Source organism: Polypterus senegalus, chromosome 9 (genome assembly GCF_016835505.1).
Source record: "Polypterus senegalus isolate Bchr_013 chromosome 9, ASM1683550v1, whole genome shotgun sequence".
Classification (NCBI taxonomy): domain Eukaryota; kingdom Metazoa; phylum Chordata; class Cladistia; order Polypteriformes; family Polypteridae; genus Polypterus; species Polypterus senegalus.
The window spans coordinates 126569494-126713672 of NC_053162.1; the positions used below are offsets into that span (position 1 = coordinate 126569494).

The following is a 144179-nucleotide window of genomic DNA, read 5'->3' on the forward strand; positions in this document are numbered from 1 at the left end:
TAACTTTGAATGTTTATTGCAAGCAATGTTATGCGAATAAAGTATACCTTTCTAGCAATCACCCATCAGCACATAAACGGAGGTGTGTTAAGACCTTGTACAGAAGGATTACGTCCACTGTAATACAGAGAATACTAAAAAGAATGAAAGACATTATCTTTTCTGTCTCTTCACATCAAATGGCTACCCCAAGACATGTATCAAACAATGCTTATATAGGAGACGCCACAGAACTCAGCAAACAATCGACTCTAACCTGATCTCATGTCCTACATGGCACACCCTTCCCTATCACAGTGGTGTATCGGAAAGTACAGCACACATCCTCTCCAAATCAGGCATCAAAATGGCCCATAAACCTACAAACACACCGCAGACTGTTTTTTAAAGGCCAAAAGCAAAAATTTGCATCAGAGACATGGAACTCAGTATACGTGCACAGCTGTATATGTGAGACAAACATCTAAAACACTGACAACACGTATTCGAGAACATGTCAGTGCTGTCAGAAGGAAAGACCTACGATCTCTGATATACGCACGTACAAGTTCAACTGGACATGCATATAACTGGGACACGGTTCAAATAAAATTCAGGGCTAATACTAAGTGCCAGAGAGCTGGCTGAGTCGTGGCTCTTAATGAAAACGCCATTAACAGACACTTGGGCATGAACCCAGCATATGCAGACTTAAAAAGAAGAACACCTAAATTATAAAAAATATGTTTTTATAACCAACACCCTCTGAACCCCACCTTATTGATTCCCCCCACCACCACTTGCTACATGTTGCCTTTGATTCCTGTATGTCTAATCATTTTTGTCTGATGATGACACCTGATAGGTTATCGAAAGCTTTGCAATAAAAAACAATTTTAAGATATGTGATTCATTTTCTCCCTTTGTGCATCTCTAGCTACAAATATGAAACTGTATCACAGACCTTTACTTCCAAATATATATATATATATATATATATATATATATATATATATATATATATATATATATATATATTCATGGCATTCGTAAGCTGAATCACAATCTGATTGTATGGGTGGTTACCTACCAGGTAACGTTTGTGGTTGGTCTGCAAGTTGTGAGAAGCAGATCATAGAATGGTTGAATAGTTTACTGTCAAATAATGCAAAGAGTACACAACATGTGTTTCGCCCTAATTCTGGGCTCATCAGGAGTACACACTCACTGTACTCCCTCTCGGGGAATTGAACCTCAGACGTCAGCATTAGAGGCGAAGCCTCTTATGTTGCACAATGGCGTGTGGTTTGTTTATTTGTCAGCATGTAGATCGGGGTAATTACATTCATGGCATTCGTAGTCTGAATCAAAATCTGATTGTATGGGTGGTTACCTACCAGGTAACGCTTGTGGTTGGTCTGCAAGTCGTCAAACTTCCTCCACGGTGCCCTCTTTCAGTTGCGAGAAGCAGATCATAGAATGATTGAATAGTTTACTGTCAAATAATATATATACATACTAGGGGGTTCGCCATCTGCTTGCTTCACTCGCCAACCCCCCCCCCAGCCTGCACTCCGCGCCAGCCACTTCACGTCTGTGCCGCTCGCATTGTGAAGAGGGGGCTGAACGCATCCCAAGGAGACGTGGTCTCTCCTCCAAAACCCCATCTTAAATGGTAGTACAATGGGAAACAAATATAGTTCTTTTTTACCTCCTCTTTGCTCGATCAGCTGCTGGCTTGCTGCTGCTGCCGTGCTGCATGATCTGCATCTTGCACGGCGCTTCGAACATTCAAAAGCCTCTCCAGCAGCTGTCCTACTCTTTGTCTTTTATTTCCGACCCCAGGCGTGGTTAAATCTCTTGCCGCAAAGTCTCGTCTCGCGGGATGTGAGTTCTTGATATTTTTTAGTTTATAATTTAAAAATGGAATAAAATCTAACAACATCACATTAAAGTTCAATAAATTCTGAAAAGAATGATACCAAACATATATATGTAGGTTTTAAAATAAGCCCGATTTAAAGCGTGACAAAAAATGTGATACAAAAACATCACATAAAATCGTTGCACAAAATCGTTGCACTTTTAGACTTAGAATTTTATATATATATTTGACTTCTAATATATGACCTGAAATGTATACACCTGTAAAATGACTTTTCTGTTTCTTGTCCTTTGGCTATAGTATTTGACAGTTTTTTGTTTGTTTTTTTTTTTGTTTTTTTTTTTGCATCCTGCTCTCTTTTAATCTGGTGATAAACACATTTCTTTTTCTTCTGTTCCTTTTGTTTGGCATTCCTCATGGAGCACTCTGTACCTGTATATTTGTTACATGTTGATTGAGTTTCAGTTTATTCTGCACATGTCACTGCACATGTTACAGGACTATTAACTGTTACTTCTACTGCTACTCCAGTATGGAGTCATGATGTTGTCACAGTGACCCTGTCCAGTGTAGGGTATGTCATCTATAATTTGATCAATATGTCTCTGCCTTTGAGTCTTTGTAACTGAAGAAACAGTAAATTCACTGAGAATTACATAGAATTATATAAAAGCTTTATTAGCAGTGACATTTTACGGACTGTTTACATATAACAGGTTGACTTGCCAAGTACATTACAAGGACCAAATACACTTCTGTCGACAAATATTCTACTACAGAACTTGAGAATATTCCATCTGTCCATTCATTTTCTTAACCCGCTTATTGGAACCTATCCTGACAGCATGGTGCACAATACAGGAATGAACTCTGGATGGAAAGTCAGTGCTTCTCTGAGCAGATTCACCTTCACTTAAACTAAGCTAATTTGGAGGCGACAATCAACTTTCTCATCTTTGAGATGTGAGAAGATTCCTACTTGTGAAAAAAAAATCTGAGTGCCCAGGAAAACCCCATATAACGACTTGATGCGTACTACACACCTCTGCTCCTCTGTGTGTGGGTCAAAACCTAATCCCAGCATAATTAACACTTCACTGTACAGGTTATTTCACAAATATTACACTTCTTAAATAAAACACAAGTTTCTGATTTGATTGCAGCAGAAGAGAGTGCATAGCTCTATAGCTCTATAGACCATCTTTTTAAGAAACCCTCAAAGTTGAGTGAGCCTCCAAGCTGTAAACACTGCACTTTCAGTAGTCAAAAAACACTTTTTTTATTTGTATAGTGTCCTAATGTAACACCATGAAAGTAACTTAGGGTTTCAGTGACAATGACTTGCTCTTTAGGAAAAAGGGCAGCGATATTAAATAAATTAATGTGTCACAGTCTGTTCACCCTCATGTGTTTTTTTTTCTTTTCAAGTGAAAAAATAACTGGGGGAAAGAATGTGGCTCAGCAGGTTTGTTGTGCGACATGGTGACGAAGATTAGACGCAAGAAGGAAAATAAAGGAGGACAAACGGTCTAACCATTTAAAAACAGAATGAGAGTGTTTTGTGCTCACTTCTTTAGTTTTCTCCACACTTCTTCAATCATCAAACTCCAGTCTTCCTTCTCCTTCTGATGTTTTTTCCTCAGTTATTTAATCAGCATTCTCCAGTGAGTGGGCAAAGCCAAGGGGCAATTACCATCAGTCTAGTCTCTTATTTTGGACTGCACACCTATAACCACGAGAACAAGTGTAAACGCAGAAAGCTCGGCAGGACAACTCAGGAACCAGGTGGGTCTTCCTACTGTAACTGTCTGTTTATTGGTGCCATGGCAGTGGCCAATGAGTCAGTCAGCACTTCTGACTGTCTCATCCATTTGCACTTTTCCACTCCTCTGGCTGCTCTGCACTGTCACTCCGTATCTTTTTCTCCTTGCTTGTGTCTGCCTTTCTCAGTGTCATATCGGATTTTGCCAATTTGGTGTTTGCCAGGTCAGACAGCCTGCCCTGCTGCTCTCTATATCTATGCTTGCCTCTCCCTGTGTCCACTCCTCTGCCTTTGTCTTTGACCACCTATTCAATATGTCTTTATTAATTCAATGTACATGTTCACTTATTCAATTTCCAGCTGCACTCCTCTCCAGTGTCACAGTTAGGTCCTTAATGTTTGTTCTTATTTTCTCATTTTTGCTCTTTTGTGGGCCAGTATCCATTTGTCCTTGCCTATTTTTCTTTTTCTGCCTGTTTACCAATCCTGTGTATGGTGCACAAAATTTCTACCCATCTTGCATTAATGTTCTTATCTTTCTTTTTTCATACTCAGATTTACACCCACCAGCCTAAGCACATTTATGAAGCTGGTCATGCTGGGAGCTATTCTGTTTGGGATTTTTCCTTTGTTTATAAATATTTTTATCTCCCACTGCATGACTTTATGTCATGCAATTGCCTGTTGTATTTGCATGTTTAACTTTATGAATAGCTTCTACAGAGAAATACCAAATAAATATTTAATTTACAGTAATAAATTATCTTGATAGCAATGGATTTCAAAGACTATGTAGGAACTAAAAAGGCAGGAAGGCACATAAAGGGATTGTTTAAGAAGGACACACACTAGCTAAACAGAGCTGCTGTGGCTAACACCATACTGACAGGAGGTCTTGGTAAATTTATGTGTAATGTCTCAATCAATCAAACATTTTCTATACCATCTTTTACAGCAAATATTGTGACACAGCCACTTATAAAGCAAATAAGATTATAGCTCAGTGAATTCCAGTTACTGTGTTTTTGTACATCTGAGTATATCAGAGATACTAAGGTCATCAAACCCAGGGTCCATCGGGCACTTTAACTGGTGAGGAGCCACTCTGGCTTTTCGAATCATTTATAAGCCCCAGTGCATTGTAAAGCAAACTCCTGGGTTGGATGTAACTGAACACACCCTGCCAAAGTCCATGTAATCTAAAGGTAGTAGGATATATACTGTATATATATATATATATATATATATATATATATATACGTAGTATGAACAAGAGACAATGAGAATTGATCACTGGTGGGTCTTATGAGTGGAGTGATCCCACCTGTATATCCAACCAACCCATCCACTCAGTAAAACCTCCCATTCCAAATGATGCATTATGGGAGGGCAAAACTCCTTTCTAACAGCACTGAGTAGGAGTCAGTTGTGGATGGTACATCAGTGGACTCACTGTTTCAGCCTGAGAGTTGCCAATTAACTTGTCGCTCATGTCTTTTGTATGTGAGATTAAACCTTACTCAATCAAAAGAACACAGAAACACATGTCGGTGGTGACCAGTCCAAGATTCAAACTAAATCCCCAAGAGTCATTAGCACTAGATACTGTAATATGTCCCACTTGTATAGTAGGATGACCACCATGGTGTGAGACTCAGTGGGACAGCAGGATTTTTTCGTTACTTTATTTTCTTAGATTATTTTGGGCTGGGGAGCATGGTGCGATGAAATGTAACATTGTTGTTATAGTCCATGACTGCTTTCGATGTGTAGAATCTTTGTTCCACCCGAGTTAGCTTGAATTTCCACTGGGGCTCCAGTTTCTTCTCGCAGTCCACTGGCAGGCCAGTGCTAGTTTGAATATGTGTATGAGTGTGTACTGTGATGGCCTAGAATCCGACCCAGGCCTAGTTTTTGTGCAAGTTGATTTTCCTTTCTCAGTCCCAAAGATGTTGTGTTACTTTGGAGTGTGTACATGAGTATTGTTCTTGACCTTTGGAGTGTATCTTGAACTTGAATGGTGATGGCATTGCAATGCAATGGGATACTGCACAAGACTTGCATTAGAAATGGATGGGCATTCATTTTGCTCAAAGGGTTTGGTTCACCTGTTCGATTCCTCTAGCTGTCTGCTGGTTGTTGTGAACTAATACAGTAAATGGGGGCAGGATGTTTGGAGTGATTTACTTTAAAGATATTGCCCTGACAAGCTTGCCATTATCTATTGTACATTTGTTTATATTCCTTACCTATATACTTTATTAACTGATCATACATCCATTAGACTTGATGGACTTTAGGTATGAACAGACATACATGAAAAAAAATGGTGAGGCTTACTGCTGGTCATGCATCTTTTTTTTTCTTCTATAATATTTAACTTTCATAATAATTGAAATAAACTATTGGACTCCATTTAGTAATCAGAGAGAATTCATGACAAAGAAACCAGCTCTCTGTGATCCTCTTGGGTATTTATTTATACAAACACCTGCAGTGCACACTTCTGCCCACTCTCTGTTCCTTGGCATGAGCAGCAGTTTGGCTTACATATCTGGAAGGAAGCAAGCCATGCATTTTTTTTTATAATAAGCAGGGAAGTGTCAGATTATTTCCACACATCTTACTTTTTGTTTTATAAATTAACTTTTTTAGATTTTGCTATAACACACATATGGGTTGATAGCTTGAAAAGACAAATTTGGCAAGCAGCCTAATAAGTCCATCTCTGAAAAAAGTTTTTGTACCAACAAAAATTAAAAGGGCATTTTTCAAAGTCAGTGACCAGCAAAATGAAACCTTAATTAGCCTTGTTGCCATCTAGAGCCTCGCTCTCTTCTCACTACAACAGCAACAACAATAACATTTATTTATATAGCACATTTTCATACAAAAAAATATAGCTCAAAGTGCTTTACATAATGAAGAATAGAAGAATAAAAGACACAGAAAATAAAATAAGTCAACATTAATTAACATAGAATAAGAGTAAGGTCTGATGGCCAGGGTGGACAGAAAAAACAAAAAAAAACTCCAGACGGCTGGAGAAAAAAATAAAATCTGTAGGGATTCCAGACCATGAGACCGCCCGCTGCCTCTTAGACTGTCCAGTTTATTGTGTTCCCTTCTTTCTGCATTTTTGAGATCTGGAACCTGATGGTTCTACAAATTGACCTTGTTTTGTTGGTCACCAGACAGCAGCTCTCCATGCTTCAGACAGCAAATTGTTAGAAATACTGCTACTTGGGCCCTGATCTCTTACGGGTGGAAGGTGCATTTCTAGGAGAGTTCCTGTAAGCTCCTCTGAAGACCCTCTTGTTTCCAACAGTCTAATCTGTTACACTGAGTAGTTTCTGTAGATCAGCCCATCCCAACGTGTGCATTATGACGGGCTGCAGCATGTTTAAACAGGACAAAGCACGCCTATAAACCCAACAGGCGACTGGTTGGTTCAGGGATTACAGAAATTTCCAATTTTTTTTTTCACTTTTGCCTACTTATGTTTTCCATCTCCCCCATTAAATATGGTTGACTATTTACAGTAAATGTTGTTCTCAGATTGACCTTAACAATGCAGAATGTTTTTTTTCTATTCCGTAGTCTCATCTCAGTTCAACATGGGCCTTATGGGAGATGTTTTCTAGAGCTCATCTTTTGGTGCTTTCTTTTTCTTACTATATTATCCATTTCATTTTATTCTTCTGTGTTTATTTATGGGTTTTGCAGTGATTAGTGCTGCTGCTTTACAGATCCAGAATACTGAGTATAGTTTACCAGCTGGATCATTTTCTGTGTGGAGTTTTCACATTTTTCCAAACTCTTTATATATTTTCTTTGGACATTTCTGTTTCCTCTGACATGCCAAACATGACCAAGATAGAATAACTGGCAACCCAGTAGGGGCTGTGATCAAATCTCCTGCAGGGTGGTTTCCTCTCTCTGTGTACAGTTTTGGAAAATGGATGGTGCCGCTGTATTAGCAATGGGACAGTTTTCTGCCCACTTTCACACACTACTGCCATGCTAGGTTCCAGCTTTTTCTGAGGATGGATGGAAAGCTCTTTTTATTATTTGGAGGGGGAAGATTAGCTGAGCACATTTTTGGCAGCTCCTTTTTTTGTCTGTTGCCACTCTCAGAATACTTGAGATCTGGCAGGTCAGACTGCACAATATGTTTGCAACCTGGATAGCTGGGTAGGGGGTACCACAGCCCCCACTAAAGGCAAATTACACTCATCAGAATTTAGAGTCAGCCCTGTATTTTTTACTGATAGATACAAATTAAAAGAATATCCCACCTTATGGCACCTGTTATTAGGTAAGGCTAATGCAGTGCTTTCCCAATTGCCGCCTGTCTTCTCCAAATGCTGCCTACTACAGGCCGATATCCTGATATCAAGTAAAAAAGAATACACCTTCAATCTGATGAAAGTGAAGGGGGTTCTTTTCAGAAGCTAGATGAAGTTAAAATTAGAAGAAAAACACAAAATGCAGGGATTACACAACCAGGCAATTGACTTGTATTCTTTCTCACGTCAAGATGATTCATGGAGAACAAAAATTAATTTTAAACTAATTACTCCAGTCATTTTCTATTTTATATCATGCCCATCAGAGTGAGTACTGTGACAAACACTTTATAAAGCAATTGAGAAGAATATTACAAAACAAAAGAGGGAAAACAATACAGCGACTTCAAAGTATAAGATACGACGGGAGCGAAATAAATATAGCCATTTTAATAAAGGAAAAAAAGCATAACCAGACAAAGGCACATTTGGGTCGTGCTGGAAATGCACTTGAGCTAAGGCTATTTTGGCCCCCTACTGTCTTGTTCACGTCCCTGCCTTCAAGCTGCCCTGTGACTGCTGTAACATATTACGCGAGAAGAGTTTATCAAGGTGGTTTGGTTATCTGAATTTCCTCAATATTGTATCCAGACATTTTTTTTTTATTTCTCAAGGTTTCTGCATGACTTGATAGTTTGTTGTATATTTCTGCAGCCCTCTGCTTGAAAAAGTGCTTCCTGGCTACTGTCTTACAGTAAATACGCTTTGCCCTCAATTCTGACTGGTGTCTTTGAGTACTCTGATCAATTTTTTAATCAAAAGAATCCTCATTAGTCAGATTTCTCAAAGCCTTTGAGAAATTTGTGCACTTGTACAACTTTCTCTGCTTCAGACTAAAGTAGTTTACTGTCCTGAGAATATCAGAGTAGAGGAGATATGAAATGTTCTGTCAACATAAACCTCCACATTTTCATAACTTGCTTCCCACAAGAAAGTGTACCCCATTTTGTCTTTATAATTAATGTTCCTTTGCACGTTTTAACTTTAAGCTGCATTTTCTGTTTCTGAAGAGTGTTTGGGCCTATCTGAATTGTTTTGCTGCCTCCTCAGTATCTTTTCAATTCCTTCAATTGTAATGTCATCTGCTACCCCTCCGATTTTAGTGTCACTGGACTTGGTTTGCATTACAAAGGCAAGAATGATAAACAGATTCAAATAGTATTTAGGCCAGACTCTTTAACTTTACAAGACTAATTAACATGCAGATTACTCATTTATTCAATTTACATTGCGGCAACCTTTAGAGTTATGTGCTCTGAGCTTATTGAACAACAGGAATCTTGACAGGATTGTCTGTAGGGGAGAGGAAAGTGCAGCATACATTTTCAAGCCAAGTTATTCTAATACTAAATCAAAGGGGGCTGGTGCATGAGGCAGGAGCAAACCCTGGCAAAGAGGTGCCAGTGCCTTGCAGGACACATCCTTATAAAGACACTCATTTACACAATTCCAGTTTTGGATTGCCGGTCAGTTAAGTAGTGACCCTGGTGCTGTGTGTGGTGTGGTGTTATCACTAAACTAAAAGGAAGAAAAACAGTAACAGTTTCATGTGTTATAGATAGATAGATAGATAGATAGATAGATAGATAGATAGATAGATAGATAGATAGATAGATAGATAGATAGATAGATAGATAGATAGATAGATAGATAGATCACAAACTCCAGCAGCAGCATACTGATAAAGAACAATATTAAATTAAAGAGTGATAACAATGAAGGTACTACAGACAGACAATAACTTTGAATAACGTTAACGTTTACCCCCCCGGGTGGAATTGAAGAGTCTCATAGTGTGGAGGAGGAACGATCTCCTCAGTCTGTCAGTGGAGCAGGACAGTGACAGCAGTCTGTCACTGAAGCTGCTCCTCTGTCTGGAGGTAATACTGTTTAGTGGATGCAGTGGATTCTCCATGATTGACAGGAGCCTGCTCAGCGCCCGTCACTCTTCCACGGATGTTAAACTGTCCAACTTCATTCCTACAATACAGCCTGCCTTCCTCACAAGTTTGTCCAGTTGTGAGGCGTCCTTCTTCCTGATGCTGCCTCCTCAGCACACCACCATGTAGAAGAGGGCGCTCGCCACAACCGTCTGATAGAACATCTGCAGCATCTTATTGCAGATGTTGAAGGACACCAGCCTTCTAAGAGAGTATAGTCGGCTCTGCCCTTTCTTACATCCCTGCATTTTGTGTTTTTCTTCTAATTTTAACTTAATCTAGCTTCTGAAAAGAACCACTTCACTTTCATCAGGAAGGTTCCTTTAATGCTGAAGGTTAATTCTATTATTTTGTCCACTCTGAAATTGCACTGGTCAATGTGCGCATGTCCGTCTGCCTACAAATGCTAATATAAAGCAAATCAGGAAATAATTAATTTCACCCTAAACAAATTAAATGAGATTTAAAAATGTTTTTTTTTTTTTACTTATATAAGCTCTCAAAGATGAATTTAAGGAATTAAACTCAAGTTATTCAAGAAAATTAAACAAAGTACTTTTTAAAACATAAATTTAACTAATTAATTAAAAATCATCCGGGGGCTGGACTTAATCTGCCACATCTACATTTAGATCTGCATAACTTCACCATCTGTCTTCATGAATATAATGCAGTGTTAAAGTGTTTGTAAATAGTGATAAGTAAGCGTGTGTAAGTGTATAAATACATACATACATACTCACCCACTCAGTCACTTACTAGCTGGTTCTATCATTGGGGCTCACAGTGGGAAGCAGGCTAAATAGGGGACACCAGGGCTACCCTATGTCTAACAATGGGCTTCAGCTTCTCTTATACAGTTTTCAGGCATTCCCAGGGCAGCTGTAAAATATCATATTTAAATATCTGCACTTCCAGTCTGAGCATGCTTACAATTACTGATAATCACAAAGATATTTGAGAATTTTGACCTAGTGAGCCATAGTAGCAGTACAGCTAGCTGTGTCATGATCCAAGGAGAGGATTAAATGAGCAGACGGCATAATCAATACTTTCTTCTGAAACACAATGCTTCTTATTGCCTTACTGCTGTGTATTTTTCAAATGATGAATGGACTACCCCCTCTACTGAATTAGACAGTATTTCTGTTAAATTAAAAAAAAAAAAGAAACTGTTTTTATTTAAAAAAATAGATATCCAGTGCCTTGATCATGTCCCAGAGTTCATTGGCTCTAAGCTCCTATGCAGTGACTGGCAGGACTGGATACATTTCTTCTATTATCCGTTTTGTGGTTCTACTGTAATGTAATGGCCGGTGTTGATTTTCATTAAGTGATGGTGTTTTTCACACATCTTTCACCAAGTGGCATCTTTTGTTGTAAGGCAATGGCGCTTATGGCTTGCTAACATCACAACATTCATATATCAATTTTGCGAATCCATTCAATCCAATTTTAGCCTTGTGGAAAATCAAAGCCTTTTCTAGCAGCAATGGGCAAAATGCAGGAATCAACCTTAAAATAGGGGATACCAGTCCATTATAAATCCTGCTATTATTCTACTGGGCCCATTTCATTTCATCAATCAGTCCTTTAAATAATGTAGTTAGTGTGTAAGCAAGCTGACCTTGACTCACTATTAATCACATTTAATGTTTCTATTTTCTATATGATTTTCTTTATTTGTCTGTGTCCTCTGCACTCTTTTTAACTAATTTAGATCTGCCTTTCATTTATAAGTTATCGCATACTCGCCTGTTACGTCTCTGACTCTGCTGTCCCAGAGCTGCCGTTCATCCGATTTATGTAAAACCACAACTCTGTCAATATGTATCTTCAACCACTGAGTGAGGACAACGAGTGATATCTTCTGAGATATCTAAGCAGAGGACCAGACCACGACTCCAGATAGTCAGATAGCTCAGCATTATGGATTTACTAACACTTGTTGAAATTAACTCAGGTAAATTAATACCAATATGTCTTGGCATGACTTTACTAACGAGGTTCAAAGCTTCTGCTGCTGTTAATAAACAACTTGATATTATTTATTTTGTACTCATCTCTCTAGTCTCCATGATATGAACCTCAATAAACAGCAAGTTGTGTGGTTTACCTATTTGCTTACCCCTTATGTACACCATCTCACCTCCAGCACATCAGCTCCTCCATATAAATAATCACTTGTTTCCCATTTACCAAAATTTATCTCATCCGACTGTCTTCAAGAATAGTCTCTGATAATCTCTGGAGGATTGTCTACATGATAGGAGATCAATGATCACATAAAAATAAGTCTGCCTACTATATCCTTCTGCTTTCTGATGGTTCCAGTCATCACAATACGCTGACTTCCATCTGTCCATTTGATCCCATTTTTTGTGCCCTGGGTGGGACAGTGAGTTATGACAGCTCCAGCACGCCTTAGGCGCATTGTATGAAAACGGGAGCTGCTATTCCAAATGGCTAAGGTAATAAATCGGGAAACACGTAATAAACAGTTATTTTTTCCCCTTTGTTTCCTTTTTGCAATGCTGCACATGAAAGGATAAAATGAAAATGCTAAGTGTTGCAGGTCTTAACCTCTGCTTGGTCATCATGATTTGTTTTGCTGACACAGGGTGGGAGTTTTCTGCACTTGTTTACCTGTGCTTGCTCGGATCATTTTTCTGTCTGTTTACTTGCCTGTCTGTTTTTCTCTTGCATTTTTTTTTTTTTTTACATTGTTGATGTCACTTCTTATGTACTTCATGTTCTTTATCCTATTGTCTATTTGCCACATGCTAATTGCACATTTTTTTCTCTTTCAAACATAGGCCTGTCCCAACTTGACACAGGAAAAGGAGAGTTCCGCCTTGAATTATTGAGGCCTCGATTCGGTGCCACCTTGGGACTTGAGCTACTGGTTTGCTTCCGTGAAGAATCAAGTTGCTGTTAACTGGCATATTTAGAGACTGAATTTTACATTCTCTCCCTTAGAGAGAAGCCCTTTTCAGAGAGCCTCATCCTTGAGAGTGCTAACAGTACAATTTGCAGTTGAGTCTTACAACATTTCAATAAAAAAAGGCATTGCAGAAACCAAGCAATCCTAAGGCCACTGACAGCTGAGTGCTATTTGAAGAACTGAAGATTCAAGCTTGCGAGCAATGTACCCACATTAGAGAAGAATATTTGTGTTTTCATTAACTTTTAATTTTCCAGAATCCTTCAAGTGAGACATTTTGTCAACTAAATGACAAAAAAAGAAATGCATTAAAAGAAAGGTTAACTAAGACCCACCTAATTTATTTTCGACTAAACATTTTTGCCAGCTGTCCTACTTGCATTTCCATCATTTTATAAATGGGCCAAAAACTTGCTACCAACATGCAACGGCATCTGAATGAAACCTTTTCTACCTCATTGTGTTCCCTCCTTTCACCAGTCCCCAAATCATTTTTTTCTAAGATCCAGCCAACCCAGGAAGACTCTCACATCTGCACATCCAGCCTACCGGCTCCTGAGCGTCTTCAGGAGTTGATGGCCATGCCCTCTATTGCACCAGAGCAACAGGTAGAACATGGCTGGAACCCAAAGGATGCGTCTCCATCCATCGTGGTTTCCCAATCACACCTGACCTTTTCTCGCCGCCCCACACCTCAAACAACTGATGGGATAAGAAGCAAAATGGGCTACAGTTCTGGGATTCATATATGGGAGATTACCTGGCCGGCAATGAAGCGAGGAACACATGCTGTGGTTGGTGTCGCCACCAAAAACATGCCACTCCAGGCAGAGGGTTACCAAGCACTGCTCGGAAGTGATCAACACTCCTGGGGCCTGGACCTGGACCGAGGATTGCTGTATCATAACACATCAAATATATGTTCACCTGCGTCAAGGCGCTACCCCACAGGTAAACAAGCGGTCAGCTTTCACTTTGGATCTCCTAGTCTTGCTTCTTTATTGTTTCAGATATTTGGGAATCAATCTGTTCATTTTCTTACTCTTTGCCTTGCTTTCTAGATGAAAGGCCGGGATCCCAGGAGGCAAGTTTGGTGCCATTCCCGGACTGTTTCCTAATGGTACTAGATTTTGATGCTGGAACTCTGGGCTATGCCCTTAAGAATGGCAGATATCTTGGAGTGGCCTTCCAGGGTTTAAAGGGGATGACTCTCTATCCCTCTGTGAGTGCCGTCTGGGGCAACTGTGAGGTCAGCCTCCGGTATCGCAATGGCTTACAACGTGAGTGATAACTTCTAACTGCATTCCTTCCCTTCACTTTGACTCTTGCTCTACTCCCTTTATGCCTGTGGGGCGATGTTGATATTTCCTTCTTCATCATCTTGGCGTCCCAGTGAGTCATTCTTCAGGTTACACCTCTTTCTCATAATTTCTAGTAAACCGACATATTATTTTGAGTTTTTTTTTCTTCTGCTTTATTTTTTATTCAGTTGTAGAAAGTTCCTGTACTGACAGGTTCTAATTCGTATCTTTACAGCCCAGCCGAGCTCCCTCCAGCAGCTCTGCCGTCTTTCTGTTAGAAGTGCTCTCGGACCGAGCAGGTTGGATGGAGTAAGCGCTTTGCCTCTTCCCCTGGCAATGAAGAAATATGTCCTTTACCAGTGACTTCAGCAAGCAAAGACTTGTTGTAATGGAATGCGATTGACTTCCAGCAACCATTCAGCACCCTGTGTAGCAATATGAAGATCAACCATCCTTTTCACCGGCCCAGGAAGGCCTTCCATTGCTGATTGCACAGATCAGTTGGGTGAAGTCAAGAAGCTCAGAGATTATTCTTTCAAAGGCTGCAAATGTTGTGTCAGATGGTAGTACTAATGTGCAAAGAAAGCATTCTATAAAAGTTGGAGGTGACAACCATATTTTTCATTGTGTATGGCAGCAGTTTCTGTTCCCTTAGCAGAGTGTATGTGCAAATGAGCCAGAATAGGCCTTAAAAACATAACACCAGTGTTCAAGAAATGATGTCCAACTGAGCCAACAGCAGACTGACTGCGTGCCACTGTGTATTGTGGGCAGCATCCTGCAGAAATGTTAGTAATGTACTGCATATGAGATGTACAGTATCATGTTGTACTATTGCTGTGAGAGAGTTTATGGTTTAGCTGACCTAAAAGTCCTAATTATCTGTACAGAAACCTGTCTTTTTTATTTGTAAATAAATAAATAAGTACCTACATAAATAAAATGTGAATTTTTAATCAAACTGTCTGCATTCATGGAATACATGTCTATTATTGTCACTAGGATTTCTTTTTCAGGGTCACATTGCAGCTGCAGAGGCTAAACCTGACATGGTATTCAATTTAAACCAAACCCAAAGGCCCCCTAAATGGAATACTGTAACTCAAAGTTTGTCTGCTGCCTCGGGGATTAATGAGGGGGTGGGGAGGAGTGTAGTGGAATTTGGGACAATGGAGCTCCATCTCAGCCATCTGGATGGCGGAATTAGCTCAATTTGACTGGCTTCTTAGTTTCAAAGGGCTTTGTTATGGAAATTATATTTTTCTCTCCAACACCCAAAGCCCCCACCACCACAAGACCCCAACACACACACACACTCCCTTCCTGACTTATTTCCACTTCCCTTGCACTTTATACTTTATTCAGACGGGTTTACCTGTCAGAAAGCAGAGAAACTAGGTTGCAACTCTTCACATTTAGAGAATTCAGATGAGAGTAAAGCAAACGCACCAGTCACCGAACGAGCAGCGTCTCAGTGTTTACACCCTGAATCTGAAGGATGAACTGTGGCAATTGCTTTGACCTTTGACCCAGGGGAGAAGGTAAGAGACAAGCCAACCCCCCACACACACACACACACACACACACACACACTCAATGTTCTTATTGGCTGCAGGGATGCCTGGGTCTCTGTCCCCTCTCTTAAATACTGAAGGAGGCAAAAAAGAGAGGGAAATTCAAACAGCTGTCAAAACAGTACAGAGCAGAGCCGAGAAGATAAAGAAAGGAGGGAAACTTCAACTACAACTACTACAAGGAAGCAGAAAGACTGAAGAGCACCTGACAAAGTAGTAGTCAACATTGTGTGTAGCTGGAAGACTTTTTGTTTGTTTTTTTTCTTTTGATTATCTATATGTTAAGTAAAAAGATTAACCTAGATATGCATCTAAAATAAGAAAAGGTAGAAAAGACAAGTCACCAAGAAAAGTTAAAAAAAGACAGAAAGAAGGATGGAGCTTAGAGAACACAGACGAGTCTGCTTCACGCCACGGCAGCTTCTCTACCAAAAGGTACTGCACATATTTTACTGACTCACAATATGCAACAATTACAATTTTTAGGTACTTTGGTTAGGCCAGCATTGCCAGAAACAATTTTTTAGCAATGTACTAATAATTTCTGAACAAGTCTCTGATATTGCTGTCGCTGCTCTTCCAGATTGTGAAGCCAAGGCTGGAGCAAAGACGCCGTGCTCGGATCAACCTTTACTTAGAAGAATTAAAACAGTTAATTGAGGAGCAGCCTGGAGAGGTGAGTTTATTTTTATTGATTTATGTATTGATTTTACAGTTGACTGTCTATTCCTGTTGTTGTTGTTTTTTTTTTTACTATTTACATGTAAGTATTATGCTATAATTGGGTATTTTATTTTTTCTGTTTCCATTCGTATAAAAGCAATTTCCTTCTGGTGTCTCAATGGGCTGTGATACTCATTTGTGTTGATTGTATGTGAGCACTGTGGCAGCCTTGCTGAGTTTGTGTGGGTGTTTGTATACAGGACTCTATTATTTGTTTTGCCCATTATTTTCCCAATCTTTTACCTTTTGTTTTTTTTATCTGACAACAATTGGAAGAACTGTCAATTTTTTAATTTCTTTTTTTTCTTGACACTCACAAAATTATAAAGTGCCTAATAATACATTTTACAGTTAAAAGTAATACCCCTCTTATAAAAACAATTACCATGTTAAAAATAGAAATCATTTACGGTAATATTAATACCATATTAGGGCCATGTACTGGACTCCATTCCCACCCTATGCTCTGTTGTTGTGCACTTTGTACTGTATGTTCTCCGCACATCCCCAGGACATGAACTGTATGTTATATTCACTGGTGACGTCAATTGGCTCATTTTATGTGTGCAGATAAGTGAGTGATTTTAGACTGAAAATGCACTAAAGTCCTGTACAAGGTTTGTTCCTGGCACAAAAACTTTAATGAAAGCATAAGATTAAAAAATGATGGATGGATGGATCAAATACTGCAGTGGTTCTCAACCTGTGCGGCGGGCCCCCCTAGGGGGGCACGAAGTAACAAAAAGGGGGGCGTGAAGATGTGAAAAAAAGAAAACGAATCAAAAATATGATAAAATCATCTGTTGAAACCAAAACAAATGAACTTAAACTGCATTCTGATACAAGAACAATAAATATAGAGTTAGATCAGGGGTAGGCAAAGTCATTCCTGGAGGGCCGCAGTGGCTGCAGGTTTTTATTCCAACCCAGTGGCTTAATAAGAAGCACTTATTGCTCAAGTAACACTTCTGCTTCATTTTATTTGTCTCGCTCATTAAGATTTCAAACCCTTATTGCTTATTTTAGTCTTAAACAGCTGTATTCTTGGTTTTTAATTGCTCCTTATTAGCAATAAGATGCTAATGACAAAAGAAACCAATATTTCTCCATTTAGCTTGTTTCCATTTTCACCTGTGTGTATTTATCATGCATTATTTGGTTTAATTAAATACTTGGAAAAGCAAAGTGAAGAGAAAAAAGTTAAGCACTGAGTATTACTCATCAGTTTTAGACTTCAAATCATTTGAATGATATCTTTAGAAATAAAAACAAGTGTAGGATATGAGAATGACTTGACATTACAGAGTTAAAGCACTAACAAGCTATGAATGATTGACAAGGATTGTTTTTTTAATTAAGCAACTGGGCTGGAACAAAAACCTGCAGCCAGTGTGGCCCTCCAGGACTGACTTTGCCCACCCCTGAGTTAGATAAATGTCGATAAAAGTTGAGTAGGTATAATAAAATATGCATCTACATTTCAAAAAAATGTTAGGGGGGGCGCGATTAAAACTGTTATGAAAACTCGGGTTGCAAATACTTAAAAGGTTGAGAAATGCTGAGATACTGTAATGCTAGGACTGCATTACAATACATGAACCGTTATTCAGTTATACGTTGACAGGCCTTCTGTGTGGAGATTGTACACCATATTCTCACCACATTCACATATGCTTTGAGTCCAACAGCCCGTGGCCTGTTTGAGTGTGTGTGTGTGTGTGTGTGTGTGTGTGTGTGTGAGGGTATCTGACAGCATCATATGATGGATTAGCATCTGGCCAGGGAATGGACCCCGAATTCTTCTTGCTGTTTCTATGATTAATTTAATTAAACTGGGTTAATAGAGATTATAATATAATTCTCCTCCTATTCTGGCTTTCCTTCCACATGCCAAAGAAATGTGCATTAGGTTAAATCCATCCATCCATCATCCAACCTGCTATATCCTAACTACAGGGTCACGGGGGTCTGCTGGAGCCAATCCCAGCCAGCACAGGGTGCAAGGCAGGAAACAAACCACCGGGTAGGGTGCCAGCCCACCGCAGATTTGGTTAAATGGTAACTCTAAATACACCCCAAAGTGACTGTGTGGGGGCTTGCACCTTATCCACAAATGGTTTCTGGGGAGCTAAAGCATATTTTGTTATTATGAAGAAGAATAGTCATTTTATAATGTAATGAGCAGCCCTGACTGTCTGGTGAATGTGAGGTCTCGTCACACCATTGTCACATTTATGGCTCGCGTTTGGGTAACGTTTCAGAGTGTCACTAGTTGCACATTTAAAGATGTGTGTCCTCATCAACTCTCTCGAATAAAGACGCTCTATTAGACAAAGTTTGCTCGTGTGGCTGACGGATATTTTCACAGTCTACTTGTCTTGTCACTTTCACTTTGACCTTTTGCTTTCTCTGAGTATGTGTCCATATTTGCTGTGCATTTCATTTCATTGCTTATCTGTTATTAACTTAAGCCTGTTTTGAATGGTTTCCAGCGTCCTCATACACGCTTAGACAAGGCAGACATCCTGGAGCGGACGGTGCGCTACATTCAGAAACACCGGATGGATGGTGGGTGCTTGGCTTAGTGTTTCTTGTCTCACAGCACAGCACGTGTCCTGTGCAGCTACTTATCTTATCTGTCTTATTCTCCCCAGCAAGTCCCTGCCTTGTCCACGACTCCGACTTCAAAGCCGGGTTTCAGAACTGCCTTTTGCTTGCACATCAGTTTCTGTGTGAGCAGGCTCACGTCCAGTCTAAGGCGAGTGTCAAGTCTATCGATGCAGAAAGATCGCGTCCCAAAGCTGTGCAACCAGGCCTCCCTTTGACAAGAAACAGTTGGAGTTCTCTTTCAGGGAATTCAACAATTCCAGTATGCAATGTAACAATCCAGCAACAAGCACCACCACAAAATATAGTCTGCTTGGGCAACATAAGCAGGGCAGTTCCCAGTACCTCAGAAGCCTGCTGGAGGCCATGGAAGTGTGGGACATGAGCAGACTATAAATGTAGCTACTTGAATTGGACTCACTGTACAAGAGGGGGTGTGCTTTGGGCAAAAAGCCTATTTGTATAAACGATGTAAATAAAAAAAAATATTATTTGTGATTCTCTGTGGTCTGTGTCTGAACTTGCAATGAAAAGAGAGAGAGAGTGAGAAAGAGAGAGAATGTACTAGATTGGGGATAAAGGGGAAAATATAGCAAGTGTAATAAATTTGTCACAGAGGGGGAGATTTATGCAGGGAATAAAGGAAAAAAGAAGCTACCATTAATTTCTTGCAGTGGGGGGAGCTGGGAGGTTGTCAGGGGATCAGATCTCTGATTGGTGAGCTGAAGAAAGGGAGGTGGAAGAGAGTATCTGCCGTTATTAATGAGAGAGAGAGAGAGAGAGATTGTGTGTGTGCGTGAGTGACGGGGGGGGGGGCACTTCAGAGTGGAAGACAGGGTGAGAGAGAGAAGAGAGAGAGAGACACACAGAGACTGAGGGGTCGCATCGTCGTCATAGCAATGCCAGCATCAACAGAGGGGTAGGAGGTAAGTCGATTCTCTTTCTCCGTCTTCCTTCCTTCCTCCCTAGCTGCACATCTCCCTCTTATTGACTTGTCAATGGGTTTCTAAACTAAACGCATTCTAAAGGGATGTATTTCGGTGTAAGTCTGCATTTCTATGGATTGCCTGTAGCTCTCCTTGTATGACAGCCTCAAAGACAGAAGCACCAGGAGGCAGGCAGTGGGGTTTTGGGGGGAGTGGGGGGGTTACAGACAGACTAGTCTTGCCGTACATCCCTTATTCTTCCACCTGTCTCTCATCACTGCCTCCCTCGCTTTCATTTGTCCCCGTGTCCTGTGCTTTTCACTCTTCTTTCGTCTTCCTCTTTCTGTGTTACCAGTTCTTCCCGTTTACTCCTCTGATCATTAATGTAATGACTGACCTGTTGTGCAGATGTGACTACAAACACACTCAACACCCGGCAATCACTTCCAGGCAGGTTGGTGCCAAAAAGTAGACTCCTATGAAACAGATTTTAATCAAAAGATTGTCCAAAAAGCGTGCTTCTGCTTGATGCAATTTTCATTACGCTTAGAGAGACATAACAGTTGTAGCCATGATCTGCATTTACATGAGAAAAACAGCTCCCAGTGCCCATCAGCATCTATGCGTGAAATTGCACCGTTTGGAATGTCATGATAGCAAAACATTTCTTAATGAGAGTCTTTCTGTTTCCTTTCAGGGCACCTGCATACTCTGGCTGATCAGTACAGCATAAGCTAATGAATGCAGGTCATTGTCACAACCCAACCTGGATTCAAGCCGGCCACCAAATAAATCAAGGAACAATGATTACTTGGATTGACACTTGATGAACGGTTCAGGCAAACAGCTACGAGGAATTTCAGGACTTGTGTTTTGAAAACATTTTATCACCTCACTGCTGTCGAGTCTGAGGCAGTGTTGGTGGTGGTGGAGGTGGCAGCAGCTTTTTAAACAGAAGGTCTGTCTTGGAGTGTTTTTGTGCGCTTGATGATTAAAAACTTGTGAAAGATTCTGTGATAAAAAGCCGCCTCTCCAATGAGGTGCTGTTCAAAGCCTGTCCGTCAGTAAATTTCATCAGGTTGGTAGGGTGGAGGTTCCAGATTGGGAGATGGAAGTGATCAGAGGCAACCAGCATCCATTGAGTGTATCGCCACAGTGATATCCAGAAGAAAGCTCTGCTGGAATCACTCCATGAAAGGAGGAACATAAAAAAAAATAACTAGAAACAGTAAACTGAGCTCTACTGAGGGGATCACAAAAAAAGAACAAAGAGTAAGCAGAGGAAACACTGCAAAAAGAGAACAAAAGAAAGAGGGCGACTGTGTGTAGAACAAACAGAAAATAACAGAGAGAAGCGGGAGATCACAACGAAGGTGCAGACATTTGTGAGAAAAAAAGAAAAAGAAGGTGCTTGGGCAGTCACAAGCAAACAGAAAGGCAAGAGTAGATGCTTTAGGGAAGGGGTACCAAAAAAAATCAAGAGTTATCGAAGAGTGAAAGAAGAACAGAGCTTGTAAACATGGAGCTGAGATACAGAGGGACCGAAAAGTAAATGTGCAACAAGAGAGAGGGAGAGAGGGTTGAAGACACTCAAACCAGCAGGGCTTAAGCAAGTTGGAGGAGGAGGAGAGAAAGACGGCCCACGGCACAAAATAGAGCCAGACACAGGCAAGGTACTAGTAAAGAGCCAGATACAGAAGATGATGCGCTCTACTGCTCCACTTGTCCCTTCTTCATTCGCTTCCCGATCCCCTCACTCAATTCTTATGCAGTCTGGACTGCAAGAGAGCGCCCCCTACTGGATTGCTTGTGGACTTGTTTCCATTCTTGGCAATGCCTGGGCAATACTGGGCATCTCAGCAAGGGCAGAGCAGCACAAGGCACTAGACCTGCTTTTTGTTTTCCTCGGCGGGACCCATGTTCTGACTGTAGCCGTCCCCCTTGCTCTTTTCTCTGCTGTTCACTTAGGAGATGGTGGAGGCCAGAACCAAAATTCCCAGGCGTATCACACTACCGGAAACCCACAGAAATGGAACGAAACTCTGTGCAAGGCATTTGTATCTACTTTCTACTGCCTTTCTCTGGCTACTTGCTTCACTGGTAAGTTTCAAACAGTCAGCCTTTGATTCTGCATTTCATTACCCGTGGCTTGCCTGTCGTAGAATTCAGGTCCAACATTTCCTTGTTCTTTGCGTCTGTCTGCGTGCCTTGGATTGTCTTTTTTTAAGGCTGCCAAGAGTTTTCACAAAGAATGAATTCAGACAACAAGGGCCTTAATCCTGTCAGAAGAGAGAACCAGCATCCTGGTCTCACCTCAGCACAGGAACGTACAGTACATACTTTTAATGACGTTTGACTATTTTCTTATAAGCTATTAATCACTAAGGCAGTTGCAAACACGGCACCTCCCACATTCCAGGCATAGTCACATGTCTTAGAGAGAAAAAAATCCCTAAAACTAGAGGCCTGTAACAAATTCTCAAAGAAATGCAACTCCAAGGATGCATTCCTTTGGGCTATAGTGTAAGATTTCCTGAGCGTATGAAACTTGGGACCTCAGACTATAGAGGTTTGTGAGAGACAGAAAGTTTTTTTGTCATTATCATACCCTTCTATCTGTTTCTTACATGCCTTAATTTTTTCCCCCTTGCTTTCCACCACTCCAGTGTCCTCCATCTCCTACCATCGCCTCTGGATGGTCAAGTGGCCGGTGAACTACCGCCTTTCCCGCTCTAGGAAGCAGGCCTGGCACTCTGCTGCAGGAGGCTGGGCAGCAGCCTTTGTCCTGGCAACACTGCCCTCGCTGGGTTGGCACTCCCCAGGCCAGCGTTTCTATCAGGACGGGACCTGCCGGTTCACTCCTGGACACATCGGCTTGGGGTTTGGGCTCTGCCTCCCCCTACTTGTGGGAGGTGGAACTGCCACAGCTCTCTTCTGTTGCTCCCTGACTTTACTGGAAACATTCTGTAAGGGAAGACTCATCAGAAAAGCAGGTATGCTTTATATTAGGGATGAACAATATTATTAGCCCTTGACCTTCTATCCTTCTTTCTCTGTGACATTCCGCTTTCCAATTTTACATAATCCTCATCTATATCAGTCATTTCCCCTTTAATGTACTGATCCATTGGCTTTTGTGCTCTGCTTGCAATTCATATCTCCCTAAAACTATATTATTTGCTTCCTAAATTGCTTGCCTTGCCTTGAAAATGTCTCTGTATAGAGTAAATACTGAATTGCTGATGTGCTTTTGACCACTGGGCCTTCTCATGCAAATGTAGAAAATGGGGACTTTCTGGAATGATGGTCTCTTTATATGAAAAGTGCTGAGGGTTTTATTCACAGATCAACTAGAAAGAGTGCCAAAAGGAGGACAAGAAGAAGTTCCAGCAATTGTGGTTGAAGATGTAAGAGGGCAGCGAAGATCATCTATTGATGGCTCTGAGCCCCGAAAGACTTCAAGAGAAACAACAGGCCTTGTGACTGCTATTGTTTTGCTATATACTGGTTTTACTGGAGTTCCTCTACTGGTGAGTATTAAACAAAGCTGATTCTATGATATGCTTAGAGTCAGGAAACTGTGATCATTTAATCTATTAAGGAAATAAATATGCTAGATCAATGGTTCCTAAGTTCTGTCCTTGGGATCACTTGTGGCTGTGGGTTTGTAATCAAACCAGTTTCACATCCAGTGTGTCATTCCTACTTTCAACTGATCTCATTATTTAGTGAGCTGCCTTTTTATTCTATTATTCTATGATAGTCTGAAATATTTCTATTTTTGCCAAAACGTTCAATGCTTAAGTTTCTTTATTTTTTGTTCACCCTTTTCTATAGAATTTGCTCACTGAATTGTATTCAAATCCTGACAATACTGAGAACTAAAGAGGAACAATTACTTCAGTGCATGTTCACGTGTCCGTTCATTTGCATCAAACATTTGCTAATCAGTAGAGGAGTGAAAATGGCAATGAAATAATTGTCCTCTTTGGTATCCAGTGTTGTGTTTACACCAATGTCTGAACTGCTCATTGCAGCATTTGAAAACAATTAGGGAAGCAAACTGTGTAGAAAAGGGTAAACTGAAAAGAAAACTGAAAAATAAACGTATTTAAAGCTATCGTAAAGAATGTTTATGGATTTCTTAGAAACGTTTGTAGGCCGAATGACTAAACAACAAGATTAATTAAAAAACAGCAACAACACACTGCTTGGAATAAAAATCCACAGCCATTGGGAACCCTCAGAACTGAACTTGAAATCCACTGTGGCAGTCGCTTTCATTAGCAACAAGATCCTAGAAAACATGTCCCTAATGTTATTAAAGTCTTTTCCTATTAAATACTATATTGAAAGACATTGAGTTGAGATTTCAATATTCAATATTATTTCAATATTCAAAATATTAAAGTAAAACCCTTTCCCCCAGAGGGCGACAACATCTGTAGGTTTTCATTGCAATCAATCCTGCATCATGCAGGCTGATTCTTACTTTTGATTGAACATTTTTCTTCAATAAATGTAATTTTTTTTTTTTGCATTCTGCAGGGTTAATAGATAATGTGCTGTGTTTTGCTTTTTTGTGTTTAATACATGAGAAAACAGTTATTGAGCATCACAATCATTAGTTATCTGTTTCACTTCAAGTTTACGCCTTTTCAAGTAAGTTGCTCCTATAAATCTGTACAGATTACATTTGGAAGTGCACTGTTGTAGCGTTATTCATTAATTCCAGCACAACCATCGGCATAGTGTTGTGTGATCTCAAGTAAACATTGTGTCTGTCCAAACAATACCCACAATATTTATACTCTACAATTTCATGAATATGAACAACATGCTTATAAGTTCAGATTGCGCCTTAACCATACTAGGTGATCCTGAGCATGTAATAAGCTGAGACAATGCAAATACAATACTACATTACAGGCAAAATATCGCTATATCCTAACTGTGTTTAATTAATCATCTCAAATCAAAAACAGGTCAGGAAACTGCAACTAATGCAGAGCTGAGTACTGTGATTTTGAGATTAGCCTGTTAAATATCTTTTTGTTTTACTACTGAATATTAAGACATGCTTCATATAAAAACAGTTCTTCACAGACTGTTACTGCCTAATAAACTCCCTTTTACTAAATAGTACTAGGGGGGTTCGCCCCCTTCTCGCTTTGCTTGCCAACCCACCGACCAGCGATACCCGCCAGCCACTTCACGTCTCTTCTGCTCACATCTGTGGATTTCACTTTCACCAAACAACAAATCTTTTAATTCTTGTGGATACGCCTCTTCTTTGGGAAGAAATGCTACTTTTCCCTGATGTCAACACGAATTAGACGATCTACAAGTCTCCGACTTAAAGTTTAAATCCGAACAATATATTCGATCTCTTTTTGCTGTTCCGTTATTTCACCGAGTAATAATTTCCGTTAGTTTGCACTAATATGATCTTTACTATCATTTTTTTTTGAGACTTTGATAATTTCATTATCTCTAACCTGCTCTGCATGTGTATCGCACCAACGTTTTTGAATTCTTTACAACGTTCTACTTTGTCATCTACTCTTTGTCTTTTATTTCCGGCCCTGGGAGTGGTTAAATCTCTCGGCACAAAGTCTCATTTCGCGGGACTTGAAAGTATTTCTCTGAAAAAGTCACGTCTCATCCCAGGATTTTTTTATATAATGCAGAGATGTTACAAACATTCATTGTTTGTGTGTATTAAAAAGGTGAAATGTGTGAGTTTGCGAAAGTAATTTATTTTTATAATTATTACCAGCAAACTGTAAGCAACACGACAAACAACTTTACTTTATACACCAGTTTTCTGATGAGTCTTTTGCAAATGCTGATCAATACTACAATTTATATTTATATCTAACTATTTTTGCCATACTGAAGAACACAAAGTACATCAAACAGAGAAAAATTGGTTTATTTTTTGAAGCCAAGTGTTTTTGCCAAACTGCCATAGGATACCGTGGAAAGTTCAATGAACACTTACCAGTTTCAGACTGCCTTCGAGTGCTTAATAAACCATAGTAGTCAAAGCTTGAAGAATATTCCTTGATTTGCTTTTTTAAGCCCATTTATTTAAATACAGGGTCATGGGAGGGCCCCAAGTACAACTTAGCAGCATCCATCATTTCTGCATGGGATGCTTATCCATCGCAGGGAACCCTCACTGATGTATCTGAATTCGGCCAAATCAAGCCAGTTATAGCCACCAATCAATCTGCAACCAGAAAGTTTTGTACAAGTGTTTGTGGTTAGAACTGGACGTGCTGAGGTAGAAGTAATCTTGTAATCCAGGCATGTCAAACTCATTACCATTGGTGGGCAGCTTCGACTGCCATACGTGCGTCACTGTAGCAAATACTATTATACTATTATACAAAGTTACTGAAGCTTTCCTTCCAATACTGAAAACTTTAAAAAATGTAACAATTAAAGTTTAATGTTTAAAAAAAAGCAATTTATTTCCATACAATCTCCGTACAACAGCGTACAATTAGAGTCTTATCCTCTTAGCTAGGTCCTTATATTATTATATTATACTCATTGCTTATATAGGAGTCTTACAGTGTGAGATTTATTGTTTTTGTCCCGACACTTGGCATCTCTTGTTAGTAACCAGTTTGTCAATATCAGGCTTGAAATCTTGTGCAGCTGCAACTTCTATGAGGGATGAAAGGTGCTCGACAGTAAGTCTTGAGCGATGTGGGGTTTTGGTAGCTTTCATTAACAAAAACAATTGCTCACAAAGGTAAGTGCTTCCGAACATAGACAGTACTCTCAATGCCAACTTACAGATCTGCACATACGAGGGTGGCAGGTAAGCGTGCAAGCCTGGCACACCAACTTCGCTGTATTTTGCCTTCAGAATAGAATCTGACTGCAGTTCAATCAGCTCCATTTAGATATTCTCAGATGCATTCTCAATGTTGTAAGAGTATGGTGACGTAAACGGCACAAAGTCCTGTTCGTGTGAACTGAAATCACGAAAACGCTCACTGAATTCATTGCTAAGTGATTCAAGTTAGAAAACAAATCCTCCAAAACTCAAATTTTACTTTACTAAGTTTACTTCAAAGTTTATATTGTAAAACAAGCCGATATGCAAAAATCCCCCTGACCTACACTTATTTTACAAACTCAAAATCACAAAAATTTGTTAATGAACAACTCACCAACTTCTCGCATCCACTTCAGATCTTCAGCTGTAGTCTGCACTAACTGTTCGTTACAATATTAGCACAAAATTACATAAAACTAGAGCAAAAAAACGTGAAAATATGCAAACTATTACTATTTATGATGGTCAGTTCTGCCCAGTGGCCAGTCTCACCAGCCCAGCCAGTAGTGTAGCCTGCCAGGCTGCTGCAGCCTAGCACTTCAGTTGCGACGTCACGGCTCATTAACTTTGGTCAAGGCTCGTGGGGGGGTGGGGGGGCAGTGTCATGCCTAGGGTATCAAGGAGCTGATTTCGCAGCTGTAACTATACTAGCAGATGAGGTTTCCGGTACCATAATGCCAGTAAGAAAAATCAATAAGTAACGCCAAAGATGCAGAATGATTAAATCACAAACGATGGTAATTATTTTGTACAAGTTTAGAGCTAACCTGGATCTGTCATGCGGGCCACACAGATTTCTGTTACGGGCCGCATGTTTGACATGCCTGTTGTAATCTTCACGCATCAGCACACATCTGCTCTGTTTATCTGAAGAAACAAGAGGTGAGAGGCAAGCAGTTAAAAGATCCGGTAAACCACTTTACATCATGGAATACTCAACCCAGAAATGATATTTTTATCTGTTACTTACCTCATGCTGTCTGTAATGATGTCTGAGAAAAATTTGTTATCTCTTGTTCTCATGTACAACAAAGTTTCTGATACAATGGTTTCCAAATGGAGCTGACAGCAGCCCATTGTAAAAAAAGGCAAATGATATAAAAAATCTCAAAAAAGTCAACTTTGTTTTCTTCATCCTCCATGGAAATATGAATTAAAATTTTTCTCATCCACTACACTACATCACTACAAACAACACCTGATAAATAACAGAAAAGGTATAATTTTGGGTGGAGTATTCCTTTAAGGATTGTTTAAATAAATGACAAAAAAAAAGCGATTTTAAGACTCTAAGGCTAGGAATCTGCGCCAGCAATTGGAAGGCTGCCAGTTTGAATCCTGTAAATGCCAGAAGTGATTCCACTCCGCTGGGCCCTTGAGCAAGGCCCTTAACCTGCAATTGCTTCGTCCTTGGTAAGACGTTAGCACGCATCCAGCCCTGCAAGCAGCTCCTCCACCTTGCAGGGAAAAGTAGTGGGTTGGTGGCAGGATTGGCACCTCAGCCACTGTAACAAAAACCTCACACTGTTCCCCTCCATTCGAACTAGTGTGGCGCTGAGGTGTCACCCCTGGGACGGCTGTGCTTGGGTTCGTCGTGTGATGGGTGCTGCAACACACTGCATCAGTGCCTGCTCTCAACCTATGCTTTAAAGCTAAGACTCAGTGACTAAATAGTTTTTTCACACTGTAGTGGGAGTAAGAGATTGTTTTGATGTAGGGAACAGAAGATGAGACATGGACAAAAAATCAAAAACCAGCCTTACCTGTTTTCTAACACAAACCAGAAAGCTAACTCAAAGTCCAAATTCAAAGTACAAGATTCTTTAGACAGAACTTCAAACTGAGAGAGACTCACACCCTAGCACATTTTAATTATCCACAAACTCGGTTGATTAGGAAATGTCCGATGCCCACCTTTTTTTTACATGTGACATTGTAGCAACTGCTAGCAAAGTGATTGTGCTCATTAAATACCAAAATGCTGATGCAGAAAGATGAAAAAATACATTAGCATACTTAAAATGATGTCCAATGAATTGAAAAATGCAAAATATGATTTCAGAGTTCCTGAATGGCGCAAGAATTTTTAAAGCTGGCCATTCATAACACTAAGGTGATTTCATGTCAGAGACTCAAGTAGCTTTACTCTAGACAATTAAATTACTGCAGCATTGTAACGAAGAATGAGTGAGGTATAGTGTGTGGTAGTTATTGACTTATTTTGTTGATGGGATAAAAGAAACTATCTAAGGATGCATGGTGACACAGCATTTAGTGCTGCTGCCTCAAATCTCCAAGTTCCTGGGTACATCTATCATGTGAATCACTGTCTGCAATTAGAATGTGCTCTCGGTACCCCTGGGACTTTATCAAAGCACTGAAGACATATTAGATGACCCTAAAGTATCGCATGGGAAAGGCGCTATATAAATAAAATGCATTATTATTTTATTAATGTGGTAGAAGCACAAGCTTACCACATGAAAGACTGGAATCTTGTTAGTTCCTATTGCTACCTTGTGCCCAGTGCTTGCAGTGAACTTACAATGTAAAATATTGCTCCAGAAAATGTAGGAATGGATGTTATTTCCTATTGAAATCTGAAAAGCCATAAATGCATATTAAAATGAAAAAAACGTAGTTCTTATGTATGATAATGATAAATATGAGCATGTGTCATATATTCCTATAATTCTATATATCTGCCAGTAGTAATTATGTGGAAAAATGAGACAATGTATAAAACGGGCCTTCAGGAATCGTATTACATAAGCACATATAAGTTGTTTTGATGAGAACAGGCCACTCAGTCTATGATTGATCGTCAACTTCTGTTCACGTAATGTTTGCAAAGTATTATTTGGATTCAATTAGATTGGATTAGAGTAGTGGCTCTGAGGCTAGGGATCTGCACTGGCAATTGGAAGGTTGCCAGTTTGAATCCTGTAACTGCCAAAAGGGACTCTGCTCTGTTGGGCCCTTGAGCAAGACCCTTAACCTGCAATTGCTGAGCGCTGTAAGTAGTGAGAAAAGCACTATATAAATGCAAAAAAAGTATTCTTAGATTTTAAATTAATTCTTCATATTTCACCATACTACTGTGAGTAACTTGTTACAAGTCTTTAAAGTTCTCTGTGTTGAGAAATGCCATGTAAAATGTATTCTTACCAGCTTCTGCCAGTACTATACTGTCCTTGATGAAGGATTTTAAAGTAAAAGTTGGCATCCATCCTTAATTAATCTCAATTTTTGAAGGAAAAAAAGATTAATCCCCTTCAATCTTTATTCCACTTGTTAATTCTTTACTCATATCTTTACTTTGTAGTCTTGGACTAAGTCCAGTAGCCCTTTTTAAATTTGTTCCAGTGTTTGTATGTTCTTCTTGTAACAACAGGAAAAGCAAGTTTCATACGGTGGATCCAAACCTGATGTGTTATACAGCAAAACCATAAGCTGACTCGTACTCTAGTGTGCAAGATGTCTTCCTATTAGCCTTTTTAAATGCTTCTGTAATGTAATGCACTGTTATGGATTCCTTGTTCATATTTGCATTTATTTTTTTAACTTTCTGCATTTATTTAGGTTTTGGAATGTTCTGCATTCAATTCTGTTCTCATGTTGTGCTTTTAGATTCATTTTAGTGTGATTGATGTAATTTCAAATGATATCCATCCATCCATTAGCCAACCCGCTATATCCTAACAACAGGGTCACGGGGGTCTGCTGGAGCCAATCCCAGCCAACACAGGGTGCAAGGCAGGAAACAAACCCCAGGCCGGGCATCAGCCCACCGCAGGGCACACACCCACACACACTAGGGACAATTTAGAATCGCCAATGCACCTAACCTGCATGTCTTTGGACTGTCGGAGGAGAGAACATGCAAACTCCACGCAGGGAGGACCCGGGAAGCAAACCCTGGTCTCCTAACTACAAGGCAGCAGTGCTACCCACTGCGCCACCGTGCCACCCATTTTCTAAATCTTTTGCAAATAATTTTTAGTTTGTAAATTCTATGTAACAGATCTTTTGGATAGGATTTAAAGCTCTGATTTTTGTCTCATGAATCGATTTTTTCATTTGACTCCTGGTTTTGACTCCTGATATTCCCTTCATCTTTTGGTCCGCTGTCCTTCTTGCTACACAGCCTGCTAATTTTCATCTGTGGCAGAAAATGAATGCCGTCTGCTTGAGATGAGTCTTCTTTAAAGTACGTGCTTAGCAAGAGTAAACAGGCACTTTGGCTAATTTGTCTATTACACTAAAAAAGCCCGGCCTTCCTTACCTTGACGCTGGTTTTACAGCACATAACGCAAACACTGAGAGGAGTTCTATCAGTGTGCATGGCCACTCTAAATCAACTTGTTTATTAATAGTGGCACTGAAAAACTGCATTTGAATTAAATGTAAATTGAGGAAGACTAAGTTGTGACAATTTAATTTTGAATGGGCTGCGTTGCATTTCCTGGCTGTAATTGCTTGTCCCTCACCTCTTTACAGTTAAACACTCATTAGGTAGGAGAGATACAGAAAATGATAAAATTGGCATACTTTAGTGTTGTCGGGCATAGGCTTAGCAGGGAATGATCGGGACAGACAGGGTCAAATTTTAAATGGCAGTGGAAAGAATCTGGCTTGTGGCTGTCAAACAAACATAATTTGCCAGTATATAAATGTTGACCTATCTGTCGGGAAATCAAATAAAGGCAAATCTGCATTTTCAAAGAGACTTTACTTTTTATAGATGGTATTTAACAACACCATTTCAGGGCTCTTTAGAGGTACACAGCTATAGTACAATGGGTTAAGTAACATGCTTAGGACCACACTATTAGACAGAAGTACGGACTGAACCAGCGGTCAGGTGGTTTATGATCTAAAACTTTAGACAATAGGCCATAATTTATGAAACTTTTTAGGTACCATATTTTAAAATAAGACTATTTTTAGTTAAGCCAGACTCACTCCAGCACTGTCCCCTGATGCTGAAGGAAATCATGATACTTCATTTTCTTCTTCTTTTGGCTGCTCCCATTATGGGTTGCCACAGCAGATCATCTTTTATGCATATCTGCATCTTGCTCCGTTACACCCACCACCTGCATAATTTTATAAATAAAATAGGGTGTTTGCCCCCTTCTTGCTTCACTCGCCAGAGGCCTGAGCTACGCGCCAGCCTCTTCGCTTCTCTGCCAATTGTGTTGTGAAGAGGGGGGCTGAACGTACCCCAAGGAGACACGGTCGCTCCTCCGAAACCCCCTCTTAAACGGGGATACAATGGGAAACAAAAACATTTTTTTTTACCTCCTCTTTGCTCGATCAGCTGCTGCTGTGCCGTGTGATTTTATAAATAAAATAGGGTGTTCGCCCCCTGCTCGCTTCACTCGCCGACCATGGTCTGCGCTACACGCCAGCCTCTTCGCTTCTCTGCCACTTGTGTTGTGAAGTGGGGGGCTGAACGTACCCCAAGGAGACACGGTCGCTCCTCCGATACCCCCTCTTAAACATTGATACAATGGGAAACAAATACATGTTTTTTTACCTCCTCTTTGCTCGATCAGTTGCTGCTGCTGCTGCTGCTGCTGCTGCTGTGCCGCGTGATCTGCATCTCGCGTGGCACTTCAAACATTTGAAAGCCTGTACAGCAGCAGTCCTACTCTTTGTCTTTTAATTCCGGCCCTGAGTGTGGTTAAATCTCTTGGGACGTGCGTTCTTGATATTTTTTAGTTTATAATTTAAAAACGGAATAAGGATCTGAAAATCTAACAACATCACATTAAAGTTCAATAAATTCTGAAAAGAATGGTACCAAACATATATATGTAGGTTTTAAAATAAGCCCGATTTGACAAAAAAGTGACATAAAATTGTTGCACAAAATCGTTGCTCTTTTACGCTTAGGATTTTATATATACATATATATAGATTAGATTAGCAGGATACATCTTTTTTACTTTTATTTAGTTAATGAAACTGGGTTTGTTTTGTAGAATAATTTGTTTTTTATGTTGTGGATATATTGCTTGACTTTGATTAAATAAACTTGTCTTGTTTGTTACAACTGTAAAAATCCTGTGACTGATATTTTTATCCTTGAATGGCAATTATGTGAATTGATTAAAATTATTATTGCCTTATTGTTATCGGTGCAGCTGTATTCAATTGGTTATTCTGCTTTCAGTTTTTAATCTGTGCACTGTGTAAACAAGGAGCTCTCCAGAGTGTAGTGATTTTAATTCACTTTCCCTAATGGGCCTTTCACGAAATTGTGTAGCTGCTTTGTTTGATCATATTTCCCTACAGAAAAAAAAATATTTGCAGCTTTAGATTGCTTGTATAATAAGTAATACTAAGAACAATCCAAGAGGAGGAGAGCAAGTTTTCTGTGCATTTGATGTGCTTTACTTGAAACTATGCCAGCGCCATAAGCAGTATTGCTGGAGGAGGCATGAAATGAGAGAAATGGTTGCCCATGAGACAGAGAATATCTCAGAATGTAATGAGTTTTAAAGAATGATTCCTTTTCTACTCGACAGCTGTAGATCAACACGTGAAATACCTTTCCTACCAAAATATTCATCATTCTTTGTAAGAACAATGACAAGTGACATCTCAATACAAAAGTATTATCTCTAGCTTAAGCAAGTCTTAGCCATTTGAGAGGCTGCACAGATCTCCTTTCATTCCTGTGCTTTATAATTTCTGTCTCCTAAAGATCTTTGCGTCACACCTGCATATTTGACAGTACTGACGCAAATTAATTAAGTACTTACTTGCAAACTGTTAAAGTATTTACGTTGGTTAAAGGCTATAAATACCACTTTTGATGTCAATTCTATAATTTTTATGACGCATGCAGAGTTTACACATTTCAATTAAAACAGTTTACTTACAGGTTAAAAAAAGACAAGTAGATACCAGTCATTTTTTGGTGACAGTTTAGAGAGCTATAAAAAGACCACTAATTTGTCAGAGATTTGTATGCCTCTCAGAAATGTTTAGATAAACATTTTTTGTTACACATATTGTACACAGCCACCCATCTTGCTTAGCTTTTCTAGGCCTGTATGTGAGGTCCCTTGAGAGCATAACTGGTTTCCTGAAAAATGCCAAGACCTGTCATAAAATTGTTTAGTTATCAAACAATTCAACTGCAATCCATTCTCGGAATTTTCCCAAATTTTTCTTTAGAAAGCTTAAGAACTAAAAGATGTTTTAGTAGTATAGTATTAGATTGTATTATATTGTAAAAACTCGTTTACATTTAATATACACAAAAATTATTTGGCTGAGCGAAGGCACAGGGCAGGAGAAGATCCTAAAAGCCTTTAAGCAAAAAAAAAAGAAAGTCAAACTGACAAAAGCAGGGATCATCTGTATGGCAGTGTGGGAAAGCAGGAGCCACTAGGGGGCAGTAGATGATACGCTGGAGGTGAACTGGGTAGGCGAACACTCACTGATCCTCTACTCTGGGAAGTAGTAAGGCCATAAAGCAATGGCCAAAGGACCATCAGGTTGCTAATTGGAATCTTCTCTGTAAAAGGAGGAACCACTTAACCTTCTTAACTGAGGTATGGCAGTAAGAGAAATATCCTACAAGATGGTATCTGAGCTTGAGGGGGAACAGATAGGACTATGCTGTGCTGTGTCTTGAGCAATTTAAGCAGGATGGTGACCCAGAACCTTTCAGGATTACACAGAGTACAGGTTGCCATAATCAAAGAGAACACTGGCACAGAAAGCGATACCAGGAGCAGGGGTAGAAGGGGCCCCAAGGTTTTCTTTAGCCAACTAAGGTCAAGGTTATCTTAAATCTACAGTCTGGATGAGAGCCTAGTTGAAGGCTGACTGGCTGAAGAACAGGCTAGGCCTGGGAGAGATACACATACACAGGTATATACAGGTGGTGAGAAAGGCAATACATGTTAAGGACACCATTCTCCTTCCCTTTCAGCAATGAATTAATATTGTAATATTTGTATTTTATGTTTAATTTTTGTACTTGAACATTGTCTCAGGCCCTTTCTAGCTCCATGTCATGTACACAATCTCTCTACATAGACATGTTCACAATCATATATACAAAGCAATTACATTTTTGGAAAAAATATCACATACTGTAGCAATCATATTACAAAATCATTATTTTATATAATAATTGTTCACATAATTTTAAAACTGTGATATACCACACTGTCTTTTCACATGACCTCCTGGGGTCAGAGCATAGGGTCAGCTATTGTATAGTGTCCCTGGAACAATTTTCAGGTTAAGGGCCTTGCTCAAGGGCCCAACTGAGTCGGATTGCTTCTGGAAGTAACGTGGTTTTTGTATATGAACGTGTGAAAAACAAGTCGATATGATCACATTTTCCAATGATTGACTATGACTATAAAAGCTGTGTGGTAGTGTTCAAATTGAGAGCCTGATCCACATCCGTTAGAAGAAGGGAACTGCAGTGCAAATCACCCCTGCGTGTACGTGTCTCTGACTGACTAGCTCACTAAGCACTAAAGAGATTATTGGTTACAGTATTTGCAGGCAGCCTAAGGAAATATGGTTTTCATGAATGGATCAATGAAGCCCAGAAAAATCAAGTCCCACCAAAAGGTTAATTTAAGAGTGAAAAAATCAGAGATAAAACATTTTCCCACATTGTTCTAAAAAATGAAATATATTCAATAATTCCTACTTTAAGTTGTTATGTGTTAACATGAGTATTTGTTTTATTTTACTGTCTGGAAGCACAGTAACAGCTTTTGATTTCCTTTGAATTTTTCATTGCTGTCTTCTGTATTCTGCGTCATGACTTGGTTTGATTTCGGGTCCTACAAGGCTGCCAGTGTTTATTTCCATCGTTAGGTCCACTTCCAGCTTTGGCCTCTGATGTCGGGATCCATGCATAATCAACAAGACGGGATAAAAGGACAGCTATGAGTGCAAATCCTCATCAGATCTGTGGATACAAAATCACTGGAGTATTCAAAGTTTATCTTTGTGCTCTTTTCTAGCGTGTACTTTCAGTTTTGACCTTCTTGCTGTCGTGATGATTATTGTCTCTCATACTGGGCTTCAGTTTCCTTTTCACTTTATATCTTTCACTTAATATTTGTATATTTTTTGGTTTGTTTGTTTTTTTAAATGCATCTCTGGCTTCTTGCTCAAACGTTTATCTGCCAGTTCCCTGACAGAACATTCTATAACTTATACTAATTGCACTATAAGATGGTCCTTTAAGAAAAGCAAAACTGTCACTGCCTTTGTCTACCCTGCATTGTTCTTTATTAGTCAACATGTTTGACTTGCTCCTGCACAGTTACTTAGTTGGATGTTTAACATTATCACTCTAGTTTACAAACTCGTCCTGGAGGGCCACAATGGCTACAGGTTTTCATTCTAACCATCTTCTTCATTAGTGACCAGTTTTTGCTGCTAATTAACTTCTTTTGCTTTAGGGTTAGGGTTAGGTTAGGGTTAGGATAACCCTAATTAACTTGACTCAGGACCCTTAGTTGTCTCTTTTCCCTTAATTAGCAGCCAAACAATAATGAGACACAAAACGAGCTGCCACATGACCAGCTTATCTGTGCCCATCACACAATATCTGAAAATAAAGAAAGGTGAAAGTCTCGGTAAGGTTAATCTCTCAGGTCACCAAACCATCTTGATGGTGTTATTAGAGAAGAAAAAACAGAAAAAAATCAACAGCTTTGGAAATGTCTGCTGTGGCAGAATGAGAGCAGCAACAAGCCGTGGAATTAAATAACGGGTTAAATTACCAGCAAGAATTGGCTTGTCATTAAGAGATTGGTTGGAGTTTGAAATCCCAGTTCAGCTGGTTATCTGTTGGCTCATTTCACATCTCATTTCTGTTTGGCTGTCATTTAATGAAGAAAGGAATCAATTCAGAGGACGAAATCCTTAAAAACAGGGCTATTAAAATGAAGGGAAATGGAGTTAATTAGCAGTGAAAACTGGTCACTGATTAGGAAAAGGGTTAGAATGAAAACCTGCAGCTACTGCGGCCCTCCAAGCCCGGAGTACGACACCCCTGCGTCTAGTTCATAAGTACTGTATGTCATTAATAGTCTAGAATTGCCTCTGCTTTTATATGTAGAGTATGATCATAATAAACAGGTTATCCAATACATGAGAAAAATCAAATAGCTTACAGAATGCAAGCCGTAATTAATCCTAGTATAGAGAAGCTGTAATCACTATCTGCCATCCCACGGCACTTCTCCAGTGCTGAATGAAGAGCTAAAGCTGTCCAAAGGTAAGTTTAAGCAATTTTTAAGGGTCATAGATAGCCAGAGTCAATTACAACAACACTGGGTGCCAGGCAGTAACAATTGCATTACTGTTCACTTCAAATCACACACCCACATTTACTTCTTCTTCTTCTTTCGGCTGCTCCTGTTAGGGGTTGCCACAGCGGATCATCTTTTTCCATATTGTCCTGTCTTCTGCATCTTGCTCTGTTACACCCACCTCATACTGCCTATTAACCGAGTAAATATCACGTAGGCAATGGGGGAATGTGTGAAATTCCACATACATAGTGACGAGGCTGATATTCAAAACCAGCTTCTTGGAGCTGTGAGAAACAATTCCATCGCTGTACCTTCCATTTTGAAAAGCTGAGAATGTTAATTTATATACATTTATATACACAAAGGAGGGATGATTATAGGGAAAACACGCAAAAAAATAAACAAAAGAGCAGGTAAACCAAAGCAAAACCTCCCTCTTAAAGAGTCATGAATCAATAGTATATGCTGAGTTCCTTAATGCCAAGACCTCTTTCTGTCAAGTTTGGCAGAGTAGCAACCCTGTGTTCCCACAGTGACATGCAAAAAATCTGTCTCTCTTTCTCCCTGAGGTCCATGCTGGCCTTCCCCTTCTTGTGTCATCTCTTTGTCATTTTTTTCCTGTTTATACCTCACTAGCCATGCAATCTTTTATTACTGTAAATTGCTTTATATTACTAGATATATAGCTGTCCAGGTGTTGTTACTGTCTTGTGCCCAGTGATTGCTGGGATGGCAGCTGCCTATACAAGTAAGAGTCATGTGTGAAAACGTCAGTCCTCCCCATGATTCAGTAGCACCACTTTTAACAACAATAACCTCAAGTAATCATGTTTAATCTCTAACATATTAAAAGGATTTTGCTGCACTCACTTTTACAATATTGCTTCATATCACTGGTGTTTGAGTGCATTCATTTATGGACCATACTCATAACACCCTGCATCAGCATCTCATTTGGATCAGAGTGTTGAGTTGGCCATTCCAAAAGCACAATTCTTTTCTTTTGGCATTTGTTGGGGTGATTTGGGATCAACGTCCAATTTCAGCCAAGCTTTACCTGTCAGTAGTGTAATATAAGCGGCTTTATATTCTCTTTTAGAATACTCCGGTATAAAGAGCATACCAATCCCTAAATACTGGCCTGCCACACTGTGTTTAAAGGTTTATACGAGGCTCTTTTGATTATATGATGCTTGCTTTTGACAAACACAGTGTTCTGCGTAATGACAATACAACTCAACTCCACTTTGGCAACACTTTTCCAGACAAGATTGTTTCAGCTAACTTGTGATTCATTCAAATGTAACACTGCAAACCCAAGACACTCTACCATGTTATTTTGTACGAGAAGTGGCTATGATCTGCTTACTACTTTATGAAAGATTTTCTTTTTTTAATGTTTTTTAGACTATAAACTCATATATTGTAGCATTTTCTTGTACAATGTTGATGGGGGTCTCTAGAACCCTATGTTCATCTGTGGGTATCTTATGATTTCTCTGAACATCATACAGTCTGATCTTTCAGATTCAATTCCAGGGAAGAGCAGCAGTGGAAGGTTCTCCATTTGTAAGTAATCCTTCTCTGAGTGGAATGACAGACTTCCAATTGTTATGAGACAGCCTTGAAGCCTTGCCAGACTGATTCCCAGCAACGTTTATTTCTTTTGTATTACTGTAGATGCATATTGTCTTTGGCTTGGTGTTCGCACAAATCTGAATGCCTCAGTCTGAGTTTCTAAAGTGTCTGCTTTTATGTCGAGGTAGCAGCATCAACTAATCTTCAAATAATCAAATACACTTGATAAGCAGTACCTAGATACGGAAGCAGAAAGATTATACTTTGTACACCCAGCTTCTTAAGTTTATTTTGGTTGGAAAAAAATTACATAAAACCCCTGGAACCCTGAATTAGATTAAGGTAGTATAAGAATGTGATGGCAACATCTGTTAGGTTTTATTTGTCATCTGAGGTTAGATTTATCTAAGTTTAAGACTTGGTAGGACTAGGTGCTTGTTCGTTATGTCCTAATATGTAAGCCATTAAACTGAGTGAAGGCATGTATGATAAACGTACTAGCTAAATGACTGCCACGTTGAAACTTTTGTGGTAGAAAACTCAAAGAATACTATCAACAAATTACTTCTGTAGCCTGTCCTTACAGATTATTTGTTGTGCCTGAATAACTCATTTATATTTTTAAAAAGTAAAGGTTTATATGATTATCATTTACATATTTTTGCAGTTTGATGTTTTACTATTCATATCAGATTTTTTCTCAGTAGATTCTGCCCTTGCTTTCTTGAGAATTAACTTGTTCATTAATTTGGCTATTAATATCAGCATATGCATTTTACTTTTAATTATGCTCTAGATACCATTTTTGAAAACATATTTTTGCATCTCATTACATGACCAGATTTAAACCAAAAGATTCCTTTGGCTAAATAATTACCCTCAAAAGACAACAAGATATAGGCTGGTACATATAAAAATCTTATTTAAAAAAACACAGATAATTATCTAGATCAGGGGTGCCCAATGCGTCGATCACGATCTACCAGTAGATCGCAAAGGTAGTGCAGGTAGATCACGTTGCATTCAAAAAAAATTTTTTAAATGTTAGTCTATCATATATCCTCCCTATGGCATTTGCCACTTGATTGACATACAGGGTGGCGACTCTGAGATCTCTTTTCTTCTAACACACTGGTCATCCTGCACTCACGATCAAACGTGCGAGCTACTGCAAAACTCCGGCTGTGATCTAGTTAGCCTTCCAATTTATATCGACTAAAATTGTTTGGGGAGGGTATGGGCTGGATGTGGAATTGGAAGAGGATTTTTTTTCTCACAATATCACAATCACAGTGCTTTTGTCTGACGTCCGAGGTTCGATCCCCGTTGAGGGGTGCAGTGGAGTGTGTAGGCCCAATGAGCCCAAAATACGGCGAAACACGTGTCGTGTACTCTTTCCATTATTTGACAGTTAACTATGTAACATTCTATGATCTGCTTCTCGCAACTGAGAGGGCACCCATGGCGAATGTTTGCCGACTCGCAGACCAACCACACGCGTTACCTACAGGTAACCATCTATACAATCAGATTGTGATTCACACTTCGAATGCTATGTGTGTATATATATATATATATATATAGCATTTTTAATGTAGGTAGATCATTTCAACCTGGTCATTTTAAAAGTAGCTCACAAGCCGAAAAAGTGTGGGCACCCCTGATCTAGATAGTATTTCTCTCTCTGTTATTTTTATTGCTATCTGTTGTGTGACCAATTGATCTCTTTGGAGGAAAGTCAGACATCATGGATTTATGGCAAGAGACACAGTCCCATGTGGGAATGTATGCAGTATGTTACCATGCTGTCCATTTAAGAGAGTAAATTAAACCTCATACAGCCTACTTGGGTGACACCCAGCCATTGAAGGGAAATTAAAAGCTTGTGTAAGATGGTTAGTTCCAGACAAGTGTATATCTGTAGCAAATATTCTGTAGGGCCACCCATAACCCCAAAATGTGTTTCTGGCCTTGGTAGAACATAAACTAACTCTAGAGATGGGAGGAGAGTTTCAGTGAAATGCTCACTAGTGGGTGGCAGAAGCCAAAGTCAAAAGGAAGAAAGTAAGAGAGATGCAGAAATAAAGAGAGAGTCCTGTGTAGCAAGGAAGCAGATGCCCTGGGTTGTTGTTGTTGCTTTGGTACTTTGTGTTCTCCCCCATTTTAATCTTTCCATTGTTTCTTTTAAGCAAACACAACATTTTCTATACTTAGGCCTCCTTCGTGTTATTTTGATTTTGAAGAGCACCCCCAATTTGTATAGTTTGTTGAAGCAATTTAAACTTATGTTAAAGATCAGCTAAAAGGATGGAAAACTACATTTATTATTTCTTGAGCTGGTTAATAGAAAAATTATGTATTTTTTTTCTTAACAGTATTACTTTCCTAAACTTACTATCTCACACTTAACTAAGCTACTATGATGAAAAATATTTAATTAGCATAAAATCTATACATTTGGGTTTACCATTTACCTGAATTGGCCCAATCAACAGGAACCATATTTTCAATTTTTTTTCCAGGTTATTAAAATCTTAACCCTTCTAATAGAAAAAAGCCCATAGTATAACATACTTCTAGTGCAGGGGTCCTCAATCCCAGTCCTGGTGAGCCGCAGTGGCTGCAGGTTTTTGTTCTGACCTGGTTGCTTAAATAGAAAGCAATTCTTGCCAATAAAGCACTAACAAGCTATGAAATTAAATTAACTCTGCTATGTCAGGTCATTCTCATATCCTAGATTTTCTTTCCCTTTCTATCATGCAAATGATTTGAAGGCTAAAATGGACGAGTAATTCTCAGTCCTTCACTTTTTTCTCTTCATTTTTCTTCCAAGTATTTAATTAAACCCAATAGTGCAGATAAATACACACAGGTGTAAATGTAAATAAGCTAAATGGAGAAATGCTGCTCTCTCTTGTCATTTGCATGTTATTGATAATAAGGAGCAATTAAAATAGCTGTTTAAGACAAAATAAGGCAATAAGGGCTCAAAATCACTAAAGTGAGCAGAAGTGTTACTTTAGCAATAAGTGTTTTTTATTAAGCAACTGGGTTCGAGCAAAAACCTGCAGCCACTGCGGCTCTCCAGGACCGTGATTGAGGACCCCTGTTCTAGAGCAAACAGATGATAATTTAAAGTCTGATGTAATTTTTTCTGTATATGGATGCATGTATGCATAAAAGGTATCTGTTCCTCATTTCACATTCCGTATACAGTATTAGTTTTACAGGTTATTATTACCACATTTACTCTTTATCAAGCTAATGCAACACTATACCCAAGAATACATGTACTGTATAACAGAAGTGTATTCATCAGCAGTCTACAAAAGCTGCAAATCAGTTTGTTTTGCTCTGGCAAAATCAATTGCTACAGTACAGCATCAGTATCTAATTTCAGTAAATGTGCGTACTCTGGTGTAGAGATGAAGTTGCTTTGATATATTGTATTCACTATTCTGTTTTTGAAGTTAGCTGAAGGGGGTAATTTGATGCCTGCTTAAGGATCACTGTGTTTTCTTGTTTGAAGCTTCATATACAGTAACTTCCTCTGTTCCTCTCTACTCCCACTTTATCCTAGATGATCTCAAGGGAGATGGAGATTAACCAACAGCAGGAGGTTTAAGAAACAAAAAAATAGTAACTTGATTATATGTGTGGTATACATGTGTGGTTGGGGGCACAGTGGAACAGATATTAGCGCTGCCGAATCACAGCTGCAGGGACTTCCTGGCTTAAATATATGAATTGCATAAACAGCACTATACTATGCACCTCAGAGTGAGAAAGACAAACTCTTTATGAGTGAATCTGCATGAATGTACCCTGAAATAATGTTTCCTCACAGAACGAGCAACAGGCAAATCTTGGGAAACTCACAAGCATGTGGCTGAATTCTGTACTGTTGGCATTATTGCTGGATTGCAAACATTCATCTCAAAGAAACTCTGTATTAGAGAAAGGAACATTTTCATTGTTGTTTTCATGTATGCACCTAGCAAATATTCAGAGTATTTCTGATATCTAGACAGTGTAAATTTGGCCCTCAAAAACGCAATATGTATGAGTCCTAACGGGACAATTTAATGCTCACATAGGAAATGTGGGACACAGATGAAGGGGCATGATTAGGAGGAACATTCAGCCTGATCTCAGTTTGATTGGTAGTTTGTTATCCTTATTGCGCTGTGCCGAAGCTGTAAATTATCTATAATAAACATCTTTTTAGAAACCAGGTTATCCATAAGCTTGTTTTGCATGAGGCCATGTTTTGGCAAAAAATCAGTGTCAGCTTTATAGCTGTGCCATCTGAGTTAAGGCCTACTTGCACATCATAAAAGTTGACGAGAACAAGTTGTGGTCAGGAAGGGCTTCTGAGAGTAAAAGTGTCTACACATTTGTACTGTTGAAAGAGTGACAGGGTCCTAGATCATTGTTGCATGTCATACAGTTTTTCTAATCTTATACTATATTGTAAAGGAGGAGGAGAAGCTATGTCCCCCTAATAAAAGAATTTGTTTAATGACCAGTGTCCATATTCATCTTTAACTATGGTCACAAAGTCTGGGTAGTGACCAAAACAACAGGACAAATAGCTAGGATGATATTCCAAGACAAGATGAGGAGTTCAATAACATGCAGGGACCCTGAGTAGAAGTACTTCTTCTAACAGTCTAGACTGGCAAGTTACAGAGGTCTGAATGACAAGTGAGGTTAGCCCTTTAGGCATCTCCCGGTGTATTAGGCACTGCTTGATCCAGGAGCAGAGCCAGCTCATGATGGAGTAGCTATTTCTCTCTATTGGCCACAAGCCACAACCCCTGCAAAATCCTAACAAGTACCTACAGAATGTTGTTTGAGATTATCTGTCTTAGGCTTTTTAACTCAGCATGTTGTCAATGTAGGCTTCACCGTGATAACAACTTGAGCAATGGGAGTAAATTTAATATATCTACAGTAAGTATGTGACTGGAAGCAGTAGTATCTAGTGTGAGACAGAAACTGGCCCTGGTCAGAAGGCAATTTCTCACATGTATATTATATATGTAGGCTTGCTGTGTTACCCAGCTTTACTCAGGAAATTTTGTACGACAAACAGACATGGAGAAAAACAAGCAAACTCCACAAGAGCAACGTCTGGGTGCGAACTTCAAACCAAGAATACTGGATCCATAACACATCAGCACTTACCACTGCACTGCCTTGCCATCCTGAATATGAAACTACTACTTTCAATATTAATTAAACCTGCACTCCTTTATTTAGTCCTTTATAAAAGTCCCCATCCTGACTAATGCATTTGTGGCACTATTCTAGAAATCTCCTGATCACATTACAGTATAGAACTGTCCTAGTTATGCTTAAACAGCTGAGCCACATGACCCCTCACTCCAGTCTCGGCTGCTGTTTCTCAGATTGTCATACATCAGTTCTGATTACCTCACACATTTTCTGTTTTTTGTTGCTCCCAGGAGGGGCAGTTCACCTGTGACCACTAAGGGACTAATTGATGGTATCTCTGTTCCCTTTTCAAAGCATTTAACACTGCTATCCCTCATGTTGTGTCCTTATGCACTTTGAAGTCATGTGTGAGCGTCATTCAAGGGGGTTTCCTATACTTCACAAGTAATTTAATATATAGATATAAATACAGGAACACACAGCCCGGGCTATACAGTTGTAGGCACAGCTGCCTCATGGCTGGAGTTGAATTCACAACCCAGCCACCATCTGTGCAGAGTTTTCAACTGTCTTCCAATGTACATCCAATGTTTCTTTATACAAAGAGAACTGTCTGCAAATCAGCATCAGCAAAACCAAAGAACAGATTATTGATATTCACCACAACAAAGAACACCTATGCCCCTTTACTATTCAAATAATGGACATGAAGGTGGTAGTCTGCTATAGAAACATTTTGGTTCACATAATGACAAGTTGAACTGAATTAGTAACCGTAACACACATATATAAAAGGGCAGAGCATTTTTTTTTAAAGACTGCATTCTTTTAATTTGAGTGGTGACATCCTTTACATGTTCTCTGTGTTGACATGTATGACTTTTCTATGTTTTAATGTACTGGGCTAGTAACATCACTTTAAGAGAGGCCCACTGACTCAACAAACTAATTAGAAAGATTAGAGATACACTCTGGACTCACCGGAGGAAGTAGCGAAGAAGAGAATAATGACACAACTCAAGGCCATTATGAACATGCTGCACATCTTCTCTTTGACACACATTATCATTAAGTACTTTTAGTCAATGAATTATTCAGCCGAAATGTGTCAAGAAACACTACCAGGGCTGCCTTATACCCATGTCAAACCACATTTATAATGTCTCACTGTGACTAGTGTCTTATCATTAACCAAGTGTTACTCTGTTATAATTTTTATGTGTTTTTGAGGGGAGTTGTTGTTGTTTGTTATAATGTTTCTATATATCTTTAGCTTCAGTAACCAGTAGGTTTCTCCTTAGGACATAAAGTCATATCTATCTATCTATCTATCTATCTATCTATCTATCTATCTATCTATCTATCTATCTATCTATCTATCTATCTATCTATCTATCTATCTATCTATCTATCTATCCAAACTAGCTTCTTTCAACATTCAAAAAATGTATGCATGGTGGGTTGATGAGTAAATACTCTGGTGTGAGTGAAGGCAGTTAATGTGGTACATTCTGTGACAGCGAAGGGTCATATTTTAACTGAAGTTACTGTATAAGCTTCAGTTTACAATACTGAAATTGATAAGATGTATAGATGGATTTGTGCATATACATTTATTTTTTTACTAGGGGGCAAGCCCCCCAGGCACCTTCAGCGGCCAACCCCCAGTTGCAGTCAGTCTGCTGCTCGCGTTGTGAAGAGGGAGGCTGAATGCACCCCAAGGAGATGCAGTCGATCCTCCAAAACCCCCTCTTAAATGTTGATACAATGGGAAACAAATATAGTTTTTTTTTTACCTCCTCTTTGCTCGATCAGCTGCTGGCTTGCTGCTGACATGCTGCATAATCTGCATCTCGCATGACGCTTGAAACATTTAAAAGAAGGTTCAGCAGCTGTCCTCCTTTTTGTTTTTTACTTCAGGCCCAGGCATGGTTAAATCTCATCTTGCAGGATGTGAGCTCTTGATATTTTTTAGTTTATAATTTAAAAACTGAATAAGAATGTGAAAATCTAACAAATTCACATTAAACTTCGATAAATTCTGAAAAGAATGATACCAAACATATATATGTAGGTTTCAAAATAAGCCAGATTTAAAGCGTGACAAAAAAGGTCACATAAAATTGTTGCACAAAATCGTTGCCCTTTTAGGCTTAGGATTTTATATACAGTATAGAGAGTAGATAAACTAAATATAATCTATATTTCCTTCTATTTGTTATTTTTCAAATAATAGCACTAGAACATTTTATTTTGTGATAATCAGCACTAAGGAACAAATTAAATTATTCTAAGCAATAGTGAGTTTATATTTTGCCTATCTATATAGATATAAAATGGACTACCTGTGACAGGACTTTTCTCATTGTATTCAGCCCATATCAACACATAAATTCTCAAGCAAATACTTCCTACCTACACTCTTGATAGCATTAATGTGACTTAAAAAATATAGGTCCTTAAATAGATTTTTAAGACATAAACCGGATTGTAAAGGCCATTTTCTTAGTTTTATGTTTACGATTTGTTTCTATAGCATTTTGTTCCCTGTAAGGAGTCTGCAAGCTATTGACAAAACAACCATATTAGGTACTATAGTGCTATATGAGTCAACAACCTGCTGCAAAATCCTTTGAAATAATGACTTGCTTTTCACAAATGAGTGGACGATCGGTGGTTTCCATTTACTGCCAGACCCCCCTAGTTCCTTCTAAGTACTCTTTCAAAGAGAAAAACAGGAATTATATTTTCCTCACCCTCTTAAATCACTAAGTATCTCACAAACACAATGCAGCTAAATTATGTGAAAAACTAAAGCATAAATGCATTGAAGCCAGTATGCCCACACTTGACTGTTTCCTTTTTTTGTATTTTTTTCTGGAACTGTTAAATGTATAGCCTCTTCTCACACTTGTCTACAACCATGGTTGCTCTTGTTATGTCATTTACTTTCTCTTCTGCTGAGGTCTATGTATTTATTTTGATTCGCCTGTCTTCCTAATACATTCCAATACATTGTTTCGTATGTCCAACTACAACCAAGTGGCACCTTGTCTTGATAGCACTTTCAGATTGCACTGTGCTGTATATGTATAAAATGTATAAAACAGCTTATGTAATTAATAACAGTATTGTACATCATTAATTGTGTAATACATAAAATAGAAGCACTAAAAGCTTTAACTGTCAAAGTAAAACCACAGCTCATGAATGGTGAGCCGTTAACTTTTATCTGAATGTTAAGAATTAAGTACATGTTACTAAACAAACTAAGGAATGATCACCCCAAGTCACCTAACAAGAAACTGGAATTGCAAGAAGACGCCAGAAGATTTCAGGTGCTCGTATAGCATGGATAAAATTCTTAAGCATTTCAACCCAGATGGACGGAAGAAAGTGTCAAAGTTCGAATGTGATTTTAAATGGACAGGAAACTTGCAAGCCAGCTAAGAATTTATAAAGTATTCAACACTAAGTATAGTTAGAAAAGCCAAGAAATAGACATGCACAACTAAATATAGTGTTTTGCACCAGAGGTTTATTTTACAAGTCTGAATGGAACATTGTCTTCATCAGGAGGTTTTAATATATATATGTATTTTTTTTTTTTTGTATTTATACCTAGGTGCTCTCTTGTGTGTCTGTACAGTCTTACAGCACCCCTGCCTGTGGGGAAGTGTTGCTGTTGTGGTCTTCACTGCTTCAGACATTACCACTTCCAATCTTAGTGTGGGGGTCTGAGAGATACCGCCCAAAGGCTAGACCAGTATGGGACCGCTGTCTAAGGGCACTGGCTCAGGATGAAACAACAGATAATGGTAAGGCATCCCCCTAGCAAAGTGGTGTAGTTTTTTAGAATAACTTGCCAGGATGTTGCAGCACTGTTTCTTCAACAACTCATTATAACACTTTATTCTTAATGTTACATTTCCACTACCATCAGCTATCATACCATACCATCATTGTACCAACAGCAGATGGAACAACCCTTTCTAAGGTGTGGTTTGGATTTGCATTTTCCTTGGTCATCCAGGACGTGTCATTGTTTATAATACCAGCTTTGACCTGTCAAGTTCTTTCATGATATCACTAGGATGCACATTACTTAGTGTTTCCTAGCCGCCGCTGATGTAGCAGAATGTCCATTTCTGGATAAAATTCATCCAAAATGAAGTACAACGGTATTTCCTATATCATTTTCCTGTCACAGTCCAACAGAGAAGCTTAGTCTACAATCACACAAAGATGTTTCAGCAACCATTTCTGAGTTATAAAGTGCACACCACCCATAGAGAAATAACTGTTTTAACTCTCATTATGACATAGTAGCAGGCAAGCACTTTAGCTGTGACTCTGAACCAATCTTGAGATCACCTGTTTTACAGCTAATACCTTCAAAATCCTTAGGCATGGTTGCTATAGCAATGGAAAAATGTTTTCAAAAAAGGTAACCAACCTTTAAAATGTTACTTTTTTCAATTGTTATTTCCAGAAATAATCAAAGTATCAGAATTAAACTAAAATAGCCCCTAATAACAATTTTATAAATGTGCCCTTTTTCAAATCTTTCAGCGAATATCTCAAATACTGAATAAAGAGGAAACAGATGAATCCTATTGTGGCAAACTGGGAGTTTAAGCATTTATTAAGATACAATTCTCCAGCATATTTTTTCTAGACTAAGCTGCATCTCCTTTTGACGTAAATATGTGAATGTGGGAAACAAGCCAGCAATTGAAATCCAGAATTTATTGTTGTTGAGGTCGCCGCAGATCAGAAGTGTCTAATAGCAGTGGGGTGGCACAGAGACGACTAAGAGATGTGCCACATTTTCGCACAGTGTTCTAAAATGTGTTGGTACAGTCTACAGTTACAGTTACCATTACTTTTTGTTTTTCAATACCACAACTTACCAGTTAAGCCTGACTGATGGCAACTTAAGTTTTGATTTCAGATACACCATTTTCCCCCATGTGGACGTCCCTCATGAATTCCCAAATTCACTCTCTTTTGTATTAAATGACATTTATATTCTATCCTCTTAATATTGGGCACAAAAGCAGGAACAAAAAGGCGAAACTGAACTGCATCATGACATCATTTTTTTTTCATTTTGTTTTTGATGTTTTTTTAAGATTACATTCATACATTTTCAAGTCTCGAGGGTGGCACAGTGGTGCAGTGGGTAGCGCTGCTGCCTTGCACTAAGGAGACCTGGGATCACTTCCTGGGTCCTCCCTGCGTGGAGTTTGCATGTTGTCTGTGTGGGTTTCCTCCCACAGTCCAAAGACATGCAGGTTAGGTGCATTGGCGATCGTAACCTGTCCCTGGTGTGTGTGTGTGTGCTGGCACCCTGCCCGGGGTTTGTTTCCTGCCTTGTGCCCTGTGTTGGCTAGGATTGGCTCCAGCAGACCCCTGTGACCGTGTAGTTAGGATGTAGCGAGTTGGATAATGGATGGATGGTTGGATTTTCAAGTCTCCCAATTTTTTTTCTGGATAACAACATTTATTAAGTTATGCCTCGTCTAAATCATTTGGCTAAATAGAAAATGGATGAATAGTGCCCTCTCAGGGTTGTGGGAGAGATCCTGCCCCAAGTGGAGGAGTTCAAGTATCTCGGGGTGTTGTTTACGAGTTAGGGAAGAATGGAGCGTGAGATCGACAGGCGGATTGGTGCGGCATCCACAGTGATGCGGGCTCTGCTTCGGTCTGTCATGGGTTAAAAAGGAGCTGAGTCGTAAGGCAAGGCTCTCAATTTACCAGTCGATCTACGCTCCTACCCTCACCTATGGTCATGAGCTATGGGTAGTGACCGAAAGAACGAGATTGCAAATATAAGTGGCTGAAATGAGTTTCCTCCGCAGGGTGTCTGGGCTTTCCCTTAAAGATAGGGTGAGAAGCTCAGTCATCCGAGAGGGGCTCAGAGTAGAGCCACTGCTCATCCGCATCGAGAGGAGTCAGACGGGGTGGCTCGGGCATCTGATCAGGATGCCTCCCTGGTGAGGTGTTCCGGGCACATCCAACCGGGAGAAGGCCACGGGGAAGACCCAGGACACGCTGGAGGGACTATGGGAACGCCTTGGGATTCTCCCGGAAGAGCTGGAAGAAGTGGCCGGGGAGAGGGAAGTCTGGGCCTCTCTGCTCTAGCTGCTGCCTCCACGACCCAACCCCGGATAAGCAGAAGAGGATGGATGGATGGATGGATGGATGGAAATGGATGAGTTTATGTGAACGTACAGTGGGGCTCAAATGGAATGAGCATGGTGCAGCAGGTACCCTCGTAGTCAGAAACCCAATTCATTGTCACTTGAACCATCTGATTTTCTTCAAATCTGTGAGGTATGGACCAAATCTCACATGCCATGACACCAATGGGAATGCCCTGTGAAAGGAGTGGCATCAGAGTGAAAACAATTGATTACATAACTAATATTTTACTATATATCATGAACTGGAACAATTAGATTTGAACATCCATCCATCCATTATCCAACCTGCTATATCCTAACAACAGGGTCACGGGGATCTGCTGGAGCCAAAGCCAGCCAACACAGGGCGCAAGGCAGAAAACAAACCCCGGGCAGGGCGCCAGCCCATCTCAGAGATTTGAACATTAAAATGTTATTTAATGCAATAGTTCGACAAAGATATATTGATGATACAAATAACTCAGTTTCTTTGGTTTCTATTGAATGTCAACATTAATCCACAGATAATTGTCAGTGTTCGGCTAGAAGCACTAGCAAGGGTATGGTTTTAAATTCATAACCATGAGAAGAAACATGGTCAAAAGTACTAAAAAATGATTGTGTCTGGAAAGACTAATGATCAACAATCAAATCATGAAAACAAACTAAAGTCATAGTTAAAAAACAGGCAAGGATCAAAGAAACAAATTATTTAAGAATGAATGAATAAGATCAAAGCAAAAAGGGCTTGTTTAAGAATGTGTCATCTTGGATAAGGATGTGACTTTTCCAAGTGACTTTTAGCCCTATTGAGTAATTGGTTAGAGGCCACGACCTCTACAGAACTGAGAAACCCCTACTTACAGTGCAAGATTGTTCCAAATGACTGAGGAAAACATATCAAAACTGCAAATAGAAAGCCAATACAACAGTCAGACTAATTCCAGGGGGAATGGTCGATTATAACCCATCAGGGCATATGTTCTAGGAAGTTTAATAGCAATCGCTGCTGAGCTAGGCATTAGAAGGCCACGCATAAGAATAAGTATCTGATAAAACAAGGTCATGAGCAATTTTTTTTTTTTTTTTTGTGGGTGAGGATTAACCTCTTCGGCTGTGTCCAGGTGACTTGGTTCAGGGAAAAACACCAAAGCCTGGAAGGATCACAGAATTCCAACAAGACAGCACTCAGATGTTAAACCAGTATGGCAGACAGACATCCAGCAAGCAGACAGCATGTTCAAGCATCTCTTATCCTCATCTTATTCAAATAATATTTTATAAGAATGACCCCATATATAGTGCAAAGTGGTGGCTCTGAGGCTAGGGATCTGCACTAGCATTCGGGAGGTTCCGAAGTGACTCTACTCCATTAGGCCCTTGAGCAAGGCCCTTATCCTTCAATTGCTTTGTCCTGGGTATGCCGCTAATCTGCATCCAGCCCTGCAAGCAGGTCCTCCAACTTACAGGGAAAACTTGGAGGTTGGTGGTAGGATTGGCACTCCGGATAAAGAAAAAAAAGCTCACATTGTTCAATTCAAACCTGTCCCAATACAGGCGCCTTGTCATGTGGTGGGTGTCGCAATGCTTCCAACCCACCCCCCTATATAATTATACAATTCAAAATAAACACCTTATTTTCCCTCTTTATTTCTATATCTTGAATATTTTCACAAGTTTTTAGTTATAAAAAAAAATTGTTACGTTTGACCTTCAGCTGTATTTTGCTTTAAAATGTGTTACTAAATATCTGCTTTTCAAAGTGGCCTTGTTTCACAGCTCATGGAACATTTCACATTTCTAGCACAGTCTAAAATAGTTTTATATCTGTGGCTAAATGCCAACCAAATCTCAATATATAAAATATGCAAATATAACCAAATAAATCATGTCTCCATAACTAATTAAACAAACCGCACTGTCATGCTAATTATTGATTTTGTTTACTGAATGCTACACCTTAATATATAAACAGAATTACCCTGCATATCATAACTAATATATCATACACTATACATAAAGCAAGTAGGAAACAACATATCTTGCCTAAATGTATTATCGTTGTTGGTGTTATAGAATTTGTTTATGAAAAAAATGAGCCTATAGATTCACGGTACAATGGGTAAATGAGTAGCTGTCTTTCATTGTTCTTGTCAGCCTACTTCCATTAAGTCCCTTTTGCTTTAGGAAAGTTTTGTTCTTTCTAGTAAATAAGAAAAGAGAATACCTGCAAATTAACCTAACAACTAAACACTTCAACAATAGCTAAATATATGTTATCCAAAATATGAGTTAACACTTAATAATAATAAAAAAAAAAAGTTTTATAATACTCTTAGATTACCTATAGCTCTAGTGTCCACCTTTATCTGAAATTTGATATACTTTACTTCTCACTTACATTTAATCTGAGCTACAGTTCTTTGGCCCGCATTTGATAGACTATTACATTTTACTAGTCCTATCATGATCATGCTGACTATAGGCTTGCTCACATTAAGGTCTTTCAAGGCAGCTTAATAGGATTAATTTATACTTCATAAAAGCTATGTCCCTGATGGCTTCATGTCATTTGGACACAATAACAGATCAGACACCTGAGTAATGGCTCTATTATGGCTGCAGGCTGGGATCATTCAAACTGCAAACTCACCTACAGCATCTGCACCTACAATCCCCTTGCAGGACCACTCAGGTAATGCCATGAACATTGTTGGAATATTTTTATATTGTTCAGCAGCTCTACATGAAGCTAAATAAAATAAGTTTCATATGGCAACAATGTAAGATTTATAATGTTTTAAACAGAAGGCTTCTGGCTCCAGAAAAAAAAACTGACACAGCACTGTACTGGGACAAATGAACTGACAACAATGGTAGACTGTTAGTTAAAGTTTTGCTGAAGATTTGTACTTACCTCAGGTTCACAATCACAGTAAAGTCTTTGGGATTTCACTTTACTTGTGCATCTTCGTTTCAATAACTGGAATTCATTTATTTTAAGGAGTTATCTAAAAATTAATTATATATTATTAATCAAGCTAATTGTTTAAATAATTAGACATGCACACATATCTAAATACCCAAAGTAATTAAAGAAGCCCTATTACACAAATAATTTGATTGCCTAGGTTGTTTATAAAGTTTAAGATTTTCATTATTTGATTTATCTCTCTATCTTATAGTGTAGCGATCTGCAAAAGACCACAGTGCCTCACAATTTTTATTTAATTAATCAATTACAGGCTAACTCTTCTGAACTCCATTGCTCATCTGACTCCTTGCTATCCTATTTCTCCACTAAAAATAATGAAGTTGTGATGCAGGCTCACTGGTATTTTGCTATTATTTTGCATCTAAATAGTGGATAATTTGCACCATACAGATATAATATAGTCCCTTTGCTTGGCATTTAACTTTTGTTTAATGCCTGTCTAATGAAACTGAACATCACATTCATTTTAAAGCAGTAGCAACAGACTTGTCCAAAAGACTGAGTGCATTTTTGCACAGCGAAGTTCACTAAACATGGGAGCAGACTAATTGTTGTTATTTTTTTTTAATTCTTTGACCAGAACTCAGTAACGGATAACAAAAAGTGTAATTAAATGATGAGTTCAATAGGTGACTCTAATTAGCCTGGCAAAAATGGAAATTCTGCACTGACTGTGACCCTCCGTGGCCTGTGTTGTGTTATACTTTATTAAAACCTGTTTTGACAAGTGAATAAATTAAATTCCGCTGTATCTGCCTTACGTGATTACAGATAGTGCCCGTGATGACTTGGATTCCATTGCTGTGGTCACTGGATCAGCAGATGTAAAGCGAGCCACACTTTTTGCTTCAGAACGAGGAGCAGGAAAGCCTTTCCTCAACAGTCCAATCCCACTGGCCCAAAAGAGAGTGCAATATTTACAGGTAAGGAGCGGATGTAGTGAGCGCACCAGTCCTGTTGATGTGACTTTTAATATTTTATTCTCTGTTATAAGCATATTCATTTTATGCTATTAGCTTGAAAGTGGGAGTTCAGAAAATTGATGAACTGATGAATGGATAGGCAGATTTAATCAGCTTGTACCAAAAAGCATTTTCTTTGTTAAACACTCCAGAATGTGAGTGATTGCTGTGAATACAGTCTGAGTTTCTTTACAAGGCAGCAACCCTAATTTTTGATATCTTCAATGCTTCAGAGTGGCTGTTTGCCTTGTGTTGTTTATAATGCTGTCTTCTTTACCCTTATTATAGTATGCTAGGACCCTTTTGTCCATGGTAAGTTTGTGAACTATGTTGTGTATCTGTAAGATAAGATAAGATAACATAGAACTTTAGCTGTGCCCAGAGGTAAATTTGGCTTTTTATAGAAGCTCTTTAAATAAATAAATACCACAAACAAGTAAATACTGTACATAAATATACATGCACACATATTTGTATGCTCTTTTGACTAGCATAGCAATGTGACAATGTGTCCAAATCACTACTAGGATAGAGGGATGTATGCCAGAGAGCTGGTCAGTCTTTTGCAAGAAGCGAGGTAGGGCTTATGATCTCTCAGAAAATGCACATATTACATTTGATACTAAAAAAAATTCAATTGTTACAGTAAGTGTTTGTCAAGAGTTTCACACAGTATTTGATTTTTTTTCAATCTTTAGTATTAATTGTTATTCCAAAAGCCCAATAGTAGGTTAGAATGCTAAAAGAATGACTAGAATAAGTAGATGAAAGGTTACATGATGAGTTTGGCTTGGCTTCCAAAAAGAGGTACATGGGCACATAACCGTGTTCAGTCCATTGCTTGCCCTATCTACTATAAACATTCTCTCTTCTGTAGGAGAGATGGTAGGTTGGTCTCCTGCAATGCACATAATCTTGCAAGAACAGTCTCCTGCTCCTGCTCCTAGTGTCCCTAATCTAGAATACAACTAGAATCTACTCCATGTCATACCATACATATTTGAATCAATTAAGATCTGGTAATGGGGTGGCCACTGAATGTCACATTTCTTGAACTATTCTGCCTTCCTTGCATTATGGCATGGAATAATCTCCTGCTGAAAAGCCCTGTTTTATATTTTCTGTCATATGTTCAATGTAATAACTTATCTAGAAAAACATTGCTTCTTGAGTATGCAAAACTGTGCATGTCAGGTGCTACAAGTCTATTTCCAATTAAATGGCTCGACCAGTTGGTCTTTCGATGTTCTCTAAACCCTTCGGTGTGTTTGCACATGTCCAACCTGAACTTTCAAAGTCCTCAGTCCAAAATCATTTACTCCCTTAAACATGGTCACAGTAATTTGAAAAAAAGAGATTGATATTAGGAATTCATCATTCACAAGACATTATACTGCATCTTCATTTTCACCCACCACTAAGGAGTACTGCATTTATTTTGAAAAAGTCACCAAGGAAGTCTACATGTGCTCCTTTCATTTTTTGGAAAAGAAGCCAGTAGTATTTTTGTGCCTGTTTCAAAGATGTGCATAATTCTGGTTCAGAAAGAACAGGTATGTATGTAGAAGATCATTTTTTTACTTGTTTGCTGGCCTCATGCTGACCAGTAAACATATGGCTGCACCATAGTTAGTGCTGCTACTGGACATGTAGCATTCAGTTCTAGTACTATGGAGTATGTAGTCTGCATATTCTTTTTAAGTTATTGTGTCTAGACTTTTTTTTATCTCAGAACCATTTTATTGTAAACTTTAGGTGTTGCTGTTTCAATTTTGTCTGCCTTTAGCTAATATACAGTACTTTCCTGACTAGCAGACTTTCACTTTACTTAGTGTTTAAGTCTATATGGCTGTATTTTGTGATAAGATGATGATGTCACAGGATATCACACTTACAGTGCATCCGAAAAGTATTCACAGCGCATCACTTTTTCCACATATTGTTATGTTACAGCCTTATTCCAAAATGGATTAAGTTCATTTTTTTCCTCAGAATTCTACACACAACACCCCATAATGACAATGTGAAAAAAGTTTACTTCAGGTTTTGCAAATTTATTAAAAATAAAAAAACTGAGAAATCACATGTACATAAGTATTCACAGCCTTTGCTCAATACTTTGTCGATGCACCTTTGGTAGCAATTACAGCCTCAAGTCTTTTTGAATATGATGCCACAAGCTTGGCACACCTATCCTTGGACAGTTTTGCCCATTCCTCTTTGCAGCACCATCAGGTTGGATGGGAAGCGTCGGTGCACAGCCATTTTAAGATCTCTCCAGAGATGTTCAATCGGATTCAAGTCTGGGCTCTTGGTGGGCCACTCAAGGACATTCACAGAGTTGTCCTGAAGGCACTCCTTTGATATCTTGGCTGTGTGCTTCGGGTCGTTGTCCTGCTGAAAGATGAACCGTCGCCCCAGTCTGAGGTCAAGAGCGCTCTGGAGCAGGTTTTCATCCAGGATGTCTCTGTACATTGCTGCAGTCATCTTTCCCTTTATCCTGACTAGTCTTCCAGTTACTGCTGCTGAAAAACATCCCCACAGCAAGATGCTGCCACCACCATGCTTCACTGTAGGGATGGTATTGGCCTGGTGATGAGCGGTGCCTGGTTTCCTCCAAACGTGATGCCTGGCATTCACACCAAAGAGTTGAATCTTTGTCTCATCAGACCAGAGAATTTTGTTTCTCATGGTCTGAGAGTCCTTCAGGTGCCTTTTGGCAAACTCCAGGCAGGCTGCCATGTGCCTTTTACTAAGGAGTGGCTTCCGTCTGGCCACTCTACCATACAGGCCTGATTGGTGGATTGCTGCAGAGATGGTTGTCCCTCTGAAAGGTTCTCCTCTCCCCACAGAGGACATTTGGAGCTCTGACAGAGTGACTATTGGGTTCTTGGTCACCTCCCTGACTAAGGCCCTTCTCCCCGTCGCTCAATTTAGATGGCCGGCCAGCTCTAGAAAGAGTCCTGGTGGATTCGAACTTCTTCCGCTTATGGATGATGGAGGCCACTGTGCTCATTGGGACCTTCAAAGCAGCAGAAATTTTTCTGTAACCTTCCCCAGACTTGTGCCTCGAGACAATCCTGTCTTGGAGGTCTACAGACAATTCCTTTGACTTCATGCTTGGTTTGTGCTCTGACATGAGCTGTCAACTGTGGGACCTTATATAGACAGGTGTGTGCCTTTCCAAATCATGTCCAGTCAACTGAATTTACCACAGGTGGAGTCCAGTTAAGCTGCAGAAACATCTCAAGGATGATCACAGGATGCACCTGAGCTCAATTTTGAGCTTCATGACAAAGGCTGTGAATACTTATGTACATGTGCTTTCTCAATTTTTTTAGTTTTTAATACATTTGGAAAAATCTCAAGTAAACTTTTTTCCCATTGTCATTATGGGGTGTTGTGTGTAGAATTCTGAGGAAAAAAATGAATTTAATTGATTTTGGAATAAGGCTGTAACAAAACAAAATGTGAAAAAAGTGATGCGCTGTGAATACTTTCCGGATGCACTGTATGTGATGTCAATAGAGACAGACCAGGCACTAGCATCCCATTGTTTGATTGATTTTTTTGTGATGTAAAAGGTATGTGAACTTTCATGGTTCTACAGTCTTTACCAAAAGAGGGATAGATATTAGTTAAGTAAGTTAATGTGAACATTAGAGAGGTCTGCACAGATATACCAGAATTACCATGCCAAAAACACCACTGTAGATTTTACTTCTAAAATAATATCCCACTTGGTGTTGCTCCAGATTTTGCTTTTAAGAGGTTAGGAGTGATTTTGATTCAAAGGCTTCCTGATAGATATGGAAAACGTTTTAAATTGAAATGATCTGAGTGGTGTCCTGTATTGACAGACTGACCAGTAGGGGGCTTTGTAACACCACAAACTCCAGACACACAACCAGCACGAAACATATCCCAGGCTCAAATACAAGTTTAATTACAATAAAGTACCTTATAAAAGGCTTTGAACGTAACACAACACTTGTGTTCTTCCCATTCTCTTTTACAGTCTCCTTCCACTGCTCCAGGTGAGCTTTGTGCTTCCACCCAACTCCAATTCCTTCAGTGAGGTGAGATGCCTCCTTTTATCTTGCACTAGAAGCACTTCTGGTGACACAGGAGGCATGACAGAAGCATTTCCTGGTCACACAGATGCTGCCTATAACAGGGAGGTCCTCTCCCGACAACACCCCCTGGTGGCACCCAAGGACCCCGGCAGGGTTACTCTTCCATACTACAAATCCCAGACAACCCACTGTGGGTGTCCAAATCAGGACCAGATAGAGGAGCAAAGCCACCTGTCATTCTGGGGGACATATTGCCCATTCATTAATTGTTCCTTCTGAATGAGATAGAAATGTATGATCTTCCCAACTGAGTTGTGCCTCTATTCTTGTGCTCCCTCCATTATGGCCATCCTGGCCAGGTAGGACATTTTCCTCAAAACCAGTTGGAAAACCAGTCAAACCCACGCCTGCGCTTACAACAGTTTTGAGTCAGTTATGTATGCACAATATACAATTTTTAGGTGAATTAATAGCATGCTTTGCATAAATTGAAGAGAGGTGTATTTTATGAATAGCTCAGTCCCAATCTTTATCTGAAATTCTAACTGAAAGATCTTTTTCCCATCATTGCCTGTGATATAAATCATAAGTCATAAATTCCTTAATATTTGTTGATAATATCACAAAACACTCCAGATGTCTTCATAAAACCCAGCCACTACTGCTTCAGAAGCAGAAACTGGAAGAAGGTGGGGACAATTAGGCATATTAGTTTTCATAACATATATATCCTGAATATGGAAAAAAAGAATGTGTTTTTGGGAAATTAGCAATTCAACAATCAAATACGTGTTGTCCATATAAAGATCCCTTAAGGACTAAATACCCAGTTACAGAGAGAATGTTGTACCACTGACTTCTGTCCCCTTCCAAAATATTAGTGTACATACAGGAAAGGGGTGTGCGGCGCTCCCGATATCTATGCAAAAGGACGAAGGTCCAAGTCTTTAGAGCTCTGGTGCTTCCTGTCTTGTATGGTTGTGAGACATGGACGCTATCCAGTGACCACAGACGAAGACTGGACTCCTTTGGTACTGTGTCGTTCCGGAAAATCCTTGGCTACCGTTGGTTTGACTTTGTATCGAATGAGCGGTTGCTCATGTAATCCCGAATGAGGCACATTACCTGCATTGTGAGAGAGCGCCAGTTATGGCACTACTGCAATGTGACGCGATTCCCTGAGGGAGATCCAGCTCGTTGGATTCTCATTGTTGGGGACCCGAGTGGTTGGACCACTCTTTTTGCTAGAGTTCTGGTGCTCCCATCGTTCCCTTGCTTTTGTGCACGATGCACTGGAAAAATAGACAAAATTATGTCTCTGGAAATAATTAATGTTGATGGAGTACAAATGCCACACCGCGTAGTAAATATCAGGGGGGTTCAAAAGGGCGACCACAATATAGAAAAAAAGTTAAAATTTCATCCCAAAAATAACAGAAACTATGAGTATTAAAGTAATACCGCTCAAATGCAATATAACCAAATTAATGAGTTTGTATAAAATACCAAATTGATCTACATATTGAATTACCTTAAGAAGTGGTCAACTTTAAAGTCGGTCGCCTTAAAAGGCGGGTCAGCCTAGTATAGAAAATCACCCGAAAATTCCCGGAACATCTAGAAGTGTGCAAACTGACAACATGAAGAATTGTCTTTGTGCCGAACTCGAATCATCCCCGCATAAATCAAAGTCATCCAGACGATCTGGATCTGCATAACTAGATCTGGACCACCATCTATCTATCTATCTATCTATCTAAAGTAGGGGTAGGCTACTCAAACGGTGGAACGCGGTCCACAATCCGGACTGACAAGACGTTTTTGGCGGACCGCGACTGTCTTCTGCGTAAGTCAGAAGCGTGATTAAAAACGGCAATGTAAAACGACATTTTGAGACGAAACACGCCGAGTGCTACAATGCGAATTATCCACCAAAGTCAGAGCTCCGTTCGCATAAGATCAACTCCCTTAAGTCGTCGTTGGTAGCGAGTTCATCGCTAATGACGAAGGCGACCACCACACAATCAAATGTTACAGAAGCTTATACGCATTGTTTGGGTTCTTGGCAGACATAAGAAAGCATTTACTGATGCAGAGGTTGTTAAAGAATGCACAATGTCTGCTTCTTCTGTTCTGTTTAGCGACAAAAAGTGTGTTGAACTGATTCAGCAGATACCATTATCAGACAGTAGCCTACTGCTAGTCGTCGTGCGGATGACCTTTCTGACAATGTCGGTGGTCAGTTAATATCAGATCTTAAACAGGCTGAATTGTTTGCTCTCGCGTGCGATGAATCCACTGATAAAACTGACATGTCTCAACTCTGTGTGTTCACAAGATTTTTTGATGGCCATAATTTTGTTGATGAGTTTCTGACATTACTACCGCTAGCAAAACAGACCAGCGGTGAGGACGTGTTTTCAGCATTATCGCAATTTATGCACGTAGCTGTTATTGGATGTAACTAAAAAGATTTCCCTTATAACAGACGGGGCACCAGCAATGACTGGTAAAGATAGAAGACTTGTCACTCGTATGAAGGCACTTCAGCCCAACCTTGTTGCTTATCATTGCATCGTTCATCAGTCGGCCCCCTGTTCAAAACTTTGTGACGAACTTGCGGAAGTGATGTCTACTCTTGTGAAATTTGTGAATTTTTTACTATGTAATTCGTCTCTGCAGTATCGTCTGTTTCTTTCTTTTCTTGAAGAGATGTCTGCAGAATTTGGAGATTTGCTGCTTCACAATGACGTCAGATGGTTAAGCATGGGCCGTGTGTTGGAAAGGTTCTGGAATCTCCGTGAAGATGTAGCTGACTTCCTGCAGTCCTTGAATACAAAGAGAGCTGCAGAATTTTTAACATTTATTCAAGACAGTGACAAGTTTGCACTGCTGGCATTTTTTGTTGGTTTGTTAATATTATGGGACATATAAATACACTGAATTTGTCACTTCAGGGTGCAGACAAAACCGGTTGCTTATGTAGGGAATGAGGCACGTTACAGGCATTGTGAGAGAGTGCCAGTTATGGCACTACCGCAATGTGACGCGATTCCCTGAGGGAGATCCAGCTCGTAGGATCCTCATTGTTGGGGACCCGAGTGGCTGGACCAGGCCAAGGTGTCGCCCATGTAACGCCTGGCTGCGGTAGATAGAGGGTCATTTCTGGAGGGTGGGACTGGACCGTGTGTCTACCTCGGGCGTTGCCAACCAGGATCCCGAGCTGTTTTGTCAGTGCATGCTCCCCAACTTGACTTGATACAGTGTGTCTGCAGCCCAGTGCATTTAACACAAAGTTATACCTTCTTCTTCTTTAGGTATCTGTAGTTTTTGTAATGCAAGGACTTTTTAAATTCCAAATGAACAATGTTACAACTTAGTCTAGTCCTTTTAAAAAAAGGTAGTATATATGGGAAAAGTCTGAAAAACACAGGAGATATACCATTCAGTCTAATAGTGTTCATTTTTTCAGCTAAGTGATTTACTTTTATCAAAATACATGACGTGTTTTGAGGTCACTATCCATGTGCAATGGCCTCATCTTTTTTTTTTTTTGCTGAGAGTAGTGGAACTCAAATGAGCTGATTAAATAATAATAGTCGTTAAATAAATAACTGTTGTTTGTTTTTTCACTCTGCACAAGTCATGTCAGCCTCTGTTGAACCTTTTTGTCGACTGTCTCTTTCACACCACACCACCAGAACTGTTATTGGCTGGATGTTTTTTTGGTGAGGCCCTTGTCCTTCATATGCATATGGCAATGTCATTGGGGAATAACCCAGACAAGATAGTGCTTGTGTGTAATGCTGTACACTCATGCCAGTGCAACTGGTAACCACCACCATGATTAGTACAAACCCATTTAAATCTTGTGTTATTTTATTTCTTCCTCTGAACTGAACATAAAATTGATCCATTGAAACGTAACAGACTATTTCCAGTAAAATAGTCTACACATGCTGCGCTGTCACTAAGAAAACAGTCACAGTAAAGATGCAAGTGTTCCTTATAATGTAGATACTCAGTATTTTCTTTTTTTCATTTGGTTGTCCTTCATATACTTCAAAATGGCAGCACAGATTAACTAAAACATTCTTATGATCTTGTTAATGATTTTTTTTACATTTATCACCAATTCTTTGATCATTGAGTGGATACTGGCTATTGTGAAAAGGCATGTGCCGCGTAAATGGTGTTTTAATGTAAACCCTGTGACTTTTTATCTGCCTACTTCCATATAAATGTGGTATAAATTACTGTAAAATGTCATATTGCAGACTACTCAATGTGATATCATTGTTTTTATGTGCGGGTTTTTCTTTGTGCTGATTGTTGCTGTTACTAATTTCAGCTTCCCAATTAGCAACTGCTCTATAAACACAAGCAGCATTCTGAAATTAGTACCACATATTTCCAGCTTTTGTTGTTTAGGTCTTTTTTTAATTGAACTTTCAACATTCGCTAGAGTAGTGTCATTTGCAATGGACACGTCAATCAGCGTAAAACTCTACTTTTGCTATTTTTTATTCAGCACTTTAAGTATTGAGGCAGTTTGGAGAGATAGCATGTTTAATTTGAAATATCACATCCCACAAGGTAGAACTGTCATTGGTCTTATAAAATTATCTGCAACATACCTTTGTATTTCATATGGACATCTGTTTGTTTTGAACTGATCGATGCAGACAGAGAGCTAGACATTTCATTGTGCCAGTTTGTACATTTAGCAGGTACCAGCACTGTGCGGCCAGGCACTCTGTGACTAACACACTTTTTAGCTCTGTGACGCTAACAGCACTTACTGTTGACTCATTGCTTTAAGATGCTGTTTTCTTGGTATTTTTGTTCAGTGCCTACTATTATTAAACTTTCAGTTTCTCCTTAGACGCTGAAGCTTTAAAGCCATGTCAATGAAATTCCTTTATTGTAAAACTGTCTGCCTAGTCCTTTAAAGAAATCACCATGCAATAGCTTATTCATCATTAGGGCTATTTCTTACACTATTTTTGAGAACCACTTAAGCAAAAGCTTGATCTATTTTGCTGGCATTTTAAGAAAGGAAGACTTAGTTTTATTGGCATAATTTATGCACACCATGGTATCCCTGACCATGACTTTACTGGACAATGATGATATTGCAAACATACTAAATTTACTTTTTGTGTCTCTTTGTACACAAATGAGCCGTTTCAATCAGAGTAGAGAATGGATTGAACATGCCTGCCTTTCTTTGTATTTTAGATTTTATTGGTAACTCACAAGGCATTTTCATAACACGAATTTCCTCTTGGGATTAATAAAGTATCTATCTATAGGGTGGTCCAGATCTAATTATGCAATTTTCATTATGCTATAACTTATTAATTTTATTATCCTTCTATATAAATGCGGTCGGGATTGTCCTTCCGTCCCGTGAGTGCTACGCAGGCGTGGAGTTTCACACACGCCCCGTCCATTTTGCAATGCACGATGGGATTTGTAGTTTCGTTTTTCCAGGTAAAAGATGATTTTCTGCTCCAGACTGTGCGATATCTTCTTCTTCTTCTTTATTACTATATAAAAGTTGTCGGGATTGTCCTTCCGTCCCATGAGTGGAAAGCGTAGCGGTATTCCGCTTATCACAGACTTACTACTTGCATCTTGCGGTACGAAGCGACATGATGTGAGCAGAGTTCTGGTGCTCCAATCGTTCCCTTGTTTTTGTGCGCGATGCGCTGGAAAAATAGACAAAATTATGTCTCTGGAAATAATTAATGTTGATGGAGTACAAATGCCTCACCGCGTAGTAAATATCAGGGGGGTTCAAAAGGGCGACCACAATATAGAAAAAAAGTTTAAATTTCATCCCAAAAATAACAGAAACTACGAGTATTAAAGTAATACCGGTCAAATGCAATATAATCAAATTAATGAGTTTGTATAAAATACCAAATTGATCTACATATTGAATTACCTTAAGAAGTGGTCAACTTAAAAGTTGGTCGCCTTAAAAGGCGGGTCAGCCTAGTATAGAAAATCACCCAAAAATTCCCGGAACATCTAGAAGTGTGCAAACTGAGGACATGAAGAATTGTCTTTGTGCCGAACTGGAATCATCCCCGCATAAATCAAAGTCATCCAGATGATCTGGATCTGCATAACTAGATCTGGACCACCATCTATCTATCTATCTATCTATCTATCTATCTATCTATCTATCTATCTATCTATCTATCTAAACTTTAGATAGGGGTACTCAAACGGCGGACCTCGGTCCACAATCCGGACTGCCAAGACGTTTTTGGCGGACCGCGACTGTCTTCTGCGTAAGTCAGAAGCGTGATTAAAAACGGCAATGTAAAACGACATTTTGAGACGAAACACACTGAGTGCCACAATGAGAATTATCCACCAAAGTCAAAGAGCTCCGTTCGTATAAGATCAACGCCCTTAAGTCGTCGTTGGTAGCGAGTTCATCGCTGATGACGAAAGCAACCACCACACAATCAAATGTTACAGAAGCTTATACGCATTGTTTGGGTTCTTGGCAGACATAAGAAAGCATTTACTGATGCAGAGGTTGTTAAAGAATGCACAATGTCTGCTTCTTCGGTTTTGTTTAGCGACAAAAAGTGTGTTGAACTGATTCAGCAGATACCATTATCAGACAGTAGCCTACTGCTAGTTCGTCGTGCGGATTACCTTTCTGACAATATCGGTGGTCAGTTAATATCAGATCGTAAACAGGCTGAATTGTTTGCTCTCGCGTGCGATGAATCCACTGGTAAAACTGACATGTCTCAACTCTGTGTGTTCACAAGATTTTTTGATGGCCATAATTTTGTTGAAGAGTTTCTGACATTACTACCGCTAGCAAAACAGACCAGCGGTGAGGACGTGTTTTCAGCATTATCGCAATTTATGCACGCAGCTGTTATTGGATGTAACTAAAAAGATTTCCCTTATAACAGACGGGGCACCAGCAATGACTGGTAAAGATAGAGGACTTGTCACTCGTATGAAGGCACTTCAGCCCAACCTTGTTGCTTATCATTGCATCATTCATCAGTCGGCCCCCTGTTCAAAACTTTGTGATGAACTGGCGGAAGTGATGTCTACTCTTGTGAAATTTGTGAATTTTTTACGATGTAATTCGTCTCTGCAGTATCGTCTGTTTCGTTCTTGTCTTGAAGAGATGTCTGCAGAATTTGGAGATCTGCTGCTTCACAATGACGTCAGAGGGTTAAGCAAGGGCCGTGTGTTGGAAAGGTTCTGGAATCTCCGTGAAGATGTAGCTGACTTCCTGCAGTCCTTGAATACAAAGAGAGCTGCAGAATTTTTAACATTTATTCAAGACAGTGACAAGGTCGTACTGCTGGCATTTCTTGTTGATATTATGGGACATATACTGTAAATACACTGAATTTGTCACTTCAGGGTGCAGACAAAACTGTTGTCGAATTGCAAGAAAAATGTTGTGCCTTTGAAACAAATACTGAGCATTTTCATCAATGACTTGGAAGGTGGCAAGATGCTGCATTTCCCAAACCTGAAGAGCTGCATGACAGCTGATCAACAGGCATGTTTTCAGTTGATTTCCACATTTCTACATCATTTGAAGGTCGAGTTTGATGAACATTTTAAGGATTTCAGAAAACTAAAGCCTGTGGTTTTTTTTTATTCTGATCCTTTCATTGTCCAGCCTGACGGTGAATGGACATCTGTGGCTGCCTCAATTTTTCCGAACTCAAACCCGTCACTGTTGCAAATGGAAGCAGGTGATTTGCAAACTTCTCACGTTTTGAAAGCAAAATTGAACGAAGTCAGCATAACAATTTTTTGGTCAAAGTTTGTTCCAGATTCTCAGTATCCTGCTGCAAAGAAACTGGCGATTTCCGTGCTCACTATGTTTGGTTCAACATATTCTTGTGAGTGTGCGTTCTCCACTATGAACACTATCAAGACGAAACATCGAAGTGTAATTACCGACCAGAACCTCAGGAATGCAATGAGAATTGCACTGACTGGTTACTCACCGAACTATGCTGCCATTATGAAATCGAAACAACAGTTTCACACTTCACACCGAGTGACAATCATTTACGTACCAACTGTTATAATTGGTGTGTTAATTGCAAGTAGTCATGTGACTTTTTTGAATTGTTTTCCATGTTTTGTGCATGTCTTGGTCTTCTGTAAAATTGCTATCATTTGCGTTGAATCTATTACTAGCCTCCTACAGACCTACACCTACAGTCCTACAGACCTACAAGGTAAATCTGGCTATAGCGGACCCCGATGGTTGGTGGCGAACTGAATATGGACCGGCATTCAAAAACTTTGAGTACCCCTGATCTAAAGTTATAATTGATGGCTGAAATGCAGATCAACAACTTTTATTTTCTGCAATATCTTATGTTTAAGTTAAGTGGCCTTCATTAAGTGCATTATGTACAAATGATATATTGTCAGGTTAAATGACTTGCTCAGGATCAAACAATGAGTATAAATTAAATAACAGAGTTGTAATTTGGATTTCAGCTCATTCAAGACTATGTTTTCTAGGTGATCACATTCTTTAACATGTGTTTCATCTTGATCCATATGCCATGCTACTAATTTTGGTATCTCGTGTTAAGACAGCTACCCATCAGTCCACCAAATAAAAAAGGGACAGATAGAGTGGATAGTCGTAGTTCAGGTTTTATTATCAGGGCTAACATCTAGAGCCAAGCACTCTTTATTCCTCCCACAGTTCTCAATTCAATAGTTTCTCACACTTAAATCACATTAGAATCTACTGACACAGTATAAATTGAGACTGTTAAAATATATGCAATTACTTATCAAAAACATGCAACATTAAAAAAGACACTAATTTATAAAATGTTTGCTCGTGTCATTATCAAAAACATGCATAATAAAAAAAAGTAATTAGGAGAACAAAATCACACTCAGTAGCTGTGGTGGAATATAATGAATTACATTGACTTTCGTTGCAGTACTTTAGAGCATTGTAATTTTTAAGTATTTTAAGTGGAAACATTTTTAGTCTTTGAAAAGTATGTTTATTTTGTAACAAACCCTCATTATAATTTTCAAGGTGGTTCATTACGAAATACAATTGATTTGGTGTGTTCAAAATTCAGAGTTCCACACTGAGCAGTTAAAATTAAAAGCAAAAATTTTGGGGGTCATAACTCATGATCTGGAAGTGCTAAATATTTTAGAAAATAATGTAGCAGCTGTGCCGTTTTTTCATTTGCTGAGTAAGAGGATGCATGTCAGCAGAGCATAGAGCAATGCTCCTGTGTAATGGCTAAGAGCTGAGTGTGAGCAGACGCTCCCCCCTTAAATCAGGTCTGTAGTGATTTTATGTTTTTGCTGTGCATGGACATGTGCAATGGATGATGCAGTAGAAAGTACTCTGTGCAGTGGCAGTAGGGGGGGTTCTATACACATATTTTATGAAGAGCTATCCAGCCTCAATGACATCCATCAAAACAGCTTTATTATGCAGCATACAATTCTTCCTCAAATTTGCAAAACCCACAAAAGTAATCTGGTCTAGCAGGGTGTTTAAAACAGGGGTCGCCAACTCTGGTCCTGGAGGACCACCGTGCCTGCAGGTTTCCATTCTAAACCTTTTCTTAATGATTGTCCTGTTTTTTCTGCTAACTTCTTTTGAACTAATTTGAATTGACTTGCTTTTGAGGACTCAGACACCTTAATTGTTTCTTTGTCCTTAATTAGCAGCCAAACAATAATGTGATGCCAAAACAACTGGTGTCCATCATACAATATCTGAAAATAAAGAACGATGAAGGTCTCTGGAAGGTTGATCTGCTCATGTCCCCAAAACATTTGAACAGTGCTCTTAGAAAGAGAAAATCAGCAATTTCAGAAATGTCTGCTAATGCACCACAAGAGCAGCAACAAGCCAAAGGATTAAAGAACGGGTTTAATTAACAACAAGAATCGGCACCTCATTAAGCAGCTTGTTGGAGTGAAATTGGTTGGAGTTTGAGGCCCTGCCTTAGTGGGTCTTCTCTTAGCTCACTCTCTTCACATTTCATTTCTGTTTGGATGCCATTTAAGGAAAGAAATGAAGCAATTCAGAGGAACGATGAAGCAATTCAGGGGAACCAATCTTAAAAAAAGCATTTCAATTAAAATTAATTCACAAGAAGTTAATTAGCAGCACAAACAGGACACTCATTAAAAAAGGGGTTAGAATGAAAACCTGTAGCCACGGTGGCCCTACAGGACTGGAGTTGGCGACCCTTGGTTTGAAATACAGCATAAATGATACAAATCATAGTTAACTGTACTGAAAAACACTACAGTAAATTTCAAAACAATGCCCAGTTGTCCAAAAGAATAAGCTAGGATAACAGGCGGCATCACTTTTAAAAAAAGATGTCCCTCTTCAGTGCGTAATAATGAAGTGAAGTTCATTTAGCACATACATCATTTCCTAAACGTGTATAGTGTGCATTAGTAAGTTGGGAATGTTTAGCAGAAAGTTTCTGTGTAAGAATAAAGGTGTTTGCAAAATTATTGGTTTCACCATTTGAGGAAGATTACAGCAAAAAGCTCCACACTAAGAATGTTAATAATAAGAGCATATAGCACCTGCCATTTTTGGTGCAGGCAACACCTAAGAACTGGTTACATGCAGGTATTAGCAAAAAAACCAAAAAACTCTTTCGATGTTATATTAACTACACGTATGCAGTACAGTATTTGTCTAAGCAAATATTTCAACTAAGCAACGGCTGGCAAAATATAAGTATTTCTGCTTATCTCCCAGTGATCCCACATACACCTACTTGTACCTACGTGTGTTTTTTTCCTTTTTCCACACGCATGTATTTAAGGGTGTAGGTTTTGCATTGGTGTTCTGCTTTGCTATTTAGAGAAAACATATTAACTCTGGCTGGAGTTTTAAAATTTGCTTCTATATGCTGGTTCTATGCACAATTTAATTGCCTAATGTCAACATGATTCAAAAGCCTTTTGTCTGCTACTGCACTTTATTTGGAAAACAGTAAGCTTTTCTTTCTACTGAAGTCTTCACTGTCTCACATTATATATATAATGATAACTACAGACTACATTGTCAGCGGATATATAAAGAATATAAAGAAATTCATTGTCATAGTATCATTTTTTGAATGTTTTAGTATTTGAAATATCCAAGTTGATTCAGTGTAATAGGCTGGGATAAGTGGAGTCAACGATTTTTTTTAAAACAATCTAAATAATGTAGCAGCCTTATTATTGATTTCAAATTGTAATTAGGATCTAATAATAAAAAACATGTTGACTTGTTTTAATATATTCAACTCTTCTGAGAGTAAGAGGTACTTTGTTGTTGATGAAGGGTCCAGTTTGCTAGAAATAGACAATAAAAATTACATTTTGAAATGGTCGTGGCTGCTGTGCTGTTGTTTTGGATTTGGTTTGAAAATAAAAAGGTTTTCGTAGGCTGAAATCTGGCAGAAAGCCACAAACTTATGACACTGGGTCCTTCTGTCATATTTGTTTTTATCCTTACAATTTTAGCATTTAATCAGTCAGTCTTTAACATGTAACAGAAAACGTGTTGCAGTTTTGCATGTAAGGTTTTTTTATTGAGTTTATGCTCATGTGACATTTATTTTAACAAAAGAGAAATTTGCAGCCGTTCTGAATTCCTATTTTAATTACCATTGTGTACTTCTAGCAATAAACATACGCGGTCCGTTTCCATAACTTTAACTCTCATTAGAGTGGAGGGGAGTACAGTGTGCTTTGCAATAAAAATGGGTACAGTTTGTAAGTGTACAATAATAGTTGCAATTTGAAATCAATAAGGCTGCTGTGTACTTTGGACTTTCTTACAAAATGTTTTGTATTTCATGGAAAAGCACAGATAAATTTGTCAGTCAGTCAGTAAGTAATTTTCCAACCCACTATAGCTTAACACAGGGTCATGGGGGTCTGCTGGAGCCAATCCCAGCCAACACAGGACTCAAGGCAGGAACAAATCCCGGGCACTTTTGAAGGACTAGGCATCCCAACCCACTGCAGCAGATAAGTTTGTTTGAAATGTCATTTCCATATAAAGAACAGTACACCATTTCTTTATTTAAGTGTGCATATACACTCACCTAAAGGATTATTAGGAACACCATACTAATACTGTGTTTGACCCCCTTTCGCCTTCAGAACTGCCTTAATTCTATGTGGCATTGATTCAACAAGGTGCTGAAAGAATTCTTTAGAAATGTTGGCCCATATTGATAGGATAGCATCTTGCAGTTGATGGAGATTTGTGGTATGCACATCCAGGGCACGAAGCTCCCGTTCCATCACATCCCAAAGATGCTCTATTGGGTTGAGATCTGGTGACTGTGGGGGCCATTTTAGTACAGTGAACTCATTGTCATGTTCAAGAAACCAATTTGAAATGATTCGAGCTTTGTGACATGGTGCATTATCCTGCTGGAAGTAGCTATTAGAGGATGGGTGGTCATGAAGACATGGATATGGTCAGAAACAATGCTCAGGTAGCCTGTGGCATTTAAACGATGCCCAATTGGCACTTAGGGGCCTAAAGTGTGCCAAGAAAACATCCCCCACACCATTACACCACCACCACCAGCCTGCACAGTAGTAACAAGGCATGATGGATCCATGTTCTCATTCTGTTTACGCCAAATTCTGACTCTACCATTTGAATGTCTCAACAGAAATCGAGACTCATCAGACCAGGCAACATTTTTCCAGTCTTCAACTGTCCAATTTTGGTGAGCTTGTGCAAATTGTAGCCTCTTTTTCCTATTTGTAGTGGAGATGAGTGTTACCCGGTGGGGTCTTCTGCTGTTGTAGCCCATCCGCCTCAAGGTTGTGCGTGTTGTGGCTTCACAAATGCTTTGCTGCATACCTTGGTTGTAACGAGTGATTATTTCAGTCAAAGTTGCTCTTCTATCAGCTTGAATCAGTCGGCCCATTCTCCTCTGACCTCTAGCATCAACAAGGCATTTTCGCCCACAGGACTGCCGCATACTGGATGTTTTACCCTTTTCACACCATTCTTTGTAAACCCTAGAAATGGTTGTGCGTGAAAATCCCAGTAACTGAGCAGATTGTGAAATACTCAGACCGGCCCGTCTGGCACCGACAACCATGCCACGCTCAAAATTGCTTAAATCACCTTTCTTTCCCATTCTGACATTCAGTTTGGAGTTCAGGAGATTTTCTTGACCAGGACCACACCCCTAAATGCATTGAAGCAACTGCCATGTGATTGGTTGATTAGATAATTGCATTAATGAGAAATTGAACAGGTGTTCCTAATAATCCTTTAGGTGAGTGTATGTCTTTTGATAAATAAAAAACCTAGTTTATTGCTATGTATATTCTGCTTATACTTCCTATTGGACATCATGGATATCTAGCCATCTATCTATATATATAATTCACTAAGGGCATGCAAGACACTGAACGCAAGCAAGACACTGAGGGCACGCAAGACAGTGAGCGCAAGCAAGACAGAGCCCCGCCCGCCAACTCTAACCCTCCTACCGCCTCATGGGATACGCACGACAGAGCCACGCACACCAACTGTAACCTTCCTCCCGAGTCCAGTGTCGCTCTCGAAGCACACAGCAACTCACCAAACACAGCCTCAGTCGCTTTTGTCTGTGCAAAAGTCCACATGCACCTCTGAGCCACGTTGACTTTACACCGCACGCAAGACACAGAGCCCTGCTCGCCAACTCTAACTAAGGGCAAACAAGACAGAGAGCACACGCAAGACAGAGAGCCATGCCCACCAACTCACAGAGTCCCGTCCACCAGCTCAAACTAAGGGCAAGCAAGACAGAGAACGCACGCAAGACAGAGAGCCATGCCCACCAACTCACAGAGCCCTGCCTACCAACTCTAAGACCATGGGATACGCACGCATTTAGTGTATAAATGGATATAAATAATTGCATGTAAACGATTCGCCAAAATTTGTTGTATGTAAACGATACTGTTTTGAACGTTATTGTTTTTTCATCAGAAAACCCGGTTTCCACGTCTACCTGTATTAGTTTAAATGGCACTTTTACCACTCACAATAGGGTGGACGCGCTGACTTATCGTGTCGACTGGGCAACACAGTGAATGCAGCGTCTATCTATATATATCTATGTTTTCCATAGCCTGCTAAAGGAAGGTACTCTCTTGACCATTGGCATTGGTTTTGCTCCTTGCTATTTTCGTTATACTGCGACGGTGGTTTCCTAAGCCTTTCTCACCGTTTTCCATTCCTATTCTTACACCGCCGTATGCTATGGCAGGCTTCGGCTAGTATTTACTATTTCATTAAATTGTACTTTTACGTGAATCATTTTTTCAAACCAATTTATTTACTTTTACTAGAGTTGTTTCCGTGTAAGATACGTTTACATAAGTACAATTTTGTCTACATAGTTTTTCTTCTACTTAAGTCAATTTTTTACTTAGTACCCTTTCAACCTTTAGTCATTAAATGAGTGTCTTTTCTGATCCACTTGAGCAGTTCTGGCTTGAGGAATCCATAGTAAATTAATGTAACAAAATGCACTGGACTGGGATGAGAGTGCACTGAACATAAGTACACTTAGATGGATGCACAGACTTACTTTATTGACAGTCTGACAAACAGGTGGAAAGATAGATATACTTATGGACAAGTGTACGTGCCAGATACATTCACAGATTTAGAAAAATGCATAAACAGACACATATTGTGGATAGATTGATGAATGTAATTGAAAAATAGATAAATGAAGGTAGAGAGAGACATGATGATGGACAGAAGGACAGACATAATAGATCTAAACCAATAACAAAAATGCACACTATCTATGCTTCCATACCATCTGTTTTGCTTGAAATGTACATGCGTTCTATATAATAATATGCATAATATTTAAAATAATAAGAAGGGTTATTTGATTATAATGAAACAATGAAAAAACATTTGGCTTCAATCCCCCAACTAGTAATAAAAATATTATCAAACAGCACATCTGATAAGTATACAAACAAGCAATCATTTTTCAATATAGCTTTTTGTAATGCTATTTGCTATATTTTAACAGAAATATAGAGCATAAACTATGTTTATATGTGGAGGGAGCACAAGCAGGTTAAGTGACCTGCAGTGAGTTAGGCATGGTGACTGAATCAGTAGGCTGTATGGTGTCACAGCCACATTACCACAGCCCTTCATACCACTGCAGTCTTATCAATAGCCTTCTGAGACAGGAACACATTGTCCCATAGCCCACACTTCAGTGATGCCCTTGAATGAATTATAATGTTTTTATGACTTCATGTTCTAAAGCAATGCAGTGCTTGTTTTCACAGGCTTCTGGCCATAATTCTAAGGCATCCTTTAAATGTTGATGCCTAAGGCAGAATTCATATTATTATTTATGTGGTATATTACAAACATTTATAGCATTATTACTAGAGGTGGTATATTATACAGAGGTTTTGGGAAACATGATCATTCATTTGTCAGAATTTAACGAACAGCATGAAAATAGAGAGTTTTGAGCAATCTAATCTAATTTTGCCTGTCATTAGAACTGCTTCCAGCAGAAAATGTGATTATAAAAGCGGTGAAAATGTGACGAAACATCTAACGGATTTCTATTAGAATTTGCCATGGGGTTTTGCTGGCTAGAAAAATACGTGTGAGTTTGAAGTAGCGCATATAATCAGACAGTAGCAATTGCTGATCTCCGATTCTCACTGTTTAAGTTCAATTTACATCCTTGCTCAAGAGGACCTCATAGTAATTCTGGGATTAAGATTTCCCTTCACAGTAATAGTGTAGAATAGTACATTAATCTGTGTCATAATTTTCCTAAGGGTTTCTGTTTTATGTTTTTTCACATTGCTTCCCTTAAATAAGTACTACTAGATCAAAATACATGGTTGAGTAGATATTCTGTTTTACACATTGTAATTTTACTGAGTGAGGAATCTTTTCTCATCCTGTACCCTCTGGTCAAGTACACACTGAATAAATACGTTTGGTTCAAACTGTGGCCTCTGATCATGTCCCACTTTTTATTTTACCTCTAGGTCCCAGCTAATCGAAGACACTCCCATGATGACAAAGACTTCTGGGGTCATGGGCCTCCAAGTTCCATGCTGCCCCGCTGGTCATCCTCAGATGACATCTGCAATAGTCGTTACCGGAATCCGGCAGGAGGAGGGCTCTTGTCCCTCCATAACTTTCTGGAGCTGCTTCCTCCTGCTGATTCCCCAAGGTAGGACAACAGATGGAGTCAGACATTCCTAATTCTATTTCTAAAAATGTCTTGATTCTTCAACCAAATAATATTCTTCAGCAAATTATGCTATATAAAAATATTTTGGCTAATAATAAATGCTAACTTAATGGTTGATATTCCCATTTTAAATTATGATATACCCATGTCTAATTACCTATCTTGTAGGAAACAGACGAATGTCTCCTCTTCCTGTTTCTCAAGACAAGAAGTGACGCGATTTATTGACGATGACTTCCCTGCCACTCCTCGACACTACTGTCCCTCAGGTGACAGAGGAAGGCGAGCCTCACTGGCAATCATTGGCGGATCCAGGACAGACTACACCATAGGACCACAGACACAGCATCCAACTGCACTGACGAGAGATGGTTTAGCAAGGTCATATTACCCATCTGGGAGGAGAGCCTCAGTAAGTGGGCCACTTCAGAACCAGAGAACTCAAAGCCAGACCTGCAGGACAGGCCTCCCAAGGATCCAGGTCACAACAGCCAGTACTCTCAGTGTCCAAGAGCAAGAGAAGCCTGACATCAACTCTACATAGAGTGCGTGTGTGTGTGTGTGTGTGTGAGGATGTTTGTAAGTGTAAGTGTATGGATGATTAATAAATAGAATTAAAACTCATTAGTGTTCTGAGTGACTTACTTCTGATGTAAATAAAAAATGTAATCAGGATGCGTACTCATAGAATGACACAAAGAGTTAGGTTGCAGGTCAATGGTGTTTCAGTTTGAATTGACAAAGAACCAGTCCAAAACTGAGAAGAACTTGGTGTGATTGACACAATGACTTACCCAGAGTGATAACCTGTATCACAGGTTCAGTATTTTTTTATACATTATACTGTAACCAATTATGGCATACAGATTATCACACCCAGCCCGAGACACTCTCATATAATTTGTTTTCAAATCCATGTAGTCAATACTGCTTCTTGATGAGGGGTTTGATACTTCACAGTTCTGGAGACTATATGATTAGATTAACGCTTAGTCACTGTCTGGGTTGCATATTCTGCTACTATCTATATGGGAGTCCCACTCATGTAACAAAGATGTGTGCTGCAATGGAATGACACCTTTTAAGATTTTTGTAAGAATGGTCTGCAGCCTGCAACAACTCAGTACAGGAACAGGCAGGATTGAAAAATAACTGAATATTTTTATTTATGTAGAGCTCTTTAGGGACCGTGGTGGTGGAGTGGTTAGTGGTCTCACAGATCTGGTGTCCCAGGGTTAAATTCCATGTCTGCTCGCTGTCTGTAAAATGTTCACATTCTCACAATGTATGCATGTGTTTTTCTTTGAGCACTTTGCTTTTTCTCCCACATCACCAAAATACACATGTTATATGTTTTGGAACCGGTGAATAAATAGACCCTCAAATAATTTGGTACCCTGTCCACAGTTAGTTCCTGCCTTGTACACAATGTACCTGGAATAGGCGACAACCTCCTCAGAGCCTGAATTGAATTAAGAAGGTCTGAGACTGTCATGACCAGTATTTCATGCCAAAACACTTTAAACATATTGTATAGAGTACATCGTGTTTTCAAAAGATACTGTATGTTTTTATCAGTCTGAAGGGGAAATGCATCAACCCACAGTAAATGAACATAGCTTTATATTTCTCATTTCAAAAACAAATATGGGTTAAACAGTCCAAGATTAATGTGAAGTTTCACATATTATTGAAAATCTAAATCTATATAAATCTAATATTTGAGAGTAAGAACATTTCAGAAATGTTAAGTGCAGTCAAGTAGAACATGTAGCTTCTGTGACAGTATCATAACTTTTCAATGTGCTTCACTCAGTAACATTTACTTTTAGATTAGATTTGATTAGATTATATAATTCCAAAGGGAAATTTAAATGCATACAGCAGCAGAAACAAAAAAAAAATACAAACTCACATGACAAGTAATACAATCCATCAATAGATAGTGCATCCGGAAAGTATTCACAGCGCATCACTTTTTCCACATTTTGTTATGTTACAGCCTTATTCCAAAATGGATTAAATTAATTTTTTTCCTCACAATTCTACACACAACATCCCATAATGACAATGTGAAAAAAGTTTACTTGAGGTTTTTGCAAATTTATTAAAAATAAAAAAACTGAGAAAGCACATGTACATAAGTATACACAGCCTTTGCCATGAAGCACAAAATTGAGCTCAGGTGCATCCTGTTTACCCTGATTATCCTTGAGATGTTTCTGCAGCTTAATTGGAGTCCACCTGTGGTAAATTCAGTTGATTGGACATGATTTGGAAAGGCACACACCTGTCTATATAAGGTCCCACAGTTGACAGTTCATGTCAGAGCACAAACCAAGCATGAAGTCAAAGGAATTGTCTGTAGACCTCCGAGACAGGATTGTCTCCAGGCACAAATCTGGGGAAGGTTACAGAAAAATTTCTGCTGCTTTGACGGTCCCAATGAGCACAGTGGCCTCCATCATCCGTTATGTGGAAGAAGTTCAAAACCACCAGGACTCTTTCTAGAGCTGGCCGGCCATCTAAACTGAGCGATCGGGAGAGAAGGGTCTTAGTCAGGGAGGTGACCAAGAACCCGATGGTCACTCTGTCAGAGCTCCAGAGGTACTCTGTGGAGAGAGGAAAACCTTCCAGAAGGGCAACCATCTCTGCAGCAATCCACCAATCAGGCCTGTATGGTAGAGTGGCCAGACCAAAGTCAATCTTTAGTCCCGCCTGGAGTTTGCCAAAAGGCACCTGAAGGACTCTCAGACCATGAGAAACAAAATTCTCTGGTCTGATGAAACAAAGATTGAACTCTTTGGTGTGAATGCCAGGCGTCATGTTTGGAGGAAACCAGGCACCGCTCATCACCAGGCCAATACCATCCCTACAGTGAAGCATGGTCGTGGCAGCATCATGCTGTGGGGATGTTTTTCAGCGGCAGGAACTGGGAGACTAGTCAGGATAAAGGGAAAGATGACTGCAGCAATGTACAGAGACATCCTGGATGAAAACCTGCTCCAGAGCGCTGTTGACCTCAGACTGGGGCGACGGTTCATCTTTCAGCAGGACAAAGACACTAAGCACACAGCCAAGATATCAAAGGAGTGGCTTCAGGACAACTCTGTGAATGTCCTTGAGTGGCCCACCAAGAGCCCAGACTTGAATCCGATTGAACATCTCTGGAGAGATCTTAAAATGGCTGTGCACTGATGCTTCCTATCCAACCTGATGGAGCTTGAGAGGTGCTGCAAAGAGGAATGGGCAAAACTGGCCAAGGATAGGTGTGCCAAGCTTGTGGCATCATATTCAAAAAGACTTGAGGCTGTAATTGCTGCCAAAGGTGCATCGACAAAGTATTGAGCAAAGGCTGTGAATACTTATGTACATGTGATTTCTCAGTTTTTTTATTTTTAATAAATTTGCAAAAACCTCAAGTAAACTTTTTTCACGTTGTCATTATGGGGTGTTGTGTTTAGAATTGTGAGGAAAAAAATGAATTTAATCCATTTTGGAATAAGGCTGTAACATAACAAAATGTGGAGAAAGTGATGCGCTGTGAATACTTTCTGGATGCACTGTAAATAATGCATTACAAAGAAATATTGTGCAGAAATAGCAAATTACAGTGTTCAGTCTGGGACGTTGGAAGGAAACATTGAATTGCCTAATAGAAGTGGGTAAAAAAAGATCCCCATAGGCGCTTCTTAGCACAATGTAGAGGAGTGAGTGTGTGTTGCTAAAAGTGCTCCAATACAGCGCCTCCTGGAGAGGATGAAGAGGATTTTACTCAATGGCATCTAATTTTGCTGGTGTTTTCTTTTTCACAACAGCTTTCAGTGTGTCCAAGGTTAGCCCTGTAACAAAGCAGGCTTGCTTTTCTTGTGAGGCTGCTTCCCCGGAAGTTATCGTGGTTACTACAGACTGGTAAAATGCTTCCAGCAGCCTGCTGCATATATGAAAAGTATCCTCTGGGAAGTATAATCTTCTGTTTGCCTTCTTGTACAGTATGTTGTCAGAAGAGTCTAGTTTGTTGTTTATGTGATCTTCCAGGTAATGGTAGCTCTGCACCATTTACACATCCTCTCCCTAATTGGCGACTAGTCTCAGAGGTTTTTTGGCACATTAGAAGTCCACCGCCAACTCTTTTGTCCTGCTGATGTTGAGCTGCAGGTTGTTCTCCAGGCACCATAAGACAAAGTCCTCCATAAGCTTCCTTATAATGGAGTGCTGGTATTATACTGAAACTCCACTGTGTAAAGAATGGACAGGAAGGGAGACAGAACAATTACTTGAAGTGTTACATTCCATCATTTCTAACACACTCTGAGCCTCATAAGCTGCTTTCTGTTTATCAGGTAGTCCATGATCCAGGAGATTGTGGGAGCATTTTCAGCTTTTTTGGCAGTCAATAAGGGTAGTATGGTGTTAAAGGCGCTGGGAAAATCAAAGAACATTACCCTGAGTGTAGTGCCACTTTTGTCCAAGTGGGAGTAAAGCTCTGTGGAATATGTAGACCAGGGCATCCTCCACACTTATATGTACCTGATAGGGAAAAAACAGAGATGTTCTGAAACCATGGATCAGAGCTGTTTCAGAATAAGCATCTGAAAGATCTTCATGGTGTGTAAAGTAAGAGGAACCGATCTGAAGTCCAGTCTAGTTTTAACCGCACTATTATGCAACTTCAGTACAAAGAGGTTACGTGACTTGTACAATTTATAGAACTAGTAATGGGATTTGAACCTGCATCCTGCTGAGTTGCAACCCAAAACTTAACCTTTAGGCCCTTCCTACCTGACAGCTAGTATAATGTAAATCTAATGATACATTGGGTTATAGATTTGAAAAAAATGAGGCATATGTTTATAAGGCATATTTACAGTACATTATCTGAAACCATTCTCTGTCTTGTCACCTCACAGACATATCTGTTCTTACTCTGCTTCTCTCTTCCCTTCACTTACACTGCACTTTCTTAACATATTTGTGTTACAAGTGAATGCTGAGGTAGTTTCAGCATTAATTCAGAAATGAAGCTTGATATGGATTCAGCTTTAGTCCACAAGTTTAATTCAGCTTTAGAAATGATTCCCCATTACACATATTAAGAGATGATATTAAAGACAATCTCCATGGCAACTTGAGTCATAATGAATTGCTTCTTCACAACAATGCTTCAGTGCATCATTCTAGAATTTTTCTGGCTGTCAATGAAAAGCAAAGCTATGAAGAGCCAAAGCAATTCGGACTGACACATGGTTGTCAGTTTTCTGATTGGAAAAGCAATCAGTGTGGCTTTGTGCCTTTAACATTCAAATTATTTTTTTCATTGTCTATCTATCTATCTATCTATCTATCTATCTATCTATCTATCTATCTATCTATCTATCTATCTATGCTTTCAAGATCATTTGTGTATGTAAATAAAGAAATAAAGTCAGGACTAAGGAGTAAATCAGTACGATGATTTGTGTTTACTATTAATTGCAATGAAGTTCTTATTTATCATGGCTGTAGAGAGTGTCAGCATGTTGCATGGTGGTTAGAAATGAAAGTAAGAACTTCTCTGTACTCTGTACGACATTACTACTATTACTAAATCTATCTGTCTTATTATTTTCATTATTTTATCAATTAAAATTCAGATAAAGTATATACAATAAATCTTATTGGTTAACAAAAATTCTGGAGGAATTAAAAGCATATTAATTTATATTTCTTTTTACTGGTGGTAAACATACAAGTATAAAGAAATCTATGTATGATTAGAACATATTTAAACTTTACATAGTATGTTTAAAAATGGAAATCTGGCCTAAATGTAATCAAAAACATGATCATGTCCTCCGGTCTTCTGAAAATCTCTATTTCACCATCCCATCCTCACCATCTGACATATGTCATACAACTGAGCCAGGCAAAGCTTATACGCATCAACATTGTATGCTCTATGTATTGGATCAGCAAATTTAAATGTTTTGTCCAAACAACACCAATTTTTATTTGTGCTACATCATATCAGCATATACAAATTATCTAAGATGATCTGCTTATACATAAAATTAATAAGTAAAGTGAGTGTGTATGTTTTTTTATGAATGTGTCCTGCAATGGCCTACTGTTGCATCTTTGGTTGTTTCCCGGTTCCTGTCTGTGCACAATATTAATTAAATTTGGTTGCTTTGAATGTCAGGCACACAGATGAAATTATCTGAAACCTGCAGCAAATGATCTTTTGCTGTCCTGCAGCCATGCATGTGTATAAATCATTAAAATGTGATGTCATATTGGTCATTTTATACTGTATCAAAGCACAAGTACCATATTGTTTTGTTGTCTGAACTTTGTTTACATACAGGAACAATAAAATTCTGTCTAGTAGTTTAGTGAAAATATAGCTTGGTGAAAAAAATACAATTGCTTAGTGGATAGGATCAGGATTGTTTTGGGCTACTAGTTTGGTTCTCACTTTTTGTGTAGACAACATTCATCTCTGTCACTATAATCTAAAAATACGTATGAGTACTGGATGACTGCGTGGATTACTTCTTGTTTAGGTGAGATTGATGAACTGTAAATGAACTCTGAATTCTCCTCTATCTATGAGTCTGTAACTTTACTCACAGATGTTTCATGCAGATGAACACTGAGAATATTTTATGTATTAATTCATTATCTCATGTATTCAGTCTAGGTTTATGCCTATTTTCTTTTTATTTTATCTCTGTGTATAACTCACATTTATTCCTAGGTTAGAATGATCATTCAGTCTCTCACTCAAATGCCAGATGGAAGTCTTTACCACAAGGAAAATGAATACTGTAAAAACACCCTTGACAAAGTAAGTGTGTTACACATGATCAATGTTTCTGGGATAAGTTGTTCATTACCATAGTTGTGTATAACATCATGAGATCCAGAATCCTACATGGTCCTTTTGAAATAAAGAAGAAAATTATCCAACTGGGCCACAAAGAAGCTGTACATACATCAGTCTGATGTCTGGTTCAGGCAAGCCACTATTAAGACAAGTCTCCCTGTTTTCTTAAGCTCTTTCCCTCACACAGTTTCCTATGGTGCCATTCGTCTGCTTTCATATCCTTAAACAATGAATTGTTTAAGCTTTTTTGACTTTGAAACAAAGGGGCTTTTTTATTTGGGGCTTTACATCCAGACTATGCTATTATTAATTTATATTTTCTATCACTTATTTCATTTATACTTTTTCTGCAATTATTCCACTTTAATAAATATTCATTTGCTTTAATATTTCCATAATTTGTCTCCACATCTTGGGTGACTGAGATAAATTCATGGCACCTGGCGTGGGCAGACTGACACTTCATTCCCACAGGGTTAATGGCTAAGGAGGGACACTTCTAATAATGAACAACATAGTAAGGAGTAAAGCATCATTGATAAGTGGCAATAACAAAGATGTATCGGCTTCTATTGTCTAGGGGACACCCGTCTGATCTGTTCAAGCCCAAGCTAGTGAGTCCCTATGTGAACCAGTAAGGAGCAATAGGCTGTGCATGCATTCCATAAAATCATTGTGTAAGTGCAAGTATGACAGGATTCTGTGTTTGTGTTAAGCTTAGGGTGTGTGAGAGTAGGCCAATCCATAATGAACTTGGTGAGCCCTGCTCACAATCCAATTAACACATTAATGTCTATTGCACATTTGTATTAACTGGTCTGTTATATAACCTTTGCTTTATTGTTTTGCATAATAATAATATTCAGCTTTAACTGAAGTTATTTATCAGTCATTCATTCTTTCATTCAGTTCATGAAATCGGTTAAGGCCACATTTGAAGGAACATCATTTGGTTTTATTGATTTTATTTTTTAATCAAAAAGGCCAATACATTAAAACAAACAAACTATTAGAATACAAATCAGATAATAATATAAAAAATTACTAATACATGTACTTAAGAAAGAATAGACTTACTTAGACTTACTTCCTCCTACGACAGGTGGCGCATTGGGCACTAAGAGATCGCCAATGAATTCGGTCAGCAGCAGCAGCTTTGGCTTCGTCCCGTGATATGTCTATAGTGCATAGGTCTTCATTGACAGAATGTCGCTATGTTTGTTTTGGACGGCCATGCTTTCGTGTACCACGGGCAGGCGTCCAGCTCATAGCGATTTTTGGAAGGCGATGTATTGGTTGCCGGAGTATGTGGCCAGGAAATCGAAAGCAGCGTTCCGCTACAGTGCTCGCTAGATGTTGGGTAGCTGTTCATTGATGGATTTCGTCATTACTGACGTGGTCCTGGTAGTGGACCTTCAGTATTCGCCGTAGGCAGCGTTGCTGAAAGATGTTCAGGCATCTCATAATCACTGCAGATGACTTCCAAGTTACACTAACATATATCGCTGTAGGGATGACGATCGTATTTAGCAGTCGTATCTTCGTTGGCAGTATAATGGCGTTGGATTGCCATATTGGTCCCAGTTGTCACATTACTGATGATGCTTTCCCAATAGGGCAGGGTACGTCGATGTCTGTCCCCCCGTTAGGCGCCATGGTGCTGCCGAGGTAGGTGAAGCGGTCGACTTCCTCAAGCTGTTGTTGGCTGATGGAGACTGGGATGTTTGCACAGGCATAGCCAATGCGCATGACCTTGCTCTTGGCCTCACTAATTCGGAGCCTAATTTTTGCCGCCTCACGTTGTAGTAGTTCAGTGAAATCGCGGAGGGATTGTTGAGTGGGGCCAAGTAGAGCGATATCGTCCGCAAAGTCCAGATCTGCTATTCGCCTCCCATCGTGGCCCTGAAGGCCATGGTTGGCGTGTCCAAGGGCGTGGCACATGACAAAGTCAAGTGCCAGCAGAAATAGAAATGGCGAAATGATACAGCCTTGGCGCACGACCGTATTGATCTGGAAGGCCTCAGAGATGCCTTAGTCCATGTGTACATAGCAGCTCGACTCATGGTATATATTTTGTAAGATGTTAACGAACTTCACTGGGATGCCATAGGCTCCGGCAATTTTCCATAGTGTCTCTCGGTGAATACTGTCGAAGGCCTTAGTAAAGTCGATAAAGTTTATAGACAGTTTTTGCTGCAATTCGGTGATTGTTCGTAGGGCAAAGATTTGTTTGGAGCAGGATCTCCCATTGCGGAACCCTGCTTGTTCCTTGCGGAGTAGATGGTCAACAGCTTGGCGTCGGCGTTGGAGCAGGATAGAGCATAGCACTTTGCCTGGTATGGAGAGGAGGGTAATTCCGCGTCAGTTGTTGCAGTCGGCGAGATTCCCTTTCTTTGGAATTTTTACAATGACCCCTTTTCTCCAGTCTTCTGGGACGGTTGCTGTTTCCCAGAACCTGTTAAGAAGAGATGTAAAACGGTCTATAAGTGGTTGTCCTGCATGTTTTAACATTTCAAGAACGATTTCGTCCATGCCAGGTGCACAACCAGTCTTAAGGGCTGCAATCGCAGACTTGGTTTCGGCTGGCGTGATCGGGCCAACTTCAACTGGAAGGTCGTTTACCGGTGTTAACAGATCGTCCATGAATGTTGATGTGGGTTCTGGTTGGTTCAGCAAAGTGCTCGACCCATCGTTTTTCTTGAGTTTCAGTGGTTAGCAATAGGTGACCGTCCTTTGCTTTGATTGGCGCGCCACTCAGCTCTTGGACGATCCTGTATAGTGTTTTAGTGTCATTTTCCTATCCGCGGCTTCTTGCGCCTCATGTCCTTTCTTTTCGATTCAATCGCACTTATCTTGAAGGCAGCTTCGTTTGACCATTCGATCGGCAGCTCCATAGCGCTCCTCTGCCGCAGTGAGACCAGGTCCTAGGGGCTCCCGATCGCGATCTTGTTTCAAGTGGCGCCATGCATCGATTAGGTCCCAGGTGTTATCTTTTATCCAGTGTCCTCAGTATGTGCCTCATCTTCAACCGACTATAGTTCTGGCACTTTCAATGACAATCTGGTGGAGTCGTGTCCAGTCATCCTCAATCGATTCTTCGCCATCTGTTTCTGTGGGTATTTCAAAGCGATTTTGGAGCTCGAGTTGGAACTGTTGGGCTACAGGCGTCTCTTTGAGCTTTGTAACATTGAAGTGTCTTGGTCGTTGAGGCTTACGTCCGCTCCTCTCTGGCTTTTCACATCTAGCAAGGACGAGCGCCATCTTTTGCTGATGCAGATGTAATCGATTTAATTTTTGTATAGTCCTCGTGGAGACCACCACGTCATCTTATGGATCCTTTTGTGCTGGAAAAAAGTATTTCCGATTGTTCACGGTGCAGAGTAAGCGCAGTCGCTCACCGTTGTCATTTGTTTGAGCTCCTGATCCATGCGGACCCCTTGCCGCCTCGAAGCCCGAATGGTCACTGTTTAACTGAGCATTGAAATCGCCGACGACAAGGAGCAAATCGTGGCGTGGTGCAATCGTCAGCTCGTCTCGGAGATGGTTATAGAACGCTTCCTTTGCTGCCTCATCGGATTCCTGTGTTGGGGTGTATATCTGGATGACTGTGACTTTCACCTGTCGGGATCAGAAGCAGGCAGTGATAATTCGGTCAGAGACTGGTTTCCACTCTGTTAGCACTGCTGTCGCCTGTGGTCATAGTACGACTCCAACGCCATGCGCATGTTCGGTGCTATGGCCAGAGTAGAGAAGCATTTTTCCATTGTTAATTATGCGTCCTGACCCCGCCCATTGTTCCTCGGCGAGGCCTAAAATGTTCAGGTGGTAGTCATCAAACGCTCGGAGCACCTGGGCAAGGTGGCCCGTTCGATAGAGCGATCGTACATTCCATGTTCCGATTCGTCTTAGCATTGAATAGAGAGCCACACATCGGGTGTTGGACGGCCACAAATGGGCTTTGTTCCAGCACTGTCACATGGGATCAGCCTCCATTGCTGTTTAGTTGAATTTGTTGTGATTCTCTTGGCGTTTCAGTAGCGGGTTTTATTTTTATGGGGTCGGGGTGCTGGCCCGACACCCAACCCTCCTCCTTTTCCATCCAGGCTTGGGAATAAAGAATAGACAGCCTTATAAAAAAACAAACCCCAAATGCTGTCCACTATTATTTTGTTGATAGATACAGCTGAGTGTCTTCAGCATGCAAATGAGAATATTTTACTTTTGAATGATATCTTCTAACACTACAGTAATGTGTAAAAAGAATCCCAGCACTGATCACTAAGTTCAGACTGGAATCATAATATGTATTTAGTAATAGGTGTGTGCTCTTTGGCATTGTACTTCAGCCACACTGAAACTGTTTAATTTCTCCTCAGTAACCATGACAGTGATATACAGTATTTAGCTTGCTTTTAGCACACCTTACACTCCTCTATACAGTATGCCGAAGCAAGCAATTCAGATAGCACAATATCTTACAATGCCTCAGTGTTAGGCAAATGCTGAATGGTTACATCTTCAGAGAATGGTGTCCGCTCAAACAACTTTCCCAAACTGCCCTCTAAGATGAGGATAATGAACAACAAGAATAGATTTATCATAGAGTAGACACTCCATATAAAGGTAACAAGGAGGTGACAACTAATTTATGTGTGGGACAGTCCACAAAACATATCAAAACATAATGCAGGCAACACAATCAGGCAATGAAAAAGACACAGAGACATAGTCAGAAGGCTGGCAAAGAGTCAGAACACTAAATACAAAAACAAAATCGTCAGCTTGGGAGCGCAGAACTAGAGGCTTTCACAGTAGTCAAAATACACAACACAAATGTGGCCTGGCTTCCCTTTATATTTCTCTTGCCACCCCATCATGCAACTGTAGTTCAGTTAATGCTGCTCATCAACTGATGAAGATAGGTTGGCTCAAGGAAAAAAAAATATATAAAAAAAAATTTTAAGTGACACAGTTGTATTCAAAAATGCAAAAAGTAAAAAGTAAAAATGTTTTTTTTTTCTTGTTCTAAGATTCTGCTGGTCATATGTGATTAAAAATAAAATTGTGGGGCACCCATAAGAGAATTAACTTTATTCAATTAAAATGCATAGACTTGTCAAAGTGAAATTTCTAACCAGCTTAACTATGGAAAGAAAATGACACATCATTTAAAAGTTGATTTAAATTTGACAGAATTAATGTACAGATCTCGGGTCAAAACTGATAAAATATTGCATTGTCACCAGAGATCAGCATGTATGCAGAGTTTGAAGGAAATCAGTTAGGTAAAAGTGGGTAAAAAATTGATTGCAAAATCTGTCCCAGATAAACAGAGATGGCAAGTTAAATAAAAGTCCAACATGCTAAGCACTTGACCAATGCAGCTTAATTTTCATACTGAAGTAATTTGACAAAACTTCAATATCAAACAAATGATTATTTTTTTAATTTGTCTAAACTGGTCTTGAGCTTTCAACCGTTTGATCGAAACTACTACATGCTAACCATTAAGCCAACACCACTAATCTATACATATGTGTGTTGGCTAAAAGCACAATATATATATGTGTGTATTCGCTAAAAGTGTAATGTAAGTAAATGAGAAATTTAAATTTAATGTAATTAATGTACAGCTCCCAGGTTAAAACTGATGAAACATTACATTGTCACTGGAGATCAGCATGAATGCAAAATATGAAGGAAATTGGTTCAGTAAAAGTAGATAAAAAATTGATTGCAAAATTTGGTCCAGACAAACAGAAAATCACATAAAAAATGCAAGCGATATTTGGAGCTAAAAGCAGAAATGTTAACTGTTGACACCCAGTGTTGTCTACAATGATTATAGTCACAGATAGAAACATTGTTTGTCCAGTGATCCACTCGGAATTCCACAGGGCAATATCTAATTTTATAATTATGCTTCGAGTAATTGCATACTGACTAATGCTTATGAGATGCAGAATGATTGCACTCCCTCAGGACTGTATGTTTTGTCCAAGTGGGGAATGTTTTATAATCATCAGCAACTCGGCATATCAGCAAATAATATGGGTTACTAACCAAATGCCAGCATCTACTCTCTTCAAATGAAGACTCTTCTGCCAGTAAAGTTTGTGAAATGCCCATTTTTCTAAGTCTCTGCTTAAATCCATCATGCTTAGCCATCCCAAATTCTTAAGTTGATATAAAAAGATTATATTGTAGTTGACCTGGTGCTGAATGATTCTAGAATTTCCAGAGGTGTCTGTTTTAGACACTGTAGGGAGGAAAACGTTCAGTTGCTTCTGATGTTACTTAGCATATTTCCATTTGTGTTGTAAACAAGACTGCAGTATCAGATGCAAGAATCTCCTTGCTAATTTCAGCTTCCTCCACAAGATGACCATCACAGAACTCATAATTCTGTGGAACCAACTCCTTTGAACAGGCCACTGTCTCCAAGGACAAGATCTCGACACCTAGTTAGGTCAAGGTCAAAGAAGCCAGGGTGATCAAAGATACCCTCAAAGCCTATTGTGGAAAGGGTCAAATCAACATAACTAATTAGGAGAGTCATCAAACTTCTTTTTTTTTTTACAAAGAAATAATCCATAAATTAAGTTATATGTAATAAACTGCATACGCTGAAGGTGCTCCCTCAGCTGTGACCTTAGGGGGGTTCCACCACTTGAGGTTCCATTCACAAGCTGCATAATTATGTTATATTTTTGAGTTAATTATCAAAGTAATATACATCAAAAAATAAAGACTAAAACAAGTACATAATTATTACATATTTACTAAATAACTAAAAAAACAATTTAAAATAGAAAATAAAATGAAAAGAAATTTAAACTAGTGGTAAAACTATGGCTATTACATAATAATGGTGAGTTTGTCTTCGTAAAATACATTTATTCTTCACAAAATCTTAGATTTGCTAAAATTGCCTGGTCAGTTTCTAGTTCTTTATACATTTTCTTGGCTTTTCGCCGAGTGAGTTTTCTTGTGTCTCTGCAGAGACATTTTATTCATGTACCACTTGTCACATTGATCACAGCCATATGGCTTCTCTCCGGTGTGAATATTTGTGTGCCTTTTAAGGTCATTTGAGTCTCTGAATCGCTTACCACATTCTGTACAGCCATATTGCTTTTCTCCCATATGGATTATCATATGCTTTCGAAGTACACATCGTTCTGCTAACTGCTTGCCACATTCAATACAGCAATATGGCTTCACTTTGGCATGGATTTTTTAATCTAACCTTTACATTTTTGTCAATTAATTTAGAAATATTGTCAGAGTAGGCCAAAATAAACTGCAATTTATATTGTTTACAGGAACTATACTCTTTATAAGTTGTGATACTAATTCCCAATTATTAAATGAAAAGTTTTAAAACAGACCTCTGAAGAAGTTGAAGTGTAAAAGGTAGCTTGCTATGAGCAAACCATCGGAGAGCAGCGTTGTTCATGGATTGGTTTTAATGATAAGTTTTGTCTGCCATATATTAGACCTGACTCAACTTTCACACAACTCAGCTGTTACCCCCTTGTGGATAGCACTATATTATTGTGCTAAAAGATGACTTTTTAAACTTTTGACACTTTTTAAAAAAATACCTTTTCACTATTTCCTCATGAGTCTGACTTGCTTATCATATTTCATTTCATTCTAAAGTCACAGTTTGTGATTCTTACTGGTGCTTTTAGCAATTTCTGTTAGCAAACTCAGCTGTACATATTTGATACTCACCGGTAACCTACCAGAGTTTTTTCCTTTTCTTAAAACAAATTTAAGGTATGTCACCTGCAATCCCTCAAACCACTAATATTATCTATTACCTAGACCCCTAGATTGCAGGGATGCTGGAGACTATCTCAGCAAGCACTAATATAGTGCAATATGGAAAGAACTGTTCTGTTTTAGTGCCTTACTATGGTGAAGTGAAAGAAATATTCTTAATAATTTGTTTACAACAAAAAATGTTTAATGCTAGACTGCCAAAAACTATAAAATGCAAAAAATAAATGTGACTAGAAATGCAACTAATGGTTTAATTAAAGTAATGGTGCAGTGTCATCTTTAATGCACTTACTGTATCATTTAGCATACTGGCAACACTTCTAAAATACGGCTTCAAAATATTTCAAGCTTTCACAACATCCATTACTGCAAGATCCTAAAAAATGAATGCACATGTTTATAATGTTCAAATTAGGCTGTAGAAATGTCATCAAATAATATGTTCAAACTTTGGACACATTTTCATATGTACCTTGGGTCTTTCTGTTTTTCTCATACCTTTAAATACTAGTAAAGCATTAAGCAATCCTGCTCTTACCAATATAACTAATTTGTTACCACTTGTCAATCCCTTTAATCTTGGGACCCCACATATCTTTAAGTAACTGTCATTCACTTTTGGCCCTTGTAATCCATTTCAGGATAACCTGAACCCAGTGCAAAACACATCAGAAATAACAACTCATTCTGGATGGGACTCCAATTCATTGTTGATGCCATGCAGTTTTTAACTGATATTTCAGACCAAATTCTTATAGTGAAGATTCTGGTCAGAAGACAGGAGCATAAAGGTTAGTTGTTACTGACCATGGAAAGGTGTGAAAACTTGGGAATATACATGGGATGGACTCTCCTTTTCTAAAGAACTGGCATAGTCAAACTAGGAAAAAAACTGAACCCTTCCAGGGAGCACTGGACTACTGCATGTCCTTTAAATTATTGGAGTGAGCTATGCTGTAGCAAAGCCTATAGTTGGTAAGGTCATACTCTTTAAGGCATTGGCTAAGTACTAACATATGATTGTTAGTAAAATATGGAATAGGGTGATATGAAGGGGTAGAGTGTTTCAGTGATCATTAAAGAAGCTAAGGTTCTCTTTGTTCTGTTCAGCTTCTGTGTTAGTAGTATAGCTTTGTGCTGTGCACTCACATGGAAAAAAAAACAAAAAATTGCTTTCAACTGTAATTCAGATGCCTGAACTGTGACTCAGACAAACATTACAGATGCCAAGATTTAAACCTAAGAAAATAGCCAGGCAGGAAAGATAAAAAGAAAACGAAAGACTACAACTCTCATAATAATGGTTCAACACTATAGAGTATGGCTGAGTGGTATAAATTTACTAGCCACTGATCATGGAGATAAATATCTTCAATAAACCAATTTCTGTGTTCCTCAGATCAGTCAGACTGATAAAACAGGCACTGACAGAATGCAAAATGAATTGGCAGACATTGTTGCAAAAGACAGCAATAACTTAATTGGAGTCTTGATAACTAAATTTTCAATTATATCACATTCTAGGCTTTTAGCAGCTTAATGGATGTGACCTTTCAAGGCCTATTTTGCTCAGAGTATGTTGTTTGTCAGTTTATTCCTTGCTTGTTGGTTTGTTTCTTTAATGGCATTTAATATTGACAAAGTTAAAAGTCGGCTTCAACAGTAATTTAACTAAAATGAATTATGATAGTTAAATAATGAACAATCTTTACAGTATTGTATTATTGTTCTTTGTGTGAGGTTTTTTAGTATCAGCAACAGTCTGTTACAATGCACTGAAAAGTATATAACACTGAACATAGTTGTAATAATGTACTATGGTCAAGATCAAGACAAGGACAAGGCCATCTTGGCCCCTGGAAGCAATGACATCACTAGTAAACAAACACAAAAAAAGAAATGGTTTAGGAAAAGTGTTGCTCTACATACATTATATCCAGGGACCTAATGTGTGTCATGAAAAACACACCCCATACCATTTCACAGTCACCACTTGTCAGTCTTTCTGAATCCCACAAGGATAGTCTCATGGACAAATTTATTTTCTACATACTCTGTCCTCCCATAACCATGAATCACCAGAATCCAAAATCTGTTAGATCAGGAAATAGTGTGGAGTCTTTTTGCTCCTTCACCCAACGCTAACACACTTTCCTATGTTTATGTGAAGGAAGGATATTCAATTACCAAATTGCAGCTATGACAAGATACCACACAGGGACATACTGTAGGCTAGTTTGCTCTAGCAAAAAATGAAAAAATATCAAAGTTGGTTCTGTTATTTATTATGGCACTCTGACTGAAAGACCTTGTTCTGTTTCCAGTAGGGATAATTTGATAAAAATGATAGTGACTCTAGGAACCATGATATTGCACAGAGTTTACAGAGAAAATGAGAAAGATTTAGTAACCTTCAATGACAAAGACTGTCCAAAAGATAAACAGGTACTAATTGTGAACAGTCTCACCATCGACTTCAGCAACAGTATTCTATGCTAAAAATAATGATCCCTTGGTCGTGATTTACATATTGAAATCAATGGAACCATTGAGCAATAGATTCTGCCTTATGCTGTATTTTTTTTTATTCTCGAAACTTTAAGACCAGCATATTGTGACTGAAGCATACGGTCTGAGGTATAGGTATTAATGAGTACCATACGGTAAAAAATGGCAATTTACAATTTGAAAAGGAGAGTTTTAACAACCAGAGTTACATGATTAAAATTCCTAGTCATCGTACTGATCTTTGCTGGTAGTATGGTACATGGAGACATTAAAAAATAAATACCTGCTTGTAGTGACTGGGAGAGCTAAACCAGCAAATTATGTTACACTAGCAACAGTTGCATGAGCCTTATTCAACTCACTAGAACTGTGAAGCCTTCACACTATTGTGCTCCTTAGTGCAAATAAACAACAAACACCAAAAAGAAAGGAGTAACAAAAATCAAAATGGGGAATAGATGCTAATCCAAGATGAAAAACAAGAAAATAGTAACTTTGTGGGAAAACCCATTCAAATAACATAAGAAATGCAATGCACAGAAGTTCATTTATTCATTTTCCACTGCTTATCAGAAGCTGGGTCACAGGAGCAACAGTCTTAGAGCAGTGAGGTCCATACTTCCCTTTCCCCAGCCTCACTTGACAACACACACTGTGGAATCCCAAGGCGTTCCCATGCCATCTGGGAGATGTAATCCTCCCAGCGAGCCCTGGGTCTTCGCAAGATTCTCCTCCGAGCTTGTCGTACCTATACAACTTCCACAGGGAGGTGTCCAGGAGGCATGCGTATCAGATGCTTGAATCACCTCAACTGGCTCCTCTTGATGCAGAGGATCTGTGGTTCTACTCTGAGCCTCTCCCAAATGTCTGCACTTCTCGCCATCTCTCTAAGAGAGAGCTCAGCCACACTGTGGAGAAAGCTAATTTCGGCACCTTGTACCTGTGATCTCATTCTTTTGGTCATTATCCAAAGCTCATGATCATCAGTGACGGTAGGGACAAAAATTGACTGGTAAATTGAGAGCTTTGCTTTCTGACTTAGCTCCTTCTTCACTACTACAAATCATAATAGTTACCACATAATTGTACTTGCCATCCCAATCTGCCTGCCAATCTCACCATCCCTTAAGTATCCCTCACTATTAAGTACCCTGAGATACTTAACGTCCTCCACTTGAAGCATTATCTCACCTCCCACTCTGAGAAGACAGTCCACTTTTTCCTACTGAGAACTATAAGATTTGGAGGTGCTGATCCGTATCTCTGCCACTTCACATTCAGTTGTAAACCACATCATCTGTGATTCTAAGGCCACCTAATTAGACCCTCCTCCTCATCTGTGCCTTGATAGCTTGTTAATGAAAATTACAAACAGGACAGGAGAAAAACCACAGCCTTGGTGGAGTCCCACGCCCACTGGAACAGTGCTGATGCTTTTCACAGATCTTTTACAGGCAGCCCTCACTGCAATTATACCGTGACTGAATAGCCCTTATTAGGGGCCCCATACTCTCCCAGCACCCCCCCCATAGAATTCCTCGTGGAATCTAGTCATACACCTTCTCTAAGTCCACAAAACACATGTAAACCAATTGGATGTGCTCCCATACTACCTCCAGAATCCTCATGTGTGTAAAGAGCTGGTCCATCATTCCATGGCCTTAACAGAATCAACATTGCTCCTCCTGGATCTGAGGTTCCATGACTGGGCTGAGTCTCCTTTCTAGTACCCTGGCATAAGCTTTTCCATGGAAGCTGAGGAATGAGATTCCCCTGATAGTTGGAGCACACCCTCCTGTCCCACATTTTAAAAATGGGGACCACCACCCCAGTCTGTCACTCCAAAGGTACAGCTACTGATGACCATTCAACACTGAAAATGTGTGTCAATCATGACAGTCCAACAGTATCCAGAGCCTTCATTATTTCTGGGCAGATCTCTCCCAAATACCCCCCAGGTGATGATTTGACGGAACCTCTTTCAGCCTAATCGATAGTCACTTTCCATGGTCTCTCCAAACTCCTCCCACAACCAGGTTTTTGCTTACATGACCGCCAAGGCTGCAGCCCTTTTCGCTTCTCGGTACCACTCTGCTGCTTCAGAAGTGTTCAGTGCTAACCACACATGAAAGACCTCCTTTTTCAGCCTGATGGCATCCTTCACCTCTGGTGTCCACCTTTGGGTCCTTGGATTGCCACCTCATGAGGCACCTTTGGCCATCAGGCCACAGCTATTTACAGCTACTTCCACAATGGGGGCTTTAAGCAAGGTCCATTCGGACTCTATTTTTCCAGCCTTCCCTGGGATGCAGGGAAAGCTCTTTTGGAGGTTTGGAAAGTCTTCTTGTCAGGGGCCTCACCCAGATACTCCCAGTCCACCCTTACTACTCACTTGGGCTTTCCAGGTCTGTCCAGTCGCCTCACTCGCCCTCTGACCCAACTCACTTACAAGTGGTGAACAATTGACAGCTCAGCCCCTCTCTTCATACAAGTATCCAGAACACAGAATATGTGCATAGAAGTTCCAAGAAAAAACATCAGAAAAGTGTTGCAGAAAGCGTGATTCTGACTGTCATGGTGGCAATGCCACAGCAAATGGAAAGGAGCAGGCAAGTGTCATCAGTGTGCCATGAGTAATAAATTACTATAAATAAATAATGCAATGGCAAAAGCTGTGTACTTTTTATTTTTTGTGAGGCTGATTTTTAACTCTTTCGTGAATAGTAAAATTAAGCAGAAAATGTGTTTTTCTTTGAATGAACTTGTTTCAATTAAAAGTCAGATGTTTTTCATTTTGTCTGTGGAAGATGAGAGTTCTTCAGCAAACAGTGATTTTTTTCTAACTCTTCTTACTAATTTTTTACAAGGGGTGCCAATAATAGTGGAGGGCATATAGCATCAAGTCAATGAAAGTTCTGGGATATTGATCTGTTCAGTAGCAGAGGGGGCTGTTAATCAGTTTCAGTTGCTTTGGTGTTAATGAAATTAACAATAGATGCACTAAAGGGGCAACAATTTGACGACCCCCGAAACAGGAATGGTTTAAGAGGTGGAGGCCATCTTTTCTGACTTTTTTTTTTACTAGTTTTGCACTTGGCTACGGTCAGTGTCACTACTGTTAGTATGAGGCGATACCTGGACCCTACAGAGTTTGCATAGGTAGTCCAACTTCTCCAGGATGGCACATTAATACATGCCATTGCCAGAAGCTTTAATGTGTCGCCCAGCACAGTCTCTAGGGCATGGAGGAGATTCTTGGAGGCAGGCAGTTACTCTAGGAGAGCTGGACAGGGCCGTAGAAGGTCCATAAGCCATCATCAGGACCGGTATGTTTCTTTGGGCAAGGAGGAACAGAATGAGCACTGCCAGAGCCCTACAAAATGACCTCCAGCAGGCCACTGGTGCAAATGTCTTTTTATATATATATATATATATATATATATATATATATATATATATATATATATATATATATATATATATATATATATATATATATATATACATACACATTGGGTCATGAACGTCTCGGACCACGTACAAATCAGGTTACAACTAAAAAGTTCGCCAAACTTTTGCATCTGTTCACGACTACACACTCGCGTGACGAACAAGCCAGTTTCCCTTCTGGTTCATACGCGCTGATGATTTCCGCATGTGTTTAGTCTCTCCCTGTGCGTTTGCTGTGAACTCTTTGTGCTTTATTTCATTTCCCTTCAGGTTCGTATGCGCCAGTGATTTATGCACGTGGTCAGTCTCTCCCTGTACAAGTACATTGTTCTCGGTCAGATGTGCATCGTGCAGAAGGACTTTGTGGTATAGCTGGTCCACAGCTCACATCAAGAGGCCAGTTTTAAATATATAATTGCCGCGCTACAGCCGCCACGTCCTCTCCATAAATAAAAGCGCGAGGCAGATAAAGGGAGGGAAAAAGAAAAGAAAGACGGAGGTTGCGGAGTGAGGAAGTAAGCAGGAAGCAGTGTGGAAAGAACCGGTGTGAGCGAGTGAGCGCGTGCTTGCAGGCAGGCAGGCAGGCAGTTGGACAGTGAGCCCAAGCAGGGGTGGGGCAGAAGGAAGCAGTTGCTCCAGCTGAGTGATCAAGGAGCTGGAGTGAGGATGGCTGGCTGCGTAAGGCTGAGAAGGCAGCGGAAGGTCACCAGTTAAAGAATGCACCAGGTTTGTTTTTAAAGAGACTGCTTCCAGTATTGTTTTAACCTTGTTGTATTTAATGAACACTTTTTTCTATTGGATTTTAACCTCCACTTCACTTCTGTTTTTATGGGATTATTTATTGATTGAAGGATTCTGAAAGCACTCCACTTTATTTAATTTGGGCTTTGTTTTTGATTGTTGTTTTGTTGATTTTAATAAAAGCACTTGGTACTTTTTTGCACCATCCCCTTGCTCCATTGTACAGAAGTGCCTCACTGCCGTGCTCATCTGTAACATTACTGACGGTGACGGGTTTAAGGGCTCCCGGAAGCAAGATGGGAGCATGCAGCGAACCCGCATCATCACAGACTTTATCTCAAAACTGTAATCTCCTCTCCACCCAGTTCCTCCTCACTTCCTTCTCACTTCCTTCATGCCAGAACTCGACTCATGCAAGGTTAGTTTATGGTTAGTTTTTGTATTACGGATTTTTCAAATGTTCATTTTTCAGTTCGTAGCGTGAATTGTTGTAATGTTACTTTCTTGTTTGTTTATTAAATTACGGATTTTTCAAATGTTCATTTTTTTCCCTGTGCTTAAAACTCATCAAAAAAAGTGTTACAGCGATCGATTCATAAAGCTATAGTGTTAACTCTTGCAGTGTTAGTTTTCTCTGTTCAAGGTTTTCTCAGTGTTACTCAATGTTTTTACATTTAGTTTACTATTACACTGTGCATTCTATGGTATAATTAACTATTTTTTTACTTAAAATTTAAAAAAAATATATATTTACATACAGCTTGTATGGTCCAGAACGGATTAATTGTATTTACATAAAATCCTATGGGGGAAATTTCTTCAGGTCATGACCAAATCGGGTTGCGACCAGAGTTTTGGAATGAATTACAGTCGTGACCCGATGTTCCACTGTATATATATATATATATATATATATATATATATATATATATCCATCCATTATCCAACCTGCTATATCCTAACTACAGGGTCACGGGGTCTGCTGGAGCCAATCCCAGCCAACACAGGGCGCAAGGCAGGAAACAAACCCCGGGCAGGGCACCAGCCCACCGCAGGGCACGCACACACACACCAACCACACGCTAGGGACAATTTAGAATCGTCAATGCACCTAACTTGCATGTCTTTGGACTGTGGGAGGATTAAGGGTCTAAATATGTATATGAATGAGAGACTTCAGTTTTTGATTTTTAATAAATTAGCAAACCTTTCTGAAAACATGTTTTCACATTGTCATGGGTTAATAAGTGTATTTTGATGGGTAAAAATAGTAAATGTATCTATTTTAAATTAAATCTGCAGCCCAAAATGTGTGCAGAATCTCATGTGGCTTGAATTCTTTTTGAATCCACTGTAGCTGCAGCTTGGGCCAACAATTATGTCAGAGGTTAAACAGAGTATAACTAATGTATTTAAAAAAAAGTTTCTGCTTAATTTTACTATGCAAGAAAGAGTTAAACATATGCCTCACATTTCAGGTCTAAACTGGTATTTTGCGCCAAATGTGTTTTACTGAAGAAAGCAATATACGCCTTCATTGAACTATGGTGAAATTCCATTTTGTTTCTTTTTAACTATTTTTTCTCTGCTAGTACAGTTAAGAGACAGCACGGGAATATCTGATCTTAACACATTATAGGGGTTACATTATAGACAGGTGTGATATGACCGCTATTCCAGTTTAATGAAGCAAGGTAACCTAACATGCACTTTTGTTTCTAGTCACATATTTTTACAGGTCTGTTTTGAACCTATTCCCGATTTGCACAGGGGAAGGCCACGGGGCTATGGTTCGTTTGGAAATGCTTTCCGCTAGGGGAATTTTACTTAGTTATCGGACCCGTGATCTATTGGAAGTTCCCATAGGAGGCATATTTTTGACTTGGCACAGAAAGGAAAAGTTGCTCCCAACGCTTGGTTTAGTTAGTTACATTTTTGTTTGGGGACATACTGTTCAATTTATTTAGGCACCGAACCTTCATTCCACCCTGTCGACGCCAGCTACCTCTGCTAGTCGTATATTAGGAGGTATGTTTGGTTATACTCGCTGTACAGAGCAAATCAGAAATTGCCATTCATTTACCCGATTTGATATGCTGAGGTTAGAATACGCGTATCCCGTGGTACATAACAGCCAACCCTGGACGGGAGGGTGATCCATTTCAAAGCATATTCACGCACGTATTTCGCGTGTTACTGGGAAACTGCAGTACCCCAAGAAAAACTACACACACGGTAAACAAACATAAAAACAAGCTAACTCCGTGTTTCCCGTGATGTTTGTAAACGAAGAGACGAAAATAACATTAAAGAAACGAGATGACACGCGGCAGAAGCGAGATGGGGGAGAAATAAGGCTGGACATTCTGGTTGCTTAGCAACACACCATGGGCTGCGAAACCGCTGCTTAGTCTTCAGCTTTTCCCTGTCCCTCCCTCCCCTTGTCGGATTTTCACAAACTTGTAGGAGCCTGTAGCGCCTCCTTGCTATCGCTCAGCCTGCTCTTCGTGGAAGATCATGGCTACCTCGCTTGCAGACGTGGCATCAGTTTTCTCACTTTTTCTTTTTCATCCGCCAGCTGGGTTGCTGTTACAGATTTCCCTCGCATGGCTCGTCTCAGCTGGGTCGCATATGCATTCCAGCGCTGCCCTGCTGCAGTCCTACGACAGTTTGTACCACGACGGGGTCCGAGCATACTTTAAGAAAGACTGGGAGAAAGTAGTCACGCTACTGGAATGGGCTCTGCAGACCCAAGACGATGTGAGTCAGGTCCGGCTTGGCTGCCACAGTGGGTGCAGACTTGATGAGATTGCACGAGATGCGGATCCTCTTGTGTCCGACTTGAACTTTTTTCAGGCAGTCCTGCGTCGGAGTGAGTGTCTGAGTTTTTGTGAACGGAGCCGTCTGGAACCAGCAGCGCGGGCCCCTGTGTCTGAGGATGTGCAGGCGGATTTCAACAAGCGGGTGCCATACAACTTTCTGCAGGTCGCCTACTACAAGGTAGGCATGTGCAGTGTAAACGTGCAATTTATGTTTTTGATTATGTGTGCAATTTTAAAAGTCTTTAAATCCCATTCAAGTTTTTCCTTCCTTCCCTTTTCTGCAGTTAAAGAAGTTTGACAAAGCAGTGTCAGCTGCCCACACGTTTTTTGTGTCAAACCCAAACCATATTGAGATGAAGATGAACATTCGCAGCTATCGGAAAATAAAGGGACTGTCTGAGGAGGCGTTCGTTGATAGAGAGGCTCAGGGGCACTGGGTGAGACGACTGTGTCCACATTCCTCTTTACTGTATTTTCAGTAGGCTTTCTGATGCACCGGGCATGAGATAAACTATTCTCCCTCTGTCTTTTCCTTTCTTCTACCACTGTTTTGCTGACAGGGTGGCCTAAGATATGAGAAACTGGAATTGCGACCACTAGGTATCAGGCTCGGTTCTCATTGACTCACTATTGCATGGATCTCTGTGCCAATTCAGTTGAACTGCCTACATTTCAAATGTGAAGATGCACCTTTCTTAACTGTGTAAACAGGGTCATGTGCCACTTGAAAAAAACTGTTTATATAGACAAATAGTGGGTATAGTTTAGATAGTGTGGCCTGGTAGAGAAAGTGGAAAAATGGAAATGTTGAAGGTTACAAAGTTACTTTCCTACTACTGGTAACGTGTGATGTTGGAGCAAATCCCATAACCTGCCTCCAATCTAAATGTTTGAATTTGTCTGCAGTCTACGCATCACTGAAGCCATTGTGAAGTACTTTCATATGGTATGTACCCAGAAAGGTCTGAAGTAAACAATTAACTATTGAGCTGCACTCATAATAATAATAATTCATTTATATAACATTCTTCTAACCTATTCAAAGCACTTTACATAGACAGTGGGGAACCACATCAACACTCAGCAATGTGTGGCACTGTGTCGGTACGCTCACCACATATTGACTATTATGTTAGGTAATGGGGTGAGAAAGCTTGTTAGAGAGCAATAAGGGACAGGAGATGGTTAGTAGGATAAACACTCATCTCTGAATGATGCCTATGGATCTTTTATGACCACAGATAGTCCACATGTTTTATGTCTCATTTGAAGGATGGCTCCAGTTTTTTACAGCACAGTGTTCCAATCACTCGATTGGGACATTAGGGTCCACACACAACAGGGAAAGTGCCCCCTGCTGGGCTCACCAAAGCCTCTTTATGCGTGAAATTTAACAGTGATGTCTTCTAAAAGGTCTGTTAACAAATAGAGCTGCAGCTAAGCTTACATCTATAGATGTATACACTCAATGATGTATGACATCTACTGTGTTATTCAGTTCCACCGTAACTTTAGGACTAGTAACAATGAATTGTACCATGTATTAATGTCCTGTAATTTCTTTATTATACATTAGGTGGGCTTCTTCAGTACAGTATTTCAAATAATTTTAGTACTTTTTTTTTTTATTCTGAGCCTCATTTTACAGTGAGTTAAATAATGAATGAGTCCCAGCAACATTTCATTTTGGAGTCTGCTCTTGTATCTTAATGGATCAAAGGTTGTATTCTGTGCCTAACTGAGTGCCTTCTTTCTATCCCATTTTTAGTATACTGTAATTACAAATTTAGTAGTCATTGCAAAGACAGCGATTTGTACAGATGCATTTAATGTTTTTAGACTGTGTTGTAGGTGGTCAGTGTTTTTTATGTTTTTAAACAGAGCATATTTAGATTTTATTACATGATGAAATATATAAAGTTACATTCAAGTTTGAACACAAGCTAGTCAGAGGCACAATGTCTTGCTAGTTTGCATTCACTGATGTGTGTCACACTACAGCCAATTTCAAGATTTTGTTTTTGCACTTACTAATGCATGTCACACTACATTGAATTTAAAAATTTTGTTTTACACACATGTTGTGCAGTGGTACCTATCTGTACTGGTAGCTTAGTTTGTTGGTCTGTTACAATATTACTATAACTGCATTATGACCTCCTTATAATGTCTGTTAACTTGCTTGCAGAGTGTACTACGATGCATCAAATGTTTAATGGCAGTGTATCTTTCAGCACTAGTTTTACTTCTCTACACATTGGCTTCATTCGTTTGTCTGCCTTTGTTTTTCCTTTCTGTCTGCCACCATACATTCCTCTGTATTCTTGCTTCCCTTGTATCCATTTAGTTTGTATGGCGACTACATTTGTATTTGCCTCAAGTTGTTTATTGGCTGTTTCGTTTTTTTTTTCCTTTGTATCGGCTGCATCAATATTCTTCCGTCAGCTTGTGTGTTGGCTGTACCAATATCTCTTTCCTCTACTAGACCATATGCAGGCTATATCACAGCGCCTGGTTCCCAGAGTGCACTCTCACCATCTCTGTCTCTCACCGGCATCAAGCTGGCATATGACAGCGCTATACTTTGTGAGGAGAAGAATGACTTCGTGGGAGCAATGCAGCATTGGGAGAAGTGTGTGAATGAGTCACTGGCAGCACTAAACCAGTGTCGGGCAACATGTGAGGGGCCATACCAGTATGGGGAGGATGAAGATTACTTGAATGATTTGCGCGACCTTTACCAGAAAACTGCAGGTACCTTTGTTTAACTTCTGATACATTCTACTTGTGTGCCACATGATGCCTTTGGTAGTCCTTACATTAACATCTTTAAACAAATGTCTCCAGCTCATTTTTTGCAGGTCCTGTCATGTCGTCAGGGCTGTGCCTTGCAGGTGGCCACAAAGCCTGGACGCCTTTCAGCGTATGAGGATTTCCTTCCAAGTTTATTTAGACGACTTTACTACAGTGCTCAGGCTGGTGGGTTTTTCCTTATCATGCAAACAAATATTTTATCAAGTCAGTAATCCCTGTTTATTTAAATGCATCACTGCTGATGTTTTTGTGTTTAGCTGGACTCCTAAACCAAGCAGTTCAGGCCGCTAAGACCCTACAGTTGTTCTACCCAGATGACAAAGAAATAAATGAAAGTCTGCAACAGTATTTACAATCTGAAGGAAAAGATGATGAGCACACAGTTATTGCTAGGGAGGTAAGGATGATGGGGTTGATGGGATTAGTCCCATAAGTAACATATTCATTAAAAGAAGTCAGATGTGCTGTGGTTAGAAGAAGAGAAATGGAGATGAATACTTTTTGTAAAGATAGCTTGCAGGAAGATAAGACAACTTAACCATAAGGTAAACCAGGTAACTACTATAGGGACCCCAAGGAGGCAGCCACCTGATCAAGTGATTTACATCCCACTACTTATCAGCTCGAATAGTTACTTGTATTGTTTGAAAATACAGTAAAGGTGAAAAAATGTGTATATAATTGTTACGCATCTTGCCACTTGTTTACCTCAGCTATACAATTTATTGCATATGCCTAAGTTTCAAATTGTAAGTGATGCATTGTATTTAAATGCAAAAATGTCCCTGTATAATATTTTGTATTCTCCTACACTGACAGCTTAATGAAATGCACTTTGTTATGGTAACATGCGTCATCATATAAGCCTTTATAATCCTTTGTACCCTGGGGAATTTATGGGCATTCTTCACACAGACATTGCCTTCCTCCCCAGTGTTCAGATTTTATCACTTAAAAAGGTGAGAATTGTATCTGCACAGCATTTTTTGCTTTTGTAAATTCTTTAAAGAGGGTAGCATGCAGAACAATAGAAATTTAGTTAATTCATTTAAAATATTTTTGTCTAACAGCAGGAGTTATTGTGGCACAATAATTAGGGATTCTGCCAGATGTCCCAGCTGATAACTGTGATGAGTCTACACATTCTCTCCTTTGTTTTGTGAGTTTTCTCGAGGTACTTGCGTCACATTCCTTTGACATGGGTTAATTAATGACTCTAAACTTTTACAGTTTGAGTGAATGTGTCCTGTGCTGAACTAGAGTCTTATTCACTGCTGGATATTGTCAGTACAGCCTTTGCCTGTACGTTGCCCTGTGAAGGAAATGGATGGATTTCTCTTTATTGTAAAAAATGCTATTTACCATTTCACCCAAGTCCTATAAAATGATATAACATAACAGCAACCATCCTTAATACAATTCAGGGTTGTGGGGGACTGAAGCCTATCCCAACAGTACTGGGTACATTTCGGGAACCCATCCTGGACAGAGAATTAATTCAATGTAGGGACTACTCACACACATATTCACACAGAGTCAAATTTGTAACTGCCAAATAAATTCACCAGCTCATCTTTGGGAATAACATAGAAAATAACCCCAACAGGCATAGTGCAAACTCCACACAGACAACAAACCTTGGAAGCTTAACCCATGGGGCATCAGCACTAACCCTTGCACCATTGTGCATTGAATGATTATGAAATTTATAAGCAACTTTAGGTTTAACTCTTAGTATTTTATCAACAGTGCCTGGCATTACAGTTTTGTTACTTAAGCATTTTATTTAATATTAGATAAAAGCTGCACAAAACCTGATGCTATTTTATTTTATTTTGACTTTAGAAAGCATGGTAGCATTCATTCATCCATTTTTTGAACAGGCTTTATGCAAGTCAGAGAATCAGAAACAAAGTAACAATAATCAATGAGAGTAACATCAATCACAGTCTACTTAATACAATTCATGTGGGATGGAGTCCACGCTGACAGCTGTGGGTGCGAGGCAGGAAACAGCCCTGGACAAGTCGTCAGTAATTTGCATGGCTCATTCACGCCCATGAGCCCAGTTTAGAATTACCAGTTAAACCAAACTGTATGCAGTGTGGGAGGAAAACTAGCATACCCAGAAGGAGATCCATGTAAATGTTGGAAGAACATGACTCCCTCTACAATGATACAGACCAGGGGCCTCATGTATATACGGTGCATACACATAAAAATGTTGCTTACGCCCAATTCACTTGATTGTAATCATTCTGTAACAATATAATGGTGCATGGAACAGCCAAAATATTCCAACTACCACAGCTGCTTTAGCGTTGTTAGAAGACATGACAAATAGAAGAATTAGAAATGAGTGCATATTTATAGACGGAGATGACTGGCTTCTAAGTCAATTTCGATTTCCAAGTTATCCTCTTAGAGTTTTGTGCTGAACTGGCATCAGCTTTACAAAGGAAGACTTTGAGGAATAGTGCTCTACCTGCTCCTTTGCCAGTTCTGTTCATTCTCAGGTTTTTAGCCACAGGAGCTTTTCAACATGAATTTGCTGACAGATTGAGTATATCACAAATATCACTGAGTTGCGCCTATATGGGATGGTATTATCCACTTGTCATCCGGATATATAAGATTTCCTTACACTATGGTTGAACTGGCAAATGCAAAAGTGCAATTCGCAGCATGGTCTGTTTTCCAAATGTAATCAGAGTGGTGAACTGCATGCACATTTCTATTGCAACAACACTAGACAAGTTACATAAGCTGAAAGGATGAGCTGGCATTACATGATCTACAGCAGGAGACCTTATAAACATGACAACTCTGCACTGTCGCACGTGTTTTTTCCAGCTAGTGCAGCAAAAGGCAAGCAGTGCTTTTAGGGATAGCAAGTCGCCTCAAAGAGCCATATAAAAGCAGAGAATCTATCCATTGTGGCAGTCGATGCCAACGCTACCCTGTAAAGGTACCTTCAGAGAATGAATTTGCTTATGTAATTTGAAACCATTTCCACTCTATTAAGATAGATACTTTATTAATCCCAATGGGAAATTCACATTAATGTGCTGCTCTATAGTCTACAGAAAGTGTGTTGCATTGTGGAAGCATGTAGCATGCTGCATAATGTGGAACCTTGCCCATCAAAAGATCAGCCAAATCGAACAGCGTTACAACTTCATTTAAATGTAATTAGCAGACTGTGAAAACAGGTAATCAGATGCAGCATTTTTTTTTTAACCAGTTAATTTAATTTGTGGTCAATATCATCATAGTACAGCCCTTAAATTCTTTAGTTCACTGGCCAGAACTCTTACAGCATCCACTATTGCATTTTGAGATTCCAGAACAGCGTTCCTCAGGACACAGCCACATGGACGCACACCGGCTTCTGAGGCAGTGGTGTGTGAGCATCCAGTGCCTGAAGATGTGCTGGGCACAGCAGCACCATCATCGCGTGCATTTGTGTCCTCGGCACTGGGGTCAGCTTTTGTAATATTTTCTGAAACAGAATAAACAGCCAGTGGGCTGCAGCTTGCCTTTTCATGTTGATTTTAATATCTGACCACTTTTTTTTTATTTCGGGCACTGTGTGACTTTCTGAGCTTGAACTTTCGAGTGTCTCTGCCAAGTTGTATCACTCCATATCTTCCTTTTGTTGCTTAAGCCAACAAATAGTACATTTTTCCTTGCCTCCACTTTGCATTTGCTATAATTCTTCATGTTTCCACGTGCATTTGCCATTGTCTTTTGCACAGACACTGAACGGAAGGGGCTATTTAAATTGATTTTCATATTCAAATATGCAACATTGTTGAAGGAGTCAGGGTAGGGCTGTAGGCACATGCATGTGCATTAAATTTCACGTCTATTGGGATTTATAAAGGAGAAGTGTGTGTTACTTGGTGTATGCACGTTTTTATGCATCTGGATTTTTTTGTGCATATGCACATTTCAAGTTTTGTTCATACGCCATGTTTTAGTGTCAGTTCTACACATGGCATTATGCATGAGGCCCCTGTTGCATTCAAAACTAGGATGCAGAACGTTTGAGACAGTAGTGCTAACCAAAGTGATCTAATTGACAATAGACTATTTATAAATTAAAAAACTCCTGCAGGCTAACATAAAACTTCCTGTGAGCTCATTTTGTTAGTTACAACTAGTGGTCACTAAACTTTTGACTTTCCAAGACTAAAAAAGAGCTATTTTTATTTATAGAATACATACTACAGTATATTATGGAGAATACACAATGCCCACATCTTGTCATCTTTGTTGAGTATTGCCTAAACAAATAATCAATAAACAGCTATTTATTTTCATTGTTTTGGACATTTGCCATGACCTTTCTGTGTGCCCCTAATTTTTCTTAAAGTAGAAAAAGCAATGACTCTTTTGTCTGTCAAAGATATTTTTTTTAATCAGTAGTCAATTGTTTCTCCTTCTCTAAGCAAGTAACTGAAAATGTATTAAAACCAAGCCAGGAAGCAGTACATTATTTTGAGAAAATATACAAGCTTTATCAAGGTGCTGCTCAAAATAAATGCCAAATAATTATACTGAATATTAATAAAGGTGTAAAATAAATTGTCAACTTGTAGGATGTTTGCACAATTAAAGCATTTATAGTTTTCAAATATTAATGTTAAAGTAGCATCATAAGTAGCATATGTGGATTTTAAAATTATGGGAAAGTTATGCAGATGTTGGAAGAGCTTAATCTTATTGTTATTGTTTAAATTGAAAATAATATTCTACAGTTTTCATATTTAAGTGAAGTGATATTAGCTGTATTGAAAGAGAGCTTTTCTACCTCACATTTCCAAGAGACTAAGTTCAAATCTTGGTATGGTCACTACCTGATTAGAGTTTGCATGATCTGTTCCTCTATCTGTGTAGGACTTTCTGTGGGTAGTCTAATTCCCTTCAACATCACAAAGATGAGAATGCATCATTTGTTGGTGACTGTAAAGAGGTCTTCTGTGAGCTCATGTCAGTGTACCCTTCAGTGCTGTATGTTGAGCTCAACTTTGAATTAATTTAAGTTAATCAAGTTCAGAAAATTGATAAGATAGCATTGGTAGTCATATATGCACTCCTCATTGGGATTCCTGGCAAGAGAATCCAGAGACTCCAATACATTCAGAACAGCGCTGCCAGGATCCTAATGAGGGTGCGAAAGCATAGCCACATCACTCCTATCTTGAAAACCCTTCACTGGCTCCCTGTACCACTTAGAATAGAGTACAAGATTTCCCTTCTTACCCATCAGTGCATTTATGGATCTGCTCCCCTGTATTTACAGGAACTCCTTATCCCTCATACTTCCTCACGCACCCTCCGCTCTGTGCATACTAACATTCTTCAAGTTCCCAGAACTAAGCTTAGCAGTATGGGTGATAGGGCCTTTTCTTCGGTGTTGCCGAGGCTGTGGAATTCTCTCCCTAATTACCTGAGAGCCCCACAGTCAGCTGATGCTTTTAAACGAAACCTAAAAGCGTATCTATTTAGAAAGGCATTTTGTTAAATTATTTCTATAGATTATCTAGCTTGTTAATTTATTCCTCTTTTGTAGCACTTTGAGATTGTTAAATATAAAGCGCAATATAAATAAAATTTATTATTACTATTTTGATAGGAAAGTAGGCATGGGAAGTAAGATAGTGCTCACTTATATACATTATATAACAATATATAATCGAGCATCACTCCCAGTTTTGACCAAAAGTCACCTTATACTGCTTGTAGAGTAAACTGTCTAATTGTTTTCTAAACAAAAAGCATGCACTACTTTTTCTGTATCCATTATTTCAAGCTCCATATTGACATGACATATTGAATTTAATATATGCAATATAACCACCCTGCACAGAAACTTTAAAAATACTGTACTTGTTATTAACAAAACATGTACAGTAACAAATAAACAAAGCAGATGCTTCAAACAGTACTGTCTCCTCTTTTTAAGTTTGTGTTGCTAAGCCTCAGTATTTTATAGGTTGAAAATTTCCAACCAGTAATCTCAAATTACACTTGCTTTTTAATATCAAAGATGTTCTGTTTCCATTCATCCATTATCCAACCCGCTACATCCTAACTACAGGGTCACGGGGGTCTGCTGGACCCAATCTCAGCCAACACAGGGCGCAAGGCAGGAAACAAACCCCGGGCAGGGTGCCAGCCCACGGCAGATGTCCTGTTTGATAATCATAAAAAATTGTCACTTTCACATAGGTGGAAACAAAATGTCAGTATTAGTGTGGAAGCTGTAATTTATAGTTATAAAAAAACGTCACACACTAGGTATGCCTGTGAGGCCTTGTTTCTCCGTATACTGGCAGCCTGTTTACACCCAATTCTCCACCTGAAGGGCCAATGGTGTAGAAAGTGGGCAGGGATATAAATAACAGGATTGATGTCCATTAATTGTCATTGTTCATTTGGATGTGATTTGGTCTGTAATGTAGTTTCTTTGACCTTCTTAAGTGAGTCCATTTAAAGATCTCCTTTAAGAAGTAAACGGAAAACATCTGTCTTTTTAACTCTTCTTTAGCTAAGTGACCACTTCTTGACTGCTTATTTTTTCATGTGTCTGAAAACAAGCAGCAATTAGACTGTGTTTTGTTAGTTTATTTTGGTTTTAGTGTCATTTAACAGAAATATCATAATTTAGGATTTTAGGACACAGCATAATAAATGAGTGAAATCCTCTAAACTTTAACCTTTAAACATTTGTCAAAGGTAAATTCTTTTCTTCTAACCTAAAAAGATTAGGTCCTACTTTCAAGAAAATTATATTCTTGAGGGTTTAGTTGCAGCCTAGGCCTGTCAAAACATTTCACTCATATATACCTTCCCTTTCAGGATGTACAAGCCTTTGTCCAGCAGTCTCTTGAAGAAAAGCGCCTATTGTTTTTTGGGGTTGAGAACATGGGGTTTCCTTTTTTCAAAGACCCGGTCAGTGCCACTTACTCTATAAGTGCCTTAGGTTCCTTTTGGTGGTTTCCTGGTCTTTCTTTGATTTATTGCTATTCATAGTGGCATTCTTTACTCATTTCAGGATACTTGGACCCCAGAGTCTGTTGTTCCAGAATCCTTACGTGAAGCGCGGCGGTAAGAAGGATGGAGAAAGCATGGGGAATACGGGGTATACAGTATATAGAGTACTGGGGAGTAAGATCACAATTTGCTGCATTGTCTCACAGTAGTTTACAGTGCTTACATTATGGTTTATTACAATGCAACCCATTTTCTACTGTTTCATTTTATAAAGTAACCCATTTGCAAAGGATTATTTATTTTAATATGTAATACTACATAAATCTGTATATACAGTAAACACATTTGAATAAGCTGCTAAATCAGTATACTGGTGCCCAATTTGCTTTTATCCAAGACTCTTTCAGCTGAGACAGTTTAATCTAGGTTTACCCATTATAAATAACAACACATCTTACAAGTTTCTGCTTCTAAGATATACTTCCCAAAATCTGTAATTTCTTTTTCTTTGATTAACTGTTCTGCTGGCCTAACTGTAATCGTTATATTAGCTAAGTTCTCTTTGTTTGATACCTTTTATCAAATATTGTAATTTTGTGCATTACTTCATGTTTCAGTAATATATCCTAAAAAAAGTGCTATATGAATAAAAGTTGAATGATTATTTGGGGGAATTTCAAAATAATAAACCAAGGCCAATGTCTAAATGCAACACAAGTGATTTACCTAGATTACAGTAATTTGTTTGTATTTTTACTGCCAAAAACTGTGATAAAGTTTTGCTCTGTATGATGAGACAAAATTTTAATGAGCACAAATAATATATATACTATATGAAGTCTACTGTATTTTTAAGTGTCTCACAGTAAGCAAGTTTATATTTCAAATACTGTAGTAACAGAAAGTAAGTGCTTAATGTTTACTTGTTATCAGCCGTACTCAGGGTTACATTAAACCAATGCTGGATAGCTGAACTTATGTTCAAACTTTTTATTTTGTTACAATTAAATATACAGTACATCCCCAAAATTCACGGGGGTTACGTTCCTAGAGCACCCGTGAATTGTGAAAAGCCGCAAATTTTGGATGTGGTTAAAAAATGCCAATTTTTATAGTTTAAACCCTAAATATGCCCCAAAAATACTTTAATTTCAAATTCAGCTTATTACATTACCTAAAAAATAGAATGTAAAGGTAAACCTGCAAACTGTACAATACTGTACTGATATATCACCCGCAGTGCTAGAATGTAAAATATTGATGTTACCGCTATATGTACTGTAATTCATGCAAGCGCGTTTTCATTGCCAGAAGCCTTAGAAGGTGCAGGGCGTTTCGACTTGCTACTATTTTGTTTATATCTCTGCAGTCTTTGTGTAAAATTTATCTAGCCCTTTTCATGTAAATTGCTTTGGCTTTCACTCCTAAAAGTGCCATATAAAATAGAGGTTTTAGTAAGTTTTGCTGCATGAAGTGAAATTAAAAGAATGCTCCAACCAAAAATCATTTTTTTATGTTATTTAACTCGTGTCCTTTGTAGTGGTGGCAAAGAAATTTTTTTAATCTTAAGTTTAATTGGAGAAGGTAAATAAGAGATTGTTGTAAACAGGTTCAACATGTGACCATCAACGGACAATGGCAAACGTTAAAAAATTTCTTTCATACCATTGCTACCTCAAAACATGCAAAAAATGCTTTTTTGTTAAAATGTTGTTAGTTATTTAGTGAATTATCAGGGGCTAAGTAAACAATAAACTCAAAGATTCACAGGAGGGACTTTTTGAATTGGAGACAGGATTCTTAACCAACGAAAGACAGGGAGAGGCAGGTCTTCAACTCAGAAAGTCCTTCCCATGAGTCTTTGGGGATAAAAATAACATAAAATGTACTATACAAATACTATAGATACTATATACAAATTTGACTCCAATAAAGGGTCCTTGATTGAGCAAACTTTGGGCAGTGCACCAGCTCATCACATTCCAACACTCAGCCAGATCAGGCCTGTTTGAACACACCAGTTAACCTAACCTGCATGTCTTTGTGATGTGGAGAAAACCATAGTGTCCAATCTTTTTATATTATTAAATACCTTGGAATGAAATCTATACATCACATTTTTACATCCTTCATTAAAGATTCCAATACAACAAGAAATGTGATGAGAAAGTGAACTTGGGTTTCAGACAAAAAGAGCATATAGATGCAGATTTAGAAAGGGGACAAATAGAAGTGACATGTTGTGTTTACTGTATACAGAGCTGACCAGGCAGCATATGGCAATGAATCTGAAGGCCAAACTAAAGAGGAAGAGTCAGTGTTCATTGAAGGTAGGTGATTTTTTTTTTGGACCAGTTTCTTCCTTACCATACTTCAGTGTCCTTCCTCTTTGTGCTCTAATGACTTTTTTGTCTTCTTGTATGTGTTTTCTTGTGTTCCCATTTACTTTCTCACCCTGTAGGTGCCTGGCTGTTCTCTACAGCAATGTATCACACTAGCCCAGGGAGACCCATGCTGTTTCTTCTGTGTATGCAGGATTTTCCATCTGTTTTCTCCCTAGGAGTGCTGTATCTCTTCTGCTGGCATACAAACTATTTCTTTCAGTTGTTTTTTTCTCCAGAGACTCTTTAATTCACTGAGTGTTTTGCTGGCATGCTTGTGAGATACTTTAATCTCGCACATCACATAATAATTATAATTAACTGTGAGCTGGTATAGTCAGCAAAGCAATGAAAGATGAATGTGTGTTGGGAAGGAAACCTTGGTCCCACAGGGCTGCAGTGGTTTCAGGGTTTCATTTTCAATTCCTGCCAGTAAAGGGAAAAACTGCTTAATTACATTTCTTGCTCAGTTTTCTCTGCACTCTAAATATTAAATAAGCCAGCATCATATATGCTGTCAGGGATGCCAGGGGCGACGACCCGGCTGGGATGCCTTGGAGGACCGGAAGAGGGCGTGCGCCCACCTTGGACCACGTGGGGGCCGCCACCCTGGTGGCTTTGGGGGCCACGGGTAGAGGGCTTGGAAGCCCAACCCTGTAGGGGCCAGTGGTCACCGCCAGGGGGTGCCCTGATGCCTTGGGGACCCTGGACCTCAGCACTTCCGCCACACCAGGAAGTGCTGGGGGGAAGAGGAGCAGGGACACACGGAGTGCTTCCGGGGATACAGCCGGCACTTCCGCCACATGGGGGCGTGTCGGTGGGAGATTGCCGGGAAGGACCTGGAGCACATCTGGGTGTGAATAAAAGGGGCCGCCTCCCTTCATTCAAGGCTGGAGTCGGGAGAGAGGGAGAGGCCTCTTTTATTCACACCTGGATGTGCTCCAGGTGCTTCCCGGCAATCTCCCACCGACACGCCCCCATGTGGCAGAAGTGCCGGCTGTATCCCCGGAAGCACTCCGGCATCGGGGCGCCCCCTGGCGGTGACCACGGGCCCCTACAGGGTTGGGATTCCAAGCCCTCTACCCGTGGCCCCCAAAGCCACCAGGGTGTCCAAGGTAGGCGCACGCCCTCTTCCGGTCCTCCAAGGCATCCCTGACAATGCATATGTTGTTTTGGTAGAGAGGAGCTGCATGTATTGTTAAGTCAGTTTCTTTACTTGATTCCTGAATCTGAACTGGTAACTGTGGTATGTGAACATGGTCCTTGTATTCAAATGGTATCACTGTAGCTGCAACGGTACACTGTCAGCAGGATTATTCCAGTATCTTTAGGCTTGGTACGATGATCTGGCAGCTGCTTTGTCAACTTCTTATATTGTAAAATATTTTACTTCAGTTGATTCCAGGTACCCCACAACACTTAGCAGACCATCTTGTTTGGTTTTATGAATTTCAGTTGTTGTGCATTGCTTTAACTTGTGAATTATGTGCAAATAATTGCTCCTCCATGCATAAACTGTAGATCCTTGATCTGATATATAGTTATGACTGCCATGGGCTTGAGTGCTATTGCAGGTGGGTCTCTTGGTAAGGAAGAATCAAAATATAGAATATTGATTAACATTGTATATCAATTAATTGGCAAATACAGATTCTGCACTTGAAGTAGTACAGCAGTTTATTTTATTAGAAATGAATGTTATGCTTAAGATTCTCTTTTAAATGCAGAAAGTATGTGATTAAAATAGGAAGGAAAGCCAAAGTAAACGGTGAGGAGTGTATTTTACCTTGTTGGCAATATAAAGACAAGTGATTAAATCTTCTCCTTGACAAACCCGGAATCTTGAGTTTGAATCCTGCACCTAGTTTTTGTCTTGTTTTCTTCTGAGCACTACAGTTTTCCTTGCATATCTGCAAATATGTATCTGTTATGTCAACTGGCACCTCTAAATTGTCCCTGTACCAGAAAGGGTGTATGCTTCCTGCCTTGCACCTGATGCTGTCTTAATGGACTCCTTGTGACCCCGAAATGGATTAAGCAGATTTGAGAATGTTATACTATCCTACATTGTTGTAATCATAGACGTGGTAAGATGACAAAAAATTTACATACAGTACATTTAAAATTTTGTTACAATCTCTTATTTTCTCTTCCTTGGTTATGTTTTTTGTTTTTATAATCCAAATGCCTTGATAAGAAAATAAAATAAACCATCCATTATTGACACCAGCAAAGAATATTTCAGGTTCTTAGGATGCTGGAGTCCATCTTGGTATCATCAGATGGATAGGATGAAACAACTCTGTATGGGTGATTTGTGTTTACAGCACACTCTTATACCTACAAACTAGTTACCCATGTTCATTCCTTCTCGTTCCAAGGTGGAGATTAATAATGCAATAGGGAGCTCAACTTATTAACCTATCTTGAAACTGCTTAGTAAGAAAATATTGAGAAGTGATGCACTTTATTTTGTGTATTTCCAAATTTTGCATTTGACCAGGCAATTATACAACAAAGCAAAAAGAATTGCAAGCAAGAACACACAACCGTCCTATGAAAACCTGATCAATCACAATTCCACTCTGTCAAAGCAAAGCAAATCCTGTTAAATCAAAAGTTCTTATATTCCCTAAAACAATTCAGTAGAATAAGTTTGTCAAGGGAAAAAAAATTCCAAGTTTTTGTAGTCTGTCCAATCTATTGTCTTTTATTTATAGCACTTGTAGGTGTACTCACTTTTTATAAAACACTAGGGCCCTTCCTTCCATATAGTTTCCAAGCAGGGATGAGAGGTATAATGAACTTTCAATTCAATTTGATATTTAAGAAATTAATATACAAAAGCTAACTATGATCAGTCGTTTTGATTTTCAGTAACTTCTTACAACAGTTATATTGAATTTCCAAACTCTCCACTGTTCTATCTCAGCATGACTGTGCCAACTATGCCCATGTGGCCTTGTAGTGGTGATATACATGGGGGGAAAAAAAGTGGAGTAAAGATAAAAATTGAAAGAGTTTAGAACAGGTAAAGTAGTATTACCTCTAGGGATGGGCGGATCGATACTAAAGGATCAATGCTTCTGATCCTGACCTTTGAATTTAAACATCAATGTTCACATTAAAAGTATCGATATTACACATTTTCAATAATATGCAAGTTTATTAGAAATTATATTTAAAAGCAGTTGATGGTGAGAGCAAGATTATTACATTAAACATGTCATATTGTGTAAAACGTGAGCTTCGTTTCATTTCACACTTTTCATCGTCTTGAATTCACACTGTCAGTGCTGCAGTCCACCAGCCAAATCCAGTGAACAATAATGAAGCAAAAAGTGATGTGTTTCAGAAGACCGTATGTTATTGCGGCAATACCACAAACCTGTCATTACACCTGGAAGTCAGTCACATTGCCAAACATGAGGAGCTACAACAGAGGTGATCAGAATAGAGAACAGACACACAAGCTAAAAAGTCTGGCACGATTGCCAAAGGGCTGTTATCTACTCTTAAAGAAGCTTTCTAGAAAGGCAGGCAGTAACCAGGTAATGTTAGTACTATAAACTGATATGGGGTTGTTGTAATTGTTTGAATATAAAAAAAAAAATCAATGTCTGTTTTTAGTGAGTAGCATATTACATTTATAACTTGATGAATAGACATACTTAGAACACATTTTAAAATTTTCTGTATTATGTCCATTTTTAAAAAAAAAAAAAATACTCAAAATTAGCTTTACTTCATTTGGGCTGTATTAACAATGCTAAGAGTGGTAGTCTTGAGCATTACCCAGGCAATGATATACAGTCATATGAAAAAGTTTGGGAACCCCTCTCAGCCTGCATAATAATTTACTCTTTAACAATGGCATGTCTTTTATTTCCTAGTAACATCGAGTACTGGGGTTTTTTCCAAACAAAGATTTTTAGTGAAGCAGTATTTAGTTGTATGAAATTAAATCAAATGTGAAAAACTGGCTGTGCAAAAATTTGGGTCCCCTTGTAATTTTGCTGATTTGAACGCATGTTAATGCTCAATACTGATTACTTGCAACACCAAATTGGTTGGATTAGCTTATTAAGCCTTGATCTTCATAGACATGTGTGTCCAATCATGAGAAAAGGTATTTAAGGTGGTTAATTGGAAGATGTGCTTCCCTTTGACTCTCCTCTGAAGAGTGACAGCATGGGATCCTCAAAGCAACTCTCAAAAGATCTGAAAACAAAGATTGTTAAGTATCATGGTTTAGGGGAAGGCTACAAAAAGCTATCTCAGAGTTTTAAACTGTCAGTTTCAACTGTAAGGAATGCAATCAGGAAATGGAAGGTCACAGGCACAGTTGTTGTTAAACCCAGGTCTGGCAGGCCAAGAAAAATACAGGAGCGGCATATGTGCAGGATTATGAGAATTTACAGACAACCCACAGATCACCTCCAAAGACCTGGAAGAACATCTTGCTGCAGATGGTGTATCTGTACATCGTTCTACAATTCACTGCAATTTACACAAAGAACATCTGTATGGCAGGGTGATGAGAAAGACACTCATCAAAGGCTATAGGAGGTGTCTAGAGGCTGTTAATATTTGCAAAAGGAGGCTCAACTAACTAAAAAACTTGATGTCACTGCTGAAATACTACTGTTTCCATAAAGCATGTCATATATTAAAAGGAAGTTGCTACTTTGAAAGCTCAGCCAATGATAAACAAAAATCCAAAGAATTAATAGGGGTTCCCAAACATTTTTATATGACTGTAGCTGCATCTTCTCCTCTCACCTGTAGGCATGCTTATAATAATTGTGTCTCATAAAAAAGTTTTTCAGCAGTCCAAGTGTTCCACACTGTTGACAGTGATACGAGCAGTGATGTTGAGGTGCCTCTCATCAGCAGTTATGACAAAGTGAATCTGCCTTCAGTCAGTAAAACTGGAAAAGACAGTGAAAGCGAAATTGAGTGTGATGAATCCAAATGTGACGCTCGCTCTGTATTTGCATCTTTATACTTTTTACACTTCCGACTGTGTACTTTTGATGTTTTGCACGTTTTACACAGTAAAAAATAAAAATGTAATTCTTTGAGCGAAAAAATGCAATACTTTTTACATGCTTTTGTACAGGAAAAAAGGACAACATATTTGATCCATCCATCCATCCATTTTCCAACCCGCTGAATCCGAATACAGGGTCACGGGGGTCTGCTGGAGCCAATCCCAGCCAACACAGGGCACAAGGCAGGAACCAATCCTGGGCAGGGTGCCAACCCACCGCAGAACATATTTGATAATTTCTGTTAATAAATAAGCAAAGAATTCTGATCTTTGGCATTATATGCAATAGTGTACTAATGCAAGGTGACTTTTTAATGTCTACACATACTGTAAGTTTTTATATAAGGTTAATAATTTTTGCAAGATGACACTCTGATTGTATCAGTATTGGTATCAGTATCAGCAATACTGGCCTCAGTATCACCCGGTATCGGATCATAAAGAAGATCAACAGTATCGCCCATCACTAGTTACCTCTGCTGTTTGGAATATGTTTGGCTTTAGGATAACAGTACAAGCCATTTCCAAGTTGCTTATCTTTTGTAAACTGGTGACAGGGAGGCCCGGACAAAATTATTAAAGTTTACTTTGAATATAAGATTAATCTGTTTACTTATTTGATGATATAATTGAATTTCAAATGTTTAATATTCAAAGTTTCTTGTCACTGGGACATTTGTTAGTAAACTAAACAGCTCCACAATGACCTTGCAGCATCTTACTCCTGTGATGTGCATTATAATGCATCATCTGGAGAAACTACATTATCTTCAAATTGGCTTTTATTGGTTTGAATATCTTTTTTTGTTCTTTTCTAGACATGATACACTGCATAATGATCACCATATATCCAAAACCAGAGACAAAATCAACAGAATAATGAATTAAAGTTGACGTCTTTTAGTACTGGCAGGTGCATAGTGTCACATTGCACCTTCAAAAGAACGTGCTCTCTCAGCTTCTCACATGAAGAATCCTTCCCATAAAGGTGGTCATCCAAGGCAGTATCCCTTCATGCTTGACAGATAAAATGTGCCACTACTTGAGTGACATGATGAAGTAGTAAAATACAATTGTAGTTCATTCAAAGCCTGCGGCCCAAAAGAGTAGTCATGGGAATGGGTGAAAGATCCTATTCTCCTTTAAATCCTAGGCAAAAGTAATACACAAAAACAAAACCCTAAAACACAAACAATTTAAATAACTGAACAAGAAACACTAGTAGATCTTGAAAGGTGACATTTGCAATGATACAGTGGTATTAAAGGCTAGAGAAATTATAATATCCAACCTCCACTTTTTTACTTCCCCTGCTTCGTTCACCCTGTGACTACTATGTAATTACAGCTGCTTTTTAACAGACACAAATAGAAGGAGCCAGTTGTAAACAGCAGGTAAAATTAGGGCATTCCATTCCATTCCATTCCCAGCCAATTCCTATCAAATACATCCCCAAATCAAGGCAAAGAACAGCCGTTCAATCTGTTTTCTTTTTGATTTTCCATATTTAAATTTCTTCTCATCTTAATTCTAGTAAGATCAAATTGATGTTTTTGTGCTTCTTCCATATTAAGGGACCTGGTTATCTGCCTTTTTTATTGGTTATTTATCTGTAGCACATACAGTATTATTATCTATTTGCTTCCTCCTTGTTGCTAACTGCCCCTTTCTTTTTTTGTAGGTGGCTCCATTCCACTACAGGGTGTTGTTGTTGCACAAAGTTCTGAATATTTGAACGGATCCAACAGAGTTGTGTTGGATGGGTTGCTAAACAATGAAGAGTGCAGAACTTTGCTACAACTGGCAAATGTAAATGATAAGTGTTGCATGCCTGTCTATTTGTCCAAGCATGAGTGAAGATGGTGCATTCATGTAACCTATATTTGATTTCTAAAAGACTGCTGCTGCTGCCGGAGATGGTTACCGTGGACGTCGTTCCCCCCACACTCCTCATGAGAATTTCCAGGGACTGACGCTGCTACGGGCTGCTAGGGTATGTCATTTGGCCTTGTTTGTGCATGTATATTTTTCTTCTAACCTGATAAAATAGTAAATGCCCTGTCAGAAATGGTGGAAATTCCCTTTCACTGGTTAATGGCAGCAGTCCGATGAACGTCATTTTGCCGTATGTGATGCCTGTAATATTGTTGCCATTACAATATTTTGGATAATATCTCCATTCTTATGTTACACACAATTAATATGTAAAGTTCTGGTTACTTTTTCTTGACAATAAGGAGCACAACTTAGCTTAATATCCTAATTTCTGAATCAGGGCTGCCAAAGTAAAAAATAACATTACATAAAGTACTGTATAATAGAGATAGGAATTCAGGTCTTATAAGCTCTTATTATATCTAGTCTATAGTCTTTGTATAGTTTAGAAAGCCTTCTCTCCAACTACCTAGTTAAACTGATTTTATTAAAATTAAGGGAATTGATTTTTTTAAATTGAATTCAGTCTCTGTGGCATAATTACTAAGAATTTATCCTGGTGTTACGACCATACTGTAGGAAACGTCAGTTCATAAATTAGTAAAAGCATGTGTGAGTTTTCTATATGATATTGCCTTCCTGATTTAAGTTTTACAGTGTTGGTAGTACAGTTTTTTCTATCCCAGTGTATTCCCTTTTGTGTGAAACAAGACAATATGAATGTTCATATCTAATACATTACACTTTTTGCTTCTTTAAATGGTTTATAACCTTTCTGAATTATGCTTTGTCATCAGTGGTATACATTTATTCTATTTTTATGCTTTCTCAACATATTCTCATGTACCTTTCCAGTTTTTGGGTTATAGCTAGTTTTACGACTTAAAAACTGTAGGTTAGGACTTTGGTAAAAGAGCTCTCCTTTGTTTTTTTTTTATTTTGTACTTTATAGTGTCAAGGCCACTGGCTTCAATTGATACTTTAATTTTGGCATTGCCCATTTTCTCTGAGGTTTTATGAAATGTTTACATAAGGCTTCACGCAAAAGTGTTATGCTTTTTGAAACTTCTGAATTCTTGCTGGATAACAGAGTAAACATTGTCACAGGTTGTCTGGCTGGCAATGACTCGTTGAGGTTAGAAAAAACATAGTGTGGAAGTATGACAGGCAATTGCCACATGAGGGTCTGTACTACTAGTTTAGTTGGGATAAGGACTGACAAAACAGGAAGGTAGTGCAGGAAAATACTGACACAAAGAATAACACTGAGTGAAATGTGGGAGAGCTTGTGGTGCTCTTTTTTGGGCAGTTGGCAAGTGGGCAAGTCATCCCACCTAATAAACTGAACTATACCTACTGTATATAGCCAAATCAGTGAGGCAACTCAAATTTGATTTACCATTACTTAGTTGATACTTTTATGTTCAACCTTTTATATGAGCAATGCTGCACATCCTCTCTCTGACACATTAACACTGAGTATTTTCAGCCAAAAAATTATTCAGCAGAAGTATGTCAAAAAATGCTGTAGCATAATGCCTCACTGTGACTATGGCTGCCAAGGCAGAACTTTTCTTTGTTTTTAATTTTTTTGTGTGTGTGTTTTCAGGCAAATGTTTGTGTGTGTACTTATTTATTTATTTTCCCATTTATTTATTTAATGACAATAAAAAAGTCAAATTCCCTCCTTGGGACATATAAAGTTCTATCTATCTATTTATATATCTATCTTTTGTGCATTATGTTTACTAAAAAAAACTAATATTAATAAAGATATGGACTTTGGAAGCTTTTGTTCAAGCTTAGCATGGCATATAGATACAAACCTTGTTCCAAAATACGGTACATTTTCCTTGCAAACATGCTCAAGAAAAAATGTTAAAAGCATGGTTAGTTATTTTTTACCATATATCTTAAAGTCAAAAACTGAAATATGCTTCTCTGATAAATAACAGATCCTGTTTTCTGGCAAGTTATAAGCTTCACAGTAATTGACCCAGTGAGTACATAATTGCTTTAGTGTTGGCCTTTGTCCGAGTACCACAGGAGTCACTATCATACTTTATGGGTAAAAAATACAAAAGTGTTAAAGGAGCATTATGTACACAATTAATCTGAAAAAAGCCATGTCATGAAAATTAAAAAAAATATTTTAAGGATACCAATGAGAAAGCGGTTAAAATGCATTACTCGGGAAAAGGGATCAAGAAAACATTAAAAGTATTTGGATTTACATCTGTTGGCTAAGTAACCAAGAACTGGCAGCTCTATTCCACCATCCATCCACTGCTTAGAAAAGAAAGTTTATCAAAATCAGGACCAAACACAATAATGATTTATGAGTTCTGGGTTGATGGATGCTGCCAACAATAATCCTGGAATACCTACAGATTTCAGGGGTTGAGAGTGAAATAAATGTGGAAGATCCAAACTTCTATATAAGATCAGCCTGTACAGCAGAGTGTCAGAAAAGCCTGCAGTTTACCAAAAGAAGATATAGAAAAAGATTTAAAGTGCTAAATGTGGCTCAAACCTAATACTGCACATTTTTGTGAAATATTGTACCTACAGTGGAGTTTTCTTATGGGCATTATAAACTGTTTCTTCTCAGCAGAGATTGGGCAACGTTTTAGTCTTGAAGGAAAAGATAGAGCACAATACCAATATATTGTCTTCTTAAAAAAAATTACTTTGCTTTTCAGCAGGACACCAACTGCAAAAGGCCAAAGAAACAATTGAATAGTTAGAATAAAAAGGTTAATGTCCTTGATAGATGCAGTCAAAATCCCAACCTCGAACCATTTTGATAATCTGTGTCATAGTTTTTAAATGGCAGCATGGAATGAGATAGATCAGTCTGGTCAAGATGAAATTGCAAAAATCATACTTAGCAAGGGCAGAAAGCTGGTGAACACATACTGTACCTCGGAAGATTTAAATCTTTCACTACAAGAAAATCTGGACAAACCAGATAATGATTTATAGGTTCTGAGAATGTATGCAAGCAGCCTTCAGTACTTCTGCTGACAAATAACTAATTAAGCTTGTAAGTTTGTTCACCTTGAGCAGTGTGTATTTTTGCTATAAAATACACATTGGAACAAGATGTGTAACCATTGGTTGTAATCCAGCAACACTTGAAAACTTTAAAATTATCTGAAAAATTATGTTTAGTACTTTATAAATGTATATTTCTATGTACATATTAAATGGTGTTTTTACATTCATCATTGTGTTTATATATATATATACAGTATATCCATCCATCCATCTTCTAACCCGTTGAATCTGAACACAGGGTCACGGGGGTCTGCTGGAGCCAATCTCAGCTAACATAGGGCACAAGGCAGGAACCAATCCTGGGTAGGGTGCCAACCCACCGCAGGACACACACACAAACACACCAAGCACACACTAGGGCCAATTTAGAATCACCAATCCACCTAACCAGCATGTCTTTGGACTGTGGGAGGAAACCAGAGCGCCCGGAGGAAACCCACGCAGACATGGGGAGAACATGCAAACTCCACGCAGGGAGGACCCAGGAAGCGAACCCGGGTCTCCTAACTGCGAGGCAGCAGCGCTACCACTGCGCCACCGTGCCCTTATATACAGTATATCACTGTTTTTTGTGTTAACTCTACTTCATGTGCAAATGTGTAGACTGCATGCTAGACTTGTAAATTAAGCATGCTACTGTATATATGAGTAAATTTAAAATGTTAAATTGAGGCCTTCACAGAAACCTTTTGCTAGACTGGTTACTAGCACTACATAATTACACTCATTCGTACCTAGTCTGTTTTGCACTAAATATGTATATTGCAAGTCATAAAGACATTATCAATATTACACCAACTTTGAATATTTCATAAACCCAATTTGTTTCCTTTTCCTCTATGACTTCCTTTTTAAATGTTTGCCCCAAAATGTTTACTTTATGTCAAGCTAATCCCACAATCCCTCCTCTGCTCTGGCCAGTAATAATTGGGAACTGTAGTATATATCGAAAGCATATAAAACCTTATTTAAATTTCAGCAGGAAGGCACTGAAACATCCTTATTTTTAATTATTTTTAAATATATATATATATATTCAGTCATTTACACTTAAATATTATTGGTTGCAAGCTATAATATAAGTTGAAAAGAATGTCTAACATGATTTGTTTTTGTTATTCTTCACTGTTCAACTAAAGCTGAAATTTCAATACATGTGTGCAAACTTTTGACCCCCATTTTACCTAGCAAATATGCAATAGATAGTGTGGATCAGATTCATTCATATGGTGAAAAAAATGAATGTAGACATTGTTCAGTAATAACATAAACATCGGTGCCTTCTGTTCTTTTGGCAAAGCCCTCTCTTTGAGGTCCTGTTTATCTTGTAAAGTATACAAAAGTCTCAGAGGTCACCTTCAGAAGTCACTCTCCAGTCCACTGGTCAGGTTGCAAGGGATTGCCAGCTCCTTTTCCTTTCCGTTACCACAAATCATAAAATGCAACTTTTCCATCATAGTACAGACCCTAATTAGCCCTCTTTAAAAGTAGTTTACTAAGCCATTTAAAGGACAGCTCCCATTAAAGAGTCAAATCATACTTTTACACTTACCAGGATGTGGCAGTCACCTGTTGTTAGCCCTGTTCCCACTACAACATACTCTCTAAGAGCCTTTTGTGCAGTTCAGCTCCCCATTCTCTTTTCTTTCATAAATTACCACTTCAGATGATTATTATTTGCTAATCTTCACTGTTGATTACCTCTCAGCTACGGTTTGCTTTACTATTTTTCTCTGAACCTTGGTTACTTGGTTGCCTCATGTAATTTAATTGCTGTTGGAAGCATTTTATTTTTCTCACAAATTATTATTTGTTGTTCTGATCCCTTCAACACCTCCCTCCCACACAAACTTCCATTAGTGTAAATATGATCTAATGATTCTCCCTCTCACTACACTAGCTCCCTGTTTAACTCAGATGAAAACTAATTTATCTATATAGATGAATTTTGTAATTGAAAGTTCCCTAGTCACCCAAAAGCAGGAACCTCCACCGCCAAAGCTGGTTTCCAGTTTTTTTTTTTTTAACCTTAATCTCTTACTACTTTCAATTGAGATTATTTCACCTTTATTAATATAAAGCTAACATTTTAGGGCTTTTTCTTTTTCCTACACTGCAAATGTATCATGACCACCAAATTGATTACTGGAATTTGTCTTACCCTGAAAATAAAATGGAATGTATTCAGTAGTTTGCCCATTGCCATATTAAAGTTGATGTGTAAAAGAAGAATCTTTATTTCAGGATTCTTTAACAATAGATAACTTTATTTTGTTACAGAATTTTTTACATGTCAAATGCTGATGTATGCAGCTATTGTCTATAAATAAGACAACATCTTTGCAGCTAATGATATCACAGTAGTCTTTTGCCCCATGAACCTGAATTATACAAAGCAGACACAGATGATGGGAGAGTGTATGAATGTGTACATGTATACAGTATCTTAAAGGGTAAAACATACAAACAAGAATCCTGGTATTTCTTTTGTACATATTTAAAATTGCACTCATCAGATTTAGACTTGAAACAGCATAGAGTACGCTTTATGTGCAACATATGTAAGCTATCTAAAAGGTACTTATCACATCTGGTGTTGCTAGGTAAACAAAGATTAATATTTAATTTATTTTTATTGGTACTTTTCTCAGCTTTCTCTGGATGGTGCAATCAACCAGTCTGACATACAACTCTATTTAAATGCTACAGATCGTGTGCGTCGTCTCCTCCAGTCCTATTTCAACAGCCCTACTCCCCTGTATTTCTCTTTTTCTCATCTGGTGTGTCGAACTGCCATCACAGGTATTTACTTACTTATGTCAACCTATTTTATATATTGATTGATAAAAAAATGTGTGTTTTTTATGTGCCATTTTTATGACTGTTCTCATTTAAGTATATGTATTAGCTGTTGTTAATGCCTTCCTGTCTAGGCCAACAAGAAGGCAGGATAGACTTATCTCACCCAGTCCATGCTGATAACTGCCTTCTCGATGCCGAGAGTCAGGAATGCTGGAAAGAACCTCCAGCGTATATTCACAGGGACCTCAGGTGCACATTTCCTTCTCTATCCATATTTTTTTAACATATTATTATAAATACAGTCATATGAAAATGTTTGGAAACCCCTCGTAATTCTTTGGATTTTTGTTTATCATTGGCTGAAATTTCAAAGTAGCAACTTCCTTTTAATATATGACATGCCTTATGGAAGCGGTAGTATTTCAGCAGTGACATTAAGTTTATTGGATTAACTGAAAATATGCAATATGCATCAGAACACAATTAGACAGGTGCATAAATTTGGGTACCCCGACAGAGATATTACATCAATACTTAGTTGAGCCTCCTTTTGCAAATATTACAGCCTCTGGATCTATTTGCCTCCTATAGCCTTTGATGAGTGTCTTGATTCTGGATGGAGGTATTTTTGACAATTCTTCCATACAAAACCTCTCCAGTTCAGTTAAATTTGATGGTTGCAGAGCATGGACAGCCTCCTTCGAATCATCCAATAGATATTCAATGATATCTAAGTCAGGGGACTGTGACGGCCATTCCAGAACATTGTACTTCTCCCTCTGTAGATTTTGAACTGTGTTTTAAGTTATTGTCTTTTTGGAATATCCAACCCCTGTGAAACTTTAACTTTGCGTGACTGATGCTTGAACATTATCCTGAAGAATTTGTTGACATTGGGTTAAATTCATCCGACCCTTGACTTTAACAAGGCCCCCAGTCCCTGAACTAGCCACACAGCCCCACAGAATGATGGAACCTCCACCAGTAGGTTGCAGATGTTTTTCTTGGAATGCGGTGTTCTTCTTCCACTATGCAAAGCGCTTTTTGTTATGACCAAATAACTCAATTTTTGTCTCATCAGTCCAAAGCACTTTGTTCCAAAATGAATCTTGCTTGTCTAAATGAGCATTTGCATACAACAAGCGACTCTTTTTGTGGCGTGAGTGCAGAAAGGGCTTCTTTCTCATCACCCTGCCATACAGATGTTCTTTGTGCAAATTGCTCTGAATTGTAGTATGATGTACAGATACACCGTCTGCAGCAAAATGTTCTTGCAGGTCTTTGGAGGTGATCTGTGGGTTGTCTGTAACTATTCTCACAATCCTGCGTGTATGCCGCTCCTGTATTTTTCTTGGCCTGCCAGACCTGGGTTTAACAGCAACTGTGCCTGTGGCATTCCATTTCCTGATTACATTCCTTACAGTTGAAACTGACAGTTTAAACCTCTGAGTTAGCTTTTTGTAGTCTTCCCCTAAACCATGATACTGAACAATCTTTGTTTTCAGATCTTTTGAGAGTTGCTTTGAGGATCCCATGCTGTCACTCTTCAGAGGAGAGTCAAAGGGAAGCACAACTTGCAATTGACCACCTTAAATACCTTTTCTCATGATTAGACACACCTGTCTATGAAGTTCAAGGCTTAACGAGCTAATTCAACCAATTTGGTGTTGCAAGTAATCTGTATTGAGCAGTTACATGCGTTCAAATCAGCACAATTACAAGGGGACCCAAATTTTTGCCCAGCCAGTTTTTCACATTAGATTTAATTTCATACAACTAAATACTGCTTCACTAAAAGTCCTTGCTCGGAAAACACCCCAGTACTCAGATGTTCCTAGGAAATGAAAGACATACCACTGTTATCTTTTTGTTGAAAGTAGAGTAAATTATTATGCAGGAATGAGGGATTCCTAAACTTTTTCATATGACTGTATTATGAGTGAATCTCATTGTATAAAAAGTATATTTTGAAGTCAAAAGATTTATTTCAAATGAGGGTCATACCTAGTATGTGTTTATTGATTGAACTGGAATTTGTGAACTGTTATTATTGTGAAAAATTTTAGAAACGTGCCCTTTACTTATAACTTACCTTAAGCAAACACTCTTTCTTCTGTTTTTTTTTTTTGTGTTTTTTTTGTCATTTAACATTTAGATCTTGGTGAAAGTCAGTTACAAGCTACAAAAAGAATAACACCTCACATACACACATCATATCATTATATACTGTGCATGTTTTTGTATATATAGTGATTGAAGACACCACTCATTGTCAGTATAGCCTAGAGCTAAATACTAAATTAATCCAAATCCATCCATTTGTTCATTTTGAATATGCTTTCTTCATTAATTTATATTGAGCATTTTGCAGGAAAGAAAGGTGCATCATGGTGGTTAATCCAAAAGGCATTCAAAATAATGGAATGCATTAGTTAGAACCAGGTGAGAGTTTCTTGCCGCAACTATCGCTTCCGTATCAAAAAACTTATTATGATCATGGTTCGCCCAGAAAATTAAAAAATACTGCTAAAGAAGGCCATTGAAAATACGATGCAGGGAAGTATTTGGTTCTGGTTGTGCCAGTTAGGGGCTCGTTCAATAGAGAGAAGACATTTACAAATGAATTCACAACAAATAATGAGAAAGCAAATGAAAAATAACAACTAGCCCTGCCACCTTAAACATATTTCATTGATACAAACTGTGTTTGGCTTCCTATAGTGCAATCCTGCAGTGTTTTGTCATGTAGGATGATGTTCTGTTTGTTGTAGTCTGTTGCTTATGCACACTCATGCATATTTGTTGTAGGTCAAAAATAATGTGGGTGTATTGGTTTTCTGTGTGTGTGAGCTCAAGTGATTACTGGTGCCACCTTTCATGTGTTTAATTGATTCAACGTGCATTTGGCTTACTACACTTGTTACAGTGCAATCCCGCATTGCTTAGGATAAATTTCTGTTTAAGCTATTGCTTATGCACTCTCAGGCATATTTGTTGTGAATTGAAAATAAGGTGGCCTTTACTTGTATTGTAATCCTGCATCAGCCCCTAGTGAATATCCAGCATAAATGCCCCGAAATACAATATCCTGGTACCAACCTTGTATTATCTCCAACTTTGTCATACATTTTTACTAAAAGTGACAGAGGGCACACAGATTTTAAAAAGAGCCCTCTTCATAGTGTATGTTTATTTTAGTAATTAAATGAATAATATTAATGCAGTTCAAATTATGATACTGTTCTACACAGCTGAGTGTAAGTAGGCAAATTCAACATTAAAATGATAACTTTTACCATTGCAGTATATAAACTAAACCCACAACTTGTTTATCAAAGGGAATACATTTACAGAAATAAATAAATAAAGCAAACCCATGAGTCCTATTTGCTGAGCTGGTTTATCAACTTTGCTACTTCAGAATGCCACCAAGACGTACTTCCAGTTACCTCTAATTTCTTCTTTTAATCTCTGTTTGCACTACTAGTCATTGGAGTCATTTCCCAGATCTTTTTCTTTTTCTGAGTTCAGATAAGCTGTTAAACCTCACCCAAATGGGAAACCTCACTCTGGGAAAGCCTTGGAATCTGTTGTGGTAATGGGTGCTCCAAGAAATTCCAAAAGCCATCTTAGTAGAGCAGCTTCAGGGGATGCTGTAACTAAGACTCAAAACCTTACTATTCAAGTGACAGAGTGGCTGCAGGCTTTTCTTCCAAACATTTTCTTAATTTCTTTTCAATGATCTGTTCAAACCACCTTGCTCTCTGCAGTCTCAGGAATTACCAATAATACTAGTTCTAGTTTTCTGTTCTACATAATTTCTTATTTGTAGCAGTTTTTTTGTTGTAGATTAGGCTTACAATTGCACAGTGATATAAAGCAGTGTGGTTTTGAATTATCATTATTAGAAACTGTGGAACAAACTAAAATATCCACTGTATAACTTTTATTTTTATCTTTGTACTTACTGATTTGGCCGTATGTTCCAATGGAAACATTACACTAAATGCCAACATGCTGATCTATTGAGTGTTTTTGAAGCATTCACTAAATAATTAATTTACAGTGTGTAAGGAGAGCACCAACTTTTTAAAGACCTGGGGATTTTTAAAATTGCTGTTGAAAACATTGTGATAGTTGTCACTAGTCCCATTGAGTTTTAAATACCACCTATAGAAAACAAAAGTTCTGTCCATGTAGTTCTGTCCCTTTTACACTACTAAACCAACATTATATTTGAGATTTGTTACACCTCCAATCCAACTCCTTTTGATTGTTATATTTAAAATGTCACCTGAAATCAGAAAAACATGAAAAATGTTGGAGCCTGGGGATTACATCATCATTATGGACAATCAAGGTTTTTAATTATTTCACAATGGTTAAGGTAGTCCCTCTTAAATCCTTTCAAATTTCTATTTTTGTTATATCTGGTTATATTCTGATTGGAAAAAGATAAAACAGAATGAATACATAAATTGTTGCCATTGTATAGTTATGCAGTGAAGTTGTACAGTTTTACCACTAGATGGCATGTTGTTCAAAGATGGATAAACTGTCCATCCTATGTTGCTTTACCACTTTTTCCCATGGAGTGCAATTTGGTACTGCAGCATAACATTTATCTTACTTCCATGAACACTTATACCATCTCCTTTCACTTACTCATTCTTGTTCCTATATATTCCTGATCTTTCCTAACCATTATATCACTGCCTTCTTCTTTCAGTGCTATTTTATATTTGAACAATGACTTTGAAGGAGGAAACTTGATTTTCACTGCTAGAGATGGCAAAACAGTCACAGTAAGAGTTTATGTTTAATTATGTCCTTTTTATGTTTTTCATTTCTTTACTGACCTACACTCCTCTTTCTTTTATCATATCTCTTTCCATTTTCTTATTCCTTTGTTGAGGTTGTTCCTTGTATTTAGTCCTGGGTTATTTGTCATGATTTCTTTTTTTTTGGCTTTGTTTTAGCTCTTTTATTCCATTCATTAATTTTCACAAACCAATGAAGTGGCAAAGGGTGTATTCCAAATAAATTCCATTTGGTGGAGTTCCAATCTAGACCAGGGACTTTTTTTAATGTATAAGTTGAGAAACAAAATACAGCATGGCCTTCCAAAGTATGTCTTTTTATACCTCTTCCCCTTTGCTTTTAGGCAGAGGTGAGCCCCCACTGTGGTCGACTTGTTGCCTTCACATCCGGCTCACAAAATCCTCATGGAGTCCGTGCTGTGACATCCGGTCAGCGGTGTGCAGTGGCGCTGTGGTTTACACTGGACGAAAGTCGCTCTGATGAGGTACATAGTAGACTTGCTGCTGTATCATGCTTTTTTTGTGCTTCATCAATACTTTGAGAGTTTTTTGAACATTTTTGTGACATTTTTGTTAATTTTTATGTTATATTAAAAAAATTGTAGGAGTAGGACTTGTAATGTATTTTGTTTGTTTACAGGAGCGTAAAGAAGCTGAACAGCTAATTAATGAATTACCAGAGGAAGAAGACAGCAATGAGAAGCAAGTACCAGAACCCCCTCAGGCATTAGGTCGGACAGTGAGGGGAAGATCCGAGACAAAGGGGACTAGAGATGAATTGTGAGGACTACCTCTGTTATGGGCCGGGCGTTATAGGATTGTCCAAAAGAAACCAGCATGAACTGTGGTCCCCTTATTATCTGATGGTTGGCAGGAACTGAGACCAGGGAAAAGTCAGGGAAACTGCACTATTTTTCAGTAGAGGACAATTCAGGGTTTTATTTCTTTGTACCTTGTACAAATGTAATAAAGTGTAATTAAAGTATGCCTGTTGCAGTTCATATTTTATCATTATTTTCATCTTTTCACCTTTTTCCAATGGTTTCAGCCTGACATCATTCAGCCCCAGTTTTCTCTGTCTCTGCCTTTATAACTCTCCCTCCTCCTCCCTTTTAATCCTTCCACTCTATGACGTGCTCCAGATTACTGGCTAATCCTGATTTAACTGCAGTACTAGGATTAAAGCGCTGTAAATTTCATCACTAAGGTAAGCCTGTCAGTCTCTCTCTCTGTATTTGGATAAATGTCTGGTATGTTACTTTTGTCATCAATACACTTACAGAAAGAATTTACAATTACATTTGCACTGCAGTGAGCTGGGCTTTAAGAATAGCTGATATTGGTGGGATGCATTTGTATTTGAATACAGTACTCTGCTTACAAGTCAAGAAATCTAGAAGTCACACCACCTTTAAGTCACATTAAGGATTCATTTTGCTACGTATTATATTTTAAAACAAACATTAATTATACCTTTCTGTCAGCTGTAGCCACTATCATCAGTACAATCTGAGCAGAAGGTGGCAGCATAAAGCATGGATTGGGGCAAAACTAAAGTAGATAAATTGGAAAATATAAACCAACTGATGATCAACTATTAGCCAACTCAGTCAAATCTGTTTTATGCACAAAGTACAGAAGATTACTTCTGGGCGCTGCAGGTCGTTAGTTCATTCAGCAAAGACAACTGCAGGCCGAAATTCTATTTTATAGTGATGCAGCCGTTCCAGCTGCCCAATAGCCAATTCAACCTGGAATTTGTGCAGAGGGTCGTCATATTGATATGGGAAGCCTGTAGCATTTAAAGAGAGTGCAGATAATGGCAGCTAACAATCTTTTCAGTAGCAGGGACAAATGATGGCCGATTGCTGATATAGCCACCTAATGCCAGCTGCTCAAGGTAGCACGCATGTCAGGGTTGTGGAGTTGTTTGTATAAGTAAAGTAATTCATTAGGTCTTGGAAGGTGCACTCCAGAGACTAATAATGATACAAACCTCCTTAATATTGAGATGAGTATGAAACAATTAAAATTTATGATTTATGGGTGGCACGGTGGCGCTGCTGCCTTGCAGTTAGGAGACCCGGGTTCGCTTCCCAGGTCCTCCCTGCGTGGAGTTTGCATGTTATCCCCGTGTCTGCGTGGGTTTCCTCCCACAGTCCAAAGACATGCAGGTTAGATTGCATTGGCGATCCTAAATTGTCCCTAGTGTGTGCCCTGCAGTAGGCTGGTGCCCTGCCCGGAATTTGTTTCCTGCCTTGAGCCCTGTGTTGGCTGGGATTGGCTCCAGCAGACCCCCATGACCCTGTAGTTAGGATATAGCAGGATGGATGTTGATTTATTCAGTGTATTATTTTTTTGTATTTAAGCTATTTCAACTTGAATCATTATATGAATTGTAAGAATATGTAATCACTTTGTAAAACACTTACCAAAGCTTGTTACATTGGAATAGTGCTATCAATGTGAGAGATAAGTAAGAAGGAAGAATAAAAGTGTCATGAGAAAAGAGGCTGCTAACATCCAAACAATATCTCTTGTCAAAATGTCCTAAAACAAAACATTGTGGCAAACTGCAATCTTATTCACAGTAAAAGTAGGGCTTTTCATCTCTATTGAAAAAGAAAAAAAAGGTTAGATGATAATGAAAAAGTATTGTCGAAGAGTACAGTCACAGCAGGAGTGTTACTGTAGTAACATTTTAAGTAGAATCCACAAAATGCAATGCTGAATGTAAGGTAAAACACTCCCTTGAAGGTATTAATAACCAAGTACATTGTTCATGCTTAACACAAGCTACATTTAGAGTTACATAAGAGTGGGACGTGCTGTAGGGCAGAGTCTGTGTGTGGTCAGTATTATGCTGGCTTTGGTTCTTAGGTACAACCTGCTAACATTTTGTGCTAAGAAAAGATTAAAGTAGAAAAGAACAGGGGAATGGCTTCATTGTATATTACTTTTTTACATTTAACCTTAGGGGAAAGTGGTGGTAAGAAACTAAGAAAAGATGTTTTTTTTTGCATATTCATTGTTGTGTGCACACAGTTGTACTGAATGTGTTCTGCTTGACTTATTATAGACTGCAGCTTTAAAAAACAACCACATGTTGATGAAGAAAGTGACCCTAAAAACTACCTACCATTTGCACCTATTTCTATTTATGAAAATTAGCTCCTGTTCAAACAGTGAAGATAAAAAAAGAGTGAGCAGCTTGTTAATAAGCACACTGACTGTCTATCCATCTGTTTTCCCAATGCAAATTTTTCATTACAGAATAACAGAGAACTGAAGCATATCGTATCAGTATTAGGTACAAGGGAGGAACCAACCCAGGACAGGATGCCAATCCATCATGAGACACACACCCTACCAATTAGAGTAATGAATTAACCTAAAATGAATATATCTGAAATGTGGGGGTACACCTGAGGTACCCAAAGAGAATCTATTAAGTATTCCAAGGGAGATTGAACAAGGATCTAACTCTTGGGTATGTAGCAGTGTAGTGTAATGCTAATCATTTGTACTAGTGTTCCACCCTTGATACATTCATCTTACTGTAATTCAATTTGTTATTTTATGGAGAAAACCCCATTAGGCAAGCTCATATTGCTATATACACTGAGTAGATGCAATTTCCAGCAACACAAATCATTATTGCCTATAATTGAAGTGTAATGTTCATATTTAATTGTATTTTTGTCTAGGAAAAACAAAGAAAAGGATGAGAGGAAAACGCTGCCTCTGTCATATTTTTCTTTATCATTTTAATAGTGACAGTAACTATATTTAATTAATTATAAAGCTCTCAATATTTATAAAGTTTTCCATAGTGTTACTTAACACTTAGCTCATTTAAAACTACTCTTTAGGAAACTATAAGTAGTGTTCTGCCAGGGACAAATAAAGAAGGGACTGAATGCCTATGTATTCAGAATATCCAAAAACCAAGCAAGCAGGAGTTGTTACCAAAGTTAAAATTACCAATGAAAACTACGCCCAATATACAATTCCAAAAATCTGGTGAAAAAGCAAGCAAAATGTTCTCAAATCCTTTAGTCAAAACTACACCATTAACACCATGGAAAATCTTTTTGTTATCCAGAATCTTAGCAACTAGGAAGTGCATGATGCTGACTGCTATACCATTGCAACAATGACATCACACAATGCAATTTCCAGTTGACACAAGGCTGCAGCATAATTAGTAATGGTACCCAAAAAACAACCACAATGGCAATGCCAATGAAAAGCCAAGATGGTTGAGTGCCAACACATGAAATTATTATTAGAACATTAGAATAATTTGAAATTCTCAAAATAATACAATAATTTGATTCCTCATAGTTCTGTTTTGTCACCGTGAGGAGGCAGGCAAGTAATATATATATTAAATGATCGGAGATAGATGTAAATCAAGTAGAGACAATACCAGAGAACCAGTCATACTGCCCTCTACGTTTGAAATGCTAACCAAGAAACTGAAGTAAAAAAACACTAGCCAGAAGCCAAAAACCAAAAATAACCTAAGGTGTTCAAACAATACTATATTAGCAAATACCTAAATATATCTAAATATAATACTGATGCTGGAGATAAGTTAAAAAATGAAAAGCATGATCACAACACATTTTAAGCCACTATTTGGGAAAAAATATGAACCAAATCCAGAGAAAAGTCAAAATTTACATAATAATGACACCTTGGTAATTGTATCCTAATATAATTGTACAGTAAAAAAAAATGAGATGATGTTCTGTATGACAGACTGCTTGCAGATGCTTTATTGTTATGCTATAACTACTACTACTACTATATATTTCTTATGTATTGACATCTACATTTATAGAAATGTGCACCATTCGACAAATTACACATAATACACTCTAAATCCTGATATTTTGTTCATAAATCCATATGAGTTACAAATACTGAAACTGTGAATTACTTATAGCAACGTTTGCCAAATTTCAGTTCTAGAGACTCTTATGGCTGTGGGATTTTATTAAAACCATTTTCATAATCAGTGCATCATTTGTACTTTTAATTGATGTCATTGTTTTTATTCTCTATTCTAATAAATTCTGAAATATCAGAAGTTTTACCAAAACTTTAAATGCCTAAGTTTTTTTGCCATTTTCATTTTAATTTATCCTTTTTTATAAAGTTTGCACCCTTAATTGTTTCCAACTGCTGACAACAGGGACTGCTAAAGAGGAACAATGACTTCAGTGCCATATTGCCTTGTCTGTCCAATTGTAAGAAACTTTTCTTAATGAACAGACAAGTAAAAATGCTACTGAAGTAAATACACATCATTAGCATTCAGAGTTGTTTATCCCGTGTCCATATTGCTCATTGCTAATTATCAACATTCAGATAAAATTAAGGAAGCAAATTTAAATTAAATGCTATTTAATGTAACAAATACAGTAGATATTTGGAATGTTAGTGAAAACTTAACTTCCCAGAGAAATCCTACCAAGTTACCAGACCAAGAGTCAAACCTAAGTCCTTGGACCTGCAATAATATGAACAATGGAAACAGGGCCGGGTCAGCTTGTTGAAGAACAAGATTTATTAGGTGCCATGAAGTCTAATCAGTGAAACAGGGATACCATCAAATAAGTGCTTGCTACGAAATAAAGTATTTTGATTGTAGCATTTAACCTACTGTGGAATGTAATTGCTTTGTGTATTGGCAACTATCTGCAGCCTTTCAGCCATTTTCTGTTTTATCATAAGCTCATTAAACAAATTTGAAAAAGCAGTTACTTGGGAAGTCAGTGATTTACGTTAATATACTCACAAACAAGGTTTGGTTGACCTAGTTCATTATGATTTCAGTTGCTGATTTAATTGACTTTATTTTTTGGATTTAAGGTTTACTTTGTTGCCCATTGTCATTTTTATAGAGCAATTTCTGTTGACAGATCAGTGTGAGAGCATTTGTGTTGCATATGATGCCCTCAGGGTGTTTTATCCTAACTTTTAAGAATATGGATTTTGTGCAATCATGGGTAAATTAGTACCTTAAGAAAGTATGTACTATTAAATATGTTACTGTAGTCTCTGAGGTTATAAAATTGTTTTTCAGCTTATTATTGAATTTTATTATTAGATATTTTTCTTGTAGATATTAAGTATAATAAAATAGCAAGGAATGCATCTGTGAAAATTAAAAGAGATAGGAGAAGAAAATTACACGAGCAGCACAATTATGAGGCGATCCATATTACTGCTTCAAAGCAATACCACATTTCACCAGTCACCATGTGTACTTGTTTGTTGATGGGTATCTCTAAATTGATCAAGACTGAATGAGTTTGGGTATCTTTTTGATTATTTTCTGTGATATATTGGTATCCTATGTAAGGTTTGCTCCTGCCATACAGCCGATTCTCGGAAGATAGGATCCATCTCCTTGTAACTGTAAATTGGTCTAAGTGCCTTCAGAAAATTATGTATATGGAAGAAGCAACACTACAAGGCAATAGTTCAGTTAAGGAATGAGAAGAAATATCTTGGGGAAGCATTAGTGAAAACAGCTCATCAGAGAAAAAGAGAGAGAGAAAGAGAGAACTGTTTGATATCCCGTCTCCCCGTCAGGTAGGCAATTCAGGCAGCCTTCCGCTGTCCCTCAAGAGCTAATGAGCTTGGTCACTGCTTATCGCTCTTAATTGGATCTTCAGATATTTGAAGGGAGGGGATCAATACCTCTACAAGAATGGTGCTCAAATGGCGAACTGGATTTGGCTATCTTGATCCGATCAAGGACTCAAGCCTGCCCGGTCTCGAGCGCCAACGTCACTGATGAGCCTGATCTCGTTACACATTTTGAAGGACTCTGATTAGCTAGTGGCTCTCTGTCCTAGGAAAACCAGGCTATGCTCATCTGTAGTGAGGCGAAAGAAAAGGGAATGTGGAAAATAAAATATATAAATTATAATGTCATATGAGCCACTTCAAAGAGTGAATTCTCACTGAGAAAAGCACCCCTCTCATTCCTTCCTATCCCACACACCTCCAGAACTTGTTTTTATTTTACCTTAGGGTCAACCTAGGGTTAAGTGATTTATGCAAAACCAGAAAAACACACATGAAAGCCACTACACTGCATTACTAAATGTTATCCCTGGATGCAAAATCAGAGTCAGGTTCTGCTGTGCTCAAAAGATAAAATAATAGTTAAGATAAAATTATTGTGACCAGCAAAAATGATTTCAATCTTCCTTATAGTCTCAGTTACAAATATTCACAAAACTGAGCTGCAATGTCGCTCTAGTGACATGATACATAGTTATGGCTCACTTGAGATTAGCATGATTGCTTTTCATTTCATGGAATAAATATCAACCATTCTATCAAGACACAGTTTATACTGCAAGAAACATCCAATAATTAATAAAGATGTAAAAGTGTAATGTTAGGAGTTTGACATTTGATGTTCCTTCACCCCAAACATGCAAGTTCAGACTAAAGAACTGCTTCTTTTGTTGCATTGCTGAAGAGAAATCTTTAAAATATGACAATTCTGTTCCTTGCCTTACAAATGTACTGATGATCTGTTTGAATTCAATAATGTCCATATAGTGACTTTAAAGGTGATCACAAGGCAATGTACCTATACTGTGAAACATAATTTTTATAGAGTTGAGTTGAAGGTTAAGGGCCTTGCTCAAAGGGCCAGCAGAGTAGCATCGCTTTTGGCAGTGTCGGGGGTTTGGAACCAGCAATCTTCAGGATGCCTGTGCAGATTCTTAGCCTCAGAGCCACCACTCCGCCCAATTTTTTTTTTTTTTGTATATTTTATACAAGGATGTCAGTCAAATCAACTGGTTCGGCACCAACTGTACATATAGATTTCTCTACATATTTCCCTACAATCAACAAAGAAAGCAAAGTTTGCCTATTTTTAATTAATTAAATGGAAGCTGTACGGTTTTGAAATTAGGCTGATAAAACTAATTTACAAATTGATATGTGACCATTATTCTTGGTGGGTAGCATGGTGGTGCAGACGTTTCATGAACCCAACATCCCGTGTTCAATTCCTGTGCCGGGTTGTTCTCTGTGAGAAATTTGCACATTTTCCCCCTGTCTGTGAAGGTTTTTCTCTAGGTACTCCAATTTCCATTACACATGGCCAAAAACATTTAAATTAGGTTGACTGACAAATCGAAACTAGCCCTGTGTGTGACTGAATGGGCCCTGCAATGGACTGGCATCTTGTCAAAAGTTGTTTCCTGTCTTGCACTTTGCTCTGATCTCCTCACATATTCCTGTAGCTAGTTTTTTTATTGTTACTGGCAGATTTTTATATGACAGCTTATGTGAATTTCATTTCTTTTTTGTTACTTTCTATGTTTAGTTCACTCTTAATGTCTGTTTTGCCCTGAACTATCTAACAGCAGCTATTAACTTTAACTTGCATGTCATATTAGTTTTTAAATTAAATTAGAATTAGTGAACATGTACTGTAAGTAGATGAAGAGTTCAAACTAACAAGATGTGTGACATGCTGTAAGACAGCGCTTGCCCATTCCCTTGATTATACACCATAATATCGCTCTCTTTTGTTGAATTGTTGAATTGGATCCAAAAAAGCAGCAGATAAAGGCAGAATATTGTATTCTGTAAACCTTCAGCCCTATAATGGTCTCTGCCTGTCCCCTTCTTTTTAACAGCTGTAAAATATATATATATATATATTATTTAAAGTCATCTTGTGTGCCATTCTACTGTGTTGCACTTTATGGATACATTGAAATGGAATCTCAGATACAAGTAACCAAATGAACTGCTGGAAATAACTTAAGATCACTCCTTTATTATTTATTATTTTTGCTTTAATCAACAGTTAACTTTATTTACTGTATTTAAAATGTAAATTCACATCTATGGATGTTTAATGCCATTGTGACTGCTGCCTTGTGGCTTCAGGGTAAAGAGTTTAGTTTGCAACCTTGTCACTGTGTTAAGTTCAAACATTCTTTCAATATGTGTAAAATCTTTCATCGGTTTTTTACATCTCCATTGCCATTTTAGTGTTTTGTCAATTATTCTGAAAAACATGACTTTGTAGTATAAGCTCAAACTTAAATTGTATTCACCTTCACATCAGAAAATGTTTTTTTTTTCTTTTTAATACATTTATTTCAGCAACTCTGAACAGGAGAAGTGGGTACAGAAATTTCATTCAAGGATTACTATATATTCACCTGATAAGACTTTAATTCATATTAGATGAAATAAGAGCTTCAGCGATTTCTCTAAGAATTTTACCTTGTCAGCTAACATTTTTGAGAGCCCCTATATAATAATAATAATAATAATATAATCTCTTAGTAATCTGGTAACTGTGTCAAAACATACCAGTGTTTATTCAATCTAACTCAATTTTTCATGATAAAGAAGTAAGATCAAGAAGTGTAATTGTCAGATATACTTTCTTTTACATAAAACTGTTATGAATTAACACAGACAGTTCCTAGAGGACTGGAGGGAAACATGGCCATCTTTACAGTGCAGAGAGAATATGTAGGCTCTGTTAAATCCTATCTTTATTTCAGATGGTAGACACATTACATTTTGGTCCTCATTTATTCTAATTGTAACTTCTGAAGCAATCATATTATCTACATGTATCTGGGCTGAGGTACATTTGTATCCTAAAAGTATTAACTTCATTAAAACACACACCTACAATTTGGATGCACCCACTACCTAAGGAGCAGCTATAAACCACTCCATAGTCTTTTTCCTAAAGTAAATTTAATAAGTAGGAAGGTGAAAAAAGTTATTGAAGTCAAATCCTATTGACACACATAGCGTTTCTCAGTTTCATATAGCACCTTTCAAATCTATGTGTCTATTACTGGCTTTCCGGAGGACTTAACCTTATCACCTGATTCATGATAAACTACTTCTCTCTCTCTCCCTTTACCAATAACCCTAAAACCTCTCTGCAAGTCCATCTCTCCCTAAACCCTTGCTCCCCCATCTCTCTCTCTCTCTCTAGCTCTCTCTCTCTCTCTTTATCCTCTGCCACATCTGATCTCCTCTACTCATCCCTACCAATTCCCCGTTGTTCTCACAGCCGTAACAGTGCAAACGACTGGGAGACTAACAGGGGGATTCAACCAAAACAGTACAACAACTTCACTGGAAGAGAAAAAGAAAGAAACGAAACCCAAATAAGTAAGGTAAGAACCTACTTTTTGCTTCAGTCAGGAAATGCATTAGTCCAGCTGAGCCTGTGGATAGCACCTATAGACTTAATAATCTTTCTATACTCGCGTGACTTGTTCCTCATCTATAGAACAACACTTCACCCTACTGCACCCCACCAAATTTTGCATTAATAAGAAGAATAATGTTTGTTGCTAATGAAACATGTTATAACCTTGATGTAGAAGAGTACAAGTATTTCACAGTTTCTGCATTATAAATCTGTTTTCAGAGAATTGAAGGAAAAGACATAATTACAAATGCAAGATGTTTAGCTGACCACTAACAATGCTAATACCACTGTTTGCCTGTACAAGTTTGTAATGTGCATTAATGATAATGATAGCGTGTTTTAACTGATAATGCTTAACAACATTATTTTAGAAGACAACACAAGCAACTCTTCCATGTATTTCATCACAGTTCAACAACAGACAAAAAGAATGTAGAGACTTTGTGAGATGTCAAAATGGTTATGAAAACAGACAGTCAATTAAGAAAAAAATCATCACTTGAGCTATAAGTATAATGAGACCATACATACTATTAACCAAAATTTACATTTCTGTCTTGTCATGTGTCCTTTTCCATTGGGATGAGATAGACCTCCACTATAAGTGCAAAAGATGGGCTACCGCAATGTCTGGTAAAATTTCATACCGTTCTTATTTAGGACTTTAACAAAACATGATTTTTTTTAAACCAAGTGATTATATTAAAAACACGCATAAAATAAAATATTGTAAAAGTGCACCTGATGACTTTTTAAAGCACGGCACCTAATTTTTATTATGTAAATTTAAACTTCTGCTTACTTACACTGCATTTTACCACTGAACAGAAATAATATGATTACTTATTATTTGATTGACACCTTCATCCAAGGCAACTTACAACATCTGAGACACAACTTTTGACAATTCTTTTGTTTTTTTTATTTGGAACACAGGCAGGTGATTTTGATTTGGTCACACGGTGTCTGTAGAGGAATTTGAGCCCACAACCTAAGGGTTTGAAGTCCAGAGCTTCAACCACTACATCATACTACCTTCTAATATATGTATACAAGCTTACATTAGAAAAGCATGAGTTAGAAATTCCACTCAACAATGAATATTTACTTAGAAAAGACATTAACTTACATAGATAGATAGATAGATAGATAGATAATACTTCATGCAGTGTAATTTTATTTTTAACATATTAACAGATTTTCATGATGAGTCAAAATTAAAAATAAAGTAAAAGTCACCATAAATCTATATAGGAATATACTCATATTAAAATCAAATGCAACATATGGTGACGAAAGAAGCTATTCAAAAGGCAATAATTCATATTTTTATGGTTTTTGTTTCAATTTTTTTGTATAGGTTTTGAAAGGGATTTTCAATACTTATTATTAAATGAAAGGCCAATTTGAAATTATGCACCTAATTTGGATTTCCTAAGTTATCTTAACCTATGTTGTTTTTTCTTATCCTGTAGTTTGTTTTTCTTTTTTTAAATAAACCATATTTATCTTCACTACATACTACACTATATACTATGAAGCAAACTATTTATTCTATGATATTGCCTTCCATAAAGCCCGAGTGCTGAGGACAGGAAAAGTTGACTACTAGAGAAATAATTACTGTCTATGGCTCTAGAATACCCTCAGTTCTGCTGTAAACCTTATTAGACCTCGTTTTGATTTTTTGTGTTATCCCCATGCAGATTGCATTTGCTATAATGTCCCTTTTATTGTCCCTGTATGAGTTTGCCCTGCAACAGATTGCCATCCATTCCAATGTTGGTTCTTGACTCCTGCTTAAATGTTTTTGTGTAGGTTCTCATATTCGTAGGACCCTACATTTAAAAAAAGAGTGAAAAGAAATGATAAAAGGATGGAATTAAGTAGACCGCTATAACTTTTCTTATGTTTTAACTATCCCTTTGCTTTCCATTCTTTCAATACCTTTTAACTTTACAACAAACATTTCTTTAAGTATGCAGTTGTTCATTGGCTCACAAATCCAATGGCTCATCCCGCATCTGGTTGTTGTCTGCGTTAGTTTTATTCTCAGATCCTCAAAGATATGTCCTAGGCTAACTGCCATTTCCAAATTAGCCAGGATGTGTGAGTGGTTTCTGTGTTGGACTGGCTCTCTGTCCAGCGTTGTTTCCCACCATGCTTAAGTATAGTCTTCATTACGCTAGAACCCTAAACTGGATTAAGCAAATATGAGAATGTACATTTTTGTTACAATTATACAGCAGTCTTCCTAGGAATGAACATACTATGGATAGGAAGGCCTGCAAAAGGGGCTCTCATTTTCAAGGCTTGCTATGAGTAAAGTAAAATTTCCCTCCAAACACAAATTAAAAAAAAAAACAAAACTAAATGCTTAGATACCAATGAGTGTACAAGTAGCAGAGCATCAAAGCTAAATCTGCTGTCAATAACAAAGTAGAGGTACCAGCTGTAAAGAGAAAATGAGTTTCCTGATGTTCATGACATTTTCAAATCATAAACTTGCTTTCTCTTAATAACTAAAATTGCTGTTGGCAGCAGCAGTCGACCTGGAAACCAATAATCTCAGTGAGCTGGATTATCCCAGGGTAAGGGGTGGGGCTGGAAGTGGCTGCTAAGCTGATTGACAGTTAAGAGCCACTTGAGGGGTACAGCAATTAAAAAAAATAGGATAGGGAGTAATAGCAGAAATACCCCTTAGTCAGTGAACAGTAAATTAGGACAGCAAGGAAATATAAACACACTTCATGCTTCTGTATTTCACGTTTTTTTGTATTTCATATAGTATTCAAATTTGTTCTTTGTGCTAATATTATTATGTTTATTTGCTTTTCTCTGCACTTTATGTTTCTTAACTCTCTTTATCACACATCCTGATTGTTTGTTTTCATTCTTCTCTCTCTTTCCCTGCTCCCTCCCTCTGTCATTCTCTCTGAGATTCAAACAAATTTTAGTCAAATTAGGCATAACTTGTTAGGCAAGTACAGGAGTTTGACACAGACAGGGTCAGGAAGCGAATGGGAGAGGCAGCAGCCTTTAAAAGAAAGGTTTAGAAAAAGCATTAAAGAGAAAAGGGTCCTTTGAAGTAGAGTGGAAACAAGCAGACATCAAGGTAAGGATGATTTTATTATGTTCAAATAAAGAACTTCTGTCCTCTGCTATTTACAATTTCCTTTCATTTCTCAGTATAATCCTTCAAGCGGGGTAGTATTGAGCACTTCTAGTGCATACATTGGAACACTACATCGCTAGCAATTTGGCTTATTAGCTGTGACACTACTTAATTTTGTGATCTCCAATGGACTCCTTTCCTGTCCAGTGTTGGCTCCTATCTTACAATGTAATACAGGGAGGGTTCTCCCAGGTCTTTGTGACCTTTTATTAGAAAAAGCAGGTCTAAAAAATGAATGAATAAATGAATGAATGAATGTGGCTTTTCAAATTAATTGCTAACTAATATCCTTCTCTAACAACTCATGTAACACTGTCATTCATTGCACACTGGCAGGCACAGAGTTAATTCCTCCCAAATCAGTTTTGCATTATTGGCCTGCTATGCATGTAAATTATCAGGGCCCAGCCAATTCATTCTGAGTTGCCAGCAATTCATTTACATCAATATGCAAACTCAGGTGGAAGGGTTCTTGACAGTGAGGCCTGCACAGTTGTGTATGACACATAAAAACATCACTCATATTTATTTCTGTTCTGTCTCTCTTCCTTCTGACTTTTGCATGAAGCAAAATTTATACATATGTACTATTTTCTCATGCAGGTCCAGCACTAAGGTTTCTTCCTTCTACCGAGGACTGATACCAGATTTTGTCCCAATTGACTGGCCTAAAGAGAAGTGATAATGGGAGAGATTGAGCAGCTCCGTCAAGAGGCAGAATCATTGAAGAAACAGATTGCTGTGAGTGACCTGAGAAACATGGGTAGAGAGGCAATCACTGTCTGCATCTGTGCAATGCAATCCATAGTTTTTGTGATGAAATATAAAGTAGAGTGGTTGTAATAGAGATACTTGAAAGTAAAACATGTGGGCATGGAGAGGAGATAAAGCTGTGATCTCATGAATGGGTTTATGTCAGGTACTAAGTGTTAATTGTAGTTAATCAGTGTTAATTAGGCCCTGCTGTGAATTAAATAACTACTTTTCTTTAGTATGTCTTGGCTATAACGATAACATTTAAAATAGATTCTCTATTGTAAATAAATACAAGCAGCATTGTCCTCTTACAGAATGAAACATACCACATTGTTTACACGTACAAAAGGGCCATCTAATTCTTAAGTCTGCAAACCCCTTCTTCATATTTATTATCATGGGGAATCACCGCCAGCTCTGGCAGCATGGGGTGCAAAACTAAGACGAACCCTAAATCCTTGCTGCAGTGATTTTGAGGTATTTAGAATTATTTATTTAAATATCTCCTGTAGCTGTGTTCACTTAGAAAACCTGTCAGTTTTTTTTTAATTATTTGCAAATGGGTGTTCATCAACATTGATTTCCACAAAAGAATTAATTGAAAAACACTTAAAAACTAAACACTAGCCTACCTCTTGAAATAACAGGCAAATGCTGCCCCCTTTATAGTAATAATTATATGTTGACTCTGTCAGAAAAGTAGCCACTATGGACAGCCACTTCACATACTGGGAAATGATTCGAAGTCCCTTAGTGACAAAAATGTTTCCACAAACAGAATAAGCAAAACTGCTTGATAAGCTTCAGGGTTCCTGGAGTTTGCAGTATTTGTCTTGTTCTTTCTTCTTGGAAAACAAAACTCTGTAGTGTTTAAAGAGTTTATATATAATATATACAGCTACGTAGGCCTACAATTTTCTTGTGAACAAGTTCAGGGTTTTACAGATATCCTAAGTTTTACAAAAGTTATGACAATATGTTGCAATTGTATGTTTGGCATTGTATTTTTAAAATTCTTGCTGTCTGGATACATTCTAATCAACACTTAGCAAAGCCAGACCTCTGACCAAGTGCTGCAGACTAGCAAAGAAAGGTATGTTTTAGAAATGGTCATTTCACCTAGTTAACACTGTGTTTAGAGGACAGAGTCAGGATCTTAGTACCCCATCATTCAATCAATCAGTTATCATTTTATATTATATTATTTATTAACACTGAACCTGATCCTTCCATCAAAAGCCATGGAAAGACTATTGTAACAAATATCCATATCATTATGGTGTAAATACCATGACTACAAGAACAGTCTTTTACATCAAACACTCACTCATACTGGGAAAACCTAAGCTGAGATGAATTTCACTGAGGACACTGGTGAAAATCGACATGCACACAGGAAATAAACACGTCTTTGGAGCTGCAAGTCAGTGCTCTGTGAAACAGTATGCTACCAGGTTGCACTAGTACAAATCGTGCTACAAAGAAATTACTACTGCAACTCAAAAACAATCAAAC

At 38.6% G+C, this 144179-nt stretch overlaps 5 protein-coding genes and 1 pseudogene across 7 annotated transcripts in view; 5 read left to right on the plus strand and 1 right to left on the minus strand.

The window, feature by feature from the left end:
- The first annotated feature begins 3395 nt into the window (after nucleotides 1-3395).
- Nucleotides 3396-15121, plus strand: LOC120535747 (SPRY domain-containing SOCS box protein 2-like). The gene is made up of 4 exons (XM_039763783.1): nucleotides 3396-3649; nucleotides 12732-13810; nucleotides 13921-14139; nucleotides 14396-15121. Exons 2-4 carry the CDS (start codon nucleotides 13258-13260, stop codon nucleotides 14521-14523), a joined length of 900 nt encoding a protein of 299 aa, XP_039619717.1. The 5' UTR covers nucleotides 3396-3649; nucleotides 12732-13257; the 3' UTR covers nucleotides 14524-15121.
- Nucleotides 15122-15792: 671 nt separating this feature from the next.
- On the plus strand, nucleotides 15793-19794 carry LOC120534990 (enhancer of split m7 protein-like). The gene is made up of 4 exons (XM_039762491.1): nucleotides 15793-16169; nucleotides 16318-16410; nucleotides 18950-19025; nucleotides 19112-19794. Exons 1-4 carry the CDS (start codon nucleotides 16110-16112, stop codon nucleotides 19447-19449), a joined length of 567 nt encoding a protein of 188 aa, XP_039618425.1. The 5' UTR covers nucleotides 15793-16109; the 3' UTR covers nucleotides 19450-19794.
- A 90-nt stretch (nucleotides 19795-19884) lies between these two features.
- LOC120535748 (probable G-protein coupled receptor 162) lies at nucleotides 19885-75059 on the plus strand. 3 transcript variants are annotated; one of them, XM_039763784.1, is made up of 9 exons: nucleotides 19885-19990; nucleotides 20688-22090; nucleotides 22657-22983; nucleotides 23336-23520; nucleotides 47544-47736; nucleotides 53873-54024; nucleotides 54352-54375; nucleotides 74235-74422; nucleotides 74612-75059. In XM_039763784.1, the coding sequence occupies exons 2-9, from the start codon at nucleotides 21691-21693 to the stop codon at nucleotides 74985-74987; spliced, it is 1845 nt and encodes a 614-aa protein (XP_039619718.1). In that variant the 5' UTR covers nucleotides 19885-19990; nucleotides 20688-21690; the 3' UTR covers nucleotides 74988-75059. The 3 variants fall into 3 exon arrangements, with proteins under 3 accessions (XP_039619718.1, XP_039619719.1, XP_039619720.1); XM_039763785.1 differs by lacking the exon at nucleotides 54352-54375 and having other exon boundaries at nucleotides 74612-75058; XM_039763786.1 differs by lacking the exon at nucleotides 22657-22983 and having other exon boundaries at nucleotides 74612-75058.
- A 9276-nt stretch (nucleotides 75060-84335) lies between these two features.
- Nucleotides 84336-85223, minus strand: LOC120534908 (annotated as a pseudogene).
- Nucleotides 85224-98261: 13038 nt separating this feature from the next.
- Nucleotides 98262-129491, plus strand: p3h3 (prolyl 3-hydroxylase 3). Its single transcript, XM_039763787.1, has 15 exons — nucleotides 98262-98801; nucleotides 98908-99060; nucleotides 101185-101377; nucleotides 101471-101602; nucleotides 101695-101834; nucleotides 108305-108397; nucleotides 108501-108553; nucleotides 110699-110769; nucleotides 117555-117682; nucleotides 117771-117866; nucleotides 123520-123670; nucleotides 123802-123919; nucleotides 128400-128475; nucleotides 128835-128975; nucleotides 129131-129491. The coding sequence occupies exons 1-15, from the start codon at nucleotides 98319-98321 to the stop codon at nucleotides 129272-129274; spliced, it is 2172 nt and encodes a 723-aa protein (XP_039619721.1). The 5' UTR covers nucleotides 98262-98318; the 3' UTR covers nucleotides 129275-129491.
- Nucleotides 129492-141727: 12236 nt separating this feature from the next.
- Nucleotides 141728-144179, plus strand: part of gnb3a (guanine nucleotide binding protein (G protein), beta polypeptide 3a) — a 16747-nt gene continuing 14295 nt past the window's right edge. The window contains exons 1-2 of the mRNA XM_039763789.1: nucleotides 141728-141848; nucleotides 142512-142649. Of these exons, the coding sequence (XP_039619723.1) occupies nucleotides 142593-142649 (57 nt within the window). The 5' untranslated portion in view covers nucleotides 141728-141848; nucleotides 142512-142592. The remainder of the gene's footprint in view (nucleotides 141849-142511; nucleotides 142650-144179) is intronic.

Excerpts from the sequence above, each read along its gene's own strand:
- LOC120535747 (XM_039763783.1), top strand. The coding sequence starts at position 13,258 with ATGGGCCAAAAACTTGCTACCAACATGCAACGGCATCTGAATGAAACC. Across the intron at positions 13,811-13,920 it reads GTCAAGGCGCTACCCCACAG|ATGAAAGGCCGGGATCCCAG; the intron begins GTAAACAAGCGG and ends CTTGCTTTCTAG. Across the intron at positions 14,140-14,395 it reads GTATCGCAATGGCTTACAAC|CCCAGCCGAGCTCCCTCCAG; the intron begins GTGAGTGATAAC and ends GTATCTTTACAG.
- LOC120534990 (XM_039762491.1), top strand. The coding sequence starts at position 16,110 with ATGGAGCTTAGAGAACACAGACGAGTCTGCTTCACGCCACGGCAGCTT. Across the intron at positions 16,170-16,317 it reads GGCAGCTTCTCTACCAAAAG|ATTGTGAAGCCAAGGCTGGA; the intron begins GTACTGCACATA and ends CTGCTCTTCCAG. Across the intron at positions 16,411-18,949 it reads TTGAGGAGCAGCCTGGAGAG|CGTCCTCATACACGCTTAGA; the intron begins GTGAGTTTATTT and ends AATGGTTTCCAG.
- LOC120535748 (XM_039763784.1), top strand. The coding sequence starts at position 21,691 with ATGATGCGCTCTACTGCTCCACTTGTCCCTTCTTCATTCGCTTCCCGA. Across the intron at positions 23,521-47,543 it reads TTACTGGAGTTCCTCTACTG|GTGCTCTCTTGTGTGTCTGT; the intron begins GTGAGTATTAAA and ends ATTTATACCTAG. Across the intron at positions 54,376-74,234 it reads CTAGGACCCTTTTGTCCATG|GTCCCAGCTAATCGAAGACA; the intron begins GTAAGTTTGTGA and ends TTTTACCTCTAG.
- p3h3 (XM_039763787.1), top strand. The coding sequence starts at position 98,319 with ATGGCTACCTCGCTTGCAGACGTGGCATCAGTTTTCTCACTTTTTCTT. Across the intron at positions 101,378-101,470 it reads CCTTTACCAGAAAACTGCAG|CTCATTTTTTGCAGGTCCTG; the intron begins GTACCTTTGTTT and ends AAATGTCTCCAG. Across the intron at positions 101,835-108,304 it reads ACACAGTTATTGCTAGGGAG|GATGTACAAGCCTTTGTCCA; the intron begins GTAAGGATGATG and ends CTTCCCTTTCAG.